Here is a 143,671-nt window from a genome sequence, read left to right on the forward strand (position 1 = left end):
CCGCCATAGGCTTAAGAAGAACTAGAACTGCATACACCAATGCTAAGCCTCTGATGGAACCGAGCATTCCTTGTGGTTTCCTCTATTTGTTTTCACCTATTTGCACTAAGATGGTAAGTACCCTTGAAGTCCGTGGTGTCTGCTTCCTCCTGAGATCTTGAGCATGACCCTTACTTTATTTGGGTTTCCCATCACTGTTAAGACACACAGAGCTGGTATCATTCAAGTGCACAAATAATTTGTTGAGTTCTTGCAATGAGGAGGCATTTTGCTGACATCATGGAAGACTGAAAGGAAAATTAAATATGGCCCCTGACCTCTAGGAATTCATAATCTAATAGATGAAAAGACACATCCAGGGATAATTCATGTTACAGTAAAGCAATGCTATATGGAAAGTGCTGTACTAGAGGGCTAACTGAATCCAAAGCTGACATGGTTTAGAGTTTAAAAGAGTTTCACTGTCCTTCTCAAGTAGATCCTGCAAAGGGGATTCTGGTTACTAGATTAGTCTCCTAACAGGATTGGCTACATGATTTGTGGGGCCCAGTGCAAAATGAAAATGCAGGACCCATTACTCAACAACTAAGCATTTCAAGACGGTGACAGCACGGAGCCCTTCTGAGCGTGGCGCCCCATGTGGCTACACAGGCCACATGCCCATGAAACCGGCCCTGTCTTCAAGTACAGACTATGAATATGAGGAAGGGGCACATTTGGAGCAGTCCAGAGGAGGAAATAATACACAAGAAAGTTTCTTCCGAAGAGTTCAGAGGAAAATAAACTCACTCTAAGAAGATAATTTGGTCTTTCCCAAATTAGCAAATGGCACTGGGATCTAAAAGATACAAAGTTACAATTTACAAAGACAATTTCACAGATATTTTACAGCTACATGGTAAGGATAATAGTAATAGGAACAGTAGCTGACACTAACCCACAGAGCTTCTTAAGTGCCCAGATTCTTCTAAGCCTATTATTTATATTTACTCATTTAATCCTCAAAATGGCCCTGGAAGGTAGATACTATTCTTTTCCTATCTTAAGGACAAGAAAACTGACCTTAGAGCCCCTGGTCACACAGCAAATAAGTGGTAGAAGCAGGATTCAAACTCAGTCTAGCTCCAGAATCTGTGCTCTTAACCATAACCACTACTTATGCTACTTCTCATAAAACCAAGACGCATTCTGAAGGAAGGAAGGGAGTGACCCCAATGTATTCATTCATTAATATCATAGATTTGACTTAACCAGATACTGTGTGTTGTGTGCATGTTTTTAATTTTTTCTTTTTTTGCATTTCATGTTCATAGTTTAACAGCACCCGTTCGCCCTCCCCCACTGAATGTTGCCACATGACCCCATGGAGTAGAAAGGTACTGGTTCTGAGAACGTTCCGTCACAGCCTATCCCATTCTCTCTATACACTTTCACTTTCTTCTCTCTTTCTTTATGGCAAACTGTGTTGTTTCTAACTAACTAACAGGTATTCTTTTAAATCAATTTAAAGAGCGGTATTTTCCTAACTTGAATTAAATAAAATATAAAGTAGACAGTAATATCATTGGCTTTTACATCCCCCCCTCCTCCAAGCTGCAATTAAGGCTTTGTTCAAGGCGTCACCTAACACCATCCCTGGACTCTGCAGTTTGGAGAAAAGAAATTTCAACTTGCCCTATATTTGTTAGAACTGTAAAGGTTCAGCTTCTCAAAGCAAAAGAGAACAGTACAAAAGGATTCGCCGTCAGCCAATTGTCCCTGTCACCATTAAATAAAAAGTGCTTTTGGCTGCCGGCCAGAGCCTGCAGTCAGGTCACTATTCTTTCTTTGTTTCCCAGTCCATTGTTATTCAAGGAAGGAATCGCTGACAAAATGTGGACTGTGGTGTGTGTCGGGGGGCAGGGGGTTCTCTCCAGCTCCTGCTCTCTCCCCCTCTCTGTCTCTCGGCACACACCAAACCTTTTTGTTTCCTTTTTGGAAGTTACCTAGGAAACAAAGTCTTTTGTGCTCCAACTTTATTTGAGCTATTTGCTTTGCTGGGAATCTGCACAAAAGCTGAAGAGAGAAAGAAGGTTGCAATGTTGTACTAAAAATGTTCATGGCGAACACCTTTTTCTCAAGGGGGGTAATCATATCCTGTTGGGTGTGCTGGGGGGCTTTGCAGGTACCTCTGACAAGGTAAGCAAATGCTGGGGGTTAGTTTAAAACAAGTGGCTCTGGAATCTTCTCTTTAAGGGGACTTTGACAATACGTGAAATCCTGAGTCAACAGGGCACGATGCCTCCAAATGTAAGAATGAGAATTTTTTTTTAATGATCCTGATTTTAGGACAATATTATTAAAACCTAACTGGAATAAGAGGGAAAAATGCTTATTTTACACTAACAGCCACCTCCCAACAAATTGTGGGAAGAAATAAAACTAGGTTCAGCAGCAAAAACTAAGTCTTTTAATAATCTGGTTTAGAAACCCAGCCCTGAAATCAAACTTGGGATGGAGCCTTTTTAATAATCTGGGCTAGGAGCCCAACCCTGAAATCAAAGTTAGACAGTATTAAAATCGATCAAAGGTTTGGATGGAGAATTTGCAAATATCACATAGAAGTCAAGGTCTTTAAATACACAGCTGGAAGAAAAGCTTCGCACTGCGAAGCTGAAAGAAAATAAACTAGGACTATTTTACTCTTCGGAATTTGAAAATGAAACCCACTTGAATCTTTTCCCCCAGTAACAGTATTTGTATTTTCCACTATCGTCGGTGGGAGGAGATTCTTCACTTTTGCTTTTCCACATGCACAGTGTTGACAAAATTGCATTTTAAAACGTCATTCACAAATGCCATCATCCTGCAGTAAAATTAACTCCGTGTATTTGAATCTGGCCTCTCAGATTAGGTCGGCTTGTCCTTCTGGTTATGTGTTCTGGAATGTCTCCTGACTCCAGGCTTTCTGGCCAGTTTTCCAAACCTTTTCATAGGCATCTAAATCATCTTCTCCCTTTGATCCTAGTCACCTAGAGCTTTCAAGAGTTTGAGTAGGAATTTATGGTGAGACAGCTATCCAGAAAGTGAATCTACCTCTCAGCGGATTAGAGACTCACATCTTTCTTCAGTTTGAAGTTTGGGGATTTCTGGCTACCTTGTCTCTCAATTAATTCCCTTTGACCCGAAAAGCATGTTTAGCCTATTTTTTTTCTTTTGTGTTGCTTGACTACTGAAATCGTAACTTTCAGTTAGTTGTACTTACTAACTACGTCTAGGAATTCTTCCTTTGACCTGAAAGCTTATTTCTGACCTCATTTTTCTTAACTCTGAAATATATATGTGCTTACGTATAAACCCTGATGGCTGAGTCTGAATCTGAATGTACTTCGTTTGCAGTCCCATCCCCCGGAGGACGAAGATACAGATGTCATGCTAGGGCAGAGGCCGAAAAACCCAGTACACAATATCCCTTCCACACTGGACAAGCAGACCAACTGGAGCAAAGCACTACCTCTCCCGACGCCGGAGGAGAAGATGAAACAAGATGCCCAAGTGATTTCTTCTTGCATTATTCCCATCAATGTCACTGGTATCGTTCTGTTTTTTTCTTAGGGGCAGTGGGGTCAGAATATTCCATGTATTAAATATGGTCAAAATCTGTGCTGCTTGGTGTACCAGTTAAGAATACGTTTTGTAAACACATGATACCCTTTTCATCAGAATACGACCCAGAAGATGTTCAATATGCTTTTATCAGGTTTTGAACATCAATTTGCCTATGTTCCGCTGGGCTGCTTGTTATGTAAATGATGGACAGTTTCTTTTTGGAAAAAAAAAAAAGTCACCAAATAGCTCTCTGGCCATAGCTGACTGAAATAATGGAGAAAACGGCAGTGATTAATCACATGATAATGATGCGTGGCACTGCAAGAGAGAAAACAGCAAGCCCCAGGTTTCCAAAACCGCAACTAGTGATCCTGTAGACCAACTATAAAATCTGTTTTCATGCTTCCTGGATGGAGGTAGGCTTGTTTCAGAGATCGTCTACACTTCTGCATTGATTTGGGGGGGGTTTGACCTAAAAAATACATGGATTCATAGGTGAAGGCTGAATTCTACTCTAAACGCAGCAAGCCTGGCTTCCATTCACCCTCTGCTTTCCTCCTCCTGTGTATTGAGAGTTTGGCTATTAGTCTAGGTCGAAGGCAAGCCTGTGTGGACTTTTCTTGAAAAGTCTACTGGCAGCAATTGTAAAATCCAGAATTGGTGATCTTAGAATGTGGTAACCTTAGTTGTAAGTAAAATAATGCTATAAAATATTCTAACTTTCAAAGATAGGAATTAAATGATGTACCCATTGGGCTTTCTTTAAGCATCTCTAATAGTTAAATTCTAACTTATTCTTATATTGAAAATCTCAGAATGGCCACTTTATGACTGATTTCCATCCTGGTGCCTTGTAACTAAAGATTGTATGTTGCTCGAGATGCATTTTGGACATGGCTATTATTAACGTCACTCAAATTTGTCTCATATAAAGTGGGGAGCAAATGGTGACCAGGTATCAGGGTAAATATTATTTTCTTCCTGACAAAAGGAGTTCTAGGTGATCGGCTGGTTGTGAGCTGGGACTTAATTTTCCTGATGACCTATTCAACTTGTAGGATAAAGTATTCTAAAGATGTGCACTTTATCTGATCTCCGTAATCTAACTGAGATGGCTTAGGGGAGTTCAGCTGTCAGAATGAATCATTTTGGCTCCGCTTAAACTAACTTTCAGTTCTGGGAACATCTGATTATTAGCAGCACCTGCTTTCTTCATGGCACTGTAAGTAAAGTCTTGTTTTCAAATTTAGTCCTTCGAGTATGGGTCTTGTAATTCAGGAAAAGGGAAGCTCTCTCCTGCTTTATTTCAGGAACTCTCAGACTAAAGCCTAGATTATATGTTGATTTCAAGAGCTTTAGTGAGAAAGTTGTTAACTATGTCCACATGACACAAAATACCTGTGCCTGTAACATAATTATTATGATCAAAAGGAAGGATTTTAATCTTTGGTTAGAACTAAAAAAGGAAAATTTCATTAGGAGGAATTCTGATGGTACTGAAAGTATTCAACATATGACATCTCATACAGATTTTTCAACATGAGTTCTACAAACTGTTGTCACTGTAAAGCTAAGCAGAACTCAAACTGCTTTACTGTATAGCTGAACCAAAGTTTAACATGCCGTCCTGCCCCATGTTTAACAGTCAGGATACACGAGGAAGCAACCAGATCCCAAAGCACTTTTGGCTTATGGCTTTCTGAAGCAGCGCTCACTATGAAAAGTTCCTGGTACATGCCTGTGCCAGGCAGGAGTTCAAGTTCCTCACCTCCTCCTTCATCATTCTAGTTTTGATAGGACTGCATGTAGTGTGTCAATAATGTAATTATGGAAAGAGAAACTAACAAGCGTCATGGTTTCCCCCGTGTATTTACAAAAGAAAACAGACACGTGTAAAGACTGGGAATTCCAGCTTTACTTACAATTGGTACAGAAGATAGATCCACTTAAGTGAAGAACTGAGGACTGCCTTTTATTTTTATTTTATATTGATAAGACACTGCTGCTAAACCAAAATGTGCCCAATTTAGTCAGCAGAGGAAAGTAGACAGTTACATGATGATTTTAAAAATACATCTCTAGGCTGTTGTTTCCAGAGAGAGAGAGAGGAGAGAGGAGGGGGGAGGGAGGGAGGGAGGGAGAGAGGGAGAGAGAGACAGAGGGAGAGAGAGGGGGAGAGAGGGAGAGAGAGGGAGAGAGAGGGAGAGAGAGGGAGGGAAGGAGGGAGGGAGAGAGAGAGAGGGCGGGGGGAGGGAGGGAGAGAGGGTGGGAGAGAGGGAGAGAGGGAGAGAGGGAGAGACAGAGAGGGAGAGACAGAGAGGGAGAGACAGAGAGGGAGAGAGAGGGAGAGACAGAGAGAGAGAGGGGGGGGGAGAGAGAGGGGGAGAGAGAGGGAGAGAGACAGAGAGGGAGAGGGAGAGGGAGAGAGGGAGAGGGGGAGGGGGAGAGGGGGAGGGAGGGAGAGAGAGAGAGTGTGTGAGTGTGTGAGAGAGAGAGAGAGAGTGTGTGTGTGTGTGTGTGTGTGTGTGTGTGTATGTGTGTGTGTAGGGCTTGGGCAGAGTGCAGAGTAGGTAGAGGGGAAAAAAACCCTCACAATGACACTTTTAATGCAGAAATGGGTCAGGATATGTTAGCTGAACTAATTCAGATTAACATCTTGGCTATGTACCTACTATGCAAAGATATCAGCTTCAGAGAGCCCAGAAAGAGACCAGCAAAGAGTAGTAACTAAAGGTTGTAAGTCCTTAAGGAGCCATTTCTGTGTGAGAGTGATTCTTTGATGTTATTTTTCTCTCCTCTTTCTTTTGATTTTCCTTCTTTGCTTCTTACTTTTGGCAGTGCAAGCTGTTGTGGAGAGCTGCATTTAGAAGTAAAGTTTAATGTACTGCAGCATAATTTAAATAAGAGCTGAATAAGGGCTCCCTTATATTTGTTCACAGGCTTAATCCAAACTCTTCCTTTAGTTCCAATCAATAAATATCACTGTGTTCCAAGCAAATGAAAATTTGTTTGCCATTTCTAGAGGCTAATGAGACCTATTTGTGGGTTGCAGGAGTTGGTTTTGACAGAGAGGCTAGTATACGCTGCTCTCTTGTTCATTCACAATCCGTACTACAGCGGAGACGAAAACTGAGAAGGAGGAAAACCATCTCGGGTATCCCCAGAAGAGTCCAACAAGAAATAGGTGTGGTATAAAACTATTAATGGTTAACGTTCTGTCGGGTGCCGATTATAAGGAGACGAAATGGAAGCCAGCCTTTAACCAGCTTCCTTAAAAATAGTCAACGTTGTAACTCGTAGAGGTTTTGAAATGATGTGTACTTGTTTTGTGTTCAGTAAGCCAGGTGGTATTACTTTTTAAATCTCCATTCTTCCAGGCTGTGAAGGCTCGACCTTATGGATTTAGCCATATACATTCAGATTTTATGGCTGAAATATAATATTTTGCTATTTTTAAAAAGTATTATTAAGGCAGAAATTAAGTAAAAATTAACAAGATGCAATGAAAGATTCTTTTAGAGAAATATACATTTATCTGGAGAGAGATATACTTTTATGGCATTAATTATTTTAAAAGGTAAACTTTAAGCATACTCAATTAAATATTGACTATTCATAATATGATACCCTTGGTGACGTTTTTTCTATTTTTTTCTGTTCAATGTGTTTAAGATATCTCTTCCTATGGTTTTTAAAATTATTATGATGATAGCATCTCTTGTAATTAAGATTTTTACTTCATATAATGCATTCTATGATTTCTATTTCATTATGTTTATACTGAGAAATAAAAGTGTATAGTGGCCAAGAAAATAAGATGTATTTTGGTTAAAAAAAAAATAGTAGACACTTACTGGGGCAAAGTAATTTGATCGTGAAGAGAGAGAGAATTCACAAAAGATCTAAGAGCTTATCTTCCCTTAGTATACATACACACATACATATAGTGTGTGTGTATCTGTGTATATATACAGAGAGAGAGAGAGAGAGTCAGAAAGGTAAAGGGACAGAGAGAGACCGCCCAAAGCATTTTAACTTGCTCCTAATTTTATATGCTGATTTTTTTTTTTTTCTGTAAGAAAAAACTCCAACATGCCGGCACCCAGAATTGTGGACATCTCTCAGAATGTCTGTTTATCTGCTGATGTATGAAGTATCTCACTGTGCTTTCCATGTGCCCTAGATTCTGATGAATCGCCCGTGGCCAGGGAAAGGAATGTGATTGTGCACACAAATCCAGATCCTTCCAACGCTGTCAATAGGAGGTCTGGAACCAGGGACTCGGAGTGCCAAACTGAGGACATTCTGATCGCTGCTCCATCCAGAAGGAGAATCAGAGCTCAGAGGGGTCAAAGCATTGCAGCTTCCCTTTCTCATTCTGCTGGCAACATTTCCGCATTGGCAGACAAAGGCGACACCATGTTTACTCCTGCAGTGAGCAGCCGCACAAGATCTCGGAGCCTTCCCAGGGAGGGCAATAGAGGTGGGGATGCTGAGCCCAAAGCTGGTGCTAAACCCTCAGCATATGAAGAGGGGGAGCCTTTCGTGGGAGACCAAGAAAGAACCCTCAACGATTGCAGCGAGGCCCCCAGCAGCCCGAGTGCTCAGGAGCACCAGCCTGCTTTGAGCCTGGCCTGTTCTCAACATCTTCACAGCCCCCAGCACAAGTTAAGTGAGAGAGGGAGGTCACGCCTGCCCCGGATGGCTGCCGACTCTGGCAGCTGTGACATCTCCTCCAACTCGGACACCTTTGGGAGCCCCATCCACTGCATCTCCACGGCTGGCGTCCTCCTCAGCAGCCACATGGACCAGAAAGATGACCACCAGTCATCCAGTGGCAACTGGAGTGGGAGCAGCTCCACATGCCCCTCACAGACCTCAGAGACAATCCCTCCTGCAGCCTCTCCTCCCCTCACTGGCTCTTCACACTGTGACTCGGAGTTGTCACTAAACACAGCCCCTCACGCTAATGAGGACGCCAGTGTCTTCGTGACAGAGCAGTACAACGACCACCTGGATAAAGCGAGGGGCCACCGAGCAAACTCCTTTACCTCCACTGTGGCAGATCTGTTGGATGACCCCAACAATAGCAACACGAGTGACAGCGAGTGGAATTACCTACACCACCATCACGATGCCTCCTGCCGCCAGGATTTTAGCCCTGAGCGTCCCAAGGCAGACAGCCTGGGCTGCCCAAGCTTCACGAGCATGGCCACTTATGACAGCTTTCTGGAAAAGTCTCCATCGGACAAAGCAGACACTAGCTCTCACTTTTCGGTGGACACAGAAGGATACTACACCTCCATGCACTTTGACTGTGGTCTCAAAGGTAGTAAGAGTTACGTCTGTCACTATGCAGCCCTGGGCCCAGAGAATGGCCAGGGTGTCGGGGTTCCTCCTACTCTTCCAGACTGTGCCTGGCAGGACTACTTAGACCACAGGAGACAGGGGAGACCAAGCATCTCTTTCAGGAAACCAAAGGCAAAGCCGACTCCACCTAAACGTAGCTCATCATTGAGGAAGTCTGATGGAAATGCAGACATTTCTGAGAAGAAAGAACCAAAGATAAGCAGTGGCCAGCTCCCGCCTCACAGTTCCAGGGAAATGAAGCTGCCTCTTGATTTCTCCAACACGCCTTCTCGAATGGAAAATGCCAGTCTGCCCACCAAGCAGGAACCTTCTTGGATGAACCAGAGTGAACATGGCATGAAGGAACCTCAGTTAGACACTCCAGATGTTCCACCATTCAAAGATGAAGGTGCTGAATCAACTCACTATGCAGACCTCTGGCTTCTAAATGACTTGAAAACAAATGATCCTTACAGATCTTTATCTAATTCAAGCACTGCTACGGGTACCACAGTTATCGAATGCATCAAATCTCCAGAGAGCTCGGAATCCCAAACATCCCAGTCGGAATCTAGAGCCACCACCCCCTCCCTTCCTTCTGTTGACAATGAGTTTAAACTGGCTTCACCAGAAAAGCTGGCTGGCTTGGCATCTCCGTCAAGTGGCTACTCCAGCCAGTCTGAAACGCCAACGTCCTCTTTCCCTACAGCTTTCTTTTCTGGCCCATTGTCTCCTGGAGGTAGCAAAAGAAAACCAAAAGTCCCAGAAAGGAAATCCTCACTACAGCAACCCTCTTTAAAAGACGGAGTTCTATCACTGGGTAAAGACCTTGAACTTCCAATTATACCTCCTACCCATCTTGACCTAAGTGCTCTTCATAATGTCTTAAATAAACCATTCCACCACCGTCACCCATTGCATGTTTTCAGTCATAATAAGCAAAATGCAGTAGGAGAAACACTGAGGTCAAATCCTCCACCGTCTCTTGCGATTACACCAACAGTCCTGAAATCTGTCAACCTTAGGTCCATCAGTAGGTCTGAAGAAGTTAAGCAAAAAGAAGGCAACAACACAGATCTCCCCTACTTAGAGGAAAGCACTCTCACCATGGCTGCCCTGTCTCCAGGTAAGATTAGGCCACATATGACTAAGAAATCACTATCACGTCAGTACTCCACTGAAGACACCATATTGTCCTTTTTAGACTCCTCTGCAGTTGAGATGGAATCAGATAAACTACAATTAGAAAAAAAACGTTCTTTTGATGTGAAGAATCATTGTGATCCAGAAATGGTAACCTCAGCTGGTACCAACCTTCTAGATTCAAGTGGCACAAAAGACCAAATACATATGGACAGTGAGCCTATTCCAGAAAACACACCAAGTGAAAGTTGTGACTTTCCCGCAGAAGGATTTCAGAGGGTCTCTGCTGCTCGCCCAAATGATTTGGATTGTAAAATGCTACAATGTGGAGCTGGTCCAGATGGAGCCCTAGCGCAGGTCCAGAAGGTATCTCCTGTAGACCGGGAGGAAGCTGCATACCCTGTGTCTGTGGACGTGCTCACATCTCAGTCCAACTCACCAACTAGAGTCACAGACATAAGCAATCAACTTAAGCATCAACTTGGGATGAGCCGCCACCATGACAAAGTGCCTGGGAATATCAGCTATGAAGCAGAGATATCAACTGTAAATCCATGCCCTGAAAAATGTTCTGAGCAGGAAAATATTGCTTCAGGTATTTCAGCCAAAAGTGCCTCTGATAACAGCGGAGCAGCAGAGGAGACCCAAGGAAGTGTGGACGAGGTTTCGCTGAAAGGTCAGTTGTTGACACCTTTGTCACGATGGGAAGGTGTCTCGTGGCACCTCCTGAAGTTTTTTCTTTCTTACCTTCCCCATAATACAGTACAGCCCTGGCTATTGGTTTCCCTCTTTCTTTTCACTTATTAAAACAATTAAGATAAAAGCTTTTATCATGGAGGGACTAAGTGTGACAGACAGCTCCTTCCTTTTAAAAATGGCGGTCAGGTAACTGTTGCTTAGTTGTTCCCTGAGTCAGTGAAGCCCAGCAGCGTGCTGGGTGACTTCTTCCTAAAGATGCTTTTGTTCTTAATTTAAGAATCGTCACCGAGTGATGACTCTGTGATTTCACCACTAAGTGAAGACTCTCAGGCTGAAGCAGAAAGTGTGTTTGTGTCTCCAAATAAACCTCGAACAACGGAGGATTTATTTGCAGTCATTCACAGGTGAGGCAACAATAACAAAGGTTTTGCTTCTTACGTGCTTCTCATCAAATGCAAATATGGAAAAGCCTTGGGTACTTGTAATACATTCAGCAAAAAACATAAGCAAGCAAAGTAAAATTATTTTTCCAAATCAAACTGATAGACTTATATTCAAGTTGGGAAATATGTGGCCTTATATACAGTTAGGTAGACCTCAATTGAGAGACTTTCCTAAGAACTGCTGAGGGAAGCTGTTGTTTTTTCCCCTAGGAAAGACATTCTGAAACAAGTTTTTAATTTGAAAACAATTTGTGGTCAAGTAACTTAAGGGTGAAAGCTCAAACTCTAGTGTAATCTCTGACATTTAAATAATTCCTTAACCTAAAAACACATGCTCAAAGCTATAATCCTACACTATCAGGGGTAAATGTAAGGTGACTCACTAAACACAGCCCCAAGTTTGAGACAAAACAGTATATAAACCTGCCCATTTCATAGCTCACAACAACTAATCACTGCTCTCTTTCTTCCCTCTCTTCCTAAAACTTCCATTTCTGTAGTTAACACTGCCCTTCTCTAACTGTAATGCTCCATATCCCATGAAGAGGGGATGTCCTCTAGGCTGCTTTTCCAGGATAGTGTTGCATCCATGCTGACCATTCATATTCTCTCATCTGACCCCTGGACCCCTGTGATCGAGGCCCCTATTTGCAAGGATACTCCTCACAACCTGTGATCGAAGAACGAAACAGGAACTAGCCCTCGGAAACTGAACCCATATCAGACTGAGCTATCCAGTCATAACACAGCTACTCCTTTCACAGCTGCCACTGCCTACTTCACTAGGCCTTGGTGACCTAGATGCGACTCCCAAGGGACAAAGCTTGGGGACTGTCCTGTCTACCTCATGAAGTTATACTCTTTGAAGCAAGCTCTTTAGAAGCAGCTTACCACTGTTTTTCCCAGGATCCTACTTTTTAGGGGAACTTGTGTTTTCTGTTGATGTGGTTCTCTCACAAAGAAGGAACACTGCCCTTCAACAACTTTTCTTTTAAACGAGCCAATCACAAACACGTTCTGTGTAGACCTTGGCAGGCTCACGTCTCCACTTGGAGAGTGTAGAATCATTATTTTTCTTTGTCCCTGATTATATTCTCCTCACCCCCTTTTATCCCCAACCTTAGGACAAGTTATTAAATGCTGTGAAGTTAAAAAACCAAATGCTAGTGTCTTGAAGAGTGGACAGAATGGAAGGAGTAGAGTCAGAAAGACCTGGAATTGAATCCCAATGCTGCCACTTCCTGTCCAGTCTTGAGTCAGTTAAAACCTGTGTACCTATTTCCCTTGCTGTAACTGGGGATACCTATAGCTCACATATTCAGTTTTGATGATAAAATATCATGTCTGTGTCTAGAATATGGTAGATGCTAAAAGCAGACATTAGTTTGAAATCCCTACCCTATTAGAGTGCCAGACACTGGCATACACGAGATAGCAACCACGAAGCTTTCAGTGCACCATAATCAGGCTGGAGTCCAACTGCACAACTGACATTTTCTCTAACCTACAGGTTTTTAGGCTGGTGAGAAAGCATGCTGCCAGTACGTAGCAATGAACTGGGTCATGCTGACTCAGTGACTAAGTTTACGAAATTTATGCCTGTTTATTTATCAAAAGAAATAATATAATAATGATGGCTGGGTGCCTAGGTTTGGTAGACTTACAGAGTTTGGTAATCTTAGATTTACATTTATGCAGAATTTGTTTGTTTGTTTATTTATTTACGTGCAGCACAGTGACAATAAAAATTTTCTTTTCTTGAGAGTTTATAGTGCACAGAGCTTTCAGAGCTCCAGAGGTGGTCTAGGTTTCCAGCTCCTCCAGAAAGTTGGCTTCCTGATTAATACACTGTACACAGATATTCCTGGGCAGCTATGGCAAATGGTATCTGCAGCCAAAATGGATTGACTTACTCAAGAAGTCATGTAAGAAATTTCTTTATATGGAGGAATTTTAAGAGTAGACAGAATAGTGTAACGCACCACTGCCTGCCCCCACCCCCAGCCAAACACACACACAGACATATCCATCACCCAAGCCTATCGACCGTCAGCCTATGGCCAGTCCTGTCCCATCCACACCTCCTTCCACTTTGCTCTCCTGGTATTCACTGGAAGCCAATCCCAGGCATCAGAGGATTTCATCTGTATTGCAGAGACAGGTTGAATAAAAGTGACCGTCCTTCACCACCTACACTCTAACCACGAGTCAGAGAGCAGTATTTTCTTGTACTCTTGTGAAACTTCCCAGTAAGCCCTCCCCTAGAACCTCTAGCCTCCACATTAGTCATTATTTGAAATGGTCATTTCCAAAACCTAATTCATATCCGCTGGTTACTGGAGAATTTCCCTCAGGCTGTGAGTCCTGCGAGGGCAAGCAATGTATCTTAATCCTCACCCCTACAGCCCTAATGCTTAGGATCCCATCAGACAGGGTACAACAAACTGCTCTTTAAGGAGATGGCTGAGTGTGACGTAACACTTTTAGTTTCATTAAAGTGTATGTGGACTGAGATTGTTCCTTTTCTTGAAAGGTCCAAGAGGAAAGTACTTGGAAGAAAAGATTCTGGGGACATGTCTGTTCGAAGTAAATCTAGAGCTTCCCTGGGCAGCAGTAGCAGCAACAGTGCTGGTTCTGTCACCTCAACCAACAGCAATGTGACCACCCCAAACAGCCAGCGGTCTCCTGGCCTCATCTACCGAAATGCCAAAAAGTCCAACACATCGAATGAAGAGTTTAAGCTACTACTCCTCAAGAAAGGCAGCCGCTCGGATTCCAGTTACCGCATGTCTGCTACTGAGATCCTGAAGAGTCCCATCCTGCCCAAACCTCCTGGGGAACTCACAGCCGAGTCCCCCCAAAGCACCCATGAGGCCCATCAGGGGGCACCGGGAACTGAAGCGCTGTCCCCCCTCTCTCCGTGCTCCCCACGGGTTAATGCAGAAGGTTTCTCCTCAAAGAACTTTGCCACCCCGGCATCGGCAAGGGTTGGACGTTCCCGGGCTCCCCCTGCGGCCAGCAGCAGCCGCTACAGTGTCCGCTGCAGGCTGTACAACGCGCCCATGCAGGCCATCTCCGAAGGCGAGACAGAAAATTCCGATGGGAGTCCACATGATGACCGATCCTCCCAGAGCTCAACATAGGTGGTCCACGCCAGGCTGGCTGTCAAAGGCCAAAACCTTAGTCGTATGAGGATGGAGGAACAGAACGGAAGACTGGGGAGAAGTCAGCACATGGTGGGGTACCATCACGCTTACCAACAAGTTCCTAAATATTTGCTGGGGAAATGGAAGGTGGTTTGGTCTTTCTTGATTATTTTCCATATTTTTAAGTAGCTGCACTGTCTTTCATATTTTTCTTTAGGGTAGTTTGATTTACCCAATCTCATTCCTTTTGATAATAGAGAATTTGAAAATGTCTGCTTTTCATGAAACCTAGAAAAAGTTTTCCCAGAGCTGCCTATTCAGAAAACAAAGCCCTCACTGTCATAATTCTTAAGAGGATGAAATACTCTGGAGGTTCGGTATATTTTTACATTAAAATGAACTAAAGCAAAATTTAGAAGAACTACACACATGTAAATACCATATTTTTGATAAAAATGTGTAAATAGATTTATGGATGACGAGTGGACATGTGGCCAATTATCTACCACACCAACTGCTTATAGAACACAACAAATAAAGTGTAATAACTGTATTCTGTGAATACCATTTTCGTATCAAATACCATATTTAAATGTCCACCAATATGATTTCTGAGTGATAAACCTCAAAATATGAATTTTAAACTGGTGAAATAAAGGAAATCTTGAGGTCATATAGTGAAATGTGATTAATTGAAAATAATGAATTCAGACTTAACCATTTTTGTGACAAACTGCAGCACCAAACAAACTACTGGTAACACGTGGCTGTGATTTGCCATGTGGCAATTTGGACAGAATGAAAAGCATGCTTTTGATTTAAAAAAAAAAAAATCAGTGAGAGAAATCATCATTCTCAACATAAAGCCCTGAACAACAGCACTTGACAGTGTCCTTTAAACTTCAATTTTTCAGTGGATTGCTTTAAAGAGAATGAGTAGGGAAAACAGTAGTTAATTTTAGGTTATGTTTTCTATTACACTACTGGGGACATAAACAGTCCTAATCTGAGGACTAGAATCTTTAAACTCCTTAAACAGTTGAGCAATTAGCTCCAGGTTCTTTAACGAACGAAAATAAAACATAAGCATGCCACAGAGCTGTGGATTTATCAGTAAGTACCTGCAATGAGTTTTCAGTGAAGCTTTCTCTCTGTGCTGATGAGATCCATGCTACCTAAAAATTAACAGAAATGACACTGTGAACAACGTAGTTGGGAAATAGGTATGTGTATATGCATTATTTAAATTCACTGTTAAAATGGGAATGGGGAGCAGCTCTGGTTCACAATGCTACATATAACTGAGTTTTTGTCTGATTTTACTCTATCTGCTTGATGGCAAAAGGGGAGGGTGGTGGGTGGGAAAGGAAATGTCAGGGCAAGTGCTCTGATAAAATGAAGGCAGGGAAACAAGCTGAATTACTTGAATTTTCTTGTCTTAAAACTGAAAAAAAAATGTAGTTACAAGTTGAAATCTGCAAATGGGTTTTACACCTGTGATTTTGACATGAACTGATACTGTATGAAATGATATGTCGGAAATATGAGCAGCTATGTACTTGGAATGTTTTGAATGGGAGAAGGTAGAAAGTAGAGAACTAAGAAGGAATACGGCCTATATAAAAGAATAGAATGTGATTAGAGTGATAGAACATACCAGAGTTACCAAGAAATTGATAAGCAGCTGGCTTTAAGCTTATGCAAGTGGTATTTGGGAAAGTAGGATGTGTGAAAGGGGGTTTGTGGTTTTGGTTTAGTTCATGCAATATGAAGGAGAAAGCCTGGTCTAAGAAGATGCTATCTTTCAATAGAAACACTTTTTAAGATGTTACAGAGTGAGAATTACAGAATCTGATTGCTGTTGGGTTTTTGTTTGTTTCTTTGGAAAGAAAAAAAAAATGTCTGGTTTATTCTCCTATTTGTTTTCACTATCAAGTTGTGTTTCTCAATTTCTTGTCATCCTCGTATGTAAAATGGGTGCTGGGGGTGGCGGGGTAGAGGAGGGAGAATGTGTGTGTGTGTGTGTGTGTGTGTGTGTGTGCGCGCGCGCGTGCGTGTGCAGGGATAGATAAGCTACCTGGTAAAGCGTACATTTGAACATTTACGAAGTGTTATACCTTTTACTAAAAGAAAAATGTTTGGGGGTTTGAAAAAAATGGACCATCATTTCTCATTGGAACCCATTAGTTAAGAAAACCAGCATGGTTTGACACCACATGGGAACATGAATAACTTTTTCTCATACTTTGAAAAGTACACTTGGCAAACTTTTAAAAGTAAGGTTTTTAGACAAATGCAATAAAAAAAAGTCATTTCCAGTCACAATAGGTGATTTTTTGTAATTCTCATAAAAGCAGCTCGTTTGCAGTACGGCTTTTGTGTAGTTAGGGGTTTTTTAAGCGTAAAGAAAGGTATGTAGGCTTTAAAAGTGATTCTAAATCTTGAACAGAAAACACACAAATTGGCTTTAACAAATATGTCACCTTATTATTGACATTAATTTAAGTAATGGTACTATATATATTTTAAAATACATATTGACTTGAATTGTGAGGCAATAAGAGACCTTCTATATGTAATGATCACAGAACTAACCCTTAGAATATAGTTTTACTTATTTTGTTTACTCTAAAAATTTATAGCAGAGTTTCTCTATTTTATATTTCATAGATTTAAAAAAAAAACCCAGATAAAGATGGATTTAAAATTCACTGTGCAAAAGAGTATTGAGTAACAAACTGAGTTAAAAAAAAAAGGCAAGAAATTCCTTAGTAATTCTACATGGCTTTATCACGTAGCACATAAGACCAAGATTTAGAGGGTTGTCTTCGACATCACTGCCGTCTTAAAGCAGAGTACACACATTAGGTATTGTGAACAACATCAACCCAAACTTTTCTTCTGTTGTTTGCACTGATGCTAATTTTTTCTTCTTTTGTGTTTATACAACATGTCTATGTTGTGTGGGGGAAATTTTTTTTCCTGATTTTTTTATTTTTTTTGGCTAAGTAGAGGACACGGACCAGTTGCAGCAAACAAAACACACTGTTTGCTCTTGCCAAAGTTCAGTGAGTACATTTGCTGCAGTGGTGGCAGACTGAAAGAACTAGATCATGACAAAGATTTACAACTATGAGGAAGGTTACAGTGTAACTCTTTTGGTACTAGAACCAGTTCATGCTGGCCGAAAGACAATGGTTTATGGACTTGCCTCCATTTTGTATTTTTGTAATATCTGTAAATATGAACTTTTTAAATCGTTGCAAAAACGGTTTCTTTTGTAAGATGTTTTCAACGTTTACATTCAATTCAAGCCTTTGTATATTTTAGAGCTGTGCAACACTTTAAGTCTTGTATTTATTTTTAGTAAAAATGGTGACAGTTTCATTGTGAACCCCTCTCAAAAAAAATGTACCAGAAAAGTTTGATTACCTAGAAAGTGTGTATAGAAACTGCAAATAAACGTGACTGCAATTAAACAACTGGCTGCTCTCTTCATTGCTATGTAATTGCACTCCTGGGGTTTAACAAACGGCAAGTGTTTTATAGCGGTCTGGACATATGGGAGGGGAACTGCTATGGCAAAAGTATGAGCAAAATAATAACGATAATAATGAATACTATCTCTGTAACCGGCTCCGATCTCGCTTTGTATTTGAGAGAAGAAAGAATACATTTCCAGTGTCCAGTATACTTTCCTGTACCTCTCCAGGCCAGAAAAATATTTATGGCTTTACTTTAAAGTTACCTGCTTTGCTTCTGATAATTACTCAGACTGTGCCTCCTTCCTCAGATGAATAACCTCGATGTGCCACTAAGTAATGTCATGTACCCTTTATTACGCAAACTTAGGTGCCAGATACTGTTCTAAGTGCTTTGCCTACTCTAACTCATGAAGCACCCCCCCCCACGTTGTGCCCATTTTACAGATGGGGAAACTGAAGCACAGAGCCATTTACCTGAGTTGCCCAAAGCCACAGAGCGCTTAACTGTTGGGGCTGGGGTACAAACCCAGCAAATCTGGCTCCAAGGTCTGTGTTACCTCACCCTGTGGAGAGATAACAACTTTTTAAAATAACTTTTCCCGGTATGTACCAAACCACAATTGCTAAAGCCCCGCTCCCGCTCCCTCCCCCTTCGAACTCCAGCACTGACGTGCACGCCTAGAATTGAGTCAATGTCGACGTCTGGGGTGCGTCACAGAGGGACGGGGAAGGAGGAGGAAAAGGGGGGAATTACAATAAAAAAAAAAAAGCTTCAAAGAACTAACCGAGAGTGGGGAGGCCACGCACCTAAACGCCTCACCCCCCCAGAGCCGCCTCCTTAAACCCGCTCCAACACAGAAAAAGTCGCGCGCGCCGGCGCTCCTGCACAACCGCACTAAACCCCTCTCAGCCTTAGAGGCTCGTGCTTTCAGTCTAGCACGGGGTTCCGATCCCACCGGCCCCCGCGAACAACGCCAAGCTACAGGGGCTCGGAGGCCGGAAGTGCGGCCGCCCCGAGGAAACCAAAGACTCTCCCCTTGGCAGTCGCTCTAGCGACGCCCGCTCCCCTGCAACGGCTCAGAGGTCCGCTGGATTGGTCGGCTGACGGCCCAGGCGTGTCTTGTAGCGGCCGCTGATTGGTCAGCGACCGGCTGCGCGCGTGGGAACCTAAGCATTCGGGTGCTCACAGGTACGAGCGTTGCGCCTCAGCTTCCGTGGGGCTCGCGGCCGGCGCGTCACGGGAGCGCGCCGTACTTCCGGCGCGAGGAACGTTTGAGGCATTGGTAACCATTACAGTGGTTGCCGCCCGGGCGGAGGCACCGTCGTCCGTTGCTACCTGCGTCCGGCGCCCTCCGGAGGCCGATTTGGCGGGCTCTGCGCCAGCAAAGGTCTGTCAGGTGACACTTTTTCTTCCCTTTGAACTTTCTTGTCTTCGATGTGCGCCTGAAGCAGGTGGGGAGGGATTTTACTTCACGGCTGTGGCGCTCCGGAGCGGGGTGGCGGGGGAGGAGGGTTTGCCTGAGGGAAGAGAAAGGGTTTGCCTTTTCGGAAAGACCGAGTCTACTCTGGAGTTTCAGCCGCAGTGCAGTTGGGGTGGCTTGGGATGATTCGGAGTGGTTCCCACCGCCCCTCCCGGGATGCCAGCGCGTAGGCGCTTGAGATGTGGCCCCTTATTGAGTGGTTTGTGCCGACTTTCTAAGAGCTGATCCTTTTTCGTCCTTTCTCTTCCTTGGTGGGTGAGGGGGCGACGAACGACCAAGGCTCTCAGACTTGTCAGAATTTTGAGTTTGGAAAATCTATCAACTAGCGAGTTGGTTCGTTGTAACATTTTTTGAGGTGCAAACGTTGATTCTGAGGCTTTGCTGGTAACCGCGATTGATCTAAGAGAGTGCAGCTTCACGGTTGTAAATACGTACGCGAGGCTAAACGAAGTAAAGACGTGGATTGAGCACGGTAGTTGGTATCTTCGTCTCTTGGGGATCGCTGCCCCCCCTTTACCTGGCTCTCCCTGAAGTCGAACTGCTCTAGAGTTTTAAACTGGCTTAATGTTTACAAATCGTGATTTAACGAGCAACTTTTCTGCACGGTGTTTTATAAAGCACGGCATGGGCTCGATTCCCTGATGGGTGATGGGGATGCAGTTTGGACGGCATTATCCCCCCCCCGCCCCCCCCCCCGGTCTGACCGACTCTGTAGCCGCTGAAGTTTGATACGGATGCTTTAGAGAGTCCTGACAGGATTTTTAGAAAGTGATCCGTGTATTGACACGGTCTTGTTTAAAAAAAAAAAATGCGGAGGGGTCTGGCTACTGCAATCTGCCCTGTTTTGCCGAGTAGTGGTTCTTGCCGAGTTTTAGCAGCATTGTAATTAAGCCATTAGGGAACTGTCTGTCAGAGTCTCTAACAATGGTTGGCAAACTTTGTATATAAAAGGCCAGCTAGTAAGTATCTTAGGCTTAGAGCAAAGGGACAAGTGATAAGAGGTGACCTCTGAGCAGTGTGGAGGCACCTGACTGTAAAGACCTTGTAGGCCATGGTGGGAGTTCTGGATTTTCTTTTGTTCTTGGTCGAAAAGGGATTCCAGGTGATTTTAATAATGAAGAAGTAAAGCGCATAGGCTCTGGAGTCGTACTGCACTACTTACTATGAGACCTGGGTAGGTTACTTAAAGTCTCTTTGCCTCAGTTTTCTCTTAAGGAAAATGGGTATGATAATAGAGCCTGCCCTGTAGGGTTGTCAGGAATGCCAAATGAATTAACATACATCACGTGCTTAGAACATTGCCTGACACAGAGTAAGCAGTAAACTCTGTTAGATGCTATTATCTATACTTTGTGGCATAGTTCAAATTTAAAGAAAAATTATATATTTAAATCTCTAAAACAAAGTTGTTAGAAATACAGTCAGAGTATAAGAAATGGTCCCTAGAGTTGGGAAACTTTAACTCACTATTCTCTTTCTGTGTGAGTTCAGGTAGAGGTGGGAGCCTGCTCTGCACTGTTCTTTGTAAGAGCAAGACTTGAGGAGTGACTTTTGAATATCCATGACTTGAGACTAGTTAAATAAATCATGGCCTATTTGCAAGATAGGAAACGAAGAAGTTGAAGTGACTATGGTATATCTAAAGTTATTAATTTAGAAAGACTTCTTTTACTTTTGCCTCTTTTTGAGCTCATACACTGTATTCTTTTCTGGGTCTGGCTTTTACTCAAGGTTGTAGTTTTGAGATTCCTGAGATGCGTCCTCCTCGTTGTGTGTAGCAATAATTGGTTTATTCTCATAGCTGTGTAGTCTTCCTTTGTATGAAAACACCAGTTTAAGTATTCATAACTTGTATTAGTTGTATAATCAGAAAAAATAAACATAGTCTAAAAAAGTAAAATTTGGTTCAAGTTACAGCTCAAATTGGAGGTATTTAATAACTTGAATTTATTCCACATTATTAGACTGCATTTGTCTAACTTGAGAGTTACTTTTCCCTTCATTCTGCCTCTCATTCCTGCCCTGGCTCAGGATGGATAAAGGGAACCTAGCTCTCTCATTAACGCCCCTCCCAGTACTGTGATGCCAGCGTTCAAATCTACTACGAGATATGATATGACAGCATTGCACTCAACGTCCTCCTGGTGGCAGAGATGAATGACTCAGAACCATAACCGAGCCTACGTAATTCTAGAAGAGATTTTGGCTTATTTTTCACATACAGTCCTTTAAGTTTAATTTAAAATTTAACTACGGAAGCAATCATAATCTTAGCACTGAAATGACCTTAGACGTAATCTCACCCAGTTTTCACCGAGCAGGGGAGGAGGCGATGTCTTTAGTGGTCTCTCCAGGCCGCACCGTGGTGGGCGGCCCAAGCCACAAGAGACTCCTGACTCACATTTGGAGGCCCGCAGTCTCCCTGAGTAAAAAGCTTCGGAGCTCCTTGACCAAAGCAGTTAGGACTCATGCTCTGTTGTTCATTTGTCTCCAGCACTTACTCTGTAGCCTTTAGGTTGTGGAGCATCCGCTTCACAATTTGGAAATGTGTTCGATCTGGATTCTTATTCCTACGCGTGGGCAATAAAACCCTTCACTTTTTAAAGGTTTATTCTAAATCACTAACGGAAGAATTCTCATTTTGTCGCTCTCTAAACTTCAGCCAGGACTCCAATTCAACTTGAGTTGGTATTCTGAGAACATATCCATGTTAAGTTTATTAAGGCAGTAAGTGGGTGAAGTAACTTTTTTATGCGTTGCTTTTCAGGAATTGAAGATTTACCAGTCCTACGGGACCAAGGAGTTTCGCAAATAACCCTCCAGCAAGTTTAAAAATAATTAGGCCCAACTCAGAGAAAGCGGAGTTGCTCTGGTTGCACAAAAAAGATGTCTAGCTGCTCCAGTGAAGTCGATGTGGTTTGTATTTCAAATTGAAAATCTGTCTTTGTTCTTTTCATTGTGTTCTATTTTTTTCTAAATTGAATTGAATTTTGTACAGTGAAATGCAGAGGTTGTAAATATACAGTTCATGAGTTTTGGACACTGATGTATAAAGCTGCTATGAACATTTGTGTGCAAGTTTTTAAATTTTAACTACCTACCAAGAGTCCTTTTTTTTCTGACTCTTTTCACATAATTATGTGAAAGCACTTTGCAAAGCATACCTATACAAAGCATAGCTATACAAAGGTAACATGGTATATTTTTATAAGTATTAATATATAGCCCAATTCCACATTATTTTGTCTTTTGAAACAGACATACATACTTCTATGTAGGTTTAAAATTATTCCTATAGTTCATAATCCATTCTTAGAATAAAGAGTTATTAAGTGAAATGTAATGGCTGTTTACTGTCTATTTACTTATTTATGCACTGTCTTATTCCCCCCAAAATGTTTTAGGTGATTTAGAGATTAATTTATCAAGAAACATAGGTGTGGGGAATTCCCTGGTGGTTCAGTGCTTCGGACTCCAACATTCTATCCCTGGTGGAGGAACTAAGATCCCACAAGCCTCCAAGTACAGGGAAAAAAAAAAAAAAAAAAAAGATAGGTGCTTAAGTGTTTCCTATTTTGTCCACAGAGTGGTACTGTTGGTCTATTTAAAAATCAAAAGCCATGAACAGGATTCTTTGTAGTTAGAAATACTTGCTTTTACAGCAGTTCTGCTGCCAAATTACTAGAAGAATAGTCTTTCTACCCTGAGGTACACAAGAGGAAAACGATGTCTTAAGTGTGGTTAAGTTAATGAGAAAACAGTTTTGCAAGGACATCTTTTCCTATAGTCATAGTATTTACAAAGGTCCCTTGATATCACAAATTGGCTTTTGGAGCTTCTCGAAAGTGAAATTGAAGTCCTCAGTTTTTAAGTTCTATCATCCTTCCTTTTCATTTATTAATAAATTTTCCTTAGATAAGAACACGAATCTCTACTTATGATGATGATAACACTGTTCTTTATGCATATGAACCAAATACTGCATATTTCAATAATGTAAGTAATGTTAATTGCCATTTGCCAAATATATTAACACTTAACCACTTTAAAGAAAAAATTCTTCATAGACTTCCTGTAAACTCACACTCAAGAAAATATTAGTCTCTCCTGAATTTGTCTGATTCCTTTCATTAGACAATGAGCAATTAACCATTTCACTTCCCTCTTTTCCTTGTAGAAAATTCAGAGCAGTTTTTACTCATTTTTTTCAGTGCAAAATTCTAAACCTCCGTCCTTCTGATATAATAAATTCTTTGCTTAATCCCTTTCTTAATTAGCAGTGATCATCTTCATTCTCATAATAACATGAGTTTTTTTATTTTGTCTCTGCTTTAGATTAATATTTCTGAAACTCTTTGAAAAGCTGGTGAAAAATAAAAGCAAGTTAAATAAATAGTGTTTTTTCCCCACTTACTGTTCAGTTTAACTTTCATAGAAGTGAAGTATTAACTACTCAATTTTTAAAATATCAGCAGGGAAGTGTCGTGTCTAACACATCCTGCAACGAAGAGCAACAAAAAACAATTCTGAATGTCCTTATTCACTGCCAGGTACAAAAAGTTCTATCTCTCAAATGTAGTTTTCTAAAATATTAAGCTTAAATTCTCTTTATATCATATAAAGAGGTGGACAATTGAAATTTTGCTGTATCAAATTGCTTATGATTATCGCTCTCATTGTGATGATTTTTTTAAACAATTTCTAGTTAGAATAGCATCTTCAGGTGAAAGTTTTGAAATAGCAATATGGAGGTTTCATAGCCTTTTGTAAAAGCCCTTAACTGATGAAATGTATAATAGTTATGTCTCCTTCATCTAAATTGCTCAATACTGAATTAATTTCCCCTACAAAATCTTTAAAGGAAATTGGCTGATTTGGATAAAACTTAGTATGTGCCTAAATGCATGTCAAGATATCTCAATTGAAACAAAATGGCAGCCCACCATTTTTTAAAGAGTTTATCTTCCATAGTTTTGAGGGGATTTTGTAAAAATTGACGTGTTGGTGGAGATTGATAGAAGTATGTAATTATCAAGGATTTTGTGAGCGGCATACCCTAGAAGCAATGAACATTTATAAACAAATACATGTTTCTTAACATATAAAAAAGTTTCTTGAATATAATGAACATACTTTGAAAAGTAAAAAATGTTTATGGGAGTCTTTATCATTATAGAGAACAGCAGTGGAATACTTAAAGGGAACGTGTCTTGTCTTCCGGGGAAGGATGTACAGAGAGTGGGAATGCAGGGATGACGTAGGGAGTTCTGATTTTTGAGCAGTGCTCCCCCCTGCTTGCTTTACATCAGCATCCACGATGAACTGGGTTGACACTGCTCTGCCAGGGCCTTCTGAGCGATTGTGCAAGATGTGTTGGGATAGAGTATCTCCGCTAAGACGTGCCCAGGTTCCAAAGTCACAGCTAAGGGATGCGCTCCATTTCTCCTAATGTGCTAGCTCCCTCCTTTCTTCGGCGCCTTCCCTTACCAGTCTAGACCACACGGTGCAGCACTTCCAGATTTTTTAATCCTCGCCCAGCACCCCCTTTAGTAAAACCCCAGCCCTGTCCAGGCTGGGAAGCAGAGGGGAGGACCTCCACTGGGGACTGGTGATCCTCAGACAACCCCGATCCTGTTCTCTTATTTCGTGGAGAAAATGGAGGGTGTGGAGCAGAAATCCCCTCCAAGTCCTGATTCCTCTCCCCACAGCCCTCACACTTGCCTGGATCCATCTCTGACGACCTCCTTCCTGACCACTGGAGTGGGAAAAGTGTTTCCTCTGTAAGGCTAACACCTCTGCTGGTTTCTGCATCTGACCCTCTTTCCTTGTGCTCAGACACCTCCCTTCATCCCTCTGTCTCTTGTGTCTTCAGCCTCTGTCTCCATCACTCTCAGCGTAGTCATTCTCCCACAGGTTTAAAAAAACCACTTCTTTTTGCCTCCCATCCCTCTATAGCTGTCATCCTCTCTCTCTCCTTCCCATCATAACCCAGCTCTTCGATCGTCATTTATGTTCACTTTCTAAACATTTGACTTCCTGTTTTCTGTTTGGGTGTTTTTAATTTCTGTTTTACTATTTTTTATTGAAGTATAGCTGATTTGTAATATTGTGTAAGTTCCGGGTGTAGAGCATAGTAATTCGGGGTTTTTGCTGATTATATTCCATTATAGGTTATTATAAGATTTGGGGTATGATTCCCTGTGCTCTACCGTAAATCCTTGTTTATCTGTTTTATGTATAGTAGTTTATATCAGTTAATCCCATACTCCTAATTTGTTGGGTATTTTAGAATATACTGTTCCTTCTGCCCTGTATGCTCCTCTGTACATCTCTACCTAGTGAACACCTTCTCATCTTTTCATTCTCAACGCAGATACCTCCTTCTTCGAAAATCCTGCCACGACTGTCAGGCTGGATTAGGTCTTGCTCTTCTGTGCACGCTTAGCCTCTTGTTCTTATCTGTATCGTGGCAATAATAATACTAATAGATGATTGAGCACTATCAGACCAGTCATCATGTACTATTATTATTATGTTGGTATTAATACTGTAGCACGTTGTTTTGTCCTCAACAGAACTGAGAGAGGATTTCATCCCGATTCTATTTATAAGGAAATTGAACAACAGAGAAGTTAAGTAACTTGAACCCAACTGTGTTCCCCTAGAGCCTGTGCGAGTTATTCAGGGCTGAGAGCCAGTGGGTCTCATGCTTCATCGTGCATCAGAATCACCTAGAGGGCTTGTGAAAACACAGATCACTGCCCTCGATCTCAGAGTTCCCAATTCAGTAGATCTGAGGTGGGAGATTTTTCATTTCCAACAAGCTCGTGGACGGTGTTGATGCTGCTGGTCCATGGAGCACACTGAAATCCACTGCTCCAGGCGGCCGATCACTTTCTCTGTTGACCATGTCTCTTTACTTGTCTCTCTCCAGCTAAAATGGGAGTTCCTTAGGGTAGGAGCTGTTTTTTTCTTCCTTTTTCTTTTTTTTTCTTTTTAATGTCCACATTCCCAGCATCTAGCGAAGTAGTTCTCACAGGTGGTAGGCCTTCAATAAATGTTTCTTTGAATGAATGATGTAATTAGTGGTTCTGGCCTTTTAAGTGTATTTTTGCCCGAATGAAATTTCTGTGTATTTCAAGAATTCTCCGGTTTTATCAGTCACATACTTGATTGGCACACAGGGGTCGCGTACTCAAAGGTTTTGTAAGGTTAATTGTTAATTGCATGACTTTAAAGTACTCTGAACCAAAGGTCACATCTGTTGTATTTGGCTCACTGTTCTTTCCAGAGTGGACCCCTCACTGCCTATTAGGTTATACCATCATTATATGGAAAGAGGCTCTTTCCAAGATTTGAAAATTTCTTTCCTAAAGTAGCACCTTCCTTGATGTAAAATGACTCCATCATAAATGTGATGGCTTATAGGAATTGTGGTACATTTACTTCCCAGTATTCAAGCTTCGTAAAATGCCTGTGTGACATGGAGTAGTTGAGTGGGAGGTTGGCGCGCCTTATCTCAGCCAGCTCGGCTCTGGGTCCCCAACAGCCAGGCATCAAGTGGGAAACAAGAGATTTCTGACGGCTTGAAAACTTTCAGACTTTGACTTTGGCTTAATGGTATTTTTTATGTTCCTTTCCTTTTGAAGTAGAAACTACTAATAGTCTGTATTATAATAGGTCATCTATGATGCTATTCAAAAACTGGATAAGAAGCTTGATGTCATGCACGCAAAGGTTAGAAAAATCAAGCATTTTCGTGTGAAGTCATGGTTGCAAAGTCGTGTAAGTGTTATAAAAATATTTTCAAAACTATAATAAACCTCTGGTTTCTAAAGATGCCAGTCAGAAGTGAGAGAGAACTAATAACTGTGAGATAAGCAAGGCTGATCTATACCTGCTGTAGCAGCAGATGGGAGACTAAACCTCTGCCGGAAAAATGCTGAAGTTTAGGTTTGAGAAATGTACGACAATGGGTATTTTTATGTTTGTAACCGTAATACATAAAGTGCAATTAAAATGTAGGGTTGAAGAGGAAATCATGTAATCAAAATAGAGCATTTATCTTTAATAATATAAAGCAATCTTCCATGGAAAGTAATTATGGATGTATTTACTATTTTTTTCTTTCACTCACTCACAGTTGGTTTATGCTGGGTTTGTGTCATTTCAGAAGCCACTCGGATATGCATTTAAAGATTATAATTACCTGCTTTCTAAAAAGATCAGATACCAGAAAATGAGGAAGAAGCGGTGTCTCTGTCCATCGCCTTACCCTAAAAGTTATAGCCCCACTATTCCAGTACAAAGGCCGGAAAAGGATTCCCAGAGCAACCCTCTAGAAGCACCTTTTGGGTCCCCGGTGCCTCTGGATCTGGAGCGATCCCTTAGCCTGAGCCCGACGGTCCCCTCCACCTACTGCAGGCGTTCCTACGAGGAGTACTACTCGCCCCAGGACCCCACGCAGGGCTCCTCCAGTCCAGAGGCCCACAACACCCGCAGTCTTTTCTTAGACACCCAGTCCACTGCGGTCGAGCCTGCAACCGTGCTGACCCAGAGTGAACGCAGTCCAGCACATAGCCCTGACATGATGACCTACCCAGCTTTACTGGAAAACAGTAGATTCAGCCGTGCTGGCTCACCTCTCTATGTCCCGACCAGCTTCGGTGAGTGTGAACTGACACATGTTACAAGTAGCATTATTTACCCTATATTCCTCAACACCCTTGATGCAAGCTTGTGGAAGCTGTTTGTTTCCCATCTTGAGGGCTAGCTTGGGGCAGCACTCTGAACGACGACTAAGACTTCTTGAGTGTCTGTGATGTGCCTGCACTGTGCCAGTCAATGGACAGGCCTCTTCTCCACTAATACTCATAATGATCCCATTGTGAGTTTTTTATCTTCTGTGTTTCTTTACCCTTTCCCTGTGTAAATAATTAAAATGCTCCTAAAATGGCCAGAGCCCAGATGACAGGAGAGAAAAGGTACACTTTAGGCTAATTCACAGGAACTAAGGTCAAATTTGTGTTGACGGTCCGGCGAATTACAAAAGCCGCTTCCGTTACCACACGCTATCTCTAGGGAGTCGAGCACTCTGGCTGAGTAAATGAGTACCTGTCTGGACACAAAGAAGTTTCAGTACAACGTAGTGAACGGCACACCTAAAACGTTTTGAGGTATGAGCACCTAAATTGTTTCATGCCTCACGTTATTTCTTTTTTAAACATAAACCTTCAACCAAAATATCTATTACCATGCAGTGAAACTTGAAAGAGGTATTCAGTGTAATGTTAAAGTTACTTCTGACCTAGCTGAGCAGAAGTCTTGTTGTTTTCAAAATTCAGATACACCTTTAAGCCTTGAGAGATGTTAATTTTAAAGCCATGGAAGAGATTCAGTAAAGAACTGATTTGGTTCTCAAAGATAATGGGGGTTACTGAAATTCACTGATTAAAGTGAATAATTTAAGCAATTATAAAACTAAATTCTGGGGATTTCCATTGCAATTAGCTAGTAAAATAAACCTCATCTGGAGAGACCAAGAGGACAGAGATTAAGCATTTCAAAGAATTTCTCTCAAAGTAAGAGAGCAATAGGTTATCTTAGATTAACCTAATTTAACCCAAGTAACAGATCTTTTGCTGTATTTTGCCTGTGGCCCAAGAGGCCTCAGATTGCTCAGTCTGTTTTATGATCTTTGAAGCTTTAAGGTGTCTTCCGAAGCTGCTTTTGTTGTTTGGGGGAGGTCAGGTGGGACATTCTTGAGTAGCCATCCTCAGGTCATCTTTGTCTAGGCTTTCCCTGGATTTTACCTTGGAGTCTTGGGTCCGTGCCGGGGTACTTCACACAAGGTTCCAGGAATGAGACACTTCTTCCCTACCTAACATCTCTTCTTTCAGGATAATGATCAGGTCAAGTATGATTTGTCTTTTTTCCCCCATTGAAGGTCGAAGTTCACCAGTTGGAAGTGCCCCGGGTATCCTCAAACAGAGCCTCCCTGATGACCCTTCAACCTGGTCTGTGGATGAAGTGATCCTGTTTCTGAAATACGTAGATCCTCAGTTATCAAGTGCCCTCGTCGACCTCTTCATGCAACATGTAATGTATCTTTTGATCCGGTTTTCCTGCCGTAATGACTTTGAATGACCTCTGTGCAGGCCCTTCAGTTGGATACTGATTAGTGTGGATGGTGGGGGAACCCTATCAACTGATTATTCCATATGCGAGAAAGTTTACTTTGCCCGAAGTTAGAGCCTTAAAGGGTGGAGGCTGGATCTGTGCTTTAAATGGGTACCCGGGTACCTAAAATACTACAAGTCTTCAAGTTCTCAAGAGAAGATGATTCAGCATGGCCACACTCTCCTTTCTAACAACAGCTACAAGGATCCTCCTCCCCACCTGCTCCCTGCTCGGCCCCAGGACCGTGAGTAGGAGGGGTGACCACAGCTGTGACAGGTTGTCCTCCTTGTTACGATGCCCGATGAATCCAGCAACTGATTCCATTTGGCTCAGTTCTGTTGACCTTATATGGTTATTGATGATTTGGAATGCTGATACCCTTACGCCATTTACAAAGTAACATCATGGGCTAAATTTTAAATTCTAATTTCTTTAATTTCTAGTTTTACTTAGTAGAAAATGTATAGATGGTACCTGACAAAGGCAGTACTGTGAGGGATTTCAGGTCCCTTCAGCCAGTGACGTATGATTCAGTACAGTTTTATTTTTAAACCAGAACTTGTGAAAACCAAATAATATGCTTCAGCAGCATCATTTGGTCAATTAATTCTTTTTTACATTTGGAGGATACCTTGTGACTATCAAGTAATGTTTTTTATAGGGTTTCCTAATGAATAAAATTAGTGCCCACATATCTGATGTACCCTTTTCAATATGGTAAGAAAATCAGTAATTAGTTTTTAGCATCTAATTAGCTTCCGACAACTGATTAGCTTTCAGTGTTAAGACAGCACTGTATAGCACACTTATAGCTGACATACTCATGTTCCCAGCCCTTCTAAGAAAGTTAATGACCATCTGAAATTCATTTTTACCATTCATAGTTTTTACTTTTTGTCACAGCTATGCAGTATTTTGTTCAACACACGATATTTAAAATTAGGTAGTTTGATGCTTAGGACGTTTTTAAGATATTAGGTTAAATTTCCTTTTTCTTAAAATTTGAAGCAAATTTACAGATGATTAAGTGATGCTTCACTGTACAAATTAGATTTTTAATAGTTTCCATCAAGCAGTTGCATATTCAGAGAATATACATCTGGACTGAGCTGCCCTCTAATTGGTGTTACATGTTCTTACATAGAAAGGAAGAACCATTCTGATAAAGTATGAAAGCTTTATTAATTATTTTAATTTCCTTCTCTCTGTAGGACATTGATGGGAAAGCTCTGCTACTGCTCAAGAATGACATGATGATGAAGTACATGGGGCTTAAGCTGGGGACAGCTCTGAAGCTGCGCCACTACATTGAAATGCTTAAAGACAGAAAGATACCTCAACAATTTAAAAAGTGTGTAGATTAGATTGGACTTAATTCTAGGGAGACCAATGCCACCTTTTCTCTCTGCCCTTAGTTTTTGTTGTGTAGAAGGTTCCTCTAAAATACAGTGTATCCAAAATCACAGAACCCTGGGACAGTCCAGGCTACTCCTTTAGAAGCCATTTAACATGTTAGCACTAGCAGAGTCAAACTGGTGCTTTGTTCTTTGTATCTTTTCATTATTTTCCTTGCATAGTTTACAGATAGTTAGTTACACTTCATGCAGGAAACAGAGAAACACCTTTGATTTTGGTTAATGTTTATATGTAAAACCAAAACAGCCAAATCCCAAAGGGGAAAGTAGTCAGGGAGGGATTGACGGGTTCTCTAATGAAAAAAATTATAAGGTAGATAGTCATTTTATGCAAGAGATATTACACTACAAGGGTGGGTTGGATGGAGTCTGACTATATTCTTTTCAATTAATATGTTTTATTTTTAAACTTCCTTATTTTGTCTAAGCTTCAACATTTAACTAGGCATTCATTGTTCACAGCTCTCCACGAAGATGCCTATGTCCAAGTTTTTTAAACATGTGTTTTATTATCTGTTTATTCCTCATATGGGTACTGTTTCATATTTATATTTTGTTCTGTATCTGAAGTATACACACAAGTAAATCTTTTCTTTTTTAATTTAAAATGGCACTTTACACTTCCACAGAGGTGAAGATCAACTCTACATATAGTGAGTTTTTTTATTCTGTAAAACATATGCACATCGTTTGACATCACTGGTACCTCTCAGCTCACACTTCAGGGTTTCCATACAGGGAAGTTCTGTCTTGTGCAATGTTTCTAGTTAATTTCCTTTCTGAGCCATTTATCCTACTAAACTTTGGAAGGTGCATCAGTTCTGATTTGTCATTTTAATTTTAAAAATCAGAACTTTCACATGGAACATGTTCATTGTTGCTTTATTTATTACATCATTATATTGTATAATATTTAGTGTAATGTTATAAGCTATGAGAAATGGTGCTAATTGTATTAGCCATTTGTTATAAATGCCAGTAAGATGTTCACCAGGGGTAAGATTGTACGTTTTCTTTTTAGAAAACCAAGTGTACTTTATAAGCAAATGCAACTATTTACTGGGCGTATATGATTTAAAGGGCTTTTTCGTCCGTGTTATTTCTTTTGTCTTATAAGACAAGATTCTAATTTAAACTTGTCCTTTCAAACTGTCAGTGTGAAGATGCTGTGCCACTTCAACAGTCCTCAGGTGTTTGTATAAATACTATGTTTTACAGTTTTTAGATTTTAAAATATAATAAAGTTTAATAACCGCAACCATTAATGTCAGAGCCTCAGATTTGATTTTACTTGCTTGAAGACTTAGAGCAAGCAGTGATACATGTCGTGAGTAGTTATACTCTGTGACAACTTCACTAGAGAATTCTCTCTCCATCCTGAATATCAAGGCAAAAGTATGGCTAACACAATAACTTTCATTAATGCAGACAATTAGCAGAACTAGAATTTAACATCCACTGAAACAAATTTTCCTCTCTAAAATTACCCTCATCTCCATGAAACACAGCCAGATCAAGACTAAATTTGTTTACAGAATTAAGTCTGGTCAATTGACCACATAGGGTCCTCCTAACTGGCTGTGGTGGAATTCAGAAGTAGTCTCAGAATGAATTCCCAAAAGGCCTCTCAAAGCCAGGAAAGCCATGCCAAAGGCCTGCCATTAGCCTGCACCTCAGTGGATTTCTCTCTTCTAGAGAATCCCTAAAACATCGTGATTCCTGCACATGCCAGGAGACAGTCTTTCCCATTCACCTGATAAGGCTGCTCAGAACCCAAGAGTCTCCAGTGTCTGGAGAGACCAGGCAGAGAGAAGAGAAAAATGTTTCCATTCTACCCAAAACTAACTTGAGGGGAAGGACTTCCCTATATCTGGAAAACACAGATCAAAACCAGTAATATTCCAGACAAAAACCATAAAAATTATAACCATATTCACCAGTTCACTCAGTAACCGATCCATTAACTTTTTATGAAGCCTCAAGTTTTCCATTAGGATTTTTTAATATCTCTCCCAGTTCAGTATAGTATGATCTGAAATTGATCAGAGACCTGTACTTGTCAAAAGGGCCTTCCTGTGGATCATCTTGAAGATGAAACTCTTTTGCAAAAGCATCAGAGTACAACAGTAACTTCCTATAAATGACAGAAGACTTTAAAAGGCACGGTTAAACATCTGACTACAATGTAATCCATAAAGAAACTTGGTTACAATAACTAGAATTATGACCAATGATAATCTCAACCCTTGAAAACCTTAATCACCAGCAAAAACCAAGAAGCAAGTAACCGTGAACTGTTTGTCATACCAGCATTTCCTGATTGGAAAACTTATGCTCTAGTCTTCCTCTCCTAAGAAAGCAAAGGGAGGTAAATTTAGATCTGCCCAGCAATTAATGTTCCAGTATTTTATCCTGTTTGAAATGACGCAGGTAGTCAGTGAATTCTCTTAACTTGGTTTAGTTTCAAGTTACCAAAATCTGGAAAGACTATTTTAGATAGACCTTCCCAAAATGTAATTATTCCTATAGAGTTTACCTAAAAGCTCTTATTTATGTTTACCTAAAGTTTCATCATATCAAGTTATTTTCCTTGCTGACGTATTTGCAACAGATACAGTAAGGTGTTATTTGATCTCTAGTAAACCTAGGTACAACAGAAGTGTTATACTTAATATTGATGATTCTAAAGACATGTCTATGTTAATCAAACCAAAAAGCTTAAGCTAGCTTCAATACCAGATACCAATTCAGTACTGAATATTTCCCAGGCCACGTGAACCTGAAATTCATTCAAGCCAGTCTTTTTTATATTTCTGAGAATTTACATAAGCGTTTGATTTCTTTTAAGCCAATTAAACAGCTCATCCACAAACCAATCTTGGCAATGCCATTTGGAAGCAGACACTTCATATTTATAAGGTACGCAGAGACATACATTTACATATATAGACAAAGAGATCTCACAGTTTTCCTGCTAAAATTTTAAAAGGCCTCTTTTTGAATGAAATAATGCCATCTGCAGCAACATGGGTGGACCCATGTTGAGATCATCATACTAGGTGAAGTAAGACGCAGAAAGACATATCGTATGATATCACTCAGTGTGGAATCCCAAAAAAAGGTTCAAATGAACAAACAGACTCACAGACATAGAAAACAAACTTATGGGTCCCGAAGGGGAAAGGCGGGGAGGAGGGATAAATTAGGAGTTTGGGATTAGCAGACACAAGCTACTCTACATAAAACAGATAAACAACAAGGTCCTACTGTATAGCACAGGGAACTATATTCAGCGTCTTACAATAAACTAGTGGGAAAGACTCTGAAAAGGAATAGGTAAATGTATACCTGAATCACTTCGCTGTAAACCTGAAACTAACACAGCATTGTAAATCAACTCTACTTCAATTTTTTAAAAAAAAAGATAAAAGGTGATTAAAGTTCCAGAGAGCCCAGGTAGATCATTTACATCGCAAAGGCACAGGAAGAGAAATACCAATTCCTTCTAGAAAGCTAACTTCCTCTAAGGGCATATGCAAAAACCAGTTTTAGAATGTCAAAAGAGTCCCACCGTGGATATTTTCAGGGATTTTTTTTCAGTTTCTAAAAAGCCAATTTAGTTTAAACAACAGTAAGAGGCAATAATAACACGTATCAGTCACTCACATTCACATGCCTCACTTTCAGAGGAGAAACAACCGGCGTTCAAGTTAACCTTCACCTCAGCTGTTAGCCCAGCCTCCGTGGCCTTTCTCGGTATAAAACGCACCTGCCAGCCCACAGCTGCGGCCACTTCGTTTTCCCACCGTAATGGCGCCAATATCTCCGCCATGGCCTTGGGGTGACTATGAGTCCTCGGTACTGTCTTGGCAGCCCCATTCATCAAGGCCAGCCACCCTAGGGCCCCACATACTAGCGGACGGCCACCCCGGGATTTCCTCTGCAACTTTCAGGATCACCCCTGGAACTTTCAGGCCCCTCATGCTAGGTGACGCCCCTGCAACTTTCCGTTGCGCGTCCTTATTTCCTGACGTCTCGGCGCTCACAGGAGCTTCCTCGGTCTCCCCGCTGGCTCTACCAACTGGGATGCACCCCGCAGGCCTACAAGGCCTGTACTTGCCCAGCTACAAGACCAAAGAAAGGGCCCAGAGTCGGCGACGGAGACATCATGGTTTAATGGGCGGGGGAGCTTACCTGTCTGAAGCGAGGCCCTGGAGCAACACCCCACTGTGTGCGGCGGCCGGCGGGCAGGACATGGCGGCAGGCTTCGCTCCCCAGGAGAGGGGGAGGTTCCCAGTTATAGTGGAAATTGACATCAGGTTGGCTCATCAGTTACCAGGGAAACCAGCCGAGGGGCACGCCCCTCACCTCCCCTTTGATGAGCTATCAGGTGGAGATGTTTGCTAAAGATTAGATGAAGCAGGCACTGGCCCAGCAGGGAGATGTACAGAGAGCAAGAGAACAGCCATCTTGGGTGGCCTGACCATACAGACTCCCTCTGTAAGCATGAAAAAGCCATGCCCTTCTGTAATAATATTAGAAATTAAAAATTAAACATCATGACTAGGAACAGTGATGATGGGAGGAAAAGTGCTGCTTTTTCAAGCTGCATAAGGAACTGTAGTCACAGTTGGCTGAATAAATGAGGTGTGTTTAAGTTTCTGGGGCTGTTTCTACAGCGTGGTGCTGGGACTTGCTTATATTTATAAGTCCTCCGAGGTTGAGGACTCCCGATGTTTCCCCTGTTTTACCTTGGTGAAGTTGAACCCTGAAAGCAGCTCTCCACAGTGAGCACATCCTCAGACGAGCTTGCCCACTCTCACTGCTATACTAGAGGCAACTCTGGTGTTACAGGGCCACGTTCTCTGGCTTTAGGGGTGCTATCAGCACTGAGGGGAGAGGTTTAAGATATAAGGGGAAAAGGAAATAAATCCCTTTGTCTGAAAAGGTTCAATTCCATCCAAGCTGCTGGACAAAACAGGGGAAACATCACATTGCGAGGGAGCGGAAGCAAACTGTCCGCCCTGCATTCCAAAGGTGGGCCCTGGTCTGCATGTCCTCCCTACCCTAGAGCCCTCCCCATTCCCTGGATCAGCCTCGGAGCACTTATAAATATAAGCAAGTCTCTCTCACATATACCGGAAAAAGCCCCCCGGGGTTCGTTTTTGCCAGTATACCCTGATCCCCATGAGGTATGGTCATTCGTGGCTTGGCCAAGCTCTACCTCTTGCTTTTTCCTTCGGTGACATCAGTTCCAAAACCCCCAGCAAACCATAGGGAAGGAGGCAGAGAAGACTGATGCCGTCCATGGAGGCGAGCCTGTGGGTCGCAGGCACAGCACTGTAGGTGGAAGCTGAGGCGAGAAGAGCCCTGCTAGGAGCACATGCTGGGAATGGTTGTGTGGTTTTTTTAATGTATTTTTAAAAGTTGAGTTAGGAGAAAGTACACCCAGAAAGGCCCTAAACGACGGGCAGCTCGGCATATAAGAGTAAACAAAATAGGTGAAACCCCTTACCTTAGACTGCTTCCTATCTATCTGGGAAGACAGCATTAGAAAACACAAATATTTGGGTAATTGATGAGTGTATAAAATGCGGCAAAGGTGAAGTAGCCATGAGAAGCATGACATCTCTAGAGGATTCTATTGTGTGTTTGTATACAGATGTGCTTACATATTGGGAAGACATTTGGGAAGATAGATACAAACATGTTTACAGAGGGCATCTATGGGTAGGTAGGATTCTGAATATGTTTCATTTCATTTTCCTTATCTTTCTGATTTGTCTGCAGTGTATTGCTTTTATAATACTTGTTTAATTACAAAAACACAGGCCATATCATGTTTACATCACTGTGGAAGATAAAAGGAAATACCACATTGCCATTTAGCGGGAGGCAGAAAGAGCAAAACCTAAGAAAAAAGCATAATGTGTCAGAAGACCAACTTAATTTAATATCATGTATAAATAGATTAAACGCCCATATTAAAAAAGATTCAAGGGTGGATCTTAACAACTATATGCTTTTACCTACCTTGTCATTTGCTTTAAACATTAAAAAATAAAGCACTGGACAGAAATTCATCTGCAAATAAACAAAAAATAGGCCACAATGATACTATTGATCCCGGCAAGGTAGAATTACAGGCAAAAAGCAGTCAATGCATCAGGAGTCCTTATGTTGGTGAGAGGTTCAAGTACAGGGACGACAGATCATGAACTTGTGTTTAACCAATTACACAGACTCAAAACCAGATAGTCCATGTGCATAATTTAATAAAATTGCAGTAGAAAAAAAAAGACTTTATTGTATCTTTTAGTCTTTGACATAAGGAAGCAAAATTAAAGGGCAGATACTGGTATAATTAAAAAGGCATTACTGATAGACATTAGATTCCAAAAGAGAATTCACTGTTAAGAATCCTTGGAGGGCTTCCCTGGTGGCGCAGTGGTTGAGAATCTGCCTGCCAATGCAGGGGACACGGGTTCGAGCCCCGGTCCGGGAAGATCCCACATGCCGCGGAGCAACTAGGCCCGTGAGCCACAACTACTGAGGCTGCGCGTCTGCAGCCCGTGCTCCGCAACAAAAGAGGCCGCGATAGTGAGAGGCCCGCACACCGCGATGAAGAGCGGCCCCCGCTCGCCGCAACTAGAGAAAGCCCTCGCACTGAAACGAAGACCCAACACAGTCAAAAAATATATAAATAAATAAATAAATAAATAAGTGTTACCATTAAAAAAAAAAAAGAATCCTTGGAGCTTTCACAAAATTGAATACATACTAAGCTACATAGAACACTCTGAATCACAGGAAACAAAGTTAGTACAGGCTACAGTCTGGGACATAAAATTCAGAAGTTAATGAGATACTTCTGAAATGCTAACAAGAAAAACAATAAGCACCCCTACCTTTGTAGCCACAGCTTCTTTCCTGAACTTTCTCCTTGAGTTCTAGGCCTGGGTATGTCACTGTCTACTGATGTCTCCACCTGCAAGCCCACAGCATCTCCTCCTCATCACACCTGAATCTTTCCCCACCTTCCTTTGCTGATGTGCCCCTCTCCAGTCCCTGCCTTAACAGCGCCTCACCCACTGATGCATCCGGGCACCTGACAGAGTGCCTGCCAGTGTTGGCCTCAACTCCTCATCGTCCACAGCCCACCGCAGCCCTGACGTCACCTGGTCCCAGGCATCCTACCTCTCACAGCTCTCTCTCGTCTGGGCCCCCCAGTCTGTTGTTTCCCGAGTTTGCTGCCAGATGCCACTTCAGAAATGCTAAGTTTCTTTCCTATGAGCACTTCCAGAGCTGATACTTTTATTATTGTATTCCCAGGATTTAGCATACTATCTCCTACATAATAGATACTTAGATGTTGGTTGACGGAAAAAAACACAAAAGCAAATTTTCTTCTTAAAAACACGGCCGTTGCCAGTACCTCTCCCAGTTTACAAGAAAATCATTTTTATTGATGCTTGTACTTCATTAATGCAGTGTGGCTCCCCGCCACCACCATGGAGCAGCTCAGATGTGTCTGAACAGTAATGGGAGATGGCCGATCCAGAGGACTCTCAGGGCAAAGGCAGTTAGGCCCAGAGATTTGGGGCTTGTTGTAGGAGAACTGAAAAAATCCCTCATCTTTATGAATATACTGAAAGATTTGTCAGAGACACAAACGAAGTGCTTTCAATAAATCTGTTGGTGTTTTGCGTGCGCGCACGTGTGTGTGTGTGTTTGTTTAACTAGGATTTGAAGATGTAACTGTGAGCTGTAAACCCTTAAGTTTAACAGAGCTGTCCCATGTCCTACTGACAATTTATATCTTATGTCTGCAAACCAGTTGGCTGGGTGGTTCCATTTTGATTGAGCCAGGCTAATATTTTTCTCTCCTATTTGGGGCCACCTTTTGCATGCTTTGGAGTTGGAATTTAAAAATATAAATATAGAAGGTCAAAGTTGTGCTCGCTGTTGATAGCTCCTGTAAAACACCTGACTCAATGAGCAAATATTAGCTCTATCAGCTACTTTTAAAAAAAGCTTCATTGTAGTACATTTCAAGTACATGTGAAAATAAGGAGAGTGAAGGGACACCACCCAGCTCCAATAATTATCAGCTCATAACCCATCTTGTTTCATCCACACTCCCACTCACATCTCCCATTTCCACGTTGTTTTGAAGCAAATCTGATAGATCATTTAATGTATAAATAGGTCAGTATGTATATCTAAAAGATAAACTTTTAAAAAAGTGACCATACCATTATCATACTTTAAAAATTAATAATTCATTTCTAACACCATGCTGTAATGAGAGGAACCAGGGCTCCTTGGAGAAATGACCGATTCTAGGACTGGGACGGGGAATATACAAGTTGAGCCTGGAGCATCTTGGAAGTGTCGAAGGATGTGCTCCAAGAAAGCACAACAATGAGGAATGTCAAAGGGACACAGGAGCGAACTGAAAGAGCTTCCAGTGGCCAGGAAGTCTGGAACGGTTTGAGCCACAAAATAAAGGAGTATTGGATTATAACCCAAAGTATAACAAATATCCCTGAGTCCATACTGCTGTAAATCAACGATTGAATCAGTAAATAGGGGAGAAGAGAGAAATCTGTGCAGAAGAATCCCAAATTATGTAGACACTCACCCTCAAGGAGGTGGAGCATTACTCCCCACTCCTTAAGTGTGTGCTGTGCAGAGAAGTATGTGCTTCCTTCCAAAGAGGGCAGTATGGAAAGGGGGGGAAGGAGGAACTCTCCAGGGGAGAGACCTGACAAACACCCTCATCCAGGTGGTCAAGGTCAACATCAACAGCGAGAAGTCCTGTTCATAGTATGTACCCTTGATATGATAGCATGAGAATGGCCCTTTATCGCTGAGGTTTTCCTCCCCAAAACCCATGACACCAGTTTCATCACGAAGAAAATCATCAGACAAATCCCAATTGGGGAACATTCTGCAACATACCTAACCAGTCCTCCTCCAAACTGTGTAGGTCATCAAAAACAAGGAAAGTCTGAGAATCTGTTGTCACAGTCTAGAGGAGCCCAAGGAGACATGATGAGTAAACATAATACGGGATCCTGGAACAGAGAAAGGTGAAAAGGAAATGTGAATACAGTGTAGGCTTTAGTTAATAATAATGTACAAATATTGATTCATTAGTTGTGGTAAATGTACCACAATATAAAATACTAATAATGGAGGAAAATGGGTGTGGGTACTGTCTCCACTACCTTAATAACTTTTCTGTAAATTAAAACTGTTCTAAAATTAAAAGTTTATTAAAAAATTTAGCAATTCCCCTCTATCATCCTACATTCATGCAATGTTCTGTTTAAAGTCCCGATCTCTCAAATCTGAAGTGTGAAAATCTTCGCCAAAAGTCCCAGTGAGATTTTGAGGGAGTGACTGCTCTTCCTTGAAAAGGAAAATATGCAAAGTTTCTTCTTGGTGCATGAAATATTTGATATGTGCAACCTGCTCCAGTAGTTATTTTTAGATCTCATCTCTGATGAGTGCCTGGGTCTTGTTTTCACTTGTGTTTCAATGTTTGTGTGTGACTGAATGTCAACTCCCAGAAAGAAGGAGTTACGGCATATGCTTTAAGGGGAAGTTATGTATGTCCATGTAGATTGATTTCTACTTTTTCTTCTTTGCCTTTTCTTCCTTTAAAAATATTTTGTTGTTGCTTGCTTTCCCCACACAGGAGTATATATCTCGTTTCTATGTGGAAAACTGATCTATAATGTACTATCAGCATATGAGTGTCACCATTTAGAAGTGTTCATTAAGTGAGGCTTACTGGTTTCCAATGTTGCATCTGGCTTTATTAATTTTTTTTTTTTCGGTACGCAGGCCTCTCACTGTTGTGGCCTCTCCCGTTGCGGAGCACAGGCTCCGGACGCGCAGGCTCAGTGGCCACGGCTCACGGGCCTAGCCGCTCCGCGGCATGTGGGATCTTCCCGGACCGGGGCACGAACCCGTGTCCCCTGCATCGGCAGGTGGACTCTCAACCACTGCGCCACCAGGGAAGCCCTTTATTAATTTTTGTATCAGTGTATTTCAGAAGTTAGCATGGATGCTGGCAAAATCAATAGCAACGTTGCTGTTAGAAAAAGTGCAAGAACGTAAGGAATGACTCTGGTTGGAAAGGAGTGTCCTGATATAATCCTTTCCTGAAATGCTTGAGTTAGTCAGTGACATATGAACCTCCCCCCATCTGGGCACTATGAACAGGCCCTGGTCAGGGTGGGCAATGGCGGCAATTAGCACCCAGTTCCACTCCAGACATTGCCAATGTTTATAGTACCTGCTAAATGGATATACTCATGACAATTGTGCGAAGAATTTGAAGCTTTATTATTATGTAATAAGTAAACTGCCTGATTAAGTGTGGTTTTGGTGACTACGCTTATATCAGCCAGGATAAACTGTGCTTTGCTGCAGTAACAAACCAACCCTGAAATCTCAGTGGCTTTGCTTTTCTCCCAGGCAAAGTCTGACTCTCCAGAGCTACTGCTTTTTTTTCTCTTCTTTTTTTTTGGCCTTGCCACGTGGCACGTGGGATCTTAGCTCCCCGACCATGGATCGAACCTGTGCCCCCCTGCAGTGGAAGTGTGGAGTCTAAGCCAGGGAAGTCCTGAGAGCTACCGCTTCTTTTGTGACTCTGCCCATGTAACACATGGCCTCCAAGAATATTTCTGTTGCCCAGAGCTGACACGTGGTACTTCTACTTGGAGCCCACTGTTAGAACTAGTTACGTGGCCCTGCTTAAGTGCAAGAGAGTTGGGTAGAGTGGCTTTCTCAAGAAGAGGGAGAAGAAAACGGAAGATTTGGTAAACACATAACATTGTTTCTACCACAAGGGTTTAAACATTTTTTTCAGGCTAAAATGATTGCAGACATGCTTTGGGGCTGGGCCAGGTTGGTGGCCTAACTGGGAGAAGCTGGTTGGGTGTAGTGCGTAGGTGTGCACAGGTGAATGGAAGGGGCTGCGTCTAGCGGGAGCCCAACCGATGCCATGCAAGACTTTGAGTCTTATGTTACAGGTTCTTCCAATTTTTCAAAAGCAAGTGGAAAAGCAGATTTTAATGTGAAATCTCCCGATTTCAAAATGTAGGCTGAAGTATATGAAAACACAGGCCAAACAAAACGTGCTTGCAGGTCTCATCGGACCCATGTGCCACCAACGTTACGATCTTAATTAGCTCTCTGGCCTACAAACTTGGGATCTTGAATGGCCCTTTATTTATCTGTGAGGTAGGGCTACATTTCTAAGAATCTGGCTCTGCCTGTGAGCATTCCCTCAGCCCACCCTGGGTCAAGGTTCAAATCCTTCGTCCTTGCACAAGCTCAGCTGACCGCTGGGGCACTTGGAGCCACACTTAAAGGACAACAGATTCCTTGCATTCCGGTCATTGCCAGGCTATGTAATCTTCAGGCATTTGGGAAACCACAAAGTGTTGAGAAAGAATGAAACAGGGATGGGTGTTGCGGAGCCGTTATGAAGGTGGAACAGGAGGGCCCGTATGTCAGTTTCAGACGCATCTCAAGGGCTGTGGGAGGCAATTAAAAGATTATAAATGGGGGAGGGGTCACACAGACCTGCAGCTCTCGGGGGCAGGGAGGAGAGCTCTCAGCAAAGGGAACTGATCGTCCACGGTGCGCTGTGCCCTCCATGTCATCCCATCCACGTACTGTCCTTGGGGGCGACTCCAGCGATTTCATTCCACCTTTTCTGAGCTCTTCTCAGAGGCGTAGGCGTCCCTCTGAGGGCGGCCCGAGTTGTTTGTTGGGTTCAGCACAGCCCGCAGACGGTCCAGCCCAACCACCTTTTCCTTTCAAATGATACTTGCAGTTACTTTCCAGAACGCCCGAGGTCTGGGAAGGCCAGCTTGTAGCAGGGGTCTTAGGTGAGCTTTTGGGTCGGGGAAGAACCCAGGAAGGCAACCAGAAGCCTCGACCGCCGGCCAGCTGGGTTCCACGCAGCCGACCCGGACGCACCACCCTCAGGAGCAGAAAGTTCCGGGCCCGACGGGGAGGGCGGCGGGCGCTGCGGCCGCTTCTTGGCACGAAAGTGTGATGGGGTGTGGACGGGTCTCCCCACCCCACCCAGGCGCCCAGGAGCCACGCACTGCGGCCAGGAAGCCACGTGGGGCTCGAGTCGCCGCCAGAAAGAAGGCACGTGAGGAGAGGTCCCGAGTCCTGTGCCACCACCTGGGGCGGGGGAGGGGGGTGCGCCACACTGCTGCCCGGAGCCGGGGTCCCAGGCCCAGGCTCAGCCTGGGAGGCACACAAGCTGTTGTCACACTTTCCTCGCCCGACGCCACCACCTCTTTGTAGGTCACACAGCAGTGGGGTTGGCTCTTATTTACCCCTGTGTCCTCCCTCGAGAGTCTCCTATTCTCAGCCCCCATCGTAGCCCCATCTTCCCCCCAATCTCTCTCACGCACATCCCCCCCGACGTGCACGTATACGCATGCGCACACACACACACATCTCGGCGTTAATGACCCAATGGGATGCAGTTTCACAACCGCTGGGACGCAGGCCGTGCTCTGTGCCGCTTCTGGGCCTTTCCCTGTCTCTACAAAGAGAACAGAAGCCGGGCAAGGATCCTGTGCCGGCACCACAGGGATTGCAGAGCGACGCCCCTCAGGAGTTGTTACAGATCCCCTGACGATGCCGGGCGCAGCCAGCGTCGGGAACAGTGAGTGAGGACGGTGACCAGTGTGCTGGCTGCCCTCCCTTGGGAGCAAGGGCTGGAGTCTGGGCCCCGTGCTCCCCAGGTCGCCCACCGTTGCTTCTCCAGCTCCCTTGGGGACCATGCTTTCCGTCCTCCTCTCTGTTGCATCCCAAGAGCCCCGCCGACCTTTCCCTGCTCTATTTTTCGCACCCCCGCAAACGCTGAGGTCGTGGCTTCAGCTCCATACACTGTGCAGCGGGCGGCGTCCCTCAGCTTGTATTTTCGCCTGTAGGGCCCGCGAGCCTCTCTCGCTGGCTTGGCTGGAACACAGCTTTCCGTTACTAAAGGGTGAGGAGCCTCCTTCCTGAAAACCTGAGCCGTCGAGGACTTTCAGTCTGGATCCTTCCCACGGATGTCCTCGGATGCCCCCAGACCAGCTTCCTCCAGAGGACCCAGGTCGCTAGCCTGGTGCCTGTGTCAGGACCACTTCTGCGCGGCGGGGCCCCGTGGTTGTCGCCGCGGCTGCCGGCAGAGGGCGCTGTCCTCCCAGCGCCGGCGGAGTGGGGACCGGGGGTTTCTCCCCAGCAGGCCCGCAGAGAAGCAGCCGCTGTTCTGACTTTTTGACAGTTCCTTTGCTGCAAAGGCTCCTCTTCCTGTGGCGGAGAGATCAGCAGCTCTTACACAGGATGAGCAAGGGATTCCTTTTCTATACTCACCTCACAAACGCTTTTCTGTAGTTATTTCAAATACAGTTGCCCCAAATTTGTCTGGTGAGAGGTTGCCCCGCTAGACTGTGCTTAAAGGGCACTCAAGAAAGCTCTCTCACTGAAAAAAGAAACTTCTGTTATCTCTTGTAAATTTGTATTTCTAATTCAAATAAAAGATTTCTCTTCTCTGAGACATCAGAAATTTATAGGGAGGGGTTGATAAAAGGGAGTACAGCTCTGTATGTTTACCTGGGGGAAGGTCCCATCGCCCTGCTCACCAGGCCTGCAGGCTTTGGGGGGCTGCACAGTCCCATGGGGCCACTACGGAGCTGCCCCTGGGGCATGGCCTTCAATGGGCCCTGGGGCTGGGCGGCACCCTCCCCTTCCTGGCTTTACAAAGAGAACAGAAGCTGGGCAAGGATCCTGTGCCAGCACCACGTGGAGTGCAGAGCGACGCCCCTCAGGCGGCACCCTCCCCTGGACAGTCCCTGGGCCTGTCCTTGCACCCTCCCCACACCCTTCCCTGAGCCCCATTCCCACCCTGGGGGCCTATCCGCTGAGGAAGAGGAACGGAAAGGTGGCCCGTGTGCGCCTCCTACTTACAGGCCTGTGCCTTATGTCGTCAATCACCACGCGAAAGGCAGCCGAGTCATGGTTTTACAGACGAGGAACCCAAAGCAGAGTGAGGCCTGAGAACACAAACCACTGACTCTGTGGCCAGTCTTGCCCTTGAGATTTTCTCTCCCAGCCCGTGTCTCTTTTTCTCCTTTTCTAACTAATCCATTTTCCTGCTGATGGCCAAGTGATCAACCCCTCTCTCAAACCCAAAGGAAGGACAATGAGATGACATTTATGCTGTTTCAACTATTAGTCCGTATTCTGGAGGAAGGCATGAAAGTGCCTGGCTAGAGACCCCCCTCTGTGGAGCAAAGGGGAACTTAAAAATATGACAGCTGCAATGCAAGTCTTTGTAAAATTAGGCATTTCCATGACCTTTGATGGACTTGCTCTCTGTTACTATCCGTAAACAAGTATAATAGGAACTCATTGGGCACTCTGTCCTTGGTGCCCCGAAAGTGCTAACTTGGGTGCTTGCAGATATTGTATTACTCCCATTTGACAGACTGGGAAATGGGGGCAGAGAGGTTAAGTGACTTGCCCAAAGTCACACAGCTAGGAGACAGTGGAGGTGGGAACTGAATCCAGACTCCGTAGCTCTAAAGCTAGTACTCCTAACTTCCGCCCAGGGTCCTCAGCCACCCTGTCGCTTAGGTGTAGTGACACAAACTGTTCCCGGTGCTGATACAGAAACATCTTGTGCTTGGGTATTTTCCACATTTCAAGACAGAGTGATGCCTGGATTTAAAGCTTCACTCATTCAGTTGAAAGATTTAGAATATTCTCATTATATTGTAACCCAGGGGGGTACATAAGATGATGAACTGGGGCACAGAAAGAAAATATTGAACCTCCTTATATGTGTTTCATTCTCTCAAAATTTTTATTTTTGCCCCTATTTTATAATCTATGCATTTGTAGTCCCTGCCTGTAACTTATAAGTAAATACACAAACTCTGAGGAGGTGAATGCCGAAACGTTTTCTTTGTACACCACTGATGAGATTCTGACAATGGCTCGCGTTATGTTCTAAATATATTTCTAGAAGAGTGTAGAAAGCACGTTTGAAGAAGCCACCTTGTTTTGAAGCATAGTGAACCAGATGATTTAAAAGAATCAATCAGTACATCTTGTTTTTGCAAAGTGAATTACAGATTCCAGATATTTCTATGTTGTATGCCTGGATTTCCACATGCTAGTTCAGAAGGGCATACTTGTGCTATCCCTGTGGGTTCAGTTCAGTCCACACACATTTATTGAGGGCCCCCTACATGCCAAGCACTGCGCTAGGCATGTGAGATACAGGGTACTTGACCTTGGCCCTAGAGGAGTTTATGGTGTAGCGGGGTGGACAGAGACATGCTTTCAGTGCAACGAGGTGGACAAGACGACGCAAGCACGCACGCGGTGCTGCGGGGAGCTGGAGCCTAAGCCCTGGCAAGTTTTCGGGAGGAGGTGTTGTTTGGAGCTAAATCTTGAAGGATTAGACAGAGTAAGAAGGTGGGGAGGGAGTGTCAGGCCACTCAAGAGTAGAACTACAGAGGCCTGTGCTGGGAACTGTCAACCCCCTGTGTTCTTGGAGCTTATACGTGGGGGAGGGGGCACGCGGGGAGCTCCAGCCACAGAGGTAGGTGGTCTGGGGCCTGCTCTCAGGAGGCCTGGCGCGGGAGGCCTCTGCGGGGTATGAGGGTGCATCTAACAGCAAACGCTTTTAGGCAGCAGAATGATATGGTGAGTATTGTTTTTTACCAAAACTATTCTGGTGAAGGTATAGGAGATTTTGGGGGGGCTAAAAATGGAGGCAAAGGCCCACCCAGTTCGGAGGCCATTTCAAAATGGCCTTTGCCTAAGTTTCATCTGGTCAGAGGATCATGTGGGTTGAGTCAAGGACAGGAAGTGTAGAGGAAAGGAATGATGGGCCTGAGGAGCATCAAGGAAGCGAAGTCAGCACGACAGGGCGTATGGGAGGTAAAGCGAAAGAGCAGCCGTGGAGGAGGCTGCCGTGTTTCCCACTTGGGCACCAGGAAGGCGGCGGCAGCAGAGCACAGGCGATGCGCTGGGATCTGGGCCGGGGCGGGAAAGACAGAAGCTGAGTTAAGTTTTAGGGATGATGAGTCTGAGGTACCTCTAGGACCACCCTGTGAAGATGGTGGGTTGGACCTTGGGTATTTGAATCTGGAGAGAGAGAGAGAGAGAGAGAGAGGGAGAGAGAGGGAGAGAGGATGAGAAAGGGGTAGAAGGAGGGAGAAGTCAGGGCTAGACTAGAGATAGGGAGGAATAAACACAATAAAGATGTTAGAAATGACTAGGGGAGCGGATGAGGTCCCCGTAGGAGAGCACGGGAATGGGAGCTGTGGGCCCGGGACAGAGCCTGCGATGGAGGGAGAAAGAGAAAGACGAGGAGAGGCCAAAGGAAGAGACAATCAGAGAGGCGAGAAGATGCAGAGAGAGATGTGCCTGGAAAGCTAAGGAGGGAGAGAGGGGTAAGAGCATCCCATACCTCTGAAGGGTCAGGAAGATGAGACCTGAGAGGCAACTAGGGGGTCCCTGGGTAATTACTGTCGCTTGTAAAATTCAACAGAAGCAGCACTTCTGGGCGTTATTTTAAAAAGGGAAATAAAGAAAGAGAGGGAAGGAGAAAGAAAGAAAAAGAGAGAGAGAGGGAAGGAGAAAGAAAGAAAAGAGAGAGAGAGGGAAGGAGGGAGGAAAGAAGGAAAGAAGAAAAGAGGGAGAGGGAAGGAGGAAGGAGGGAAGGAAGGGGAGAAAGAAGGAGCTTCAGTAAAACACTAATTCAAACTTTATTAATTTAGAAATTTGCAATGTCTCAAGTGGGCTCTACTGGATTTTAACCTTCATGGTGGCAACAAGGGAAGGGTCTAAAGAGTAAACAAATAGGACAGGTGGGCTGTAAGGGGAGTGTCTAAAACACAGTGTCCTGTCTGTCTGGTGCTTGCACTGACTGTCCTTGACCAAGATCCAGAACAGGCCCAAAGCAGAAGGGCCTGACAGTGGCCAAGCCCAGGGCAGGGGCCAGTAGAGCCATCAAGTGATAAATAAGAAAGTAAAGAAGGCACTCTGTGTTTCACTTCAAAAAGCAATTGTGGAGGCTTTCCCAGCTACTCTGCACTGTGGGCCAGAAGCTGAGGACCCAGCGATCGTTTCCATGTCAAGAGCCTGTCTCAGGGAGCCTGCGGCCTGAGGCCTGGAGACTCGCTAGGTAAGGCGGGAGAGGCCTTCCCCAGCAGTGTCAGTCCCCCGCAGTGGGTCTCAGAGAAGCATGCGAAGAAAGGAGCTGGGGAAGATGTTCCCAGAGGTAGCACTGGGGCCAGGCCTTGCAGGGCGGTGAGGAGACACTTGCCTGGAGAGTGGGGACCGTTTCATGCTGTGGGTCAGCTTGTGGACGAGAGCCAGTTGGCCAGCAGCAGTTGTCCAGGCATGCTCTGCTGTCCTGGACGCTGAGAAGGGACACAATTGGAAGAGATTTTTTTTTAATGAAAAAGAAGAGAGGCACCAGTGTGGAGCGGGCACTGGGGACAGGGGGGCCAACGCTGTTGGAGACAAACAGCCTCCCTTCCCTGGAGGGCATCGTGGCCTTCCAGCCCAGGCCAGGCACCAAGGGCAGAACAATGACTGAGTCAAGGAAGGCCTTCCTCTGACAGATACTTGATGCATTTTGAAAAGATTCCCATTGAAAACAGTTGCAATAAAAAGTCTCAGAGCTTAAAGAATTAGCCCTTCATTATCTGGCTCGCCCACTGCCTGCTAGTGGCATTCCCCAGCCACACAAAGAAAACAGACAGCTCGCACCCACTCTCAAGTACCTTAGGAGCACCATTCACTTACAGAGAGTTGATACCCTCTTTACAAATAATGTTATCCCTGTGTTAAGATGATCCCCCCAAGGACTTCTGCCAGGCAAGACCTTGTTAGCTGGTTTGCATTCGTGCAGTACTTGCAGTCATAAAGCTGCATAAAAAAAAAATCACTTGTTATCAAAAAACCATTAACTCCAAGTGCTGGCCTTGCCTCAAGGAAGACTGAATTCCTGAGGGCATTTTGGTTGTCTCCAGCGTGTGGCCACCTTGGGGGCTGACACCTGCCGACATCCTGTAAGCACGGGGTGAGTTTTTGGTTTGCAAGGACAGCACCTGGATCCTTGGATACTTGCCTGTTTCTCTGGTCTGGAACCCAGCTCCCCTTCCAGGGCAGGGACCAGGTTCCCAGCCATCATTCCCTGCCCTGGAAGGGGAGCTGGGTTCCAGACCAGAGAAACAGGCAAGTACCCAAGGATCCAGGTGCTGTCCTTGCAAACCAAAAACTCACCCCGTGATTACAGGATGTATCTCGAGTCCCGATGGAGCAGGTGCTGAGGGGGATGGGAAAGCTGCCGCACCAGGGCACGCCGGCTCCGCCATCGCGTAGCAGTTTTCCTCAGCCACGTGGGCAGGCCCTGCAGGGCCAGGGCCAGTCAGGTGGGACCCCAGACCAGCACAGCTGCTGCTCTGTGATTTTTTAATACACAGGTCTTCTACATGTGATTTCCTCTGAAGTAAGAGGTCTGTGGCCAAATATAGTTTGAACCCTGGTAGAGAAATGGTGAGGACCAAACTAAAGGACCGGGAAGGCCTGCTCCAGGCGGACCACGTGGAGGAAGGGATTCCAGATTTCAAGAAATGAGACATGGTGGATGACGTTCCAGCAAAGTTCTGACTGTAAAGCAAAACCTGGGAAAGTCAGCTGGGTGGGACCCAAAGGGAAGTGAGGACGTATTACAGGCATATAACTGATCAAAGATGGGCAGTAACCATTCAGTTCTAGGAGGCTTTGCTGCGACCCACAGGCACTTCCCAATCTCTATCTGGGGTTCTTTTACTATTTGAAAAAAGATAACAGCTTTATTGAGATAGAATTCACATGCCATACAATTCCAGCATTAAAAGTGTACAATTCAATGTTTTGTTCTGTTTTTTTAGCATATTCACAGACTCGTGCAGTCATCACCACAATCAATTTTAGAACGTTTTCACCACCTACTTGGAGTTCTGACTCTACAAAGTAGATGGAGAAATTGGGGAAAGAGCAACCAAGACGACAAAAGGAGTATAAAGTTGGAGCTCAGGGAGTGTGAGAGGAAATGGGACTTCTGAGTTCAAGGGAAGGACGCTGAGAAAAGATCTGGTGTTTAAATAGGAAACTACTCAAAGGAGGAGATTTGGCCTTTGTTTCCATTAAGGACAAACAAAAAACTGGCTGGATCACAGCAAGAAGGATTTAGGTAAAACCTAAGGGGAAAAAAACACACCCAGCTTCCTGGCAATGTTTGTAAATTCCTGGGTTATGCTGCCCTTGGAAACAAGACTGAGGAACAGCCATCACGGAGTCCTTGCAGTTTCACGGTGTTGGTAAAGTAATGAGGCATCATCCCTTCAGAACCGGCTGAGTGAGTGCCTGCCCTTTTTGTGACAGGGAGTAGTCTTGCTGAACCCCGTTGACTAGGGAGAAGCTTCTAGAGGACCGTGTTACATGCTGGATGAGTGATGGCCCTTTGGACGGATGAATGGAAGTTCCCAATAACAGTTTCCTGGTCAGATCAGCCCTGAGGTAGTAAACCAGAAAATATGAACGGTGCCCCAGAGATCGGAGCTACAGATCTCTCTTTCTGCTTGTCTCCTGATTAAATTCATTCTTCAAAGAATTTTTGAGCTCCTGCTGTGGGCCAGGTGTTAGACAGATCCTAGGGTACTTGTGCCAATGTCTGCAGACGTTGGTGTTGTCACAGTTGGGGCAGGGGGAGGGGTGATATGGGTAGCTCGTGGCTAGAGACCAGAGGTGCTGGAAACATCCCGCAGGACAGCCTCACGACAGAGAACCATCCAGTCTCAGATGCCAAAAGTGCCGAGGTGGAGAAACCTTGAGATACATAAGCTTCGGTCCCCGCTTGCAAAGAATTTGGTCTGTTCGTTGTGGTGCTTCTTAATATGGCTTGAAATGTGTCCTAATGAAAATTTCTGCACTGAAGAAACTCTTCAAGTTCCTTATTTGAAGAGTTAGAAATAAAACTGAATTCCTGACACCATTGGGGACTGACAGCATGGTACTATCAATGTAAAAGGGCTCATCGCATTCTTACCAATGGACTGGGTTATCAAACCTTAGATTTCATAAATGATTTCGCAGAGGGAGGACAGGATCCAGGTGGCCTCTACCATCGTTACCAGCAGCACGAGCCTATGCTTTTGAGTGTCTATACAGAATACAGTTGGATGGAAAATAACCTACACGTTGCGTTAACGTAGTAAACCTCAACAGTTCACCCCCTTTAACTTGAACTTGTTCATAATTTTGGCAGAGCACGGCTAAAATCTCACTTTGCTGAAAAACCCCCTGGCCTAATAACAGCTGCAGATGGATTATTTGCAATATTTTGGAACTAGTTCTTTCAAGTGCTCATTCATACTACTTACTATCAAATACCCAATATGGTAATTAAAATAAAATCTCAATTTATTAAAACGGCACCCTGAAGACCTCAAATACACCCTATTTTGTTTCACTGATGTGGGAGGTCAGTTATTTGACCTGGTGGTAGGTAGTGGGCTGTTCTGGAAAATTGCCTTTTCTATTTAATGAGGAGTAAAGTCGGCCAGAACGACCTCTAACGCTCCCCCCCCCCGCCACCCCCGGTAAAGTTTTCAGCTTAGCAGCTTTTGAGTGTGGCCTCTAGAGGCTTGGCATCCGCACCCTTCAGCTTGAAATCTCCCCTTTACCGTTGTGCCAAGTGCTCTGGGCGTTCCAGTTAACTGGAATGGTCTTGAAAATAATTGAAAAAAAATCTGTAATTCAGACTCGTCATTAATTCATACTGGTTTTTGCCCCCAAAGGATCCAAATTCCTGTGGGTTCATGGGGCTTCAAACCCAATATTTAAGAATCATTGCAAAGTACGTAGTTTTCAGTCGGTGATGCTTAACAACTGAGGCAGGAGGCTCTTCTGAGCCTCAATTTTCTCACTTGTAAAATGAAATCTAAATCCTTTCCTGCTTTATTAATTAGGCTATTTAAAAAGATAATGACTAAATTGACATACTCTCTCAGTAATCGGCAACCTTCTTCCTCCCTTCCTTCTTCTTGGACTTGGGAGTTTTTACCATTGCAGACATATTGTTTTCATGCTTAAAGTGTGAGAGTTTTGCCTTTGAATCTAAACAAATGTTTGACCTCACTTTCGAATTCTCTACTCACTGTCAAGGACTTCCTTGGTTAGGATAGTAACTGTATCCTCTTTAAATCTTTCTTTTTTTTTCCCTCTAGATCAACTAGTTTTTACTTTACCAGGAGGATCACTACCACCAAATATGAATGTTAGTAACTTGTTCCAATTTTTTTTCATTTCTGAACTGAAGCCAACTGAAGCCATCTTGACAAGTCTGAGCAAATGTCAACATTCCTGGGGACTAATCATGTTTCCTGAAAGACTCTGAAAAGCTGTTCTTTAGGCTAGTTGGCCAAAACATTTTTTTGAGAAGAGATGGGAAATTAAGTCATGAGAAAAACCCTGATGGAAATCCTGCATGGCTGAAACCTGAAAGTAGGTTAGCTGGAGACGGTTGTGAGGCGTGGGGCACTTAGAGTGACCATAGCTGGCCAAATCAAGAAGAACCATGATGGGGCCTGATTTTGCCAGTGGCCTCCTCTATGCGCCCTGTGGGAATCACATGTCTCAGACCAGGAAGCATGGGTCCAGGATGATGGTTCTTACTTAAGGTTTGTGTGGAAGGCTGCAAACTTCTGACTAGGAAGGGAGAGTGGAATTGAGCCACCAGGGATGAACCGTAGGCTCACTCCGGTGCGACAGCAGGCCCTTCGCCCTTCTCTTGATTCCCTAGCGAAGAAGATTCTGGTTTCCACCAAAGGCTGAGAGGGGGGCAGGCAGAGGGTGTCACGGCCCCTGTAGCACAACCCTGGTCCCAACACAACACTCTTGTGTCTAGGGTTCACAGATCTCATTGAGCAGGTCTCCCAACTCGACAGCCAATCCCCACCACAAAGGCCTCTCTCCAAAGACCCCAGTAATGACTGGCAAGGCCCATGGATGGGCACGGCTGGGGTGGGAGCAGAGGCCTGTTCCAGGGCTGGGGGATGGCCCACGCTGGCTCAACACCCACGGTTGGCGGTGAAGCCAGCATTTCTCACCCAACCAGAGCTGACATCTGAAGAGAAACGGGCATCTCCAGATACAACAAAGAGGAATTCGCAGCCTCATGTTTATAACGTGATTACAGGTTACAGATGCCTTCCTTTCCACCTAGATGTCACTCAGTCAGCTTTAAACACTTGCTTCTGAAGGGCAAATTGAGAATTCTGTTCCCTCAGAGACAGATGAGCGCAGCTTTTCCCAGTACATTGTGAAGACAGGGGCCCTGCTGGCTGGTGCAGAAAGGCCGCCTAGCACTGCAGGGGCAACAGAAACTACCACAAACATGGTGAGAAAAGGCCAGCAGGTGAATGGGAAACGCTAGTGCCTAGGCACATCTCTGTTGGTTGTATATGAAACTGGAATGCGCACGCCATGCTCAGGAAGCATGGCCAGAAGCCCACAATGGGAGTAAAACTGGAAAACATGGCTCCATGCAGAAGCTTAAAGGATGGAGTCTGGCTGGCGTAAGAGAACGGGACTAGTCAGCCTCACGAGAAGCAACTATTTGGTTATTTCTCATCGTGTCACACTTTGAAAGAGAAATTTTAACAACACAGGCAGAGAGCAGGAAAAAGAAAATCCATTATAGGGGTATGATACAGGACCAGCTACAACTGTAACCCTATACACGGAGGGCCTGGTAATAAAAGAACAGACTCGCAACTGCTTTCCCTCCTGTTCGTGTTCACAGTAACAGCTGGATACATACTAATTGCAAGAAGTGAAAGAAAGAGGCTGAGCTTTAAAAGCAGGCATGCTGCAATCAGTCTCTCACCAGCACAATTTCAGACCCAAGTGTGCTGCGCCGCCTAGCAGGTCTATTTTAAACGCACACTCACGGTTCCTCGTTGGTATGGATGGCTTCGTGCTGTTCTCTCCTTCCAGGTGCATCGCTTCTGTCCGTCGAGAGGTGGTTTAACGGCGGGTTCTCAGCCTCAGTGCTGTGGACATGGGGATTGGATCACTCTCTGCCCTGGGGGCCGCCCTGTGGGATGCTTAGCATCCGGGTCTCTGCCCACCAGGTGCCAGGAGCACCCCCCAGCCCCAAGCCATGGCAACCAAAAGCGTCTCCAGGCATTGCCAGATGTTCCCTGGAGGGCATGATCACCCCCAGTTGGGAATCACTGAGATAAACTAATAAGGAACGGCTTTCTCTTCCCTCCTCGACCCCACTCCCAAACATCTCTACCCAGGGCCGGGAACTTGCGTGAGACACCTCCTAATCCACTGGACTGCCCTCTTGTTCTGAGTGGCCTTCGGTAATACTTTTGACCTGCAAGACTATTAGTCATTCAGAACAGTGCTCCTACTACCCTTGAAGAGAAAGTCCTTTCAGCTAAATTTTGGGAGGAGGGAGGAAAAGAAGCAGGTAAATTTCCCTTTAGAGACATTTGTCTGTTTTAGTCTATGGAAGGTTTCAGACAGAATTCTGCACATCCAGGGTCTCTGTGAACATGAGAGGGGGGATTGGGTACTTGAAACTCACCTCCCCACCCCCTGCCTTTGCCACATTTCTACAAATGAAGAAAGGGGCCAGAAGGGGAAATGACTTGCTCAAGGTCATACATATTCCTAATCCTCCTTTTCTTTTTTTTTTTAAACATCTTTATTGGAGTATAATTGCTTTACAATGGTGTGTTAGTTGCTGCTGTATATAACAAAGTGAATCAGCTATACATATACACACATCCCCATATCCCCTCCCTTTTGCGCCTCCCTCCCCCCCTCCCTGTCCCACCCCTCTAGGTGGATGGACACAAAGCGCCGAGGTGATCTCCCTGTGCTATGCGGCTGCTTCCCACTAGCTATTTTACATTTGGTCGCGTGTATATATATGTCCATGCCACTCTCTCATTTCGTCCCAGCTTACCCTTCCCCCTCCCCGTGTCCTCAAGTCCATTCTCTACGTCTGCATCTTTATTCCTGTCCTGCCCCTAATCCTCCTTTTCTGAGGACATAGGCCAATATGATCCTTCTTTGCCCAATATGCCCGAAGAGCTTCGGTCTCTAAACACGGATAGCTTGCAGTGCTTCACAAGCGACAGCTTTGGCCAAACCCTGCCAGTTCAGGAATGCAGATTTTATAAATGATAGAATACTGCAACCAGTTAGTGCAAACAAACATTTATTGTGAAATATTCATCCTACCCTTTATTAGGTATTACATCATCAAAGCACTTTGTGGCAATGAAAATAGCTTTTTTACCCCTCTGATTCACCCAATATTCCATTAAAGCTGCAAAAAAATGTGCAATCTGCTTGAAAAATAGGTTGCTCTTATTTACTCATTTGTGAAAAGTCAAAAATTAAAAAAGAAAATGAAACTTGCTTAGAGCCAATTTGCCTTCCCGCTTCCCAGCTACTCCCCAAAATAATTAACAAAGATAATTTGCTTTAAATGCCTTTTTATAAAACCAATGCACCTTTCCCCATATTATAATCATAAAAATTTTAAAAAGCCGTTATTTACTTCCTTGGAAAAAAGGTGGCCAGCCGTTGTTTTTTGATTGGGAGCATGTGTATTTCCTGGGAGTTCACTTTCTTTAACTTTATGCTCCGGTTTTTGACGGGTTTCCTAAGGGGCTCCGCGTTTCCCATGGACTCTTCTCCTGGGCTGTTGATGTCATAGCCCTGAAGCATGGAGTCTTCTCTTTTGAAGGAGAAGTTTTTGGTGGACACCCCCGAGAGGCCTTTGATCTTGCCACAGAAGATGGTAGGCACAGTGTCTTCCACGGAGACGATCACCTTGGCCGCCTGGGACTCGCTCACAATCTCAATGTTATTTTCAGCCTTGACCTCACTGCTGGGCTGGCTGGGTGGCTCGGCGGCAACGCTGCTGCCCATGTGACTATCCATCGCGGCTGAGGCCTCGTGGGGCGTGGCAGGGGCAAAGGGCACTTCCGTGCCACTGGGAAGTTTCTCCATCACAGTGTGACCTGGGCTGTCCGCTGACCCGCTGCTGTCATACAATGTCTCAGGGAGGGGCTCAGATTTCCGGTGGGCTGCCAGTGACAGGTCTAGGGCTGCATCTTCCTGGCACATCGGGGGACTGACTTCGCCAGCCTTGAGCCAGGGCACCGACTTCATGGAGAGATCCAGGGCCTCGTTCTCACTCCCCATCTTGATGACGGTGTGGCGGCCGAGCTGGAAGTACTCCCTCGGCGGGAGGAGGTCGAAGGGCTTCAGTTCCTCCTTCTGGAGAGGGGTCTGGGTGCCTTTAAACGGGTGTAGGCCGAAGGAAGATGGCGGCTTTCGGAAGCTGGGGCTGAACTTGGATTCAGAACTCTGAGGCACTGGGATGGGGATGGGAATGGGGACCGGCACAGGCAAGGGGACGATCACAGGGTAGGGAACCAAGAGGGTGGCTGGCGGGACCAGGGGGGACAAGGGGGAGTTAAAGGGCTGGGGGGGCACAGGGGCGTATCCCGGCGGAGGCTGACAGGGTGGAGGGCCGAGAGCGCCCTGCGAAGGAAACAAATTCTGGAGCACGGCTTCGAAGGGCAACGTGGGCTCCTGCGGCTGGCTGGGGATCCTGAGGTCCAGGAGCTGGGGCTGGGCCTCGGGGTCCTCGGCTCCCTGGAAGAGGTTGCTGTGGATGGCGCTGGAGGAGCACGGGGCCTCCTGTGGCAGGACCAGAGGGGAGTTGAGGTGCTGGAAGACGTGCTGCTCCAGCACCACCGGCAGCTGCACGGGGCCCTGTGTGGTCATGACGTAAGTGGCGTTGCCGTTAGGGTTGAGCTCAGGCGCGGGGCTGCCCTCCACCTGCATGTGAATGGGCATCACCACCGGGCTCTCCCCGAGGCACAGGGGCTGAAGCACGGTGGCCGCTACCTTCAGAGCCATGCCGCTCTGGGACTCAGCCGGGGGGTTCAGAATGGACGGGGCCGGCACGGTCACCAGGGCCTTCTTTACCAGGTCGGTGGAGTTGATGTTCCAGGCCTCAGTGGTGATCAGCTGGGCCATGCCGTTCTCCAGTCTGTTATTGGCCAAGGCAGGGGAGGAGTCGGTCATGTCCATGGAGAGGTTCTGGGACTGCAGATCGTCCATCACTCAGCTCTGATGCCACTCGGCCTGCAACACAGAACACACCATATGAATCTTCCTTCTGAGACTATAATTGCCTTGAGAGCTCTCTCTACATCTTTTAAAAGTTTCCACATCTTAGTTAACCGGGGAGCACACCCATCTCTCTGTGTATACATACATGTTACAGATATTTCCTAACATATACGAACACACCCATACGATCAGCTGTGCGTGGACAGCCCCAATTTAACAGACGATTAAACTATAAACACAGATGATGTAATGACTAAATAGCCAAGTGCGGTTAAACAGAGTATTGTGAGGCCGAACACTCCCTCAGCTTATACGTTTAGCCTGCGACAAACACAAAGTTTCATTCCACATCGTTCTATCGGACAGTTAAGATATGCGGGGATTGGACTTGTTCAAATTCAAATATGCAGCAAAGACTTACTTTCCTTTAAGAAAAAAAATAGAACCCTGTCACGTTAGAATATTGTATGAAATTGGAAGGGGGCCATCCCAGTTATGGAAAGCATTTAAAAAACTCTTTGTAGCAGCAATAATTCTTCCAAAAGAGGCTTGATGAGAGGAACAGCAGTGTATTTATACGAGGCTCATTACAGCTGTCTCCCTCCAACCAGTGACACCCCCTTTCCTCCAGTAATAGGAAAAGCCACTCCAAGGAGTGAAGACAGGATAACTTGCACGAATGCTCATTGGGTCCAGCGTCACTGTCCCCATTCCGTCTGTCTGACCTGTGACCTCTCTCTCCTAACTTCTAGCTGTCAAGAGGAACAGATGTTGACGAATCTAGGGCCGGGGAAACGGAACCCTTGTTGGAAATAAACATCCTCAGAGGTGAGATATACTTTCTTGATGTCCGCGGCACCACTGGCCACCTCCTGAGAAGCCAAAGAAGCCCAGCGCTGGTGCTTCCTGGAGGAAGCAGGGCTGCAGCTGCGATATGGCTCTCCATGGAAACGCGTCCATATTTAGCCTTGTTACCATGGAGAAGGCAGGCACCATGTCTAACTTGGGGATCTGTGCAGCCCTGGAGTCTGGTTGGGCTCAATAATAATTCAATAATCCTCAGTCTTGCTGGGCAGGCCTTGGGCAACTCCGATTCTTGACCTCACCTGTCTGAGCGGTCTAGACTTTCGTCCTGGGGTCAACTTGTCCTTCTCTCCTCACCCCGAAATTACCAACACAACCTCCAAAACAAGAGAGGCGGCCCAGCACACCATGGGAATAGAAGTGAACAAACGAGGCCTCACTACAGGAAGGCAGCTTTAAGAAATGAACAACTTTGTGATATTTCCAGACAACCACAACGTGTCAAGTGCACAGAACAAGGAGTTTCTCTGAAGCAGGAGGAGGGGAGGACAAGGGGAAGGATGCTGTGCAGAGAATCCTATGGAGAAGGAATGGTGAGTGACGCCCTCGGCAGGGCACACTGCGGAGCCTCTGAGGAAGCCCGTCCCCAGGGAGCCTGAGGGGGCTTGCCCCAGCTGAAGGGCCTGGTTTTTCCTGAGAGGAGTGCTCCCTGATTCAGCCCAGAAAATGCCGTGCCTCCAGTACACCATTCATTCATTCTTCCATGCATTCATTCACCCACCCAACCAATCAATTTGCCGAGCGCCTACTGCCTGCCCAGCGCTTTGCTGGGGGCCGGAGATGCTGTCATGATCTTGCAGATGCTCCTGCTTTCATGGGGATTAGAGTCTAGCGGGGCTGCACGCCGTTGATCGGACAGAGACTGGCTAGCATGAGAAGGCGGCAGCGTGAAGCCAGGAGGGGCATCAGCCTCGGCGGGACAGAGCTCTGTCGGCCACTCACGGACAGCCCTTCGAAGGCCTCCTCCAGAAGGGCCACCCTGTCCCTCACAGTGGCCAGAGCTCAGGGCGGGGTGGCAGAAGGCTGAAGGGAAGCTTGCGCGGGGCTGGTGCGGACAAGGACAGCAGCGGTCAGAGGAGGTACCGCGGCCACCCGTCCGGCCCGTGTTTCCCGCGGCCTCGGGACTACCCGGCTGTGAGGCTGCTTTCTCATGACAGGCTACACGTTCTCGGCGCCTCCCCGACCGGCTCCCGGCACATACCTTCGGCTCCGGCGGCGGCTCTCATCTCTCCCCGCGCAGCCTCACTCCTCTCCCGGCCTGGCCCTGGCCCTAGGACTGCTAAGCCTCCAGAACCTTCCCGCTCAGAGTACGAGGCCGTCCTGCCAGAGGTGAGGGTGCCGCCCACAGGGGGCGCTCAGTGCCTTTAAACTCTCGCCCTCGGGCCCCTTGCCGGGGCCTCAAGCCTCTGGGGACAGGGCCGGGGCCAGATGCGCTGCGGGACGGGCCAGGATGCAGGTGGCAGTGTGCGGCATCTCGGGGGGCCAAGGGCGGGGCTGCCACCCCTGCCTCCTCCCACGTGACAGCTTTGCACCTGCCTGATGACTGAGCCAAGCAGGCCCGGGGAGCAGCCGCAGTCGCTCACCTAGAGGCCTGCTGAGACGACGCCCGCCGCTCCCCACCAGGCACTGAGCACCCGCTCCGCGTCGCGTACCACGCGGGGCCCAGGGCTACACTGCCTTCGTCAAGCACCCTCCCGCCTCCCAGGGGGCTCTTCCCCTCTTCCGCCCCGCTCCTCCTCCCCTCATTCACCCTGACAGCACGCCCCCCGACTCTGGGTCAGCAGCTGGGGGGCCGGAGCGGCTGTCACTGTGGTAGGAGCCAGTGCTGGAAGCCCCAGGGATGCCCTGAGGAAAACAACCAGCTCCTGAGATGAGGGTTCACAGCGCAAGTCTGTGTTCCTGAGGACAAGCCAGAAGCCAGATGCCGACTGGAGAGGTCGTGTCACAGAAACCCCGTAATGCTCATGCTGAGGGAGTGCCGTTTCTTCAGAGGTGGCTGGGAGCCTTTCGTTTGGGTTTTTCAAAATATTAAATGGATTTAAATGAGATCGGCCATCATTCGGCCTGCACCCATTACCCCCGGGGGTATGGGGCGGGGCGTAAAGGGAGGGAAGTGGGCGATCTGGATCCGCGGGTGCTGGAGACCCTCACTCTCTTAGCGCGTGGCCAGTTGCCTACGCGCCCCCCAGATGGAGACCCTGCGGAGAAGCCTCAGGGCACAGAGCAGCTGGGGAGGTGAGAAAGGACTGTCTGGGGCAGTAATTGGGCTCAGAGACCTGTGGGGTCACAAAATTGCCACCTGAACCCCTTGTCTAACTATCACGAAGATCTAAGGATACCAGAGGCACGTTGTCCCCAGGATCTGCCCCTCAGCTTGGAGTCCTCTCGGGCCTTGACCTTCACCCAGCCAACTCCTGCTCACCTGTCAGACGCTGGACTCTCATCCTCTGAGATCTCCCCCAACCCCACTGAGCTCCCACAGGACCCCAACTTACCTTGGCAAGTCCTGAACCTCCCCCTCATACTGGCATTGCCAGTATGAGAAACCACTTTCTCACCCGCTCATCTTTATAACCGTAGCTAGTGAATCCTTTCAGAAAGGAGGGCATGAATGAGTATCTAGGCCTTTCGCAGCCTGGCGTTCTCATACCCAGCGTCTTGTCACATTTATAGAATCATGGCATATCAAGACTGGCAGGGACATTAAAGCTTACATCTCTGTCCTCTTCCCGATCTTTTTTACAGATGAGGAAACCGTGACCCAGAAAGGCTAAATAAAACTCGCCAGAGGCCAGTTATCACAGAGGTCACCCTGCTCTTGGTGTGGAGAGAGCAGAGGGTCAGGCCCACAGGTGCCACGGAGGGGAACATGGCAGTCACCCACCTTCACCAGCCAGGGGGAGACTCCAATGACGAGACAGTAGATGCGAAAGCACTTTGTGGACAGTGAAGAGTCTGACACGGTGACCTGTGAATGGATTCATCCTAGGGTCCCGTGTTTCTCTGACACACACGGACAAAGAAAACCAAAGCAAAGCGACACGTGTGCCGTTTTCCTGATAAGGAGTTACATTCGTGAAGAAGCCAACCTGGGGCCCAACTCCCAGGCGGTAGGTCAGTGACCCGCCCCACATCTGCACCCCACCGGGCGCCCTGCAAGCCGAGCCTGCCTCTCAGGCCTCCTGCCTCCAGAGCATCGCACAAAGGACTCAATTTACCTTACAGGCTTCCAGACAGGTTGACATTTTTTTGACAAGGATTCATTTATAGCTTAATTTCAAAAGTGAAAACAGTTGACCACTCAGATAATTTAGACTACTCTCTAGGTCGTAGAGTCCATCTATTTCCCTGTTGTGGGCATTTAACACCTAATCTCTCTCTCCCTCTCTCTCTCTCTCTCTCTCCACACACACACACACACACACACACACACACACACACACACACACACACACACTCACACACTCAACTTAATACCCTCAGCTACATCCTAAATGATCCCATGGGGACCCCCTGAGGAGCCTGCACCGACTCCAACTGAAGGAAGTTCAGAATGTGACTGTGAACCCCACTCTAACCCAGGACAGGATCCCCGAGACCGCCTCACGCAGAGCTTGATTTCTGAGCTGGGAATTTGGACAAAAGCCCTGTGGGCATGCCAGGAGCCCTATATCACCTTCTAGAGAGGGGCCTGATTTTGTACCGTGAATTGAGAGCATTTTCACCACAGAAACAACTATTAAGACGACCGCAAGGCTCCTGGTCTGCAGCACCAAGCGCCCCTGAGGAAATGCTTGAGGACTGGGTTCCTAGGTCTGGTGGGCAGGGTCACCTCGTGGTAACGCAAGCCAGGGGCCACTGGCTGCCTGGGAGCCCTGTGAGGACCCTGGGACCACTGGAGTGAGGTCACGTGGAAGTGAGCTCAGCCTCACGGGAAGCAGTCTTAGTGATCTGGGTAGATTCCACCTCCAGGACCTGGATGATCTAGGGCGGGCCATTCTGGAGTCCCCTGGTCCCGATCCTGGGGACACCCCCTTCAGCCCGAACAACCTGCAGATGTGACCTGCCCTCCTCTTCCCCTGAAGTCAGCCTCACCTAGATATTTTATCAAGATAAATTTCTTCCTTTAAGACATTCATTTTCAGGACTTCCCTGGTGGCGCAGTGGTTAAGAATCCGCCTGCCAACACAGGGGACACGCGTTCGAGCCCTGGTCTGGGAAGACCCCACATGCCGCGGGGCAACTAAGCCCGTGTGCCACAACTACTGAGCCTGTGAGCCATAACTACTGAGCCCGTGAGCCACAACTACTGAGCCCGTGAGCCATAACTACTGAGCCCTCGTGCCTAGAGACGGTGCTCCACAACTACTGAGCCTGCGCTCTAGAGCCCGCGAGCCACAACTCCTGAGCCCATGAGCCATAACTACTGAAGCCCGTGTGCCTAGAGCCCGAGCTCCGCAACGAGAGAAGCCACCGCAATGAGAAGCCCGCACACCGCAACAAAGAGCAGCCCCCGCTCGCCGCAACTAGAGAAAGCCCACGCGCAGCAACGAAGACCCAATGCAGCCAAAAATAAATAAATAAAAATAAATAAATTTATTTTTAAAAAGACATTCATTTTCTAAAAATATATCCCGATACTACGTGTTTTCCAACTGTAAAATATCAACAGCTTTGGTCTTTATGGAGCCTGTGGGCAGCCATCATTTTTTCAGGTCAGAATTGGATCGTCCATGTCCGTGGAGCAGCAGCATTACCTGAGAGCCTGCTAAAAATGCAGAGTCTCGAGCCCCACCCCAGACCACCTGAATCAGCACCTGCATCTCGACAAGCTCCCGGGATGATCTGCGCGCACGTTCACATCTGACAGGTGCTGGCTTAGCTCCGGTTCTCAACTTGGCTACACGTTAGAATCACCCGGAAGCTTTAAAAAATACTGATGCCTGGGTCCCACCACCAAGACTCTGACTTAATTGGTCTGGGGTACAGCCGGGGCATTGGGGTTGTGAAAAATACCCCAGGTGGCTCTACTGTGCAGTCAGAATGGCCTTAATCCAAAGGCCAGAGAACAAGGCACCTGGTCAGCCAACCTTCTTCTTAGTGGCTGATCTTGCTTCTTACTTCACAGAAAAGACTAAAGCCATCAAGTCCGGAATTCCCTCAACTTCCACCCTGGCCGTCACAGAGTCTTCCCATGTGCCCCCGCCCCCGGGAAAAAGTGAGGTGTCACTCCTTCTTGCAAGGCTGACTTCCCAGAGACCTCTGTAAGTATCCTCCCCCTCCCAACTGCACCTTATTCTAAATCTATTTCTTGCTTTCGATCCAGCACTTAAAACTACGGCCTCAATGATCAACCTAATGGTGTATAAAAGTCACCAGCCACTTACTATGAGTGAAACGAGCAAAGCATGACTCGCATCCTTTAATACAACGTAGATATGGTTTCACCATTCAGGACCTGATATGCACTAAATATCTAAGAAGTAATTCCAACTGGGTAAAAAATGGTTTTGCTCTCCCCATAGGGCATAATGATTGTCAATTACTTGCCCCAGTGATTAAATTTTCTGAGCTTCAGACATCAGCACAGGGCGTTTCTACTGAAGCTGTGAACATAATTATCACATGAATGGATTCCCAAATTGGCTACCATACGGCGAGTACACGAAATAGTCACCTGGCTTACAGCCGATTGCCTTTTCCACGCAGAGATCTCCACGGCCCTCCGAAAGGACTAGGACAACCCAAGCTAGCTTTGGGAACGAGTCCCCAACACGTTGCTTCATTTATTAAAACGGTGGTGGCCATGCAGCTCGTGACGAGTCTCACCTTCGTGAAGGTGGGCAGCGGCCGTGGGGAGTTCTGCCAGAGAGGACTGAGTGCAGATCTTAGCTGTGATGTGATGTGATATCGGTGAAAGATGGGAGCTGTGAGACCGTCGGGCAGGAGGAAGCCGCGAGCCTGAGCACAGTAGACTGGCCACTGACGCCAGGGCACCCCCAGGCCTCCCGGGAGCAGGGTAAAGTCGTCATTTTACCGTCTCATCCTTTTTATTCCCATTTTCCTATTTTATGGCAAATGTAATAAATAAATACAGGAAGACATATATAATTTAACAATGTGTATGTGCTGAGGGGGTGTTCAATTCTTTCTTTTGTTTCTGGTAGGAGTGCAAGCATGAAAAAGGTGGAACTCGGCAGGAGAGACAGAGCTTCCAAGGCCCAGCGAGACTTCCAAGGGTCCGCCCCTGCCTGAACGAGTCTTGGGGTCACTGGCCCAGGCCACCCCTCACATTCTGCAGAGCAGGAAGCTGAGGTTCACTGGTTGAGTGAGGCTCAGAGGTTGTAGCGTGCAAGACTCAGACCTGTGCTCCTTCAAAAGCAGTTCCTCAGCCATTGCCTTGGGTTCAAATTTCACTTGAGTCAAAGGGGTCTGTCCCCTGCTACGTCTGTATCCTTAACCAGAGTCCAACACCAAAGTATGTGGGATGGTCTGATTCAACCATCAGACTGTCAAACAGAGTCTGATGGGTGAGGAGCTTGATAAAAAAAGATGAAATACACCCTCGAGTGCATGGTATCTAATGGATAAGAAATTGAAATAGAAGTAAAAGATGAGATTCAAGACACACACACACACACACACACACACACACACACACACGAGCTCTTTGTGACTGGGGTAAAGTCATTTTGTGTCCCTGGGACCCAGTTTCCTCTTCTGTAACGTGGGGTACTGCCCCCCTCTCATGGTGGGGTGGAAAGTTAACTCAGGCCTCCCACGAGTGAGTGGTGTCTGCGGGAAGGAGTCAAACCCGGCCTTCTAGGAATTGCTGCGGGTCCTGAGGAATGGGGACGTGTGGGAATTCAAGAGACTTGGATGGAAGAGGGAAAGGGCACAAGGGGGTGGGGGAAGGGCAGAATGGGGGCGGGTCTTTCTGGGCCACGCCCATGACCCCCCGAGAAGACGCCAGTCCCTATCCTCCCAACTCCAAAGCCCACAGCGTGGGTGAGGGGAGCAGCTTGGAGGGAGGGACCAGGAATGGTGAAGAGGGAAAGGTTAGAGAAAGGAGGCAGGCTCTTTTGGGAGTTCTGGTTCATCTTTAAACCAGGCCAGGGGAGAAGGTAAGAAGACCCTTCGGCTCCAGTCAGAGCATGGCTTATCTCTCTTGGGACTCCACTTCCAGAGCAGGGCAGGGTCTGTGGGGTGAAGACATCACAGCGCAGTCGGGAACCCACGATGTGCCAAACGTCCCTACGACGTGGTAGGATTCCACCAGAGCACAGGAGGGATCTGGGGTCTGGCTGTGGAGGGTGCCACGCAGTGGCCCTGGTTCCTTTCTGGCCCAGGAAGAGACTGTCAGATGTCTTTGCATTTCCGATCTCATTTTAGACTCCCAGGTACCTCCAGCCTGCCCACAGAGGACCTATGGCGGCCCTCGGGCTGCAGGCCTGGGTGCGGGGCCGGAATAGAGAACTAGGTTCACGTCCACTCATGTATGTATTCTTTCAAAAACTACCTGAGTGCCTTCACTGCATGCCAGGCGTGCATCTCCTAGCCCTCCACCCTGATGCTGTTTTCTCCACATGCTCATTGCCTTCTCTCTCAGCTCAATTCCCCAAGGATTCACCAACTGATACTCTCCCAGGGCGACCTGCTTCTAACAGGGCTCCCTCAAGGTGCACAGTTCTTGCAGAGGTAAAGGAGTAAGTCTCTAAAAGGATGCCAGTCCCTAGACAGCAATGGGAAGAGATGTCAGTGCGGGGACCCCTCTAAGGTAGAGGAGAAATGCTTACTGTTCAGGGAGGGTTGCCCCTGAAACTAAGAGGAAGGAAGCACCCTCCTCAAGTCTTGGTGAGCCCAGGGGAAGGGGAGAGACACAGATCAGAATCACCAGAGAAAATCATAAAGAACTGCTGCTGGTGGCAGGGGACACCCACCTGGATGTGGGCTGTGAGAGCCCAGGAGTGTCCACCCCTGCACTCGGCCAAGGTCCCAGAGCCTTAAGCCGGACACACAGCACCCGAACACCCTCGGGTGCCGGTGCCGGAGTGGCCATCTCGTGCAGGAGCACAGGTCATGTTCAAGATCTCTGGCCAGGGTCTATCATCTTAAAAAGCTATGGTGTTTGGAGATTTTTCTGGCAATAAAGAAACCTCTTAAATAAGGAACAAAGAGGGAAAAAAACCTGCTCCTGGAAGAGAAAATACTTCTAATTAGATTGAGATACAAAGGTTAAATTTTTGTTCTGGGAAAAGGACTGTTTATAATCCCGTGTCATTAGCAGGACATTTTCCAGAGACTGGTGTGCCAGAAATAGGCCCTCCGAGGGGTCACTGGAAGGAAGGGGTGCAGATCTGCGAGGCGCAAAGGACTGGAGTTCCGATTTTCCCTTTATCCTAACGCACATGAGCCGCTCACCAACTCTCGGCATGAAAACTGTGCCAGCCTCACCTGGGCACTGCCCCCTGCCCCCCACTCCCGAGAGGGGTCAGAAGTACAGGCTTCGAACTCAGACAGGCCTAGGTTCAAATTTCAGCTCTGCCTAACTTTGCTACCTGTGTGACCTTGGGCAAGTTACTTCTAAGCCTCAGTTTCCCTCTGTGCAAAATGGAGGTTAAAAGAGACCTGGGGTGGGGGGAAGAGCTGGACTGTTGTAAGGATGAAAGGAAATAATCAGTGTCAAGTAGCTGGCACAGGGCCCGGCACTTAGAAAGTTCCCAATAAAACATGGCTAGGGCTGCTTCCCTGGTGGTGCAGCGGTTAAGAATCCACCTGCCGATGCAGGGGACACGGGTTCGAGCCCCGGGCCGGGAAGATGCCACATGCCGCGGAGCAACTGAGCCTGTGCGCCACAACTACCGAGCCTGTGCTCTAGAGCCCACGAGCCACAACTACTGAGCCCGCACATCTAGAGCCCGTGCTCCGCAACAAGAGAAGCCACCGCAATGAGAAGCCCGCTCACCGCAACTAGAGAAAGCCTGCGTGCAGCAACGAAGACCCAACGCAGCCACAAAAAAAAAAAGTTGGTGATAATGTTGAAAATAACATGGCTAACATCATCATCACCACTACTGTCACCATCGTCGTCACCACTGTCACTGTCTTCAGCTTCATCATCATCAGTCTCACTGTCATAGCCATCACATCATCACCATCATTACTGTCACCTTGTCACTAGCATCACTGTCATCATTATCAGATCCACTGCCTATATTTCCTCTCAGTGTCTTAAGTAGCATTACAAACGCTCCCAATGGGTTTGTACATTCAGTTTCTGAGTTAAAACCCTGTTTGTTCAGAGGTTCGTTTTAAAATCAGCTGCTAGGAACTGGGAAGGCATTTACCATAGAATTAATATTACATCTGATGGTGAGGTTTCCACAAAAACTCACTTAACCCCCAGCATAGCTGAAATATTGAACATTTGCGGTGAAAATAGAAAACAACACTGTTGCCCTACAGGAAATGAAAGACAATGGGAAAACAATTCAATAAATACAAAAATCTACTTCTCATTCAGGCTGGGAGGCTGGGGGAGAAAGAAGAGGTGGCCAGAGCCTTTTGTATCTGGAATATGGACTCATGAGCATTTGTAAAGTTCCAAAGTTATAGCTGATTGGCTGTGATGCGTCATTTCACTTCAGATCCTACAGTTTTCTTTCTCCGTGACAGAAGGGCCTAAATAGCTCTCTCCTCTCCTGCCTAGCTGCAAGATTAGGGGCATTTTCTCAAAAACAAGGGAGGGGTGGAAGAGGAGAGGAATTGGGTAAGGACAAGAGGGAGAGAGAAAGCAGAAGAATTTTCTGAGATAACTGGGCAAGAGTTGAAGGAAAGAAGGTTGCTCGGCTGGAAGAGAGAAAACCCAGAAACTGAGGAAAGCGGTGAGAAAAGCGCTGAATGACCTTTACTCAGCTGCCCAAAAGGGATCGCTGTTGAGCTACAACCACATGGTTGCTGTGCAGGGTGGTGGAGGGAGAGGCGGGAGTGGAGCTTCCCAGCAGAATGAGGGAAAATAGGAAATTGTTCACCAGCACTAGAGGTACACGAGAAAGGTGATCCGAATTCGGGGAAAGCTTCTCCCATGCTTTTAGAACCACCAAGCACATTCACTTATGACTTGACTTGGCAGTCGTAGAAAACAACATAGATTAGTCTTCTTTTGGTGCCTGACCTTTGTCTTTGCTTACCTCTCAGCCCCTCCTTGGGCAGTCAGAATTGGGTTTCCTCTATCAGAATTGGGTGTTCCAGAATGGAGCTGATAAACTCATTCTCAATGAGCTCTATGACTAATAGGTTCAAGAATTATGTTTCCTTTATTGGTATAATAAACTGAATTCAGTCAGTGATAATGTTATGGACGAAGAAATGAAATCCTAACTGAGCGATTTCAGATACCAACCAAAGGGAGGAATCTTACTTATCTTGAAATCCCTCCACAGAGACGAGAGCCTACAGCTACGACCAAGTTTGCTGGCTCCATTAAAAGGCACTTGACGTGCAAAAAGGGGATGGGACATGGCCTCAACCTTTAAGCCTTCAGAGCTTACAGAGGAAGTGAATGCGAGTCAATTCTTCATTCCTTCCTAGACTCAATCAACAAACACTTGCTGTTCACATACCAAGAACCACATGAGTATGTGGCTCCCAGGTCCAGAGGTTTTAGCAATATCTGGAACTGTCTTCACAGGGCCCTGTTACTGAACTGGCTACCTCCTCCAGCTCTGGTCTCTGTCTCACCAGGTTTCTCTGCAGAGGTTAGGGGTCTCAAAGGACTGCACCCCCACGCACACATGCTACTGCAATGTCACAGCCACGGTGGAAGCCTAACGACCAACTGTGGCAGACACGGTAAGCGGCGGGGGGGGGGGGGGGGAAGCTGTTGGGTTTTGATGATCCCAACTGGCTCCTTATCTTAGTTTGGGCTCCTCCACAGACTGGCTTGACTGCAAGAAGTTTCTTTGGCAGAAGATCTAGAAAACACCAGCAGAGAAGTGAAGCAGTGAGACTGGGAAAGGAAAGAAGCCAACTTATCAAGTTAGTTACCACCGCGGGCGACTGGGGCTCAGCTGCACAGGTAACACTGGGAGACAGTGGAGAACACCTGCCTGGGCGGTGGGGCACTTATTCACCAAGCCCCAACCACCAGACGTCAAGGGCTGCTCCTGGGCGATGTGTTAATTCCTTGGCACTTCCAGCCAGCCCAGCACGCGGGCCTAGGACACTCCTGAGACTAAGGGAAAAAAGCCTGAGGGAAAACCACAGGTATTTTCAGCGAGCAGCCTTTGGAGTACAGGGGTCACTCTGAGAGGGCATGGGGACAGGATGTCAACCATGTCTGCTACACCAGCCATGCCCTGGAAAGTTCTAGTGCTTATTATGTGACGACTCAAATGTCACCAACTCAGGCCACCACGACCAGGTGTTTCCCCAACTGCTGGCGCTTTCTGTGACCCCTGTGAAGAAGACACTCTGTTATGGTAACAATCTCCAAGCCACAGAGGGATCTGCTAGAAGTGCGCCTTGAGATCTCATAAAGAGTCAGGCACATGACGAGGCCAGAGACAGCTCCCTTTCCAAAAGCAAAATGTTCCAGAGATGCTCAGCTTGGCTAATGTGCTCCTTCGCTAGAATATAATTTGGGCCCTCAAGAAGGTTCTTTTAATCATATTTGTGCTGGCTGGAACGCAAGATGTTCCTGGGATGAGTCATAGAGGGAGTTTCTCTTCTAGTGATCTTGTGTTCCAACTCGGGGCCCAAAAAACAATAAATAAACAAATACCACTTCACTTCATCAGCTGCGCACCGCCTCAAAATAATAATATAGCAACCTCGACCCGAGAAGTACACAGACAATGCAGGAAGAGGGCGGAGAGTGCTCGTCTTTTCAACAGGGAGCCTTCTTTCTGGAATTCTGTTTTGTCAGAAGCACCCCTCTGTCCGGAGTCAAGCTCTCTCAAGAACAGAACAAGACACTGCAGAATCTTTGGGTTGGTGAGTCTTTGGAAATTCTAGAAATGCACTATATTTATCTTAAAGCAAGTCTCGTGGTTGCAGCTATAGCATAAACAATGCAAGGGTACTGTATGGGGAGGAGAAGCTGCAGTGTAACATCTGGCTAGTCGACGATGAAGATTATAGGTGTTATTTCCTATTTTCTTCCAGGGAAGAGTTCTGGAATGTGCGTTCACACATACACACATGCATACACCCCACGGTGGGCAAGCAGATTCGAATGAGTCCGCCTGTCATCCCTCTAACACTCAAGGTGGTCCCCAAATCCAGGATCCGTGCTAATTCTCCTTTGTCCTCACCTGCTCCACCCCTGAGTTCCAGTCACTCAACCTTTACTCCCAGAAGTGACAATGTGAACCGGGTCTTGCCACGGGGCAGGATTTCAGTAGAGGAGATGGTGGAATGAGCGGGGCAGGCGGTCCAGAAGCAGGAGGAAAGGCACCAGAGGAAAGGTGTGGAGCCCGGGGCCCGGGCCTGGGGAGGGCCTGAGGGAGAGACAGGGTGCTGTGAACATGAGAGGCGTGTCTGGCTCCTCCAAAGGGGGTTAAAAGTTGCCCTTCGGAAATGAACCCATGCGCCAAAGGATTGCTGACTCAACCAACACAATTTTGATGTTTCCACAGGCCCTGCTGAACAGAAGGTCATGATTCAGTCATGAGACCATTAGATAGGGAGGAAAAGAGTGAGTAGATTAATTTGCGGGACTTGGCTAGCTCTCCCCCCCCACCCATACACACACTCACACTCACAAGATGAGAATAATAAGCTATTTACTAAGCATTCGCTTATTATGTGCCAGGTGCCCTGCTAGGCATTTCACATTCATTTTCTCGTCCGCTTTCTCAGCAGCCCCAGCACATCAGTACCACCTTGGTTTGAATTGGTTTGTTCCCTTTTCTTTTTCCCCCACAAACTGAGCTGTGAAGCCCCAGGGAATGGTTGTTCCGATGGGAGGAAGGGACAGAGCTTTCCAAGAATGTGAAGGACACATTGCAGGGAAGGTAGGTCTGGGGGATGGGAGAGGGGAGGAGAGGGCCCCATGTGGGGGGGCTGCTGAGGGTGGCGAAGGGGGAGTGTCTTCTTGCCTCTGACCAGAGCTTAGAACTCCCGGGCCTGCTTCTGCCCCTGCAGCAGGCCTCAACCTGAGCTCCCCGCTCCACCACTGCCCCTCACCAGCCACCCCTGGCCCCTGAAGGACAGCTCTCTCTTCCTAAACCTCAACGAATCCCAGGTAAGGGTTCATTCCCACCCTTCCCAGAAAAGGATGTCATCTGCGGCCAACTGGCCAGCTGTTCGCCATACCCCTCTCTTCATCTGCCTGGACTACGCTTCCCAGCCTCCCTGGTAGTTTGGTGTGGCCACGCACCTGAGTTCTAGCAAACAGAATGTGGGTGGAAGTGATGTACAGCACTTTCAGGACTGGCTCCTACAAACCTTCCATACACGATGCTCCAACCTCTCTCTCCTCCCCTCAGCTTGATGCACAGGGACCTCCTGGAAGCCACCTGACGGAGACAGTGGAGCCACAAGGTGGAATCTGCACACCCGACTCACGGCTCGGTGGAGGGCGACCGGCCATTGGGAACACCCACTTCGGGCTTTATGTGAGGAAGGAACAAACTTCTGCTGCACTTGAGCCGCAATACACATTCGACTTGTTCAGCACGGCAGCTAGCGTCACCTTTCCCGACACTGCGCTTCCCGGGACGGCTCTGTACACAGCGGGTGCTGGGGGCAGGCGGACTTGCAGCCTCCAAGCAACTCGAGCCCCACTGGCTGCAAACCAGAACGGCCGGAGCCGCCCAAGTGCTCAGAGCCCAGTTCGGAGCCTCCACGTGCAAACTTTCCTGCACTGAAAGCACCGACTCCCGTGGCTGTTCTTCCTGACTTCAATCGATTTATGAACATGGGTTCGGGACCATTCTTTGCTTGGTTCCTGCATAAGTCTCCACTGAAAGGGTCCATTTCCTTGGCATTCACAGAGCCGGCGGGGTCGGGAGAGGCAGGGGGAGTGGAGCTGCCATCAGAGAGCAGAGAAGGCCAGACTTTTAGCATCCTTCCGCCTGGAGACCCCCAGGGGCCCACCCGTGCGAGCGGGTAGGGGTGTGGGAGGGAGAAGCAGCGGGGCCCTGGCTCAACGCAGACACACAGACCCAGGAAGCTGGCGGGCCCGGCATTTGGCCAGAGGAAGCTGCTAGGACCACAACACCCCCTTCTCTCTTTGTACCCTTTGATGCTTTGCTGGTTTGAAGAGCAGGGAGGCCTGGGACTTCTGCCCTTTCCCCAGCCACACGGGATTCATTCTAGGAAAGGTCCCTGGGGATTTTCCTTTCGGGCGGGTCCACCATCCACGCTTCAAGGGGCTCGGCCAGCTTGCCCTTGGTTCCCTACATCACTGATTGTCCAGGCAAAGGCTGCCCTTTCGAAAGTGCCCTCCCCTCCACCGAACACTGACGTTTCACTACTCGCAAGCTCTCGTGTGATGTTTGACATTACTGCCCTCTTTCTGGGTTTCTCTCCAAAGTACGCATCCGTCTAAAGCCTCTGGGACATTGCCACACTGGAGCAAACTTTCTACACAGTACGGGCACCCTCACCTACACTGGGACATTTCCTGCCCGTGACTTAACTGAAGTGAAGCCCTAACGCAGTCACTCAGCCAGCGTTGTCATCAACACACTCCCCCCGGGTTGTGGGGAGGTGTCAGCTCAAGTTCAGACCAGGGAGGCCCAACCCTGGGCTGCTACCGGAGTTCTAGCAATACTCGAAGCTTGCCTAGCAGAGCACAGGGGATATTAGAAATGTTCTTTTGGTGGTAAAATGGGTGGCTTGCTAATTAGCGTGATGAGTGTTAGAAATGGGTAACATTAGTGATAGTCAAGATACACAGATTAACTAAAGTGTTTGAGAGGCGCTCCCCACCCTCGTAGGGTTGGAGAAGTCAGGAAGGCTGTAGCCAGCACCCACAGGGATGGTTCCGACGCTCGCCACCTAAGTGGTCCCATGCCTGGCAACCGGTTTTGGAGGATTTCCAGTTGCCCAGGCCAACTACAAGGTAAGAAATTGGAAATGTCATATCCCCGTTGCGTGGAGCTTTCATACCATGTGTGATCACAGAAGCTGAAGGGACAGCAGGATTGTGAACTGGCCTGGGCCTGCTGGCTACTTAAGGCTTAGATTCTCAGCGTCTGTGTGAGTGCGCGCGTGGGGCACGATCTGTCCCCCTGCGGTTGTCATGGTGGCATTCTGAGCTCCCCTCGCGGGAGCCCCTCCCTCCTCCACTCTGACTCCTGGCCTGCCTCCCCCCCCCCCCCCCCCCCCGGGCCTCTGGCCTTGAGCTTGCCCTGCGGCAGTCTGTAGACAGCCCTCAGGGCTGGAAAGACTCCGCTTCACGGACAGGGATGATAAGCAGAAACCTCTGCACCATAAAAATGTAACACTTCGCTTCCCCTCCACAGGACCTTTTCAGTGTCTGAGCTGGCACTGACTGACATGCTTGAAAATTCTTAAAAATGTCCTTTAAAAGAAAAACCTAAAGGATCATATCACATCCATTAGAATGACTAAAATGAGAAAGACCGTAACACCAAAAGTTGGTAAGGACACGGAGCAACCGGAACGCTCCTACACTGCTGGTAAGACGGCACAGCCACTGTGGAGAGCTGTCCGGCAGTTTCTAATGAGGTTAAACAGCTGCCCGTCCTCAGGCTGAGCAATTCCACCCTGAGGTCTCCTCCCAAGAGAAATGAAAACATATATTCACAAGAGACTTGTGTACAGATGTTCATAGCAGTCTGGCCATAAGAGCCACAAACTGGAAACAACCCAGATGTCTGTCAACAGGTGAATGGATAAACACAATGGGCAACACCCACACGGTGGACCTCTACTTGGCAATAAAAAGCAGAGAACTCCTGCCACGAGCAATGACATCGGTGTTTCGAAAACACCGTGTTGAGCAAAAGAAGCCAGATACAAAAGTGTACATGCTATAAGATTTCATTGACACGATTCAAAAGCAAGCCAAAAGATGTATCGTGATAGGAATCAGAAAGTGGTTGCTCTGGGGAGGGGGGAGGGGGAAGGACTTTTCTGGGGTGATGGAAATTTTTATAGCCTTCTTCAGGCGGTGGTTACACAGATGCACACAATAGTCAACACTGATGTATCTGACCACTTGAGAATCATCTGATTTTATGTTAATTGTCCCTTGATTTAAGAAACTAGACACTGAAAATACTATCAAACTGCAAAAAAGAAAAAAACCACCCAAAATGGTTCTGTGTGCGCACATGGTGAGTTTTGACCAATTGTGAGCATAGTGGAGGGAGGTAAGATGGAGCAGGGGATTCTGCTAGTAAGGGAGAGTAGGTTACCCCCAGGGCACCTGCCAGGGGCCCTTTATCCCAGGTACAATCGAAGGAGGCAGCCTCGGCCTCCAAACAAATGCTCAATGAAATAAAAGAACAGAGGCCCCGAAGGAAGCTGGCCCAAGAGTGTGGGATAGCTATCAGGCTTTGAGCCAAAACCACTTTCCAGGAAATGCCAATATTTTTGTGTTTGGGAAAGGGAGGGAGTATTAAGGCAAGCAAAAGCCAAAACGTGTTGGTCTTTGCACAACAACTGCTGCGCGACTGAGGGGCCCTGTGGGAGAAGCTTCAAAGTGCTGCTACCGAGATCGCCTCCAAGGGTCTCTGGGGTGGGGCACCCAGAAAATCCTGGGCAGGAGCGGTAAAGTCGGAAGTTCATTAAGGGCAAAGATCTATTTTGCATGGGGGAGAGGCATCTTCTATTTCCCTAGTAAGAGACCACAGCAGTCTCGCCCATTCACCGTGGTGTTCAGCCCTCAAATAGCCCAGGGCGGCTTTTTGACACACTGGCACAGGCATGAGCTTGTGAATCAGGCCTGCCAGCCGACCTCTGGCTCTGCCCCTTCAGAACTGTGTGGCCTTGGGCAAGTGACTCAGCCTCTCTGAGCTGCAGTTTCCCTGCCTGTGAAATGGGGAAAATAACGCCTACTGCTGGTGAGGTAGAAATTGCCTGGTGCCCAGTAATTGCTCAATGTAGAATTGTGTCTGGGCTCCAAAGGTCTTTCCCGGTCATCTCTGCCAAACTCTCGACTGGAGTAGAGACCTCCTCCAGACGAATTAGCATTCATTTTTAAATCTCTGGACCGCAGGTGCACAGAATTTGTGCAGTCATGGTCTTTGGTTCATAACACTGTTCCATGCACGGCTTCCCTTTTTTTTCATTTGTTTTATTTTTAATATTATGACATTTAAAATAACAAAATAAACACTCATGAAGGCATGGTCCACTCAACAACATGTGGGTCTGTTTCTGGACTTTTTATTCTCTCAGTTCCTTTGTTTACCCCTGCACCAGCACCAGAGTGTCTTATTATACTTTCTGATGGGGCTTAGTGCTAAGAAGAAAGTAAATCAGGGTTAGTGACACAGGGGAATGGGGTGGGGGAGAGAGAGGAGAGAGGGAGACACAGAGAGACAGAGACAGACAGAGATAGGGAGACAGAGGAGGGGAGTGAGCAAGTTCCCGAGTGATAGAAAAGAAAGGCAAGGGACTAGATCATGCCTGGCCACCTACTTTTCATTTCACAAAGACTACCTAGTATAAGCCATTTTGCAGATGAGGAAACAAAGGTAGAGAAAAGGTGACTTGCCCCAGGCCACACATCCGGGGACAAGATTATGGCTCGAATTCAAAGTCCCCTCTGTTCAAGGCGATGGTTCCTGGCAAGATGTTCCTGGCAACGCACTGTTCCTCTGGGCCCTCAAATGCCTCCAAGCGGCTTTCAGGTAATGAGCTGACAAGTAGCATATTGAAATGGTGTTCTTCCAACCAGAAGTTCTTTATTGCAGAAACGATTATTAGGATTCTGACATTTTTTAATGGCCTTAGGGCCCTGTCAAAATCCATGTGAATATTTCCAAGGTATTTTCTTATCATGGGTGATATTCTCAAGGGAAAAATCAAGGATACGCTGGTGATGTTCTTTGAAATTTGAGGTGGGTGCTATGACCACATAAGCAGGACAAAGAATTTTTCTTAATAATCTACAAATAAGTGAGAAATATACAAGTAGTCGATTAATACTTTTACATGTGTTTTAATGCCATCCCTTCAGTTCAACACATAAAAATTCTTACTCCTAAAATATGGATGGTAATATTAAGGTCAGAGGGTTTAAAGGCTCACCTACCCTTTTCTTTTGAAAGTCGGAGCCGGGTACAAGATAAAACCGGGACGGAGCGCCGTGACTAAAGACACTGGAGTCAGTCTGACCTGCATTCCCTATTAAACCTTCAGGGTAAATGGATTTCTCAAATCTGTTTTCCTCGTTGACCCGCTAATCCCTCCCTTCTAGGAGGAGATTTCAGCCCCTCCACTCTGCGACTCGTCTGTGGCAACAGACCCACGTGCTGTTTCCATCCTGTGTCCCCACACTGAGCTCCAATACAACTGCAGAAATTATGACTCAAGAGATCACAATTACTGACTTCCGAGAGCCTCTGACTTCTCCCGGGAGAATAAGCAGATGAGAAGCGCTACGTATTTTCAAAGAGACAAATTCAGCCTGTTTCGGAATCATGCCCAGGCTTTTCTCTGCCTCTCATTTTTCTTGTGAGGACGATCCTGAAAGTACACAGATGTGAGGGCGCTAATGGCAGAAGGGCCTGACATCTTTTGGCGCAGGTAAGGACCGTCTGCTTTTAGTTACTTAAGCTGTGTCTCCAGGGTGGACGCAACTAAAGTGACTCAGACTTTTGGCTGAGAAGCTGTTGAATGATTCCCTTGCTAAGCTCTCTGTGCTAAGCCACTCTTTGCCACTGTGGAAGAATCGGGACGCTAGGAGACCTCACAGGTGTACCCTCACTCACACCCCGAAGCTCCAACTGGAGAAAGAAAATACAATGCTGAAGCATAAGTAATCCAAGACAATCCCTTCCGACTGGCAGAGAAGAGCCTCACTTAATGAAATGGGTTGGGATGCCCAGCTCAGCCACAGACCGGCTGTGGGTACAGCAGCAGGTTCCTGAGCCTCTCTACGCCTCAGTGTACTCATCTGTACAATGGGGGTCAGAGCAGTACCTGTGTTGCAGGGTTGTGAAAGGGAGTGAGCGGGTTACCATGCAAAACACTTAGAACAGTTCCTGGCACACAGTGAGCGCTCAATAGGGGCGAGCTATTATTATAATAAGGACAGGGAGCCAAAGGACCCTCACCGTGGAACACTAAATAAATGAGGTGAGAATTTCGTGTTAAACTATAAGTAAGCAATAAATGAGATGAAAAGAAGGCGATTTTGCTTCTCGGCAGTTTTAAGCCTGGCATGGCGCTGGCCACGGTGGGCAAGGTGTGCAAGGGAACGGTAACTGCCGTTAAGTCTGAAGTGACAAGTGCAAGGTCAAGAGCAGAGGCAGTAGGGACCTGACGGAGGGCTTTCGTTAGGCCAGACTCTCCGGGATGAAGAGTGTGGAGGAGGAATCGACTCGGGCTGCACACGAGGCTCGGCTGGGGAGCTTTGAAAGATCCGGATACCCAGGCCACATCCCAGACCAATGAAATCAGTATCTTCCACGGTCGGCCCGGGTGTCAGGATCTGTTAGAGTCCCTTAGGTGATGAGAATGTGCAGTCAGGGGCGAGGACCCCACCTTCAGGGCTGCCCACCCACGCCCCAACATGAACGAGCGCTTTTCCTGGTCAGTCCTCAGGAGGCCCAGACACACAGTCTCAATTCTCATCACAGAGACAGAGAAAACCCACCAGCCCGTCCAGGGCAGGAGCCGATTAGTATTTGTGTATGAGTCCACAGTGCCTGGGACACCGTCTTGGTGCGGAATCCCTGAGTGAACAGACACATGGATGGATGAATGAATGAATGAGTGAATACTGCACCATAGCAAATGTCTGCTGATATGGAAGAAATCTTGGTTAAAACCTTTCTGGAGGGCAATTTAAAAGCATTCATACCCACTGACCCAGAAAATCTACTTCTTGGCATCACCCCAAGGCAACGAAGGCCCTGGCTGGATTTTCTCCCAAGGGCCTGCAGTTCTGATTAAAGAGAGATCCGTGGGCAACAGAACAGGAAGCGTGGAGAGTGCAGGGTGCCCATGCTCTTGAAATTCCACTTCCGTGGGAAGGTGGGAAAAGGGCATCCTCGGGCAAGGCCAATGTTTGTTTTTCTTTCATGAGGGATTGAGATTTGCACAGACTTTCAGATAAGAACTCAGCCTAGACCCCCAGAGCTCAGAGGAGTAAGCACAAGAGAGGTTCTCCCAGATAGGAGAGAGATTACAGAAACCCAGCAGCTAGTCACCTAGGCTATTAAAAACAAAAAATCACAGGAAGGCAGGGCCCAATGTTAGACTGTGAGCAGAGCGGCCCCCTCTCAGCCCCTCCCCAACCCCAGGACGGGTTAACTACAAAATGTGCCCCCAAGTGGTTACTGACGGGCCCCAGTCCTGCCAGGCGGTAAGGACAAAGGTGAAGATGGGTATTGGCCTCGAGGAAGTCAAAAACCTTCCCCCTCCGAAGACAGGATGGGTTCGCCTTTGAGTTCGTCTTGAAGGCGCTATACATGAGGGTGAATCCGTTTGTCCAGAACCAAGGTCTGCCCCTCAGGACGGAACCTGTACCGGGCAGGTGATGAGGGATCTTCTATACACACATTAAAATAATGAAACTGTGAATTAGGAGCTGGAATCAAGAAGAACTCCTGCAAATATGCCTTTAAAAAGTCAAACCATCCCATCTGAAGCCATTAAATGTGTTTGTGTGTGTATGTACTTCTTGGTACTTAAGAAAAAATAGAATCATCTTTAAATTTAAAAACATTCCCCGGGTAAGACCACTTATAAGAAGTTTAGTCCAGAAAAAATATTATTCTTGTGTTACAAAATCAAAGCAGTGGAGGAAAAAAAAAAAATCAAAGGGAACGATCAGTCAGGAAAAATGTCAGGGTTCCAAAATGCTGCGGGAGACCGCAGAAAAAGCACGGTCATATTTAAGCTTGGGCTAAACATACTTTTTTCTACAGTCACTTTTCAGCAAGTGTAAGTTTATATATGCTTTCTCAAATGCCTCTTTAAGGACTTATCCTGAGGGATTTCCTACAATTCTTGGGCTTAAAAGTTCAGGCAAGGTTACAGAGGTGGGTGGACTTTAGAAGTGAAAGGCCGTACAGAGGACAGCCGTCAGAACATGGCACTGGAGGCTCAGGCCACCACTCTGAGCCCTGAGTGGCCCACCTAGGAGGGGCCTGCGTAGTTCTCCCATGTCACAGGCAGCCCCCAGCCTCGGGCAGCCATTCTGCAATGAACTTGGGTCACGGATCGCCCAGAGGCCCAGAGGCTGTTTGTGGCTGGGCTTGCACTGTCCCGCAACTGGAAACACCAAAGAGGTTGACGGCAGGCACTTGGTGATGTCATGGACACCAAGGATGACATCACCACCACCAACATCATTGTGACCATTGCTGTTAGTTGAGAGAGTTGAAGCCAGATTAACTCCGTGAAAGCTGACCAAAGCAGTGTTAAGGACTGTTATCAAATTATTGATGCCTTGCAATGCAAATGCCTATTCCTTGGTGAGACTGTATGTTCTAAACCCAAAAGACAGAGGGCGCACCTGCTGTCTACTTCTCCGCTGCAATTGCTCTTATTACGTCATGTTGACCACGTGGCCAGATCCACTGAGTCAGCCCTCATGTTACTCATCTCTATAGCGTTCCACACGGTTGGCCATTCCTTCCTTCTTTTCAAACATAGATCAGAGTGCTTTACTCAGCTCACTGGCTTCTCGCTGGACTTTAAACGAAAAGCCGAGTCTTACAAAGCCCTATCAGACTGGCCCCACTTTACCCCTTTCCAACCTCCGCTCCTATCACTTTCCTCCTCCATCAGAATACTTCTCTTCTTAGAACTACCACACTCTTTCCTGCCTCAGGGCCTTTGCACTGGCCATTTCCTCGGCTTGGAATGTCCTTCTCACAGCTGGTTCCTGGTCAGGCTTTAAGTCTGAAAACCAGTCTCGTTAGAGAAGATTCTATGACCATCTGTAAGCCCCCAACTTCATCCCAGCTGTTCTGTCTCACATCAACTTCTATGTGTCTCTCCTTCAGCATTTGCAAGTTATCTTTTTTCCCCTTGATTTACTATTTATAGTCTGTCTCCTCCATTCCATCTGGAAGGTGAGCTCCTCATCTGCCACGTTCATCGCAGTATCCCCAGCACGTGGACTAACACTCGGTCTGTAGACAGTGCTCAGTGACTACTTGGAGGAAGGAAGGGAGGGGAAGAAAGAGGGAAGGAGAGAGGGAGGGAGGGAGGACAGTGTTCCCAACTAGCGCACCTAACGACTGGAATACCTCAGATTCTTCAGAGAGGTGCCGCTAAATTTTGAAGAGTGGGTTCCATGTATTTTGGCTGTAGCTGAAGCTATACAGAGTTGAGTCGCTGTCAAACGGAGTGTTGAGCCGACGGCAAGGTGAAGTAGGGTTCCACTTATGATAAACAAGAAGCACCGCGTGGGGTGCTAAGGCCGGATGGTGTGTCCACTGGGATATTGAGGGCTTTCCTTGGGGACTATATAGGAGAGCATGGCCAGGGCGGTGCTTCTTACTAATTTACTTACTGACTTAACACACCTAAGTTACTGTTGGCTCATGGCCAAACTCTGAGCACCTGGAAGGTAGGGGTGGGGCCTTGTTCAACACCGAATAAACATTTGTTGAATGGCTGTGTTTAACAGAGGTTCTGCATCCAGATTATTTATGTTTTATTTACAGAACACTTACACAAAGTGGTCATTATGTGCTGGTACTCTTCTAAATGCTTATAAGTATCCAATCCTCACCAACAACCCCACAAGGGAGACGCTGTTATTATCACTAGGGATGAGGAAACAGTGGCATGAAGAGAACAGGGGACTTGCTACTCAGTGGCAGAGCTGGGATTTGAACTAGGGCCACAGCACTGTGTACCAAGGACAGGTGGGAGGGAGGGCAGCAAGGAGAAAGGGGAAGTGGGAAAGTTGGAGGCTTACCTACCCCTTAAGGGAACCTGGGTGGTGCAGGGTTTATATGCCTGAGGGAAGGTGGGGAGATGGAATTTGGGGGCCCCCTGCCCCCCACAGCAGATCTCTTCCTCCTTTCCTATTTCTGCTCTAGGTCTCGGCCAGCGATTCTCAACCTGGTGTGATTCTGTCCCTGCTGCCAAGGGGACATCTGGCAATGTCTGGAGACATTTTCTGTTGTCACAACTTGTGAGAGGAGGGCGCTAAGGCATCTGGGGAGTGGAGGCCACGGATGCTGCCGAAACATCCTACAGCGCACGGGGCGGGCCCCTACGACAAAGACAGACCTGCTCCATGTCCACAGTGCCAAGGGGGAGTAACCCTGCCGATCCAGAGACCACCTTTCAGAAAACTCACGAACACGGTGGCAAGGCCAGCAAGGGGAGGCCCGTCTGGGAATCCCTGAGAAATGCCGCCTGGGTCCTGCTTCACCTCTACCGAGTCTGAAGGGCAGAAGGCCAGCACCTCCCCCCGGCCCTCCTCTCTGCTGTCTCCTGGCCCCGCAGCCGCTCCCTCCTGCTGAGAAGCTGAGAGCAGCCCGGCCCACCCGGCACACAGCAGAGGCTGCTAATATCTACTTCCTTTGGCAGCTTCGTAAGACTCTTGGCTTGGAACCTGGTATTCCTCGAGCCCTTTTTCTTAATTACATTCTAGAGCTGAAGGGCAGCCTATGTATAATTCAGAAACGAACAGTCCTACCCCCGATGGCTCTCAAACATGCCAAATCAGAACAGAACGTGCCGTTCCTCCAAAGAAATGATGACGGTCTCTTGAGAAGCCAGTGGACCTTCAGGAGCCCAGCTGGGGCTGAACAAGATCTCCAAGCTGGACCCCGGGGCAGAACCACAGATTACTTAAAATGCTCTTTATAGATGACAGCAAGAAGAAAGTGCAGCGGCAGACTTGGGCTTGGAGAGAGTGGGCGGAACTAGGTCGGGGTAAATCCCGAAGGCCTGGCTTCAATGCCGTCGGTTCCCCTGAGCGCTGGATCATCACTCCACCTCAACCCCTTGTGAAGTGGGGTTCCCGACATCCCCGGAAAGATGCTGTGAGGGTCAGCAGGGGATGCTGTAAAGGGCCTCACACTATGCAGATGAGAGTAGAGCCTCGTCAAACGTTTGTTCGCTACCTCGCCAACTATCACCATTTATCCTTTTAACCATCCCGACACCCGAGGGATCCAAAAGCCATTTATATCTCTAGCCCACCAACCCAGGAGCAGTCAGATGTCCTGAGTACTCAGCAGAATAATAACAAACAAAAATAAACCTTGAGAAGCACTGTATGGGGCTTGATTCAAAGTCATTTAAAGGAATCATATAGTTCATTGGATTTTAAAATTGGGCTTCAGCTAATGAATAAACGTATAATCCAGGGTCAATGGCATTTGCAGAGATGCTATTTCATGGCCAGTTGTGTGGCAAAAAATTGTCTGGGATGGTACGGATAGGATCCTGTCCAGAGGAATGGACTAGGCCAGCAGTTCTCAAATTGGGCTAATCATCAAAATCTGAGCATACAGATTCTCTATGTGACCCTCAAGTGCCTGGCCCGATACATCCGACGGGGTCCGGAAACGTGCAGGTCCCAAACTCCCGCCAGGTGATTCTAAGGTCAGTCGACTGGATTTAGGAACCTCTTGATGAGGTTTCTAAATGGTGTGAGGCAACTGACCGACTGCCAGGCATCAAACCATGATCCTTAAATCACTTTCAAAATCCTTAACCAAGATACTTCCCAAGCATTGTTTGAAGCCGCGTTTGCTTTTACATCAAAGAGAACATTTTTAGATACGGGATTTGTTTTCCTTCCAGCAAGATGCTCTACATCACTACTACCAATTAGGCAAGTTCATTTAAAAGCTTTGAATCCATACTTGTAAAATTCCCCCTTTGCTCATCCAACTTTATGTCTAAACAGTGCAGCTGACGGCCGTACAGTTCCACTTATGAATTCTGCTCTTGTGAATGTATTTCCAAAATTGTCTCAGAATTTCTTTGTCTGGGAAAGCCAGAACTGCTGTTTTTAATAATAACATGGTTTAAACATAGTTATCCAGGTCACCCCAAAACGCAGCACACAGCACCCAGAGAACCTCCTCTGTTAAAAATGAAGACGGCCCCCACCCAATCGCACCCTTTCCTCTTACAAAAGGTCTACCTCCTTACTCCCTCCTGGAACAAGTTTTTCTTTAGAGAGAGTAACCTAGTTCAAGAGAATGAAAACTGAGGTTAGACCAAGCAGAAACCAAGTCCTGCCTCTGGTTAAAACTCATCAGCATCACAAAGTGATCCTCGACAGTGGCTTCCACCCAATAGGTGCTCAAGCACTAAGTGAATGAATTCAATTGTTTAATAGAACTCTTGCACCTCTGTTTAAGAAAAGCGAGACAAGAATTCTCTGAGCAACTGAGACATTCCATAGCGTTCACATCTGAGAATGTGTTCTATTACATAATCAACAAAGTAAAAAGAACTTTATTTTTAGCTACTGAACTTCACAGGGAAGATCTGAGTCCTATTTAAACTTCTCTTTCATCCCTAACCTTCAAATGACACTCCTATGATTTGCTTTTTCAATTTGTATTTTTTAAAGAAAAGACTCAAAGATGGCCTTGGGCGTATTTAAAACAATACAAAACAACAAGAGAAATAAACCAGATGGCAAAAACTCATAAATCAGGACAAGTGTGCTGAACTAGCTACAAAGGAAGGCATCGTCAAACTGTAAAGGGAAGAGGCGCTTCGTTCCTCATGGCTAAGTCTCCATTATTGCTTCCTTTCGAAGGAAAGCTCGGAGGTCATCTAGGGGAGGGTGTCATGGTCCCTCCCTAACCCGCCACAGCTCGACTGGAAAGGGCTGCATGATAACTGGGAACCCCCAAGGGTCACTAGTCAGAGCAGGTGGCTGGTACACTGCTTCCCACGTGATAGAAAAGAAAAATCGTTTGGAAGGACTTGTTTTAACTGCACAGTGGCAAAGGCAGGGCAAGAAGCGAAACAAATGAAACAAAAGAAAAAAACAAACCCTCACCCAACAGATCTGTGCTAACACACGATGAAAGTTCCCCTCTAGAAAAAATCCTCCACCCCTATCTTTTCTAGAGACACCAATAAAAGGACACACCTTACAGAAACACCACTGACACCGTCTAGGCTGAGAAATATAAGAAAGAGACTCTAAGATTCAAGACCCATCCTGCTTGGCTATGTCTTTGACAATGGACTAAATGTTTGGACCTTCTCATGGAGATAAGGGCTTTCGTCTGGGGGATTTTTTTTTTTTGTTTTGTTTTTTTTTGCGGTACGCGGGCCTCTCACTGCCGTGGCCTCTCCCGTTGCGGAGCGCAGGCTCCGGACGCGCAGGCTCCGCAGCATGTGGGATCTTCCCGGACCGGGGCACGAACCCGTGTCCCCTGCATCGGCAGGCGGACTCTCAACCACTGCGCCACCAGGGAAGCCCTGGGGGATTTTTTTGTTGATGCTACGTGATGGCTGGGTGGAAAGTAAAATATTCAGGGGCATATATGTCAATAGATATCTGTGAAATGAATGGAAAATGAACAAACCTGCATTGGGCTAGCCTTTCAGATCTTACAACAGCTGCCATATATTTCCAATGCATTAAACTGTTTTTCTTTTTAAACCAACAATAACTGGGCCTCTTAGGCAAGAACACATGTCTATTAGTTTTACATACTTAGAAGTACATGCTGTTCTGTTCTGGCACTAACTTTTCACTCCTAGAGCCCTGTTTCCAAACATACTGAATTATTAACCCCAGTACATCATCCCTGCCCCCTCCCCTCCCCACAATATTTTATCAACATGACCCAAAAAGATGGCAGCAGGTTTACCAGGCCATGCTCATCAGTGTGGATTCACGCGCATGGACAACTCCAAGATCTCGCCACACAACTGCCTGCTCTGCACCGCCCAACAGGTGCCCTCTGAGCGGGAGAAATGCAGGGAGGCACACCTGGGGGTCTGAGCGGTTCGGAGGATCACAAAGCAGACCTAAATCAGTCTACTTCCTTGTCAACCCCCGGCCCCACCTTTTTTTGCTCCACGGCCATTCTGAACGCATCGGTTTGCTGTAAATTGCTTTTCTGAGCAGCTCAAGAACTTTGTGGATATGCAAAGGAGCTAAAGGATCAGTGGTGCACCGTCTTCCCCACCTGCTTCCGTAGCGTCCAGGATTTTCCCAATTAAAAGTATTGCCTTATTATCCCTATCAGAGCAAGCACTGCACCGGATTGTAATCACTTCTTTAAATCCCACCTTTCCCTCTAGAGGAAGTACTCTGGAAGGGGGGCCGGCATCACTACTGCCTTGTTGATTAGCACTCTACCCCCAAACCTTGCAAGGTGCATGGTCTGTCCTAAAAGTTCAATATTATTAGTTAACTGAATGCATAGAAAAGTGAGTGAAAAGGTCTTCCTCTTTTAGGGCGACCAACCATCCTGGACTGAGGGGCTTCTCAGGACCTGGGATTTTCGGCGCTCACCCTGAGACAGGCCCAGGCAAAAGAGACTGTTAAACGGCTTACCCTTTCCCTTCGTTTCCACATCACCAGGTCCAGCTGGCAAAGCTGCCCTGCCCAGAAGGTCCCGGCCCTGCCGCACCTGTATATACACTTGCTGGCCTTACCCATCAGCTGGAGGGTGGGGGCGGCCTTCTAAGATGACAACCCTTTGTGCTCCATTTCCGCCCAATGACAAATGCCTACCCTAGCCCTACTGCCTGGTCACTTTCTTCTTCTTCTTCTTTTTTTTTCCTTTTTAAATTATTTATTTAAGGCTGCGTTGGGTCTTCATTGCTGCGCATAGGCTTGTCTCTAGCTGCGTTGAGCGGGGGCTACTCTTCGTTGCAGTGTGCGGGCTTCTCATTGTGGTGGCTTCTCTTGTTGCGGAGCACGGGCTCTAGGTGACCGGGCTTCAGCAGTTGCGGCTCACAGGTTCAGTTCCTCCGCGGCATGTGGGATCTTCCTGGACCAGGGCTTGAACCCGTGTCCCCTGTGTTGGCAGGCGGATTCTTATCCACTGCACCACCAGGGAAGTCCCTGATCGCTTTCTTTATGAGAGATGAGAATGGTTTCTTTATTTCCCAGATTCAGAGAATGGGAAGGTGTCAGAATGATCAGGAAGGATGCCCAAATTTAAGCTGCGTCCCCGAGTCTGCCCAAAGGTGGGCATGGTGCCAGATACACAGGCACTCCAGATGAGAAGCTGCTCCTCTCCCTTCCTCGCTGCTTTCAAACCCACCCCAAGGCCCACCCTCCCATCTGTTTGCTAAGCTGTCTCGTCATAACTGGCCGCAGGCCCTGCTCACCTCCCCTTCCTCCATCTCAGGGATAACGGAGGCAAGGCGATGAAGCAGCCTCCTCGCCCCACAATTCTGTGGGGGATGGGATGAGAGAACGTGAAGCTGGCTTGATTCTTAGGAGGAAGATAACCCAAGACTGTCCTTTCATTCAGGAGACAGGACACTTGCTTATGGGGTGGTGAGTAGATTTTGCTACCAGTTTGCAACAAGTTCACCCATGGGCATATCATGCTTGCTTATTTCTGGATGCCCTTCTATAGACTATCTAGAAAAATAAGCTAAACCTGAAGGCAAGGGGGAAACTGGAAATAACCCGAATGTCCATCAATAATACATAAACTCCGCTGCTATATTCACATAACAGAATATTACAGAGCAATAGCAGAGAGTGAATTACTGACACGCACAACAACATGGATGAATTTCACACTGAGTGAAAGAAAACAGACACAAAAGGACATTACTGCCTGATACACTTTATGTGAAGTTCAAAAACAGGCGACTGTTTTGAGAAACTGTTAGAAGTCAGGGTAGTGGTTACCTTGCGGGCAGCAAGAGGGGTTAGATTGATTGGGAAGTGAGCTTTTTGCAGGGATGGACATGATCTATATCTTAATTTGGATGGTGGCTATGTAAACGTACACATTGACAAACATTTATTAAGTTGTACCTTTAAGATAAACTCACTTGATGTACTTTTTATACATCAATTAAAGAAGTAAAGGGAAACAAAAACAACAAAAATACAAAAGCGACGGAGGAGCTCTCCACTTTCAGCCTGATCCAGCAAGCCCTGTCATTGAACCCCAGGAAGCTTTCTCACCCCCCCCCGTAAGTACATTATTCTACCTACCTGCTTTGGTTGTCAAATTAAATTAGATGAAACTGAGTGGTGTGGTTGTTCAATCTCATTTGTTAAATGTACGCTCGACAAAGGCAGTGCTGTCAATCTCAATGAAATTAGGGTCTGTCAAATGAAAGATCTGATTTTTTCTATTTTTTTTTTTATAAAAGACAGCTTTCTGCATTTAGAACTCACTCTCAAAAAATCCTTCCGGCAGCTGTATCTCTCAGCCTGTTAGTCAAGGACAGGCACCCAGCCAGCTGTTTGCTGCATTTGACTTCCCTGTACATGATCATTTCAAAGGTCGTGTATATGTTAATATACTACCTGGTTGTTATTTAAGAGGATTTTATTACATCATTTTATGTTGATTTATTCTTTCTCCTCCTCTAGGAAATTCTGGATCCTAAAGCAACCAATGGCGGGCTAGCTCTGGGTGAGTATTAGACTTCAAAGAAATCACTGTTGTCATTTTTCAAATTAAACATGAACACACACGAGCAATACGTTTTAGCTGGACACGATTATGATCGCCGTTGTCTACTAGAAGAAAGAAGTGGTTTAAACAAAAAATGTTCGCATTAAAAATTAAAAAGAAGGAGAGAGAGCAAGCGAGAGAGACACCCACAGCAAGCCCTGTCTAAATAATTACTTCACAGTAGAAATGCCCAGATGGTGAATTTGACAATGTCTAGGTCTTAATAATTTGATTCAATTTACTTTTTTCCTGAGGGCAACCTAAAGGCTTTTAGCTATTGTATCATAAGGCTACGCAGTGCCATTTTCTATGGGTTCTGCGTGGCCAACAGTATCCTAAAGCTAGGATAATATCAGAAGAGAATAAAACACCAAGAGAAGAAGGAAGCTCTGGAGAAGGCCAGGTAAGAGAGGGGAGATGGCCAAGCCATGGGAGCTTACAGGATGGGACGGAGGGCCGATAGCGTGGGATCCTGCACGAGGCTACCGCTACCCCAGATGAAGAGTTACAGAAAAGGATCCTGTGGCCGTGGTTCGGGGCGGGGAGTGCTGATGGGAAAGGGAAATGGCAGAGAGCCCCCAGAAGAGGCGACATGGAGAGATAAGGCGCAGATAAAAGCACTTCTTCGCTTCTAAATGAACAGTCCAGGGCCAGTTTACTTCTCAGCAGCACCTGCAATCTGTGGGACCTCACCCACACGTGCTCCTGTGTGGGTTTCTCCATTTGCTTTGGAGAAACAAGTGACTCAAGCTCAAAATCGTCAGTGTGTGATCACCATTGCTCTGCTCAAATGTCACATCCAGGCGCCCTTACGCTGCCATTCAGAAATCTATTAGCAGCATCCCAAAGTCAGGAACTTCCCTGACCTACTTTTACCAGGCAGGGGAGGCTTCTAATTCCACAATCAGTGAAACAGCAGAACGTTTAGGAAATGTGTGTGGCGGTGTGCTGGATCAACGCGGGCAAATACAGCCCTGGGGAAAGGTTAATAGAATGTAGCTTCAACGGCTTGCGTGCTTCTAAATGTGCCCGGGTGGGCTGCCCGGGTGGGCTTCCCCGGTGGTACAGTGGTTGAGAATCCGCCTGACGATGCTGGGGACGCGGGTTCGTGCCCCGGTCCGGGAAGGTCCCACATGCCGCGGAGCGGCTGGGCCCATGAGCCATGGCCGCTGAGCCTGCGCGTCCGGAGCCTGTGCTCCGCAACGGGAGAGGCCACAACAGTGAGAGGCCCGCGTACCGCCAAAAAAAAAAAAAAAAAAAAAAAAAAAAAGGATTTGAATATGCCCGGGTGGTGAGGAGAAAGAACCAAGCCAAAGGGAGTTCTTCAGAACCCAGAACACACCCGCCCCTCTCCTGGTCCCTGTAAGGTGAGTTTATCTGTGCCCTCCACACAGAGGGACTATCGTCTGTATCTGCAACGTCACACCCTGCCCTCCCTCAGTGCTGCAGACCACCGATCACCCCGGCCCCAAGGAGAGGTCTGCGTGTTTATCCTTTCAGAACGGCAAACTCAAACTCAAATCATCGAATGCTCTATCTAATTATACCTCTCTGCCCCCAACGCCACCTTCCTCCTCTGTTTCCCTTCTTCAGTTATGTGGAAGAATACCTCTCCAAGAAAACATTAGAAAGAAACTGCTGCTTTGTGCATTATGATTTTTCTCCCCCAAACAATTCATCTTAGAATTCTTTGAAGATGTTCACACCTACATTACAATCGCATTTTGGAAAAACAAAAACAAAAGGAAAAATTCATTCAGGAGTCTTATGCCCCCAACAGCTCGAAACCATTTGATTTTGTTTTCATTTTTAAGGAAACAACCTATCGTGGCAGAGACAATTTTCGGCGTTTCTTTCTCGCTCTGTTTCATGATAAGCCGTTTTCCTCGGGGGCTACAGAGTGGCTTGGAATCTCCTTAAATAGCAACGCCCATCCCCCATCCTACTCCTCACACCTCCGTATTCCCCACACCCCCCGTGGGTGTCTTAAATGATTTCATTTCACCGCAACTTTCCACAATGTCACACCCATCATGCACAGTACTGGGAGCAACACTGATGGGGAGTAATGGGAAGAAGGGTTGTCCGTCTTCACTGTAGCTTGAAAATGAAATACTATTGATCGCTGTTCTCCCCTGGGTCAGCCACCTATCTCAACCTTCTCCACAGCAAAGGTAACTGGCACTGGCTTGGCTGAATCCCAGAGTGGGTGGTCAAAAGGCACCATGGAATTTGCAAAATCCCCAGACAAAATGAATGTATGTGCCAGAGAGCGTGTTTGGTTTGGGGAAAGGCACTGCTTCGCTTGGGATCCCCCGGAGCAGACCCTGAGACAGAGACTCAAGGGCAGAGAGCTGATGTGGGAAGGGTCCCAGGTAGCCCCAGGGCGGGGAGTTGGGGCAGGCATGCAGCTGGTCCCAGGCGCTCTGATGAGCAGGTCCCGCCGTGGGCTGCGGGGCTCAGTCCCTCTGGGAGTTAATTTCACCTCAGGGCCATCCCCGCTGAGATGGGGAAGCCATAGGGTCTGCCTCCCAATTCCACTGTGCCACTGGTTGGGGGCTGCCCCTGGGGACATAAACTCCAGCACCTCTTGCTTGCTCTGCCTCTGGGCCAAGCATGCTCCCGGGGCCCCTGAAGTGTGCTGCGGAGAGCCCTGGGGGAAGGGCGTGGCGGTGTGCAGACAGGCAGGTGGATGGAGTGCCAGGGACGCAGGGGTCACCCCAGAGCTTCCATTGGAGAGCGTGGCTAGAGTGTAGGTGCTGCAGAAACCAGAGCGTCGGAAAGGGCCACTGGGCAGGTGCAGGCCGGTTGGTTCCTTTCTTCGCTCCCTGAAGTCCCTCCCTGTGCCCCGGGGTCAGGCAGCAGGCCGGCTGCTGCCCAGGTCCCAGCTCCCTCGGAGTGAGTTGGGGCATCGTTCAAAGTTGTCTGGACCCAGCCTTACAGGGCTCCCAGTAGGAAAATCCTGGCGTTGGAGCCCAAATCACAGCCCACAGAACCTGCAGCAGCCATTGGCCCGTTCAAAGACCCAAGTTTACCCAAGCTACCCCTAAGGAGTAACTTTTACACTGGGAAACCCGGCTGCGGAAATAGTGCTGTCCTCAGAGGTGATCCTGTTTTGCAGCAGAGTCTGAGCCCAGACGGCCTGCCGCTCTCCCGAAGGCGGAGGAGTGGTCCGAGTCAAGGCCAGCAAGTCGACTGCTTCCTTTTTCCTGGGAAACCTGCTGGAGTAAGTTGGGGCTTTCGTTGTTGTTGTTTGATTTCTGCAAGCTCTATCTTTGTCAAATGCTCTCACAGGCAACATTAAGACAGCTCTACATATGGCCACCAAAAGACATGTTCAAGAATGTTCGTAGCAGCTTTATTTGCAATAGCCCCAAACTGGAAACCGCCCAGATGTCCGTCAGCAGGAGAACAGATAAACAAACTGTGATACATCCATACAATGAGATGCTACAAGGCAATAAAAAGATGCGAACGCTGATGCACGCGGCAGCACGGACGGGTCTCAAGAGCACTGTGTGAACTGAAGGCGGCCAAGCACAAAACACCACGGGGTTCTAGAACAGATGAAACGGATCTATGGAGACAGGAGTTAGAATCATGGTTGCCTTTGGGTGATACTGACTGGGAAAGGGCACAAGGGGACTTTAGGAGGTGCTGGAGGTGGATTCTGTTTTGATCTGAGGGGTGGCTACACATGTGAACAGCCATCAGATTTGTGCACTCTGTGCACTTTATATGTTATATGTACCTCAGTGAAGAGGTAAAAGAGAACAGTAAGTACAAAAAAGAATAAAATGAGACGGCTCTAGAGGACACTGTGTCCCTTTCTCTAACTCTGTCAGGTGATGCAATGACCAGCAGGAAGAGCAGGAACTAGTGCTTCCCTAGAGCTTGGCCTCCCAAGGGACAGAAAGGTCAAGAGGGTTCTCTTGGGGGAAGCTGGCATCTTTGCCACAGGAAACAGGGGAGACGGGAGGAAAAACTCAAAGTGAGAAGCGTGGAGTCTCCAGTAGGCCACACTAATGCCTCGGGGGACTTAATGGGCACCCCCTCAAACACACAGCCCACTCACACACGACCACTGGGACACCCCACATAGCCCACACGGTCACACACACCCAGAGCACCGCACACATCACACATACACGTCACACTCACATACACAACACACTGCACAGACCCCCCCCCAACACACAGCAGATGCTCACAGCACACGGGATCACACACACACATACACACACACACACACAGAGGGGAGGAGCCCTTCTCAGAGGTCCAGCTCTGAAGGCCCCAGCGCCGTCCGGGTAATCATCTTCCTCCTCCTGCTGCCAACCAAGGCCACTGTCATCATCATTATCATCATCACCATCGTTCCGGGAACATCCCTCACGGACAGGACGTCTCAGCGCATACACAGCTGTGCCCACAAAGACATCTGCCTGGAGCTGCCTGCTCGCCCCGAAAGCTGTCCAGGCACATCAGGTTTACGTCTGGTCCTGAGGAATGAGTGTCCTGTCACCTCCAGCTTCAGCCCCGGCAGGAACCTTGCGGCGATGTCTATACACCCTCCTCCTCCCTTTCTCCCTGGCCTACTGGCCACTGCCCCCTCCCCCAAAAGGAAGCCTTGCTTCACTTTTGTGCAGGGTAGTATCTTCCCTGGGGCCCAGATCAGCCCTGGCCTTGCAGACAATGCTGACCTCATTGCCAGAAGGTGGCAGGGAAAGCAGCCAATGCCCAGCAGGGGCCACCGCCTCTAGATGGGTAGATGGGATGCCAGGGCCTCCTCACTGTTAATCTCTGTCACGGGCTTGGAGCATACCTGCCACATTCTGAGATGCTAGAAACCCTTTCTTCCACTGTTCTTTGTTACCTTCACTTGAAGAACTAAACCCATCGAGTCCATTTCAGTATCTGTTGACCATCTGGACCTTCTGCAGAAATAGGTCTCCACGCACAGAAGGCAATGAGACGTGCCTGTCGGTGTACCCACAACTCCCCTCTTAGGATTCTACCCGAGAGATACGCACAAGCATGTTGGTCACAGCTCCTTTGTGTTATAAAGACTGAAACAACCTAAATGATAACCAAGAGGGAACTGGTTAACTATCGCAGATTGTTGCTGGTAATACAGAGTACTACCAGTCATTGCAAACTATGATACAGATTGGTATGTCCTGATATGGAAATAATGGCCAAGAAATTATTTAAGGGGAAAATAAGGGAAAAGGTCACGTGGCGGGAGAGAACCTGGATTTCCTTTTGTTAAATGTGTGTATACGTTCAGAACGTAAAGAATAAAACCAAGCTTGTACCAGTTTTCTCTGGTAAGATTAAAGAGGGTGTTCCTTTCTTTGTTTTAGATGTCTATAATATTTTCTTTTTTAAAATATGTTACTTTTTCCCATCCGAAATACAAGATGAGAGACTAAAACCTTTCTTCTAAGGGCCCATCGCTGGCTCCCCACCCATTCTTTTTAAAGTCTTGGGTTACAGATACTCAGAGGGAGCTGGACCTTGAAGCCAGGCACACCAGGATAAAATAGTGAGTCCAGCATTTTCCAGATGTGCACCCTGGGCGTGTGACTCCACCTCGCTGAGCCTTCTTTTCCTCCATCATCAACAAGCCTCACTGAGAGCCTACTCAATGCCACCTTCTGTGCCAGCTCTGAGGACCATCGTTGTGGACAAAATCCTCACCCCCTTCCCACTTGGAGTTGTACCTATGGCTGTAAAATGAGGGTAACGTTGCAAGCCTGATGAAAGGATTATTATTAACGTAAACAATTCCTGGCAAATAAAAGGCCTTGGAACACTGCTGGCTATTCTTTTTTTTTTAATATCCATAGAGTATGACTTAGTTAAGGTAGGATAAACTGCCTGACAAATCGCTCCACACTTGCAGTGGCTCACGAACGGAAGCTTATTTCTTGTTTATGGAACAGTCTAGGGTGAGGGCTCTGGCTCAAGCACTTCCATTTCACACAGTGATCCTCTCCAGGCAGAGGAGGCTCAGCTACCTTCCTTCCACGGTTACCCTGGGACTTTGCTCCATCCCAGACAGCCAGTGGATGAGAAAAGAGTACGGAGGAAAACTTGGAAAGCTTTGATGATTGGACTAGAGGTGCACACATCATTTTCACTCACATCCTATTGGTCAGAACTTAGTCACATGGCCACACATAAACCTGCAAGGGAGGCTGGGAAATGTAGTCTAGTTGGGTGCCTGGGAAGATGAACAAAACACGTTTGGGGGACTAACCAGCAAGTGCTGTCACAGTGAATTAGAGGAAACACACCTCAGAGACTGTGTGTGTGTGTGTGTGTGTGTGTGTGTGTGTGTGTGTGTGTGTTTGTGTCCAGTCTGCAAAATTCCAATGCTCAGGAAGCCTTTGTTCTGGAAAGTTCCAAAGCTCTTTGCTGAACTTTTAGTTTTCCGGAAGAACTCTAAGGGGATATCTTTTTAAACGTCTCTTTTTTATTATCAAGATTGTTCTGCCACCATCTGAGATATTACTAAAAAACATCATCAGCCCCCAGCTCTGACTTTCACAAGATTTGAGATGCTGTCAAAAATAAATGCCAACTCATCAGATTCCGTGTGAAGGAGATGCCAACACACATAACTCAAACTAAAAGCTACAGACATGAGCTTTACCGTGCACACGGTATCATCTCTCCTCTTCGAAAGGAATTCCACGCCAGCCAGCGAATCCATGGACTTAATCATGGGAACTAAGAGGAACTAGAATTTTTTTCCTTAAGCTGGCTCTCTGCAGAACCAGTAAGTATTGCGTCTGTCTGTCAGAAGCTTACACTAGAGATCCAGAGGGCTAGAAACTTAATTGTATAGTTCGGTTTACTTTTGTCATCCAGGAGATTATAGAAAGCCCACAGGTGTGGTTGAGATATGGCAAGATGTGTACAACGTGATACTAGTCATTCATTCATTCATTCACTTAATAAATACATATTGAGTGATTCCTCAGTTACAGCACTGTGGGTCCTAGGTTGAGGATACCAGGATGGAAGGCCCACCCATCTACTGTCTAGTGAGGGAGTCAGCTAGGTAGACACACAATAACAACACGCCAAGACACGTGCTGCAGGGGAAGCACAGATTCTCAGAAAGCCCACTTGATTCTTTGCCATTGACGATTTACTTGGCACAGAAGCAAAAGGTAACTCATCAGAAAGTCTCCTATGCTCATTAGATGAAATGACTGGAAAAGCAAGGAGAAAGGCAGTGTTCTGGGGCGCATGGGCTCTTTATTTCTGCTGTCATTGGAAAAAGAAGTGGGAACAATCCGAGGAGCTAGAGATTTTGGAGCCTGGGTACCAAATATCACGCATACCTGTCACTGATTTTGTCAGGAAAGTATTATCACTGCCTATTTTACAGATGGCATCTCTGAGGCCCACAGAGATTAAGACTCTTGCCCCATTATGTAGCAATCTGCAGACCTGGGGATTTGGTCTGTTTGACTCCACAGGCTGGGCACTTTTCACTGCCACCCCTCACTGCCTCCCCACGTGGATGACCAGGGAAAGCAGACCCAACAGACAGCCGTGGGACCCATGGCTTAAGTGTGCTGGTCGGGAGAGGCAGCAAAGGAAGGAGGGGAAAGAGGTCAGCCTCAGGAGTCAGTGCTCACCTCCTGGAAGTAATGTGAGGATAAACTCTCACCACTCATTCACTGATTTGATTCAACAAATTTATCAGGCAACAGCTGGCTAGGTGCCAGGCGCTGTTCTAGGTGCTGGGATACAGCAGTGAACAAGTGAGGTGGGAAGGGACAGTGGAAGAGCGGGGAGTAAAAAGGCCAAATTTTTTTGTCACACATGAGGGGTAATAAACAGATGGCTTTTCATTCTTAATATTGATAATTAGAGAAATGTATGTTAACAGAGTTTTGGGGTGGGGGTGGGAATCGATTCAAGCACAAGAACACTTTGAATTGCGGAATATATCTTCCAAACTCCTGGAGGAGATAAAGGACATACACACAGGAAAAAAAGACTCTTAAGGACAAGAACCAAAAACAATCATACTTATTCTTTTCTTGTCACCTTTCTATACTTGTAACTTTTCTAAAATAAGTATTATTACTTTTATAATCATAGAGAAACACATTTACTAAAATGTTAAAGAAAAATAAACTTCACAAGAACCAGAACCTTCCTCTGCGAGCATCCAGGCAGTAACTGACAAGTCAGCCAGACAGGCTGATGCTTCACCGCTATAGTCACGCGGAATGATATCTTATTTCAACACACTGCCTGATTATTTCAGAATTCACTCGCAGGGGCAGCCACAGGAGGAAATACACGCTCAGCACTGAGATATTAGGGACTGAGTCCTGAAGCTTAATTTTTCATTAGGGCATTGTGCCATTTTTCTATTAAGACAGGTTCATCTTTTTTTTTTTTTTTTGAGAAGTGCTGATGTGTAAAGTCTCATTTTCTTCCTCAGCACGCTGGCCTATGGATTTTATTTTTAATTGATTTCCAAGTGCTGCGTAGACTGGCAGAGAAACTGGGCTGGTGAGCTGTGTTGCCACAGTATTCGTGGTGCTGGAAAGGAAACTGCAGCTCTGTGAGAACAATGCCTTGGAAAATCTGCAAAACCCAGTCAAACACACCTAAGGTTTGTATGAAAGGGTAGGCATTACTCACGGTGCCTCTGACAGTGAGAACGGAGACCGAAAAGCCATCCAGCCCTTCAGCAATGAATGTGCCCGGATAAATCGGCCAGGTCTAATTTAGAAGCCAAGGAATAATTGTCTAATAATGTCTCAATACGGTAGATTCGATGCATTATCTTCCATGTTTTTTGAATAAAAGAAGATTCCTACCGCCCCTCCCCCACCAATATCAAATATGGAAATGGAAATATCCTCGCTCGAACTAACAGGGTCTGTGAGGGACTTAGGATCTTAACATAAGATTCTGTTTCCTGCTAGAAATATTGTTTCAGAAAAAGTAGAAGCAATGATAGAAGGACCACAGGAAACATCTGTGTATACAAACAGGCCAGCTCACTAGGAATAAATATGCATTATGCATCACGAAGGTCTAAATATTTTTATTAACATAGTTTGTTAACCAAGAACTGAGAAATAACGTTCCCTAAGAGTCCCCCATCAAATGCTTTCTTCAATATTTCATTTTATTCTTAGGAGAGAAGTAACTCTGAAATCTTATCTTAGATTTTAGCAATGAGTTTTCTATTAAAAGTTATTTCTTTTCCATCTCAGGCTGAGCAAAGCTCTGGGCCAAGGGGGTTAGGGAATTTGTTTCATAAAACTGACAGCTTGGCGAGCATTCAATCACTCGGCACTACACAACCCAGGAGAACAAATAAGTCCTTTTCTGATGCCGCTCCAGAAACATTACGATGTATGTTCCATAGCTTTATTCCTGCATTCATCCTGTTTGCTTCCTGCAGCAACAAGAAAAGGAGGCAGAAAGCACATCGAAACCTACCAGGAAGCGAAATTAATCAATCACACTCTCATTTGGAAGTCGGAGAAAAATGAGCCTGTTGGGTAAGCTGTTTCAGTGGTGCCTGGCCTTCCTTTCCAGAAGGCCAACACATTCGGGGAACTTTCGGCCATTTTGCTGTGCTGTCCCCAGTGCCTCCAGACACGTGTCACGGCAAGATCTGACAGAGGCTTTAAGGAGGCAGATAAGGCAAGCTCGGTGGCTGCCTCTGGCAGAGGTGGTGCCAAGGGCAGGCAACTGGCTTGCAGCCTGGTCATCGTTCTGGGCAGCAGAGACCAGTCTGCCCCAAGCCCTGCGCTATCAGGGCCCCAGCTCAGAAACTTCCTGTTTAACAGGCCTAACTCAGAGCAGCTAGAGAAAGGAAACTGTTACAGAATTTCTGCCCTCCTCCCTAAAAAAATTACGGGGAGTTTTGGGTTTTTTTTTTGTTTTGGTTTTTTTTGGGTACTCATACACAAAGCTCTGCTTGAAAAAGTCTTGTGTGAGACAAAACTCATCTGTGCTGTGGGAAGATGGTGGTTACTGTTGGTGAGGGGTAACGAAGACGGCACAGGGGGCTTTGGGGAGCTGGTGTGGTCCCCTGTCTCCACCAGGATGCTGGTGATGTGAGTGTGCTGTTTGTGAAAAGTCTTCAAGCACTGCTCTTAATAATACATGCACTTTCCTGTATGTATGTTAGGAGTTCAGATGAAAATCTGAAAATAAAAATCTGTGATGGATAACTTTTAGGACTTCTCCCATCCACCTAAGTGGCTTTAGAAGTCAAACTTTGCTAATAAAAGAATAAACCCTATCCCCTCACTGCTTAAAAATTCTGACCTATTTAAAGTGTATGTGAAATAGAAAACCTTTTTAAAATGCTGATACTATCATTTCAGCTTTTACCCACCAAGTCCTTTATGCTTGGGAAAGAATATACTGTAGGCAATTTTGCTACAACTAATATCCACTCCTCAGAAAGTGATCCAGAAGGGCACAGGGAAACGACAAAGCTCATTTTCACTCTCCGACTCATTTTAAGACAGGCTATTGTTGGAGGCTCCTTCCACAGACCCACGTCCCATTTGCGTCCTTTCTCGCTCCTATGCTATCTGAGCCTTGTGGCCTGAGGAATCTCATCCTTACTTTTTTCACATCTTCCTCTATTTTTCTCTTTCTCTTTTATTTCCCCGCACGGAATTTCTCCTTATTCCTGCTGCTGCTGTCCACCACAAGAATGGACTCTGATACCTTTCCCTGGTATCACTGGTGTCCGCAGATGAGTGTCACCTCACCCTCCATTTCTCTCTGCATTTCTGAATGGAGTGGAAGGCTTGTGTCAGGCCAGGCCTTCAAAGGAAAGAGCTGTTTCGTTAGTTTCCTATTCCAAGCGCTCCTCTGTCCTACCATTTGGGACACTCAGTCGGCTTATTTACTGAGGTTTATTTTGGAAGAGAAATAGTTGGGATGGGGGTGGGGAAGGGAAGTTTTGAGGACAAAAAAATTGTCATTTGGTTTCAAAAGGGTTATGAATAATGGAGGGCTATGGTCGCTTTGCAAATGAAGATCTGAATGTTCTACTGCTACAAATGATTCTGCATTTTGCTGCTTTTAAAAACATAAAAAGGCCTTTCTAACTATATTGGACATAGGAACACATTATGTAAAGAAAGTGTTCTGCTCACCCAGGACCCAGTTTAACTCTTCCCACGTCTGGTTAAGGACTTGCAAGTCCAGGATGCCAGCAGGACCAGAGAATTTGTTCACTCACCTAACGTTCACTGGAAATGCCCGGCTGAATCCCCACATGGGCAGGATTTTAAGGAGCACGGGGCACAGGCTAGTTTCCAGGAAAGCAGAATGGAGCGCTCAGCCTCCTATTTTAAGAGAAGCGTTTTCATGCAGACCCAGAGAAGCTATCTGAAAGGGCTCGGGATATGTTCTTGCCTTTTCCATTCCCAAGCTCCCTTTCTGCTCTGTGGTGGCATCCCCATACCGAGTCCCCAGGCTGAACTGAGTCTCCACTGCTTTGGCCCTGATCAGCCTGGCTGTCCAGACTGCAACTCCTCCCCCGGCAGGTGGGGTGACCAACTTGTCCCAGTTTGCCCAGGACTGCCGGGTTTTAAAGCTGAAAGTCCCATGTCCCAGGAACCCCCTCAATCCCAGGCCAACCAGAACAGTTGGTCACCTTGGTGGCAGGCCACCAGCCAAACTCCTCTCTACCAGCTGGGCCCAGTCAAAGCCTGAACCAGCAGGATTACCCATGTCCCCCAGTGCTTACAAATTCTGACCTATTTAAAGCATATGAACTTGGAAAGTGTATTTAAAGCTGCTGACTGAAGGTGCTCCTTGCTGTTGACTGTGTCTGTCAGGTCTCCTTTCTTCCCCCATTTTCTGGTTCATTCACTCTTTTCATCATATTCCCTTCAGAACTGGGTGCTCATATGATTACGTGGGCCAGGGCCAAGGTTTTCTGACCACTCGCCTATATCTGGGCCGCCCCATCCCTGGCTACAAAGGGAGGGTGGGAGCCAGGTACCCAAACTCCCCCCGCTCCTGGCCCATCAAGGGGCCTAAACGAGAGAAACCAGGCTGTTGTCACAATTTACTCTACCAGCCATTGCCAAGTCTCACAGAGTCAGCCTCCTAGATGCTTCTGGAATCCCGCCACTTGCTTCCCCATTCACAGCCACCATGCCGCTTCAGCTCAAGGTCAAGGCCATTGGTCTCCCTGGATTTCTGCAAAGGAGCCTTTTTGGTCTACCTTCCCTCCCGCCCCAGTTCATTCTCCACTAGGGAGAAAAACAAAACATGTAAAGTAAATAATGTCACTGGCTTCTGTGAAACTGCTTAGGATAAAGTCCAAGTTCTTTACCAAGGCTTACAAGACCCATTATGATCCGGACCCCGCCCACCTTTTCTGCTCGTCGTCCGTAACCTGCCCTTCTGCCGCCTCAGTTTCCTCATCTGCAAATGAAAACAGCTGTTTCTAAATATTACTGTGCAGTTTAAGTGAGAGCATGTAAATTAAATTCCTGTCCAGATGCTGTCCTGTCAGCTCCATCATGGGTTTGGAGAACTTGGAATCTCCACCGCACCCACAGAAGTGGAAAAAGGAATGGAGCACTTGGCACTGGCCATCCCAGAGAGGGGGGAAAGCAACAGATCTGAAGGAAGGGAAGAAGCTTTCCGTACAGTCGGGGGATTAAGAGCTTTGTGTTCCAAGCGTCCGAGATGGAGCTGAGAGTGGGTCCAGTTGAATAGAGGAAGGTGGGATGAGTGGTGGTGATTAAAAACAAGAGGGAAGTACTGAAAGCACAAGAATTTGACATTTCACCACCGATTAACGGGAACAGACCCCTGTAAATAAGAGAAATGAGGCTTTGAGTTCATGCCTTTGAAGACTTGCTTTCGGAAACGGACAAACGGGGAAAGTTGCCTAGCTGTAATTTTTTTTAATTAAACATATTATCAGCATCTAAGTACTACGGAGCATACTGCCAGGAGCCACGGAGGGTTGGGTTGTCCTAGATGGTGATTAAAATGAACTTTAGGAAGTGCTGCCTGGCTCAAGAGAATGAATGCTGGTTTGAGACCAAGCCACAAAAAAAAAAAAAAAAAAAAAAAGACACATGATTCCTGCTCTCAAAACACAAAACAAAACAAAGAGGGGGAAACAGAGAAAGAAAAGAAAAAAAGCTCAGGTTCTGTGGGAGAAAATACGGATATGTGTACACTTAGGAAAAAAATGATTTTTTTATTCTACAAATACTCATAAGAAGAACAGCCTAGCAGCTACTTCTTTACATGTGTATTTATTTTTAACAAGAACAACATTCTCAGCACCGATGAAAGCTAGATCAAGAATTAAGGTGGCCAGGGCTTCCCCGGTGGCACAGTGGTTAAGAATTCGCCTGCCAATGCATAGGACACGGGTTCGAGCCCTGGGCCGGGAAGATCCCACATGCTGCGGAGCAACTAAGCCCGTGCGCCACAACTACTGAGCCTGCGCTCTAGAGCCCGCGAGACACAGCTACCGAGCCTGCGCTCTAGAGCCCACGAGACACAACTACTGAGCCCGCGCTCCACAACAAGAGAAGCCACCGCAGTGAGAAGGAGCCTGTGCACCACAACGAAGAGCAGCCCCAGCTCTCGGCAACTAGAGAAAGCCCGCGTGCATCAGTGAAGACCCAATGCAGCCAAAAATAAATAAATAAATAAATTTATATTTAAAAAAAAAAGAATCAAGGTGGCCAACACGACAGCACCCTTTCCAGGGACCTCTCTTGGCCCCCTGGCCATTCCCACCACTTCACCTCCAATCCTGCCCCAGGGCATTTGTCCTTTGCCCTCCAAAATGGACAAAGACCTTAATTAGGGTGAAGATACAAGGATGGGGGACTCAGCTTTGTCACCTGTCTGCCTTACCTGCTTCACTTTTTTTTTTTTCTTTCCTGTTTAAGTTTTCTGCCACCGTTTAATTGCAGAGAACAGCAGCTCGGCCAGTAAATGGGCCTCTCCGACCAGGCCTGCCCTACGTGGTTAGGCAATTCCTAGAGATTATACTTCTTCCTTCCCCCTGCCAGGCTTTCCAGCCCCTCCCAAGGAGCCCCTAGTTAAAATGAAGGCACTCCAGAACAGCTGACAAGGGAGTGACCCAAGCTAACAGTGGTACAAGTAAAGTTGGGACTGACAGAGGGCCAGGTCCTCAGGACAGGAGCAGGAAGGCGGATTCTCCCAGCTGATGTGAGCCAGCAACCACTGCTCCTTGCGGGACCGGGAGGTAACAGCTAAGCCCCAGGCCACACCACTTTAAGAAGCAGGAATTAGTCCTTAAGCCCCGATAGATAATGTTCATCCAAAGATCCTAGCACCAGCAGCCCCGGAGCACCTGGGAACTTGTCAGAAATGCAAATTCTTGGGCCCCACTCCAGGCCTGCACGGGGAGCGGGTCCTAGGAATCTGTGTTTTAACAAGCCCTCCAGATGATTCTAATGCACGCTAAAGCTTGAGAACCACTGGTCTACGGGCCTCCAAGAAAGGGAGGAGCTGTGCCGGGCTGGGAGGGAGGAAGAGAGGCGCAAAGCGGCTGGGTGTTACAGGAGAGGTGCACGTAAGCGAGAGCAGAGGGGCAGAATGGCACAGGGAAGCAGGCACGCTCTAGAGCTGCGCTGTCCAGTATGGTAGCCACTAGCCACAAGTGGTAATTTACATTTAAAACAGAAAGACAAATATTGCATGATCTCACTTAAATGTAGAATATTTTGAAAAAAACCACAAAACCACATTTATAGTAACATAGAGTAGAATGGTGGTTACCAGAGGCTGGGATGTGAGGGAAAAGGGGAGACTGAAAAAGAAAGAAAGAAAAAAGAAAATAGAAGGATGGTTGCCAGGGGTTGTTGGGAGGAGGGTGAATAGCGAGTTAGTGTTTAATGAGGACAGAGACTCAGGGTTCTGGAGATGGATGGTAGTTATTGCTGCACAACAGTATGGATGTAGTTAACACCACTGAACTGTACAGTTAAAAATGGTTAAGAAAAAGATTAAAAAGTCAGGCCTCAGCCACACCAGTCACATTTCTAGCGCTCAATAGCGACTTACGGCTAGTGGCTACCATATCGGACAGCGTAGGACATGTCCATCATCGCAGAAAGTTCTATTGAACCACACTGTAGAGAATCCCAGTTCCACCTCCTTTGAGCTGTGTGACCTTGTGTAAGTTACTAACCGTCTCTGAGCCCCCGATTCCTCCTTTATGAAATAAAGCTCATAACATCCACCTACCTCATATGGCCGCTATGGAGCTGGAACTAAAATAATAAATGTAAATCGCCTGGTACAACTGTCCAGGCTATAGCAGGAGCTTGATAAATAATAGGTAATACTCTTGCTACTATGATTTTATAAGCAACCATCAGAGACATTTTCTAATAGAATGGACAATCTGCATTGGCTAAGATGGACTCCTTTCACTACGTTTTGACTGCAAATTTCGAAGCTTGTGGGAGTGGCTCTGTTTTCAGCAGGACAAGCCAGCAGTGCCATCCTGAAGCAATACCCATTTGCTGGCAGGTCAAAAAATGGGGCATTCTAATCCAGAAGCAGCACTGAAGAAGACTTGTAGGAAGGCTACAATTCTTGAAGTCGGAGAGCCTCATTTTGTGTGGAGATTTTTCCTTTTTCCTTTTAAACCACTAATGTCACAATCCATGGAAAGGGGCCATTACATTAGACTCAAGGCTTCAGTGTTCTTCATCTAGAAAGACGCCCGAGAGATCTTGTAACCTTCTTGCAAACCTCCCCCCATAAAGAAAGCAAACAAAACACAGCCGAGATATCATCAAAAAGTCTACAAATAATAAAAGCTGGAGAGGGTGTGGAGAAAAGGGAACCCTCCTACACTGTTGGTGGGAATATAAATTGATACAGCCACTATGGAGAACAGTATGGAGGTTCCTCAAAAAACTAAAAAGAGAATTACCATATGACTCAGTAATCCCATTCCTGGGCACATACTCAGACAAAACTATAATTTGAAAACATACATGCACCCCTGTGTTCACAGCAGCACTACTGCCAATAGCCAGGACATGAAAACAGCCTAAATGTCCATCGACAGATGAACGGATAAAGATGTGTCATGCATACACACACACACACATGCATGCACGCACACACACACACACATATATATATATATATAATGGAATACTACTCAGCCATAAAAAAGAATGAAATAATGCCATTTGCAGCAACATGGATGGACCCAGAGATTATCACACTAAGTGAAGTAAGTCAGAGAAAAACAGGTATCATAAGGTATCACTTATATGTGGAATCTAAAAAAATGATACAAGGAGCTTATTTGCAAAACAGAAATAGACTCCCAGACATAGGAAACAAACTTATGATTACCAAAGCGGAAAGGGGGAGGAGGGATAAATTAGGAGTTTGGGATGAACAGATACATACTACTGTATATAAAACAGATAAACAACAAGGCCGTACCGTATAGCACAGGGAACTATATTCAATATCTTGTAATTATCTATAATGGAAAAGAATCTGAAAAAGAATATATATATACAACTGAATCACTTTGCTGTACACCTGAAACTAACACAACATTGTAAATCAACTATCCTTCAATAAAACATACACACACACCACACACACACACACACACACACACACACACACACACACACACACACACAGCGAAGAGCAACTGTACAACCCGGAAACATCCTCTGTGCTGAAGAGCAGTCATGAGGGAGAGAATGGGCTGGGAAAATGGGAATAGTACTTCATATGGGGTTTTATTCTAATTAGGAAATAGGGAGTCACTGAATGTTCTTGAGCTAGAGTGACAAAGTTAGAGGGTTGCTTTAGCGAGAGGAAGAGCAGCTGGGGGAGCAAGACAGGAGTGGGGCAGAGTAGTAAGGAGACTGAGGATCCTGCCAGGTGAGCCATGCTGAGGCCTGTGCTCCCGACAGCGGTGGGCAGGGCTGAGGAGAGGAGGACGGTGGGTCGAGCCTATGTGAACTGGCAGCAGAGTTGACATGGGGAGCCAGGGATAAAGGGTCCAGGCTCCCGGCATTGAGGCTGCATGCTCAGACATCATGTCCAAGAGGCCAGTTTTCCCCTTCAAACTCCTTTGGAGGGACTTCCCTGGCAGTCCAGTGGTTAGGACTTCGCGCTTCCACTGCAGGGAGCCCGGGTTCGATCCCTGGTCATGGAACTAAAATCCTGCAAGCGGCGCAGTGTGGCCAAAAAAAAAAAAAAAAATGAAAAACAACTCCTCTGGAGAAGCATTTCCATTCTTCACATGGACTCTGGACAAAGCCAGCTCTGTGGGTAATGGGTCAGAAGAGTCAGGTAAGGGACTGGCAGCAGGACCCTTGCTCAGGTTGGGTTCTCTGGCTTAGAAATCATAACAAAGCCTCCCTTTCCTGATCTACTCAGGCCTCCTGGGTGAATCCCAGACTTTCTAATGTTCTGGATGAGTAACATTAAAAAAAAAGGAGGCTCCAACATGAGTTGGACAACTTCCGACTTTGTCAAAAAAAGATGTTAAACTACAAATGTCATCATTCATAAAAGAGACTTTAACACTAAGAAAAGTGGGAAAGGCCATTTTAGAATAAAGGGAAGCTCTGTAAAATGGAAAAGGTTTAGCTTTAAAAAAGAGACTGAGTACATTTTCACTCTTCTTCCATTTAACTGTGCATGGGTAGAAATTTTGTCCCACATGGCGTGGTAGTCCTCAAGCCCGGTCTGTAGGGATCACGGGTTTATGTGACTTTCCAAAACGGTTCCCTGTGCAGTTTGGGCTGTAAGAATCAGGCTTGATGACCCCAAACCCAACTGCCCAGCTCCTAAGAGCAGAAACAAGGCTTAAGGTTTCTGGCGCGGGTGTGTCTGACATGGAAAGGCCAGGCAGAATCAGCCTCTTCTAGCCTTCTTAAAATGCAAGTAAGCCACAAAGGATCCTAGAACAAATATTGATATTTTCACATTCAATAATTTCATATTTAGTCTAGCGGGTTAGTGATTTCTTTTTTTCACAAAAGGAAATTGCAGCCAGAGCTAATTGCTCAATCTGAAATGTATCTGGACATTGTTTAGATGTTGGAAAGGAAACGGTAACACTGCAGAGTTTTAGCAAAGAGGAGGGCATTATTTGAGAAAAAATGCAAATGTAAATTAATAGAAAATGCAGTCCTGAATGGTTTTCAAAGCTTCAATGTACACAGTGGAAATAGCGCCTCTATTTTGAGCTTTCCTTGACATTTTTCTTATTTTTAAATGCAAAAGGAAATTCATCGGCACAGGCTCAATCCATTCCCATCCATTGATTTGTTGGCCAATCAACGGCCACTGTAATCTGAAAAAAATAACACCAGTTTCTCTGAACCTTTCCAAGAGAGGCTGTGTTCAGCTAAGCTTAATAAAGAGAAAAACAGCAAGGACCATCTGGAAAACACTCTTCCGGAGTCGCGAAAGATAGTGGCAGCCTTTGCCCAACCTGCTATAAATAAGTGTCTCAGGAAAAAAAAAAAACACCCGATTTTCAAATCTGTTTCTACTTAATACAGCTGCAATAGAGTTTATTTAGCTTTTCCCTATAGCAGGAAGACTGTTTGCATTTTTATGACAAGGGTCTAAATGTTTTTCACAGCCATTTCCATTGCCATTATTTTGAGGAACAACATACCACTCGGACCTGTCTGTTGGCTTCTGCAGCACACAGTGGTGGCCCCAGTGGGCTCTGCACCACAAAACTGGCCTCCAAAGCCCAGATTTATGATCCTGCTTCCTCTCCCACTGTTGCAGCCATCACCCAAATCCTACCCTGCAAGGGCTGGGCAATTCAGAATGACCAAGAGTCACGTGCTGCATATCAATTATTTATCTGCCTGGACCCAGCACTCGGTGGATGTCTGCCAGCGCATTGCCTCTTCCTTCACGCTGACAAGGAAGAGTCAAACTACTCTTCGAGGGAGGCTAGAACTCACCACTGAGGGTCTAACTGCTGGCTTGGCCAACCCCTCCATGCACACCTTTCCATCTTTCCTCACTGGCTACGCCTGCAAAGGAATCCCTCTACAATCGACACTTGGAACTCCTTCGGACACTCTTTAGAAAAGGTCGGCCTGCCTTGGATGGCTGCAAAATGAAGTGGCCCCCAGTGATGTCTGCACTGAGCACCTGGCCATACCCTTGAGCACCCGCCAACACCCATCCCCCTCCAACGACTGTCAGGGCAGCCTTGGTCCTGGGACACTGTCCTGTGGAACGAGCAATCCACCTCTCTGTTCTCTCTCTGTCCCCCAAACGCCCATCCCATTTCCACGGATGGGCAGGGAATGGTTCAACCCCATGACACCTTCCCCGTGAAGGCGTGACCACCCCCCTTCTAGCCTTTCCAGGGACCACCAGTAAGAAGATGGCCGAGGGCTCATCCAGCGGCAGCATTCCATCTGTTACTGTTGACTGCAGGCATTACCAGGACCGAGCTGGCTGAAGGAGCCCTGCTGCCGTTCTCTTTCCCAAGCAGAACTGCTGCAGGGAAATAAATGTGTGTAAGAGGGGGGAAAACCGGAAGGGGTGGTGAGGCCCACCTGAATTCGAACGTCCAATAATTTTGAAAAATTCTCCATCTCCTCACCATTGACTTTCTCTCTCAACAGTGCTGGAAAACACACAAATGAGTGGTGGGTAAAGCGCTGCTACGATCTGAAATGAGTCTATTACAGTGTTATGAGCAGAGCTCTCCCAAGTACACTAAAGGGCTAAATTAATTGGCTCAGGCTTAAGATGCTACAGGAGAAATGACAGTGGGGGGAGGGGGTGGGGTAGAGGAAGATGCCTGGTGGCTTTGAAGGCATGCCTGGAATCAGGTGCATATGAAAAAGAAATTGGGGAGAAATAAACCTGTTCTCTTCATGAAGAAACAGAGAAGCTGTTAGTTGTTACAATGTGCCCCCCAATTACCTATGACTTATTTGATCACCTGACTTAAAAAGAAATCTCTGGGGCTTCCCCGGTGACGCAGTGGTTGAGAGTCCGCCTGCCGATGCAGGGGACGCGGGTTCATGCCCCGGTCCGGGAAGATCCCACATGCCGCGGAGCGGCTGGGCCCGTGAGCCGTGGCCGCTGAGCCTGCGCATCCGGAGCCTGTGCTCCGCAACGGGAGAGGCCACAGCAGTGAGAGGCCCACGTACCGCAAAAAAAAAAAAAAAATCTCTGTATAATCTCTTATACAATCTCATAGACCCTTCCACCCTCTTTAAAATTAAATCAGGCACATGACCCACTTCCAACTGTTAATTAATCACCCCCATGAATTGTACATGTAATTCAGAGGGGGAAATTGTGTCTTTTATTATTTCAAACTGAAAATTTCCAAAAGCCACAAATTACCTATTAAATCTTGGTCTAGACCAGTGGTTCTCAACCAGGGTCCATTTTGCCCCAGAGGGGACATCTGGCAAGATCTGGAGACATTTTTGGCTGCCACAACTGGGGTGGGGAGGGGGGCAACACTTCTGGCATCTGGTGGGTGGAGGCCAGGGATACTGCTAAACAGCCTACAGGGCACACGGCAGCCCCGCAGCAGAGTGACCTGGCCTAAAATGTCAACAGGGCCAAGGTGGAGAAACCATGCTCTAGATAAAGGCAAATACGCTTGGCCTTCGATATTTGTATCTTTGGCAGTCATCAAAGGAGGAAAATCCCATTTTCCTTGAAATCTAAGGTTGGCTTACATATATGTTTACTAAGGACATATTTACTCCTTTCCAAATAAATGAAACAGGTTCTCAATCTGAATCTGGGAACATCAAAGAAATACTGTGATGATGGTGGAGCTAGGCAGGGTGCATTTTAAATGCATATTTCATCAGTCTAAATGGATGGAAATTAATATCTCATAAAATAAAATGATTATCTAGTTACATTCCATACAAAACCAAAATCAATACACTGCATCTTACTTAACCTGCAATTAGTGTTTTAAAGAACTAAACCAAGGAAATGCCATTCTTTCCCATTTCTTGCTAGCTGGGTACACATTTCTGAGCATGAGGCATTAAAAAGCAAACAAGCAGACAAAGCCCCCCTTTTTTTTAAGCAGATTTTTCCAGAGCATAAAAAGCTTTCTGAATCATTCTATTTTATTTACTATAGATTCAATCATTCTTTAGTGAACAAAACATGCAGCCCATTCTGTTGGTTATGCCTGCACGGCTTTCCAAATACCCTCAAAACTGGGATGATGAATCACACACTTTGTGGCCCCACTGTGTGTGTGTGTGTGTGTGTGTGTGTGTGTGTGCGTGTGCGCGTGTGTGTGTGTGTGCGCGCGCGCGTGTGTGTGTGTGTGTGTGAGGTGGGTGTGGGAGTCCTTCAGTCAATTGTTTCCATAAAGTCTTAAGAGCAGGTGCTGAGATTCTCTAAAATTCCTTTAGTTCTAGAACATTCTGTGTGGCTGTGTGGTGTCCCCAGCATGAGGATGGGCTTCGGGCAGGAAAAAAAGCGTGTTCCTAGAGTTGGCCTAGAGCTTCCAGGCTAAAACCGTGGAGGGAAGAATGGCTGACAGCTATAGCATTTCGACCCTTCCAGGCCACCGTTCCTTTCCGTGAATTATAAGGCCAAAGTAGGCAAACACACAAAGGCAAAAATAACAGCAATGACAAAAACGCCAAAGCATACCCAGCCTTGGCTGCCAGTGAGGCCCAATTCCGCTGCTGAGAAAGAACAGTTGCTACAGTGCAGCTGGAGGAGCTTTTCCAGGGAACTGGTAATACCCTGGCTGTTAATGAATTATTTTTCGCCAGAATGTCGGATTCTTCCTGTGCTCCAGTAAACAGTCTGCTTCTGCCATGGGAAACAAAACCAGCTCCTTCCGAGGAGCTCCAGGAGGTCAGCCAAGGGTCCCCTGTGGGGGCAGCCCCCTCAGGAGCCAGAGCCACAGGCGCCTGACCTATAAATCACCGAAGCCCCAAGTTCATTATTCCAGCTCTTTCTGTTTCCTCGGGCCATGCCCAGGGCCCAGGGTAGGGCCCAGGAAGACCGCAGTGCCTGCTGTGAGCCTTCCCCCGCCCTCCTGAGCTGCCCCTTGCTCAGGGCTCCTCATCGGTGGTACCACATGTGTGTAAAACTGGCCTTCCTGGTGTTCATCCTGTCTCTCTCGCAGAAACTGCATTTATTCCCTTGCTCTTGTTTTCATCAAGCTGTCAGGAAATGACTATGTGCGTCCCCCTCTTTTCCTTTCTCTTCTTTAAGACTGGCCCCAGACCCAAATAACCCACGCTCAGCACAAGGCTGCCTACTGGGGACACTGTTCTCCAAACACACATCCCCAGGAAGGATATTATTAGAGCAGGTGTCAAGGAAATCAGTCGCTCAGGAGGGAGACAGCTCTCCAGGGGGCAAGGACACTGGCCTGGGCTGGAGGAAAGGACGGCCAGCCCTGCCCACCCCACCCCTGTCTTGCTCTCTCATCTCCATTCAGTTTCAGGAGCCCACGTTCCTCACGGAAGGTGACTGAGCAAACACGCAAAATGGCACCTTAGCTACTGATAATCAAAGTCGCCTGATGCCAGACTGTTGTGGCTCTTGAGTCAGTCCCATGCCTCCCACCTGCCACGGGGATGGAGGGCGTTTATGCCCCCCAAAACTTCTGGAGGTGCTATGAGGCTGAAGGCACAGGCTGGTAGAGCAGAGCTGCCTAATAGAAATACGTATGCAATTTTAAAGTTTCTAGTGGGCCCGTTAAAAAGATTAAAAGGAACAGGTGACATTAATTTTAACGCTAGCTTATTTAACAAATATATTCAAAATATTATCATTTTAACATGTCATCAATATACAAATTATTAATGAGCTATTTTGCATTCCTTCTTTGTACTAAGTCTTGGAAATCCTGTGCGTATGTTATCGTCATAGCATACCCTGCTTTGGACTAGCCACCTTTCCACCCGCTGAAAAGCCACATGAGACTAGTGGCCACTATACGGGATGGTGCAGGTATAGTATATTTCCGTCATCATAGAAAGTTCTATTAGACAGTGCTGGGCTGAAAGACCAAAAAAGCTGTGGAAAGAACAGTGACGTGTGAGAGCAGGATGGGCGATAAGAATTACAGCAGAAATGGGAACTGCAAGGATTGGGATGTTCTAGGAGCCCAGCCCTACCTCTAAGCGGAGATTAAAATGGGCTCTTACGAAAGGCCCAGGGCCCATGCCGACATGGTGCGGGGCTGCGGGCTGCCCAAGGCCGGCGAGTACAATCATTACTTAAGGCATCTGCTGCTTGAGCAGCCTGTATCTTAGCTCTTCGGATCTCTTTAAGGCAGGGGCTGGGACAGAAGATCACCAAAGTCACGTATGTTCTTTCAATAACAATTCTGGGTTTGCAATCTAATTTGGTGAAGCAGATACAGAAACATGATCCAATTACGTGCGCCTGCGTCTGCGCGTGCATGTGTGTTCCTATGAGTGTTCTTGGCTGGAGAGAGAAGGAGGGTCATGTGCGAAATCCAGAAGTACTAACGTGGCCGCCCAAATCACCTCCTCAGCAGCTGCCGTCAGAACACAGCAGAGCGGCAGCCTTGAAAGGCTCATCAGAAATCGCGAGCCACAAAGGAGACGCCTTGAGTCTGGTAAAAATGAGATGATGGGCATCCGGGCAGACGGTCAGGTGGGAGGGAGAAGCGGCAATCAGAGGCATTCTCCAGAGACAAGCGCTGCCAACTCTGCAGCAAGGATGTCACCCTGATCCCCAAATCAAGCTTAATTCAGGGTCCCACGCAGGCTTTTGTGCACGGGAGAGCGCAATTAGCCATCTTTCCCCTTCCTCAAGAGCCTCATTCTCTGAGGTCCCCCTCACATTCTGATCATGGAGGCAGCAGAGTCAGAAACACCTCATATGTGGATTCAAATCCTGGCTCTCCCAGTGGCCCCAGAATTTCTAGGGGGTTAAAGGCCACCATCTGGTTGGAAGGGGGCTAAAAGACTTGCTTTGATGGTGCAGTTGCGGAGCAAGAACCCACCTTATCTTTATTTAGAGTTTATTTATTTGAGACGGTTAAGAGTCAGAAATACCTTACCTACCCTCTGGGCCCACCATAGACCTCGGGCTAATTACTTAATCTGTCTCATCCTCAGTTTCCTCGTGTATAAGGTGGGAACGCTAACGCTCATCTCACATGGGCTCGTCGGCTTGGAACTACCCAGGGCTAGAACTGCAGCATGACACCAGGCGCTCCGAGACCCCAACCAAACACAAATCTCTGGATTTCTCCCTGCTGGTCTCCCTTGATAATAACTTACAGCTCCCTCCCACCACCATTCACTCCATCAGTTCCATCATTTAGTCACTCAACGCTCATTCATTAAGCAACGGTTGGGTGTTGGGAATTCCAAGACGAAAAGGCACAGTCTTTGCATCTGAAATAGTTAAGGGCTATTTGGGGTCTATCTACTTGGCACATAAGCATGTACCCTGGGTGGCTGGGCTGCCTCACTGGTGCCCCCCTCCCCCAGTTAGGTACTATATTTGGTAGGGGCTGAGGACTCCGGTCTCCGGGAGAAATAAATAAGAGACTTGGGGGAAGGGTAGAGGAACATGTTGCCCCTTTAAGTCATAACCACCGAAGTCTGGAATCAGACACTCAACTGGAAATTTCTCTGAGCCTCAGATTCCTTATCTGTAAAATAATGCCTCTGTTACATCATGGTTTCCCACATGTAAAGTGTCTGGCAGACAGAGGGCAACAACAAATGTTAATTTCCTTCTTGACTTATTTCCCTCCACTACCCTCCTTCCCTGAATCTAAGGTTACAGGAGGAGCCAGAGAATAGACACTTGCTATTTTCTTCCTGTACATTCAGAGCACACTGTGTGTGGATGTCTGCACACACAGAATACCTCCACTCTGGGTCAGATGGTTCTGGGAAGACCAGTCCTATCTAGTTTTCAGGTCATTATAGCTAGGGCTATATTGGTCTTCTGGTGCTATAGCGCTTCCAGCAACACCTCGTCACACACCTTCCAGCCTTTTTCTTTCTTTCTTTTCTTATTTTTTTCCATTTCAGGGGTCCTGTCTTGGTGGCTCTGTTTTCTGGCTACAAGACATTTATTCATTTATTTTACAGTTCTTGACCAGAATGCCCATCAACCGAGTTCGCATATTGGCAATTGGCATCACCTGGAAAGCTGTTTTCTCATTTGTTCCTGAGACGGGCAGATTTTCCTGGGCCAAAACTCACCTGTGGAGGTCTGGGGCTTCTTTGCATGATAAAGGACCTCTCTGGCGGGCCGAATGGTACCATGGGCTGGTGCCAAAGCAGCCAGTACCCCAAGATCCAGTCTGACTTGGCTCGTGGTGCCTGGCCACCTTGTCGACGTCTCTAGTGGGCATCTGTTAGAATGAGGCGGAAGCGCCCATTCACAGGATATTGTGTGTGGGGTGGGGGGTAGGTGGCTTCTCTGGGCTTCCAAGGGGCAGAGAAATCGGGATGCTACCGGGCTTATAGCCTTCCAGCCACCCCGCCTTCAGAAAGTAGCACAGCTCCCTGTGTTCCCCTTTGAGAAGAAAACACCGAGGACAAAACAGTGGGTAGGGACATGATGCTGCTCGGGTGAGCAGCTCCCATTCACTAGGCGCCCCACTGCCCTCCTCCCATGCTGCCACCCCTCTACTGGAACAAAGGCATATCACAACACATTTTCAAAGTTATCAAAAGTCTCTTGGTCAATCAACAAACGATTCTGATGACGCAAAAGGAGGAAGAGAGACGTCTAGAAAACGGTGGGAGATTCCTTGGGAAAAGCACACAAAACCTTGCCCGATGCACGCAAGGCTAAGAATTGTTTTCTCCCTGCTGGCTGCTTTTCTCTCTGTTCTAAAGAGCAGCTTCCAAGAATCAGCTAAATAAAGGGCTCGCACTAGAGGATGAGAGATAATGCTAAACCAACAAAAACAAAGACCCAAATGAAACAGAGCCAGCCTGAGAATCCGCGGTTATCAAAACTTTGTTTGGCCGTATCTATTTATCATCGCTGCACACCCGGGCTCTGCGGAATATCATTCTGTTGATGTCACTTATCCTCAGCAAAATATTTACACATCCTTAAAAACGCCAGATGAGGGGGGCCGCCCCCGCACTGCCGCGAGCGGCCCCTCAAGCCCCGTCGCCGAGTTCTGGGTAGACCGTGAGGTGGCTAACGACGGTGGGTGGCTCCAGCGGGCACAGGTAAAAGCTGCTGACAGTTCCGGCAACGCGGCCACGCAGGCGCTGCGCCCTGCCCTGCCCACCTCTCCCCTACCTGACTCTGTAAGAAGCAGCCACATCCCCGATACGGTGTCAGCGTCTCCTCCTCCTCCCCCTGCCTTTCTCATTGATTAAGTTCTCAAACCATTGTTAAAGCCGGGTTGCTTTTCCCTGGAAAACTGGGCTGAATTCATTAAGCTTCCCCCATCACAAAAGGAATATTCATAAAAGTTTGGCAGGCAGAGAGGGAAGCTGACTGCGTGCCTTGGGGTGGGTGACAATTCGCTCCTCCACAGCCACCTTCTTCTTCCGTGCCCCATCCCTCTCTGCATCCATCCGTCGTGCCCCAAACCCACTCCAGGGACTTCTGACAGGGAAAAACAAAGCAGCAGCTGTTTGGCAACATTTCTACCCCCTCGCCGGCAACTGTGGTGGGATGCCATTTCCCCACCCAGGCGGAGCTTATCCTGAACAATAGTCGGGCTTTAAACGGCAAACAAGCAAACACACAGAGCATAACCCCAACCCCGAAAAAGCCAACGCGGAGGAAGGCAAGAACTCCCTCCGCAGCAAAAGGCACCGCTGAAACGCACGCAAAAATGCAGCGAGAAGGCTGCTCGGTGCCTAACATGGCAGAAAGCCCGAGCTGGTGCGGCCACCCCGGGTCTGGGCATTGGGGGGCACGAAGGCTCGCGGGGCGCCGACGCACACTCACCCAGCTCCGGAAGGATGCGGGGCTGGCCGAGCGTCACAAAGACGAGCCCAGTGAGATCTGGCAAAACCCAACTTTCCACCCTGCTCGCCAGGGCCGCCAGATACGTCAACAGAATCCATCTTTCGAAGGGCCTGGAAGGCGCCGGGTTTTCCGGGCCAGGGCAGAGCGGCAGAGCCGAAGGCGGCCCGGGTGCGATGCCCGGGCGCGGAGTCCGCCGCGCGCCGCCCTCTGCGCCCGGTGCCAGCGCCGGTGGCGGCCCGAAACCCACTTCGGGGCCCCCGCCCCGCCGCCCGGCGCCGCCTCCCCGGCCGGCCCCAGCCCCGCCGGCCAGTGCGCGGCGCCGGGAGCAGGAGCGGGGCCCGGGGACGCCGCGCGGGTGGCGGCCTCGGCTCGCGTCCCCGCCCCCGCCCGGCCCTCCCCGCTGGCCCCGGCCTCCGGGCGCCGTCCTGCCTCCGGGAGCAGGCCCCTCCCCGGGCGCCGGGCCCCGCCAGGCGCGCCCAGCCCGGCGCGCCCCCTGCGTCCCGGTGGCAGGTCCGCGCGGGGAGGGCACGGGGGGGGGGTACCCCGGCCCGCACGGGGGCGTCGCGGCCGCTACCTTGCAATCGCGGCCGCCGCCTCCAGGAAGCCAAGGGGTGGTCGCGGGTGCGGGAACTCTCCGGTCTGGCCTCGCCGCCGGCGGCCTGAAGGGGGTGCGCAGCGGTGGGAGCTGCCGTCGCCGCTGTCACCGAGCTGCTGTCGCCGCCGCTGCTGCCGGTCGTGCGTGAGCGTGTGTGCGCCTGTGTCCAGACGAGTGTGTCTGCGTGCGGCGCCCGGCCTTTACTATATACACCGAGGGGTGGGAGGAGGCGGGGAAGGGGAGGGCTTGGGGGAGGTGGCGGAGGAGGGGGAGCAGGAGGGGGGCGAAAGGGTACCCGAGGAGGCGGCGGCGGAGGAGGGACAGGTGATCTCGCCCACGGGGAGGGCGTGGCTGTCGGAGGCGCGGGGTGGCGGGTGGAAGGGGTGCCGGGGCGCGGGGGGCGGGGCCGACGCCGGGGAGAGCCGGCGGAGCGGGGACCCTGCTGCCTCCCGGCGGGCTGGGGACCATTTCAGACCCCAGGATGCAGAGGAGAGAGAACATAGCCCAGGAGGGAGGAAGTGGCTGGTGGATGGAGGCCGGAGAGGTGGTGAGGGCCCAGCGACCACCTCCTAAAATGCCAATTGTGATACAGGTCGGAGATCCTTCTCACAAGGGGTGAGATTATTAAAGACAAAATTAGCCTACAGACATAATCTCATTTCCGCATACTTGCCTTTAAGGTGATTCATCTGTTAATGTTAACATTTATTAAGCACCCAGTGTTTGCCAGACACTGGGCTAAGAACTGGCGTTACAGAGATGATGACTATGTGGTCGCTAACCAGTAAATAAATCATAGGTGTCAGTAGCAGTATTGATCATTTTAAAACAAAGTAAAAAACCTAAATCCTATAAATGTTTTAAGAGGGCAAAGGAAGCAACTCCACTGGTTTAATTAATCCCGAAAGGTGAAAAGATTTTTTTTCTGGTAATCAAAACAGGATGCAGACATTTGAGAGAGAAGGGCAGAGAAGAAATTACTTGAATCAGAGCTGAGAGCAGTCTGAATCTAGCTGTCCTTTGCGTGTTCAAACCTCCTTGAGTTTCAACACTCACATGAGTAGTGGCTATGACTTCCCTCTTGTAGAATTTGGGGTGGCCAGAGGGTACAGTACATAGAGAGCAGTCTGGCAAGTTCATGATTAGTATGGGCACCTGAACTTGTGTTTGAAAGGTTCTACTCTAACCCTGTCGTGTTGCAAGCATAGTGTGGTAGAAACCAGGACCACGTTATACCTTTCGTGGGCCCTTTGCCTTTGTGGACTCTTTCCTCCATAGAAAAAATAGTAAAAACTACATTTTACGACTGCATTGGTGTGAAGACGAATGAATTAATATTATATATTAAAACAACTTCTTCGACCTCAAAGATCACATTTTCTTCTGATTTTAAAAGAAATGAAAACATTTCCCTGAGGCCCTGAAAAGTATTTTGGGCCTCAGGCACCGTGCCTACTGGTCCTAAGGGAGGAGTCAGCCCTGGTGGTACCATTCCTTGATACTGAATTTCCTCTTTTGAAAAAAAAAAGAGTTCAACTAAGGAGTACCCAATCGACTTAAGGGCAGAAAGACACACAATGCAAGCTTAAGAACTGATAGAAATGAATATCAACAAAAAGTACCAGTTCCTACTTGTTTCAGTCAGCCTCTGGGAGTTTTAAGTCAGCTCCAAGTCATTAATGATACCTGTGGAAATATTTGTCTGTGAATTCGTCTTCAACCATTTCAGAAACCAAAGACTTCCTCTATAGATCTCAGAACTGAGTCTTTGGGTCAGGTGCGTGAGGTCTCGGTTGCCAGGACCGAGCCTGAATACAACTAAAGACACAGCCGGGCAATTATAATCGGGCAAGTTCATGGCTGAAAGATCCATAAAGGTTTTGTGTGTGTTGAGGGGGTATGTGTGTATAAGGTAGGGACTGATATCCTGGAAGGCAATTACTAGCCTATTTCTTTTGTTGGCCTCATCACAGCCCTGGGTTAATGTTTGATCCTCACTGGCAGTTGTGATTCATATTTGCTGCCCTTTGAGGTGCTTGTGTTTTCAGGAAGGACTATATTGATTCAGATTAATGCATAATAAACAGGCATCACGGCCCCCATTTCCAGAGAAATGTGCAGTGGCACCCCTCTGTATTTTCACTGTGGCTGCCCTTGCAGAGAGAAGGGGAAAAGAGGAGTCCATAAAGGAGGGTCTGGATTGCGGGGAGGAGATGTTTGGGGACAGAAATAGGACATTAATATGGAAGAACTGCATTCATACAGAAAATGGAGGGAGGAAAGGACATGCCCAAACAGCAGGAAAGAAGCAAAAAAATCTTTCAGGGTTGATCAGGGTGATTTTTGAGATCTATAATTCAAATATTTGGTGATTTTAAATAAGGACTCAGGAAAGTTCCCATTTCAGATCTGATTCTTGATCTATATCCTGCTTCTCTAATACAGCATCTATTAATAATCTAGTTTTCACATACTCGCCAGACGAGTGATTCATTCACGTGTCCAATAGACATCTATGAAGCATCTGCTCTATGCCAGTCACTGAGCTAAGGACTGCGGTGAGAGAGATGGTCAACATACGTTGCTGAGCTCAAGGAGCTCACAGGCCAGTAAATAAGCTATTAACAATACAGTGCGACACTATATGTACATGAGGAGTTGTAAAACGGGCTAGGCGAACCCCGAAGGAGTGGGCCCATCACTGTGTGGGAGTGGCATGGAGCAGGGCAGTCAGAAAAGATGGCATAGAGATGGTGACAAGAGCAGAGCAGTGAGAGATGAATGGGAGTTTTTCAAAGTAAGAAAAAGTCATTACAAGTGAACAGCAGGCACCAAAGCTCGGATGCAAAGCACGTTCTGGAGGCTGCAAATACTCTGTGAGGCTGGAGCAGGGGCTGTGAGGAACAGCAGCAAAGAGGGGTGGAGGAAGCTAGGGGTCAGTTGAGGTCCCTGGTCTGTCCTGTAAAGGAGCTTTTTCTTGTAGTCAGTGGGGAGCCATTGAAGGACTTTAAGCAAGGGAGTGACCAGGAAAGATGTGGGTTGAGGAATGATCACTCTGGTGTTGAGTGTAAAGGGCTGAATGGAGGGGGGTGAGACTGGCAGCAGGGAGACCAGGTGACAGAGACTGTAGCAATGATCGGAGTTTGAGTCAAAGCAGTGCCAGCAGAGATGAAGGATCGGAACTTGAGTCAAGCGATGCTCGGGATACAGAATCAACGGGGCTTAGTGCCGGAGGAAACAGGAGTTGGAGTAACTCACGCCTGACTTTCTGAATTGGGTGACAGAGTGGGTGAGGGTGTGATCACTGAGACAGAGGTCCTTAGGAAGAGAGGCAGATTTGGGGCTGGAGATGATGAATGCTGTAGGGTCCCCCAGAAGCGGATCCTGAATGTGAAAGTGAAGGAAACGCTGGTAGGGGAGTAGAGAAGGGAGAGAGAGGGGCGGCAGCCAATAGCGGGGATGTTATCAAGGCCAATTTCTACCATGGGCAGCTGCAGCTTAATCCCACAGGCAAACTCTTGGACACGATGAAAAACACTCACTTCAGAATTGTCCCATCAAGAGGTGAGGAAGCTGGTTAAGGGCCCAGGGGGTGCTGGGTTCCTGGCACTTTTGACCTGCTACCCAGCGTAGGCAGCGAGTCCTTCTCGGGTACAGGGAGAAGATACTGGCAGCTGGACGTCTGTGAAGCACGTTAAAATGGTAGCATCCCAGGGAGGGGGCTGGAGCACGGTCAGTGTGCGCTCCAGGGAGCTCTGGTTAGGACATCTTGAGTTGGAAGTACTTGTTGGGTAGCCACATAGAGAAGCCCAACAGGCATTTGCCTAGATTTTGGAGTTCAAAATCTAAGCTGCAGACCTAGATTAGGGAGTTACTGGGCTCTGGGTGTTGGTCGAAGCAGTGGGTGTTGACGAGCGCCGCAGAAGACACATGTGACTTGAGTTGTTGACTGAGCCCATCACCCTGGGCCATGCCAACGTGATTTGATCTGATCTGCATGAACACTGTTGAGGATTTCTGTAAGAGTTCCTGGAAGCCATGAAGTTGTTGATGTCAGTTAACGCTCATAGGTATGAATGTGACTGGGGGAAAGGGTCCACTGCTTAAAAGAAATTCTTAAGGGGCCTATATTTTACTGAAGTTGAATAATGTATTTAAAATTGAAACTCTTTAAAAATTTTTCTGTGGTCAAGAATATTTACTGGATGATTAAGTGATTGAACAAGGCAGGCATTTGAAAACATAGTCACAATGCAAAAGGGACAAATACTGGTAAAAAAAATGCAAGGGGTAATTAAATCACAGAGGATTGAAATCCTACCCAGGCTCCGGGAAAGAGGATGAAGAGCATTGAGAGAGACAGTCCAGCTGCAATGACATTTTAACCTAAGGAATATACAGAGCCACAGGGTAAGGGAAAGGCTTTGACAATTTTGATAGAACAGCGACTTCTAATGTGGTCGGCATGGGGGCTTCAGTATTCTTCATTCAGAGATTTCATACGAAATTTCTTATGCTCTGATTTTATCCAAAGACCACAGTAGAGTCCATGTGAAATCTTTGATAATTTTAGCAAAGAGTGAATCAAAGGGTTTGTGAGTGGTCCTTCAGTTAGGCAATCGACAAGCGTATCTCAAACAGCTATTACTTTACAGTAATAAGCTACATGCTACAACACCCGGAGTAATGAGGTACCGTCCCTGCCAGGCACTGAAGTCTCTCACAGTCCAGTTGTAGCTCTGTGTAGTCTCAATCAGGGGACATTTGATTTCAGAGGATTTGGGTAAATTGTTAAGAGCAAGAAGGAGGCTTATTAGAAAGGGCATTGCTTGTGGCTGCTCCATTCTGCATTCTCCATTCCTCTTTCCTAACAGAAACCTAATGCTGTTCAGGTATCCATCCCTCTCCTATGAAATCATGTAGCTTAAATTTGATCCTAACTTTAGGGTGGGGTCTGTTTGATCTGAGGCTAATTGCATCCCTCCTGCTATAACTTGGACCAAACAGATGAGAGGAGAGATCTGCTGGGGGCTTTATGGGTAAGTTCTTACCATTCCAGGAGAGAGTACCACCCTCTCCCAATGGACGTGAAGACAATGTAACCATAGTTGCAACTGGCAGCAAGAACACGATGCAGGTGACCATATAATTGATCATCTAAACAGGGACACTACTGAGGATGAAAGGGGTTGCTGTTGCTAATTATGTCAGGGCAAAAGGCATAAACTGGGTTTTCCCAGCAAAGCAGGATGGATGGTCACTATGATGCTAGGAGGGAGCTGATGCTCAAGGCAGCACAACAGAAACAGAGAAAGAACCTGGAACTGTGAGGATGTTACTGAACTTGCTAGAACAACCAGCCACCTCTGGGGCCACCTGAACTTGCACTTCCTATTACGTACATCATTACACTGCTTCAAAGCTTCTTCTTCGAGTCAGGTCTCTACTGCTTGCAACTGAAAGCGTCATAAGACGTACATGCAGGATTACAGGATTGTTTTTATTTTGTTTTGTTTTGCTTGAGTCCCAGATAAGGGGTAAGGGCTGTTCTGAAATCAAGAGATCTAACAAAAATAAGTGGAGGGAGGAAGTAGGTCAGTAATTGATATTTTAATTTGATTGAAGACAAGTGCAGAAAATGATCTGAACTGGAACGTGGTTGAAGTACATGGCTCTGCTGAATTTGGAAGCCCACTGTGCACGTGGTGGCTTTCACACTAGCAGCATCTTGGAGGCACTCTCCTGACTCTGACAGAGCGCTAAGAGTCCTGCGCCCAGGGTCAGGAGAATTTGTTTCTATCTCCTGTCCTCTCACTGCTCTGAGTGGCTTTGAGCCAGCAAGGTTCTCTCTTTGGACTTGGATCCCTTGTACCAGCAGTAGCTGCTATCACCCTTATGTCTTGTCTTTCTGACTTGACTGTCAATATCAAGGGAGGACCCATGGCTTACATCTCCCACAAAACCTACTTTAGTTCTCTTTATGTAGGAGGACTTCGACAAGTAATTGTTAAAGACATGGAAGCAACCTAAACGTCCATCGACAGAGGAATGGATAAAGAAGATGTGGTACATATATACAATGGAATATTACTCAGCCATAAAAAAGAATGAAATAATGCCATTTGCAGCAACATGGATGGACCTAGAGATGATCATACTAAGTGAAGTAAGTCAGAGAAAGACAAATACCATATGATATCACTTATATGTGGAATCTAAAAAAATGATACAAAGGAGCTTATTTACAAAACAGAAATAGACTCGCGGACACACAGAAAACAAACTTACAGTTACCAAAGGGGAAAGGTGGGGAGGGATAAACTAGGAGTTTGGGATGAACAGATACACGCTACTAAGTATAAAATAAATAAGGAACTACTGGATAGCACAGGGAACTATATTCAATATCTTGTAACAACCTACAACGGAAAAGAATCTGGAAAAGAATATATATATATAGTTATATTATGTGTATATAATATAGTTATATGTATAACTGAATCACTTTGCTGTATACCTGAAACATTGTAAATCAAGTATACTTCAATAAAAATAAATATATTAAAAATAAATCTTAAAAAAAGTAACGGTTAAATCCATGATTATCTCCCCTCACTCAGTAAGTGCTTTGGTCTTATTACTAAGGAGCATCAATATTCCCCATCTTGTACAAGTCTTACAACTGTCAAATGCACTTTCTTTTTCCATGTGGTGGGAGGATGTGGACTGAGTGAGTTTGCGGGTTGAAGCCAGGTGATCATCACCTGAGGCTTTCAGGGTTTGTCCAAATCAATGGAGAGCCCTGTACAAGCCAAGTGAGAAGCCAGGTTGCATGAGACAGAGTAGCATGCACATTCGTCACCAGGAAAGGACCAGAAACGAAAATTAGAGCTGGGAGAGAGAGTTGGACTCAGGGGCGTGAAACAATAAGGCAGTGGATTTTGGTTAAGTGGAAAACAGACGCAGATTTGGTTTTGGAGAGGCAACTTAATTTGCTGGATGGGATAACAATGCCAACTATGACATGAGTGTCGTCGAAACACTGGCACACAAAGGACCAAGGATAGGCTCGCTCAGAGATGGTCCCACACCGCCCAGCCTTTCGATGGGGAAAATGATGCTCAGAGAACTACACACATACACACACACCCCTTTACACCTGCCAACTCCTCTTCTCTTTCCAGGTGTGAGACTCACCTTTTCCTTTCTTAAAGATCCTTTCACAAATGAGCCAGACTGATCTCCCAATAAGAAAGGAAAAATCGACAAAGTTACCCTGGAGTCACTGAGCACTGACAATTAGAATATTAGCCAAAACAATCCTAAAAAATAACTGCTGAGACACTCCAAGGCATGAGTGTTCATGTTAAAGGGGACAACAAACAGTGGCCCCTTAATATCCCCAGTCACTGAAAACCACAGTCCCCTGTGCCTGGGGCTGTGGTCAGGACAAGATTCTATCTCTGCAGTTGTCTCGAGTAACTGAGGGCCTTCTCAGCCATCCAACCATCGGCTGTTGGGAGTGATTAGCTAGCTCTCCCATAGATACACCCTATTTGACCTAGCTAGCACGCAGCTTATAAACAAACGAGAACACAGCCATCAATTTCACAAATGGTTTATGCCGCAAAATGCACTGCACCCTCCTGCAGCTCCAGTGTGTGGATGGACTGTCAGGTTTGTCCGATTCAAGAGTGGCAAGTCTCTCCAACAGAACTGACAAGGTTTCTGTTGCTATAATTTCAAGGGTAAAAGGAGTTGCAAGGTCATTCATTTTGAACAGGACATCAATGTATAATACAGAACGGACTTCAATCATTTCTTTTTTCTTCAGTTGGGAAATTTCTCAAATCACAGAATTTTATGAACAGAACAATTTTATAGAAGGAGGCAAAGAGAGCAGGAGTAAAAATCTCTCTGGCTAGGATGGCTAGCAGTTTGCATCGCTGTCCTTGGCATTTGTGGCCTCTCTGCCGGGTCAACATCCAAGTGCTCTCACGAGATAACTCTCCATCAGCCCCTGCCTACCTTGGCCCCTCCAGGTGAATCTCAATGCTCTTCACTCCTAGGATTATCCCTGCCTCATTTCTGAGCCAGACCACCAGTGTGAGGATCTGAGATGAAGCTGGCTTCTCCCAGTGCCCCTGAGGCATCGCTCAGCCACATTCACCAGGTCACAGCATTCACCAGGTCGTCCTCTCCACGACCCTCCCCCACATTGGCCCCAGCCCTAGGATTAGGCTTCTGGGTCTGTTTCTCTGCATAGCTCTCATGACTTGCATGGGAAATGGAGCTCCACCACCAAACCTCACTCACCAGCATCCCCATCAGTCTCTGAGGTCCACATTGCTGTCTGTATAGGATAGAGCTGATTTCTCATTCACTGACATCCTGCCTTAAAGAGACTGCCCCCAAACATGACAAGAGCATTTGCATAAATTGCAGACTACCACCATCCTGGATTATCTCTTTCACTCCTATTAGATGGGTCCTCGTTAGAGATTTATAGTGGTTGTTTTTGTTTTTTTGAAGAACGAACATTTTATTTGCAAATAGAGGCGACCTTTTAAAAAATACATTATTGCTTTAGAAAATATTCATGTTTAACGTAGAAGTACTGTACAATACATATAACTTATTCTTTTAAAAACGATTTTTCATTATAACATTCATTAAAAATTAAATATAAGTGTAAAAGGCTATTCTATCTTCAGTATAAACATTCAATCACACCCACTCTCAAATATCTGTATATTCCCTTCAAGTTTTTCTCCTTAGAGCACTTACTCAAGTGAAATAATATTGTATATAATTTTAGTCCTGCTTTTGTCTCTTAATATCTTCAACTAATAAGTATTTCCAATAGCATTCTAATAATATTACATAATCAAAATAAACATTTTCAATGGTTCAATGAATAATTTTATTAAGTGGATTCATCACCATATACTTAGCTTTTGCCCTACTTTGGAAGTGTAGGTTATTTCCAAATTCTGCTGTTGTAAAGAACCCTACAATTAGTATCTTTGTGTATATCAATGTTTCCTATTAATAATTATTTCTCAGAATAAAAACACAGCTGTAATATTTCTGGGGCAGACACAGAAACACTTACATGTTGCCAAACTGATTTTAAAAAGGATGTTCCAGGGCTCCCCTGGTGGCGCAATGGTTGAGAGTCCGCCTGCCGATGCAGGGGACACGGGTTCGTGCCCCGGTCTGGGAGGATCCCACATGCCGCGGAGCCGCTGGGCCCGTGAGCCATGGCCACTGAGCCTGCGCGTCCGGAGCCTGTGCTCCGCAACGGGAGAGGCCACAACAGTGAGAGGCCCGCATACAGAAAAAAAAAAAAAAAAAAAGGATGTTCCACTTACAACCCCAAATAGGAGCTCTGAGAGTACTTGCCTTATGAGTACTCACTGGGCTACACCAAAATATTTGTCTCATTTTGTTTTAAATTATATTTCACTGATTCTAGGGAGACGGGCCATTTTTATTTGTGTGCCTCTCCTCGTATACCTAAGGGAATTGTGAGTTTACTGCTTTCACTCACTTATTAATTAAATCATAATGTTTGCATTTTATTTATGTGTGTCTTTTATTTAATGCAAAATAAATGTATGTCATAATAGTGACAAACAAATCGCAGAAGTGAGAGTTCATAGGGTAGCTCTATTTTTAATTTTTTGAGGAAACTCCATACTGTTCTCCATAATGGCTGCACCAATTTACATTCCCACCAACAGTACACGAGGGTTCCCTTGTCTCCACACCCTTGCCTATATTTGTTACCTGCTGTATTTTTTATCATAGCTGTCTTAACAGATGTGAGGCAATATCTCGTGGTTTTGATGTGCATTTCTCTGACGATTAGTGATGTTGAGCATCATTTCATATATGTGTTGGCTATCTGTATGTCTTCCTTGGGAAAATGTCTATTCACATCCTTGGCCCATTTTTAAATCAGGTTGTGATTTTTTTTTTTGCTATTGAGTTGTGTGAGATCCTTATATATTTTGGATATTAACCTCTCATATTATATACCTCAGATATAAGGTTTGCAAATATTTTGTCCCATTCCACGGGTTGCCTTTTCATTATGTTGATTGTTTCCTTTGCTGTCTAGAAGCTTTTTAGTTTGATGTACTCCTGCTTGTTTATTTTTGCTTTTATTGCTTTTGCTTTTGATGTCATATAAAAAAAATCACTGCCAAGACCACTGTCAAGGAGCTTTTTCCCTGTGTTTCAGTTAATATCATACACAACAATGAAAAGCTAAAAGCTTTTCCTCTAAGATTAGGAATAACAGAACGGTGTCCACTCTCACTATTTCTATTTAACATAGTACTGCAAGTCCTAGCTAGAACAATTAGACAAGAAAAAGAAATAAAAGGCATCCAATGGACCTAGAGTCTGTCATACAGAGTGAAGTAAGTCAGAAAGAGAAAGACAAATACCGTATGCTAACACATATATATGGAATCTAAGAAAAAACCAAAAAATGTCATGAAGAACCTAGGGGTAAGACGGGAATAAAGACACAGACCTACTAGAGCATGGACTTGAGGATATGGGGAGGGGGGAGGGTAAGCTGGGACGAAGTGAGAGAGTGGCATGGACATATATACACTACCAAACGTAGAACAGATAGCTAGTGGGAAGCAGCCGCATAGCACAGGGAGATCAGCTAGGTGGTTTGTGACCACCTAGAGGGGTGAGATAGGGAGGGTGGGAGGGAGGGAGACGCAAGAGGGAAGAGATATGGGAACATATGTATATGTATAACTGATTCACTTTGTTATAAAGCAGAAACTAACACACCATTGTAAAGCAATTATACTCCAATAAAAATGTAAAAAAAAAAAAAGGCATCCAAATCCAAAAGGAAGAAATTAAATTGCTTCTGGTTGTAGATAACATGACCTTACACACAGCAAACCCTAAAGACTACACCAAAACACCGTTAGAATTAATAAATTCAGTAAAGTTGCAAGATAAAAGAATCAACGTATAAAAATCAGTTGTGTTTCTATACACTAACAACAAACTATCTGAAAAAGAAATTAAGAAGACAATCCCAGTTACAATAGAGTCGAAAAGAAGAAAATACTTAGGAATAATTTTTTTTTTTTTTTGCTGTGCCACGAGGCTTGTGGGATCTTAGTTCTCCGACCAAGGACCAAACCTGGGCCCTCATCAGTGAAAATGTGGAGTCTTAACCATTGGATCGCCTGGGAATTCCCAGGAATAAATTTAACCAAGGAGGTGAACAATCTATATATGGGAAACTATAAGACAATGATGAAAAGAAACTAAAGAAGACACAAATAAATGAAAAGATATCCCATGTTCATGGATTGGAAGAATTGATATTGTTAAAATGTCCACACTAACTAAAGTGATCTACAGATTCAATGCAATCCCCATCAAAATTCCAGTGGCATTTTCCACAGCAATGGAATAAACAATTCTGAAATTTTATGGAACCACAAAAGACCCCAAATAGCCACAGCAATCTTGAGAAGGAACAAAGCTGAGAGCTTGTATCATGAATGAGTATTAAATTTTGTCAAATGTATTTTCTCCATCAATTAATATTGATTATTTGGTTTTTCTTCTTTATTCTATTGATATGATAGATTTCATTGATTTATTTTTTAAAAGACTTTTTTAACATCTTTATTGGAGTATAATTGCTTTACGGTGGTGTGTTAGTTTCTGCTTTATAACAAAGTGAATCAGTTATACATATACATATGTCCCCATATCTCCTCCCTCTTGTGTCTCCCTCCCTCCCACTCTCCCTATCCCACCCCTCCAGGAGGTCACAAAGCACTGAGCTGATCTCCCTGTGCCATGCGGCTGCTTCCCACTAGCTACCTATTTTACGTTTGGTAGTGTATATATGTCCATGCCACTCTCACTTCGTCCCAGCTTACCCTTCCCCCTCCCCGTATCCTCAAGTCCATTCTCTAGTAGGTCTGTGAAAAGACTTACTTTTTTAAAGAGCAGTTTTAGGTTCACAACAAAATTGAGAGGAAGGTACAGAGATTTCCCATATACCTCCTTCCCTCACACATGCGTAGCCTCTGCCATTATCAACATCACCCACAAGAGGGGTCCATTTGTTACAACTGGAGAACCTACACTGACATATCATAATCACCCAAAGCCTATGATTTACCTTAGATTTCACTCTTGATGTTGTGCATTCTATGAATTTTGACAAATGTATAATGACATGTATCCATCGTCATAAACATACCGAGTATTCTCACTGCCCTAAAAATCCTCTGTGCTCCATCCATTCATCTCTCCTCTGACCCCCACCTCTTGGCAACCACTGATTTTTTTAACGTCTCCATAGTTTTTGCCTTTTCTAAAGTGTCATATAGTTGGAATCATACAATATTTAGCCTTTTCAGATTGGCTTCTTTCACTTAATAATAGGCATTTAAGTTTCCTCCATGTCTTTTCACGGCCTACAGGTCACTTCATTTTAGCGCTGAATAATATTCCATTGTTTGGATGTACCACAGTTTATTTATCTGTTTAACTACTGAAGGGCATCTTGGTTGCTTCAGAGTTTGGGCAATTATGAATAAAGCTGCTATAAACATCCATGTGCAGGTTTTTGTGCAGACATAAGTTTTTAGCTCTTTTGGGTAAATACCAAGGAGTAGGGTTGCTGGATCCTATGGTAAGAGTATGTTTAATTTTGTAAGAAACCACCAGATTATCTTCCAAAGTAGCTATACCATGTTGCATTCCCACCAGCAGTGTATGAGAATTCCTGTTGTTCTACACCCTCACCAGCATTTGGTGTTGTTAGCGTTCCAGATTTTGGCCACTTTAATAGGTGTGTAGTGGTATCTCATTGTTGTTCTAATTTTCATTTCCCTTATGACATACGATGTGGAGCATCTTTTCATATGCTTATTTGCCATCTATATATCTTCTTTGGTGAAGTGTCTGTTAAGGTCTTTGGTCAATTTTTTAATTGGGTTGTTTTCTTATGGTAGAATTTTAAGGGTTCTTTGTATATTTTGGATAACTGTCCTTTATCAGATGTGCCTTTTGTAGACCTTTTCTCCCAGGCTGTGGCTTATCTTCTAATTCTCTTGACATTGTCTTTTGCAAAGCAGAGCTTTTAACTTATAATGAAGCTTACCAATTATTTCTTTCATGAATCGTGCCTTTGGTGTTGTATCTAAAAGCCATTGCCATTTCCAAGGGCATCTAGGTTTTCTCCTGTGTCATCTTCTGGGAGTTTCATAGTTTTGCATTTTACATTTAGGTCTAGGATCCATTTTAAGTTAATTTTTGCGAAAGGTGTAAGGTCTGTGTGATTTTTTTTTTTTTTTTGCATGTGATGTTCAGTTGTTCCAGCACCATTTGTTTTTTTTGTTTTTTGGGGTTTCTTTAGAATTTAAAAATGATTTCATTACAGAATAATCACCATTAGGGAGTATAATCTTTCAAGCCTACTGGATTGCTGACTGGCATTAGAGTTCTGGATTGTCCACTGGCGTTGGAGTAAGGGTCATTCTTTGACTTTTTAAATCATTCATTTATTCATTTAACAAATATTTGTTGAGCACCTATTATGTGCCAGGCACTGTTTAGGCTCTGGAAGCATAGCGACAGCACCGTTTGTTGAAGAGACTATCTTTACTCCATTGTATTGCGTTTGCTTCTTTGTCAAAGATCAGCATTTTGCCACTTCAAGTAAAGTGTGGAAATCTTACTTCCATTAGGTCCCTTTTACTCTCACTGCTTTCAAATATCTTTGTCTTGAGTATCAGACGGTGTTATGACTTTTGTTTCAATTGTAAAATATAACTTATAAAATTCATGAGGACAGTCTATTGTATTCATCCATATTCACCCATATTCTGCTCTTTCTGTTGTTCAAGGAAGTAAGTAATAAAGATAAGAGCAGAAATAAATGAAATAAAGACTAGAAAAAACAATAAAAAGGTCAATAAAACAGGTTTTTTTGTGAAGGTAAAATTGAAAAACCTTTACCTAGACTAAGAAAAAAAAGAGAAGACTCAAACAAAATTATAAATGAAAGAGGAGACATTACAACTGATACCACAGAAATACAAAGGATCATAAGAGATTACTATGAAAATTATGTGCCAGTGAATTGGACAACCTAGAAAAAAATGGATACGTTTCTGGAAACGTACAACCTACCAAGACTGAATCACGAATAGAAAATCTGAACAGACCAATAATGATTAAGGTGTTTGAATCAGTAATAAAAAAACTTCTCAACAAAGAAAATCCCAGGACCAGATGGCTTCACTGGTGAATTCTATCAACCATTTAAAGAAGAATTTATGTCAGTCCTTCTCAAACTCTTTCAAAAAGTTGAGGAGGAAGGAACACTCCCAAACTCATTTTATTATGCCAGCATTACTCTGATACCAAAGCCAGACAAGTACACTACAAGAAAAGAAAATCACAGGCCGATATTCTTGATGAACACAATGCAAAAGTTTTCAACAAAATACTAGCAACCAACTTCAACAGCATGTTAAAAGGATCATTCACCACGATCAAGTGGAGTTTATCCCTTGGATACAAGATAGTTGAACACACACAAGTCAACAAGTGTGATAAACATCACATAACAGAATGAAGGATAAAAACCACATCATCTCAACGTATATAGAAAAAGCATCTGAAAAAATTCAACATCCTTTCATGATCAAAACTCTCAACACATTAGGTATAGAAGGAATGTATCTCAACATGACAAAGACCATATATGACAAGCCCATAGCTAACATCATACTCAAGGGTGAAAAGGTAAATGCAATTCCTGTAAGATCAGGAATAAGAAAAGGATGCCCACTCTCACCACTTCTATTTAAGAAAGCACTGGAAATCTTAGCCAGAGAAATTAGGCAAGAAAAAGAAATAAAAGGCATCTACATTGGAAAAAAAGAAGTATAATTGTCTCTGTTTGCAGATGTCATGATCCTATATATAGAAAATCCCACACTCCACAAAAAAACTGTTAGAAGTAATAATAAACATTCAGTAAAGTTTCAGCATACAAAATGAACTTTCTTCCTTCTTGATGCTTCAAGATTCCTTCTTTTATAAGCTCATTTCTGCTTGAAGGACATCCTTTTGCCAATATTTAAGAGTAGGTCTGGTAGCAACAAATTCTCTTAATGTTTTTCATCTTCGAATGTCTTGATTCCCCTTCTCACCTAAAGGATGTTCTGGGTTGGCAGTTCCTTCCTTTCAGAATTTGAAATATATTGTACCTCTTCCTTCTGTCCTCCATGGTTTCAGATGAGAAATCCACCGTCATTCGAATTGGTGTTCCCTGATGATAGGTAATCATCATTTCTCTCTGGCTGCTTTCAAGATTTTATCTTTGCCTTTAGTTTTCAGAGGTTTAACTATGGTGTGTGAATATGAATTTCTTTGAATTTATCTTGTTTGGGGTTTGCTCAGATTCTTGTATCTTTATGTTTTCTTTTGCTAAATTTGGGGTGTTTTACATCATTACTTCTTCTAATATTCTTTCAGCCCCACTCTCTTTCTCCTCTTCTTCTGGGACTCCAATGACATGAATGTTGGATCTTTTCTTATTGTTCCACAGGTCCCCAACAGTCTCTTCATTTTTTTCTAATCTATTTTCTGTCTTTTTCAGATTGGGTAAATTTTATTAATTTTTCCTCAAGTTCATTGATTATATCTGCTGGCATATTTACTCTACTATTGAGTCCATCAAGCAAGTTTTTTTTTAATTTATTTATTTTAATTTATTTTTGGCTGCATTGGGTTTTCACTGCTGCGCGTGGGCTTTCTCTAGTTGTGGTGAGTGGGAGCTACTCTTCGTTGCAGTGTGTGGGCTTCTCATTGCAGTGGCTTCTCTTGTTGTGGAGCACGGGCTCTAGGCGCACAGGCTTCAGTAGTTGTGGCATGCAGGCTCAGTACTTGTGGCTCGTGGACTCTAGAACACAGGCTCAGTAGTTGTGGCGCACGGGCTCAGTTGCTCTGTGGCATGTGGGATCTTCCCGGACCAGGGCTCGAACCCATGTCCCCTGAGTTGGCAGGAGGATTCTTAACCACTGCGCCACCAGGGAAACCCCATCAAGCAAGTTTTAAAAATTTTGGTATATTTTTCAGTTAGAAGATTTCCATTTAATTCTTTTCCATAACATAGCTCTTTGCTGAGATTTTCTATTTTTTCATTTGTTTCAAGAGAATTGGTTATTGCTTGTTGAAGTTTTGTTTTGTTATTGTTATGGCTACTTTAAACTCCTTGTCAGATAATTCCAACATCATATTGTGATTTTCCTGGCTCTTGATATGATGGGTGATTTTCTTTTTTTTCTGGCCGCACCGCACAGCATGTGGGATCTTAGTTGCCTGACCAGGGAATGAACCTGTGCCCCCTGCAGTGGAAGCCGGAGTCCTAACCACTGGACCACCAGGAAATTCCCTGATGAGTGATTTTCAAAAGTATCCTGGGGCTTCCCAGGTGGCGCAGTGGTTAAGAATCCACCGGCCAATGCAGGGGACACGGGTTCGAGCCCTGGTCCGGGAAGATCCCACATGCCGTGGAGAAACTAAGCCCGTGCGCCACAATTACTGAGCCTGCGCTCTAGAACCCACGAGCCACAACTGCTGAAGCCTGTGCACCTAGACCCCGTGCTCCGCAACAAGAGAAGCCACCGCAATGAGAAGCCCGTGCACCGCAAAGAAGAGTAGCCCCTGCTCACCACAGCTAGAGAAAGCCCGCACGCAGCAACGAAGACCCAACGCAGCCAAAAATAAGTAAATAAATAAATAAATTTTATTTAAAAAACATTTTTACTGTTATGTTGTAAGACTCTAGCTCCTATTTAAATCTTTTATTTTAGCAGGTAGTCACCTGTTTAGGTTTAGCATGCAGGTCCTGACCTACTTTTGTGGATTGTGGTTTGAATGACAGCTCCTGCAGTATTTTTTTGGCGTGCTTGGTTTATCTGCTGCTGCTGGGGCTCCCACTGGTCCCTGACGGTGTTGCCTGAGAGGGCCAAAGGGGTTGCTCCAGGCAGGGTCATGTGATGTCTCTACGTGGAGGAAGGGAGTCAGGGGGCCCATAGGGACGACGCATGTTTCCTGGGCCAGGCAGCTTGTTGTGTGTGGCAGAATCTCTCTTGCCAGTGCCAACGTGTGTCACTAGGTGTCTCTCAGCAAGAGAGAGGAGTCTCGGGTCTGGCAAAAGGAAGGAGCACTTCCTTTAGCTGCTTGTTTTTAGTGGGGCTCCTGACCCATCCCCCTTGCCCGTGCTGTCAGGTTCACCTGGTGTTGTCAGAGGGCCTACTATTTCATCTGCTGGAGGAATGAGCCTACCTGGGCTACCCTGTGTTACTAGGTTGGGAGTCTAGAAATGCTAGGCCTGGGTTGCCTTCTTCCGTTGAGGGGAGGTACAGATGTAAGACATTCTGCTGCTGTGTTGTTCTCCTGGGATCCCTAAACAGCTCCTCTTTCCACATTTCAGAGTGCTCCTTTGGTTGCCTTTTAAGTTCTCTCCAGGGTTTATAGTTGTACTTAGCAGGGGGAATCAGGGAGAAATGGGTCCGAGCCATCTTGCCCAGACCAAAATTTCTTTTAATTGTTTATTTTAAGACCAAAGAATAACGGAAGAAGATGATCATTGTGATTATTATATGACTGATACCAGAAATAATTTTGGCATGGAAATAAAGGGCATTTAAAAAAATGATCTGGTCCAGGTGTCAAATACACTAGCTTTGCCACTGAGAGTGAGCAAAGTAAAAGGAGAGATTAGAAAGGTTTTGAAGAAGGGCCTTGAAGCCAAGGGTAGAAAGAGTGTTAAGAAGCTGAGAGAGGTTATTATTATATTTGTTTTATTATGGGATTAGAAACCAGAGGAGCTCAAGCATTAGGTTGCTTGCCCCAAATTGCGCTGCCATTTGGCTACAGGATGGTTGCAGAATTCAGGATTATGACATTCCAAGACCATGGTAACAGCACACTGTTTCCCACGGTGCCACTTTCAAACTCCAAACACAACCTTTGCTAGAAGATATACGGCAACAGTCAAGTACCTTTTACCTATCTGGCAAAAGAACACAAAATTTCAATAGCAACAAATGTTTAGTAAATTTGACAAGTATTAAATGTCTTTTATTAACTGTCTTTTAATCATCCTGCTTGGAGGGGGCTTAATTAATGTTCACGAATTCATTTCAAGATAATAATTACCAATGGAGTGCTTATTCCTAGAAGAAGAGTATTAAATTATAATCGGCATTTGGATAAGTTTGTGAAACTGTATCTTATCCTTCTTTAAGCTTCTGACTTCTAGAATTTATCCTTGACAACTTCTAAAATGTCACATTTCTGAGTTTCATTTGCTCATGGTCACTTCCATATAAACTAAACCTTTGTTCCCAATGGTATATACAGGATCTCAGATAAAAGCTGACCATGTCCCAATTAAATGTGCTTCATTAGATCTTTCATTAGAGTCTTTCTCTCTATATAATGGTATCTATATTTCTGCCTTTTTCAGGGTCAATTTTTAGAAATCTAATGAAAGACTCACACACATTTTTATATATATAAAATTTAGATTTTCCCAGAGAGAAATTGTCTTTAAAAGAAACTCAAGACCCAGCAATCCCACTACTGGGCATATACCCTGAGAAAACCATAATTCAAAAAGAGTCATGTACCACAGTGTTTTTTGCAGCTCTATTTACAATAGCCAGGACATGGAAGCAACCTAAGTGTTCATCGACAGATGAATGGGTAAAGAAGATGTGGCACATATATACAATGGAATACTACTCAGCCATAAAAAGAAATGAAATTTAGATATTTGTAGTGAGGTGGATGGACCTAGAGTCTGTCATACAGAATGAAGTAAGTTAGAAAGTGAAAAACAAATCCCGTATGCTAACACATATATATGGAATCTAAGGAAAAAAAAAAAGGTCATGAAGAACCTAGGGGTAAGACAGGAATAAAGACACAGACCTACTAGAGAATGGACTTGAGGATACGGGGAGGGAGAAGGGTAAGCTGGGACAAAGTAAGAGACTGGCATGGACATATATACACTACCAAATGTAAAATACATAGCTAGTGGGAAGCAGCCGCATAGCACAGGGAGATCAGCTCAGTACTTTGTGACCACCTAGAGGGGTGGGATAGGGAGGGTGGGAGAGAGGGAGACGCGAGAGGGAGGAGATATGGGGATATATGTATATGTATAAATGATTCACTTTGTTATAAGGCAGAAACTAACACACCACTGTAAAGCAATTATACTCCAATAAAGATGTTAAAAAAAAAAAAAGGAAACTCAAGAGAAGAGACCTTCTTCCCCCCAAAATCCTCCAGGAAAACTACCTCCCATTGAAATCAAACTGCAGATAGCATCCTGGATGAAATTTAGATCTTCACTACCCAGTATAACAGGTTTATGTATTTTGATCAGTGTGACTGGGCGTGAGTATTCGTTATACTGAGCCACAGGAAACTACTCACTGGAAATGGATTAAGGTATGTTTGGAAAATCTCTTAACTTTTAAGACGTTAGGATGCCATCTCACCCACCCCCAAATTTCTTCTGGCGCATTAAATGGCTTCCCAGCATCCCCACAAAGTGAACCGAGCTGCCCAAAGTGTCCACATGCAGTTAGCTGACACCTATATATGAGGTGTAACTGATTTGGGGGGGTCTTAACTTCCTCCTGCATGTCTTGTAGTATTTGTGGTAAAAGTTACAATGCTTTGTTAAGACCTCACCTCACAGCTGAGCTGTTAAATCATGACTCTATGAGGAGGTGAGATGGCAAGGATCTGGGTAAGAATGATCAAGTTTATAAATTACAGGTGCAACAATTCATCCAGTAGTATAAATTGTTACTCAACCTGGAGGAATCTAAGGGTCAGAGCCACAAAATATCACTCGTATGATGTACAAGTGGTGCACCAGGAGGAGTGATACACTCACTCATAGGGCAAGTTCTTACACCTATAATTTTGCAACTCAGGGCAGCAGGAAGCAAGTCTGCCCTTGCAAACCTGCTTGGATGAAGCAGTAATATTATTAATTCTCTTCTTCATTTGTTCTTCAATATCATATCATCAACTGATGCTTCACAATATTCTCCTGCACCAAATACTGCCCTCATGTGAAGTGAACAGGTACAAAGTCACTGTTATTTTCTCTGCAGTGTGGCTGGCTCTGCAGTACCAAAGCAAAGTGAAGAAATGATTATTTGATGTTAAATAATCATTTACTTATTTGATAGTAAAAAGAACCCAAATTATTATTGTGAACCAAATGTCTCCTGGGGGATATGAATGAGGTCAAATTAATCCAAACTTCCTGGCCCTTAACTCCACCTGCTAATTCAGTCACCAGTGCTGAGGTCTGAATATTTTTGTCCCCCTCAAAATGCATATGTTGAATCCTAGCCCCCAAGCTGACGGCATTAGGAGCTGCAACCTTTGGAAGGTGATGGGCCATGAGGGCGGGGCTTTCATCACTGGGACTAGTGCTTTATAAAAGAGACCCCAGAGAGCTCCCTGACCTCTTCCACCATGTGAGGACACAGCAAGGAGTCAGCAGTCTGCAACCTAGAAGTGGACCTCCACTAGAACCTGACCATGTCGGCACCCCAATATTGGACTTCTCAGCCTCCAGAACTGTGGGAAATAAATTTCTATTGTTCATAGCCACCCAGTGCATGATATTTTGTTATAGCAGCCCAAACAGACTGCTTTCTGGAAAAGCCCCCTCCCAATCAAGTATTCTGGGATGTCCCTGGGGAGATTTCACGGGGAGCTCAGGAACCAGTATGGCAGCTACAAGTCCCACATATCCACTAGGATCAAATTTTGCTCCTCTCCTGCCACAGCTTCCCTGTGTCAGTTTCACTTGCTCAAAAGAGGAGTGAGAATCTCTTCCCAGTGTTACTGCTGCTGCTGGTGAGAATTCCAACTTCCTCACCGAGTGTGCTCTCTTGCCATGCTCTCTAAATGGCCCATGTGTGGTATTCTTTGTCACCTGAGCCCCAAACAAAGACGCTGTGTTCAGTCTCATCAGACTGCCTCAGAAAATGGCTCCTTCCGTGTTGGATCTCAGTAGTACCTTCCTCCATGAAGGCTCAAAACCACTCTACCAAACCAGGCAAGAACAAAAATCTTGCCTTCTCATCTGTTGTACTGATTTCTAATTTCTCCACCCTTCTCTACCTGCACACTTCATACATCTAATTGTTCTTTCTTCCTTCAGATACAGAACTCAAGGACTCATGGACATCAATTCAGAGAAATACTGCCCACTCTACCATACCCCCTGTGCCCCGAGCGGCGATTCTCTGTGAGAGAGTGGCTTCTTCATTGGCCTCAGTCCTCCACTTCGCTTTGGCTGTTTAGACATGGCCTTAGAGTCTCTAGAGCAGTGGTCTCCAAAATGGGGTGATCACATCCCAGGAGTGAGTGACATAACACACTGCGGTATAGGGAACAAATGTCAGCATGAATAGACAGACAGACTCAGTTTTACCACCATTTGATATACAGAATGTCACCAGTGCCCTCTCTTGGTCTGTATGAGAGGGTCAAATGTTTCATGTTTTACAAGGTGTCCTGAGGAAGGAGTGAATGTTCCACGCTGGCAACGGTTGACAATGGAGCCCTCACGTGATTGTGCCTTTCAGCATATTGCAAAGTATTACAGTTTACATGCTCCTGGTCAGGCGGCATTACAAATTATGCTATCCAGTTTTAATTAATAACTCTTTCAAAACTGGCAAGTAACTTTTAAAAAATCCCTGCAAAGAAACCATAGATCGAGATACTACCATTAACTGAAGCTCACAAAAGTATAGGAAAATTGGCAGCGCTGCCAATCCTCCCATCCTAGTAATAGCTCAGCATATTACATAAAATAAGGAATTCTAATCAGATTACTTGAGTTTTTATTTATTTAGCTTTTAGGCCTCAACTCACGGCTTGAGAGATCTTAGTTCCCCGACCAGGAATCAAACCCTGGCCTCCTGCAGAGGTAGCACAGAGTCCTAACCACAGGACTGCCAGGAAATTCCTTCAGATCACTTTAAAGTAGAAACTGTCAAGGAGATCATTTAAAAATATGTTATTAACAACTATCTTCATTTGGAGTCGCCCCAAAACAGACTCTAAGACCAGGATTTAGATGCAAGTATCTTACTTGGGAGGTGATTCCAGGATGTACAGTGAGGGAGTGGGGAAGTGACATAAAAAGGCAGCAAAGGGGGCTTCCCTGGTGGCGCAGTGGTTGAGAGTCCGCCTGCCGATGCAGGGGATGTGGGTTCGTGCCCCGGTCCGGGAGGATCCCGCATGCTGCGGAGCGGCTGGGCCCGTGAGCCATGGCCGCTGAGCCTGCGCGTCCGGAGCCTGTGCTCCGCAACGGGAGAGGCCACAGCAGTGAGAAAAAAAAAAAAAAAAAAAGGCAGCAAAGCCACTAAAGGATATGTTGATGACTGGATTACGACTTTGGGCGACCAGGACTCTGTCCCACTGGGGACCCTCTGAGGGACTTTTTGGAACAAAATTGCCCCTCTGATGTTTAAGGAAGTTGGGCTATTTATCCATTGACTCTCATCTCTCATTGGTTAAGCGTCATTCCTAGGGTGTGTTAGGTCCTTGGCACTTCCAGCCTCTCCTGTGCATACTGACCATGCTTTAATAGTCAGAGAATGCTTTCATGAAGAGAGACACAGGAAGCTGTTGCTTATACAGGAAACTTCTGCAGGTGACCGATAGGGCCAAGGGGATCTTGGTTGGACACCGACAGTGCCTGTAACCACAACGAACCTTTCTGTGACTGTGTATAATTTCTTGACGTTTTAGAAAATTACAGTAGGAAGCTAACACAATTACCTTTTCCCCATTCTTTCAAAGTATATTTTTGTGTATGTGACTTATTACATACATAGTACATTAGATCAGGAATACACACATATAATTTAGAAACAAATATGTCTGTATTGGCGGTTCGTGCACAAAATATTTTTATTGATACAGGTGCCCTGGATCAAAACAGTTTCAGAGCTCACTCCTCTAAGCGGGGTTGGAATCTCAGAATGGTTTATGAGCACTAACCACACATCCTGTTGAAATACCTCAGGCCACAGTAGAGTCTCAGAACAAAAATCATAAACCCCCTTTTTTTTTGCCCCAAAGTGTCTTACAAAGGACTCTCTCCCTCTGTTCTCACAAAGCTCCCGCAACTTAGTTGGTTAACTTCTCTTTGGGCATCATGGAATTTAAGAGCAGGTTGTCTTGCAGATGAAAATATCAGAATGCAGGATTCATGGTGGGCAAGAAGGGAAGAAAATTATAGAAGAAGATGGTATTGAAAGGGTGGGGCCCTCACTTTACCTTCTGAGACAGGATGAGCTACCTCTCATGATGTTTGGCCATGAGGCCCTCCATGTTGAGAAGGGTCACTTCCCCAGGGAGTAGGATGGGGGTGGGCAAGAGCACTGGGTCCTAGTGGTTGATCAGATTGACCTTTCTGAGATACCATTTACAGACCTTTTGTCTTAAGTAACCAGAACTGGGCCAACAAACTTTCCTAAATCAAGAGTTTTCTGGGACCTGCTTTCGTCATTGGTAGCTGACACACCAACGGTCTATGTCAAGGGTTGAGATGAGGAAGTGTTAGGAGGAATAAGGTTGGGAAAGTGGAAGATGTGTTTAGGAGGATTCTGAAGTGAAGAGATTGTATAAAAGAAGACTGGGAGAAAAGAATGTAAAGGTCTGTCTGAAGATTTTGGAATTCATCCTGCAGGCAACTGGGAGTAAATGAATGTGTTTGAGTGGTGACAGGACATGATGGAAACCTTATTTTAGGACTATTTAATCTGGTTGCAGGATATTCCATGGTGTGGAGCAGGGGAGAGGAAGAGATAAACACAGAAAGTACATGAAAGAGCTTGTGAATTTATTTAAGTTGTTTAAAAGTCTATTTTATATAGTGTTCTTTCCAAACAGAGGTGAGGAAAGAGGTGCTTCTCGGGGAATTAAAGTTTGGTGAGAAGCTTGGGCCAGCATTCCTCTCAGAAAAGAAGACAGAGGCAAACAAATGGAATTTGAGCTTTGGTCTTCCATTATTCAAGTTTTCCTAAAAAGTGACAGCATGGAAATCTTCAAGTCTGCTCTGAACCTGAGCCAATTTGATGGGAGAATCTGCAGATTTTCAAGCAGTAAGTTGATCCGTGGTAGCCTTCAACCCAGGAGTGAGGAATTTTCTGTTTATAGTCTTGACTCAAAAAAGGTCCAAATTTGCCCCACCCTGGGAGTGCATCACAAAGGGGGAATTTTCAGTGTTTAAAAATGGTTTGTACTTATTGTGATAATCATTTCGTGATGTATGTAAGTCAAATATCATTGTGCTATACACCTTAAACTTATAAATGCTATATGTCATTTATGTCAATAAAATGGGAAAAAAAAGGTTTATAATAAGATCACGCTGAAATTTTCTTTTTTTTCCTCTGTGAAGATAAATGCAATGTGTGTGACACCGATACTAAATTAAGCAAGAGAATTGTGCTCTGAGGAGATACACACACACACACACACACACACCATTGAGCATTGGACGGGTCTCTGCTCTGAGAGAGATGCTCGGGCATATTTCTGCATGAAGCAAAATCAATATGGGTGAACCTGAGAAACATCTGTTGGGAACCTTTGGAAAGGTAGATGGAAGAGGAAATGGGAGACAAGGGGGAAGACTTGGGAAACAATACTAGGAAGCTTTATCTATTCTCAAGTCATTATTTAACATTGATGTAGCCATCTGTGAGGCCCCAAGGTAAGCCCACAGACCCCGCATGAAGGAGTTGAGAGTCAACATGGGGGTGGGTACAGTTGAAAACAAACTCTGGCAGCTGGAAATGTCCCGGATCCTTTGTTTTCTTGGGTTCCACCTCACCAGGCAACCCTTCTTCTCCTCTGTGGTTTCTCTCCTATTTCCTGCTTTTCTCCTACTTTAGCCACCACCCAGCTCCCTACGGGTTGAGTAATAACTTAGTACAAGTTCAATATTTTTCAAAACGCTTTGCAATAAAAACTTATTGCTTTTGTTCTTTGTGGCTAGAGGGGTGGTGGCCTGGTACGACTGCCCCAATTTTAAAGACAGGAAAAATAGGGATAATGGATCGAGTGATTTGCCAGGGATGAAATGAATGAGACTAGCACCGTTACTTTTTATCCCAGCAACTGAAATAAATACAAGAACTGGATTGTAGCAATTATTTGCGAAAGCACTGGAAAACATCATTCTTTGTGATTCTCGTGGAATGAATGTGGTAACAAAGAAGATGGCTATGCCGGTTTTTAATTCAATGGAGGTTTTGAACATATTTCTAATTCCTTTGCCACATCCCTGGTTTTCTCATGCATAAAATGGAGTGAATGCAATAATTAGTATCTACCTTATAGGGTGGTTTAAGGATCAAATGGCTTAAAACACTTCGAGCACTTGGAACAGTACCTGGTATCTAATAAGCACTTAATACATTTACTATTTTTATTATTATTGCAATAGCAACAATTACTTATTTTAAAGTGACAACCTCAATATTCAGATCTTCCAAAAATTTATACCAGATAATGCCCTGCTGCAAAGGAATAATTCTGGTTTGCTTGAGAACCTTACTAGAAGGAAAAAATGAGGGGTGGGAATTAATTAATGAGTGGTCTACCACTCTTCCAGAACATTTTGGAAATTAAACTCTTCATTAGGTTATTTGTATGAGGGCTGGCTGTGCCTATGAGAAAATGGAACCCAAAGGTTGCAGGTGCCACTCCTGTTCTCACCTACATGCACCCCATTGTAGCAAGAGCCATTTCCCAGCCACTAAGAGATCAAGAGTGTATCGTGATTGGGTTCTGGTGTGACACCCAATTTATCTGTGACTGCTGAGGCAGTCAATCCAGCTTGTCACACCTGTGTCACCTCTCAAATATAAGCCCCACAGGTCATCGCTCCCCTCTCATACTTTCAGCCAAGGGTTTCTTTGCTCTGCTTATCACCTCTCTTGCTCTTCCTGTCCCTCCCAATCCTGTCCACTGTGTCCACTGGAACTCCAGTGCCCACTTCCACAGCAAGTAGCCCCGTGCACTGCCACTCCTCCGTCACCTAGTGTTAAATGAATTCTGGCTCTCCCACGAGGCTCTACTTCCTAAAGCTCCTTTAGGCAGATAGTGCTTATTCTACTGGGTTTCATGGAAATTATCATCATCATCCAACTGTCCTTCCTCCAGACTGTTGTTCCTCTACCTTTATATAAAAACCTTTTGGGGAACTTCCACTTCCAAGAAGATGGAATAGATGTACTTTTCCCTATTCCTTTCACTAAGTACAACTAAAACCCCTAGCCATTATATATGAAACAAACATAAGAAGAGTCTGAAAGGTGGAAAGAGGAAAGGAGACTGGCTAGGAACGTCAGGACCTGAGGAAGAACAGGGTGGTGAATTCTCTGGGTTTTCTTTTTCTTTTTTTTTTTTGCGGTATGCAGGCCTCTCACTGTTGTGGCCTCTCCCGTTGCGGAGCACAGGCTCCGGACGCGCAGGCTCAGCGGCCATGGCTCACAGGCCCAGCCGCTCCACGGCATGTGGGATCTTCCCGGACCAGGGCACGAACCCGCGTCCCCTGCATCGGCAGGCGGACTCTCAACCACTGCGCCACCAGGGAAGCCCTCTGGGTTTTCTTTTTGACTCATATATCACAGAATATGAGCTGAAGAAGCTGACAATCTGGAACAACAAACACGTGCAGACAAAAAACAAGTCCAAACAAAAGCCTGCTGTCTCCAGCCAAAGTACCAGGAAAAGGACAGCCTAGCAACACAGAACCTTTAGAAAATAACCAGCTTACTTGAGAAAAACACCACCCAAAGAATTGTAGTCTAGACTACCCTCTCACCAGGGTGGGTGTCAGAGGAGGCTGAGTAGCGAGCCATGTCTTTCATCCCTACTTGGTGGTAACAAACACACTTCCCTTGCAGTGTCAGTGGATACCATGTGGGAAGCGTGGACCCCCATCCCCACTTAGCAGTAATGAGACACCCCTCGCCCTCCCCTCCCCGCTGCGTGATGCCAGGGGAGGCCTAGTGGAAAGTCAGGATAGTGAGGCAACCACCCAGACATCAGTGAAGGCTATATGGGGAGTTGGCACTGCTCTAGGATGACAACAGAGGCTAGGTGGGGAATCTGGGCTTCTGCACTCACTTGTCAGGAAGAAAATGGCATTCCTACTTCCCCTGTCAGAGCGGTGTCAGAGGAAGCCAGCTAAAGCAGAAGGCTTAACTCACAGCCAGAGTACCACAGCATATACGTCCAGGTCTCAATAAAAAACATTACTCATCATACAAAGAATCAGGAAAATCTCAATGTGAATGAAAAAGACAATCAACAGATGACAACACTGAGGTGACAGAGATGTTAGAATTATATGACAAAGACTTAAAAGCAGCCATCAGAAAAATGGTATCTAATAAGCACTTAATACATTTACTATTTTTATTATCTTGAAAGCAGTGAGAGAGAAACAACAAATTGCCTGGAGGGGAAAAACAATTTACATAACAGCAGATTTCTCATCACAAACCATGGGAGCCAGAATAAAGTGGCGCAACACTTTTCAAGTAGTGAAAGCAAAAAGAACTGTTAATTCAGGGTTCCACATCCAGTGAAAATATCCTTCAGGAATGAAGAGGAAATAAAGGCATTCTCAGATGAAGAAAAACTAAGAATTTCTCACTAAAAGACCTAACTCAAGAGGATGGCTAAGGAAAGTTCTTTAAACAGAAAGGAAATGATAAAAGAAGGAGTCTTGGAACACCAGGAAGGAAGGAAGGAAGAACAACAGAAAGAGCAAAAATACGGCTAAATACATTTTCCTTCTCTTGAGTCTTCTAAATTATGTTTCATGATTAAAGCAAAAATTATAACACTGTCTGATGTGTTTCTGAATGTATGCAGAGGAATTATTTAAGACAATTATAAATGAAGAAGGGTAAAGGAGTTAAGGTTTCTGTACTTCACTTGAATGGTAAAATGTCTAGTGGACTGCAATAAGTTGTGTATATATAATGTAATATGTAGAGCAACTACTAAAGAAGCTGCCCAGGGATACTCAAAACTCTATAGATAACTCAAAATTTAATTCTAAAAAATGTTCAAGTAACCCACAGGAAG

General features: G+C 46.0%; 3 protein-coding genes and 1 long non-coding RNA gene across 14 annotated transcripts in view; 2 read left to right on the plus strand and 2 right to left on the minus strand.

Moving 5' to 3' along the window:
* The window catches only part of NHS (NHS actin remodeling regulator), a 347,396-nt gene extending 331,631 nt beyond the window's left edge, over positions 1-15,765 (plus strand). For all 5 annotated transcript variants that reach the window (XM_079911197.1, XM_079911200.1, XM_079911198.1 and 2 more), the window contains exons 4-9: positions 1,314-1,376; positions 3,379-3,571; positions 6,641-6,772; positions 7,772-10,756; positions 11,057-11,183; positions 13,756-15,765. In XM_079911197.1, coding sequence (XP_079767323.1) covers positions 1,314-1,376; positions 3,379-3,571; positions 6,641-6,772; positions 7,772-10,756; positions 11,057-11,183; positions 13,756-14,365 — 4,110 coding nt within the window. In that variant the 3' untranslated portion in view covers positions 14,366-15,765. The remainder of the gene's footprint in view (positions 1-1,313; positions 1,377-3,378; positions 3,572-6,640; positions 6,773-7,771; positions 10,757-11,056; positions 11,184-13,755) is intronic.
* Positions 1-18,879, minus strand: part of LOC307180768 — a 97,327-nt gene extending 78,448 nt beyond the window's left edge. The window contains exons 1-3 of the long non-coding RNA XR_013825779.1: positions 18,639-18,879; positions 18,328-18,416; positions 15,490-15,543 (exon numbers count right to left, since the gene is read on the minus strand). This is a non-coding gene — a long non-coding RNA (uncharacterized lncRNA). The remainder of the gene's footprint in view (positions 1-15,489; positions 15,544-18,327; positions 18,417-18,638) is intronic.
* A 165-nt stretch (positions 18,880-19,044) lies between these two features.
* On the plus strand, positions 19,045-32,182 carry SCML1 (Scm polycomb group protein like 1). 5 transcript variants are annotated; one of them, XM_079911697.1, is made up of 7 exons: positions 19,045-19,241; positions 22,102-22,250; positions 23,807-23,884; positions 27,015-27,119; positions 27,508-28,000; positions 29,281-29,432; positions 30,725-32,182. In XM_079911697.1, exons 2-7 carry the CDS (start codon positions 22,221-22,223, stop codon positions 30,875-30,877), a joined length of 1,011 nt encoding a protein of 336 aa, XP_079767823.1. In that variant the 5' UTR covers positions 19,045-19,241; positions 22,102-22,220; the 3' UTR covers positions 30,878-32,182. The 5 variants fall into 5 exon arrangements, with proteins under 5 accessions (XP_079767823.1, XP_079767824.1, XP_079767825.1 ...); XM_079911698.1 differs by having other exon boundaries at positions 27,015-27,071; XM_079911699.1 differs by lacking the exon at positions 23,807-23,884.
* Positions 32,183-55,248: 23,066 nt separating this feature from the next.
* RAI2 (retinoic acid induced 2) lies at positions 55,249-115,454 on the minus strand. 3 transcript variants are annotated; one of them, XM_079910691.1, is made up of 3 exons: positions 114,799-115,174; positions 57,047-57,205; positions 55,249-56,755 (listed from the first exon to the last, which is right to left on the minus strand). In XM_079910691.1, the coding sequence occupies exons 2-3, from the start codon at positions 57,179-57,181 to the stop codon at positions 55,601-55,603; spliced, it is 1,290 nt and encodes a 429-aa protein (XP_079766817.1). In that variant the 5' UTR covers positions 57,182-57,205; positions 114,799-115,174; the 3' UTR covers positions 55,249-55,600. The 3 variants fall into 3 exon arrangements, with proteins under 3 accessions (XP_079766817.1, XP_079766816.1, XP_079766815.1); XM_079910690.1 differs by lacking the exon at positions 114,799-115,174 and adding an exon at positions 115,394-115,454 and having other exon boundaries at positions 55,249-57,205; XM_079910689.1 differs by having other exon boundaries at positions 55,249-57,205.
* Positions 115,455-143,671: the final 28,217 nt, after the last annotated feature.

This window comes from Stenella coeruleoalba, assembly GCF_951394435.1.
Source record: "Stenella coeruleoalba genome assembly, chromosome: X".
Lineage (NCBI taxonomy): Eukaryota > Metazoa > Chordata > Mammalia > Artiodactyla > Delphinidae > Stenella > Stenella coeruleoalba.

Bases quoted from the DNA above. Each gene is read 5' to 3' on its own strand.
- RAI2 (XM_079910690.1), bottom strand. From the start codon at position 57,181: ATGGACGATCTGCAGTCCCAGAACCTCTCCATGGACATGACCGACTCC.
- SCML1 (XM_079911697.1), top strand. From the start codon at position 22,221: ATGTCTAGCTGCTCCAGTGAAGTCGATGTG. The intron at 22,251-23,806 runs GTTTGTATTTCA...TTAAAATATCAG, and splicing joins GCTCCAGTGAAGTCGATGTG to CAGGGAAGTGTCGTGTCTAA. The intron at 28,001-29,280 runs GTGAGTGTGAAC...CCCCCATTGAAG, and splicing joins CTATGTCCCGACCAGCTTCG to GTCGAAGTTCACCAGTTGGA.